Genomic DNA, 144,179 nt, shown 5'->3' on the forward strand with positions numbered 1-144,179 from the left:
TGATCAGTTTATTAATAGAAATTCTAATTCTCTCTGGAATAACTCAAACATTGGGATGATCTTTGAAAATGTTGCTATATGATAAGTAATAAAAAGGTTTCAAATTAGAACATTGCCATATACCTTAGTGAGGCTGAAGCTACACGTCATCAATCACAATTGGGGTCTAATCGCAATATAGATATATATAGGCAAGTGCCTGATAATGGAAGGACTGGGGGATGAAGGGGGGAGTTTTTTCAAGACGGTTCCATTTGCAGGGCCCTATTTGGCAGTACTTTTGCCACACCCAGAAGTGCTGCCGGAAGAAGCTTGTTGGGCACTTGGACTACCTTCTGGGTGCCCTATATAAATGAGCAAGTCGTCAGCAGCCAAGGGCCAGAATTGGGTGGAATAGGACAAAGCATGTGTGGAGGACTGAAGGCAGCGACAAAGGGACTGTGCTGGACTGTGTAAATAAAAGTGTGTGTTGCGTGCTTAACCTGTGTCCTGCCTGTCTGTGTCAGGGTGAAGGTGGCTGTACCTGCCCGGGTATTACAATATATATATAAACTCATTTTCATATACAAGTAATTATAACCCTTATATAATATGTAATTTTAACCTGCAGAGGTATGCATAAATTGTGTAGTAAGAATATTGAAGAAGAATTGAAGCCTTGAATTTTTTTATTTACTAGGGGTCCTTTTACCTATTATTAGATTTTGACTGACCTTCCAAATATATTGACTGTAAAAGATACACTAGAATGAAAATAGTTAAATAGGTACAAATATAAATATTATATATTCAGTATACATAGCACTATATATTTAAGACCATAAAATTAATAAATGTATAATAATGTACAACATCCATCCATCCATTATCCAACCCGCTATATCCTAACTACAGGGTCACGGGGGTCTGCTGGAGCCAATCCCAGCCAACACAGGGCACAAGGCAGGAAACAAACCCCAGGCAAGGTGCCAGCCCACCGCAGATGTACAACATGCAATGTAATTAAAATATACAGACTCTTCACAACAAAATACTTGACCATAGTAGTAGCTGAAATCTAAAAAGTATTATTTTTTTACTCATTCAGAATGCACACATAAAAGAAGAATTCAGACAGATTACCACTCTGGAGAATTTGCTCTGTTTGACTGGCACATATAAATCCCTCTCCAGAGTGACACATTCAGGAAATCTGTGTGGAAGAGCACAATAAAAAGGAACCATTAAAAAATGTAACTTTGTCAAAATGGAGAAACACTTAAAGCACATATTATTGTTACATCCGCTTCAAATTCTCTGTAAAAGAGAATAAAAAACAGATCTCATATGCTTTGAATTGACATGGACCATAAAAAGAATGATACAAAACTTTTAAAAAATACTAGCAGCAATAATGTGGTTAAGAAATATAAAGTAAAAAGCTATTTCACATTTTCTGAGCTCCTGCATGCCTGTCATGCAAATACAGAATATCAATTGGCCCCTGGGCAGAAACTTACAAATGTAGTGTGTAACTAAGAGGGGGAATCTTGCACCCCATACTTAGAACACAACTGCCACAATGAGATCTCAGGTGCAAATTGTTATTTATTTCAACACAATTACCTTTCTAAAACAGGCTTTCTGCCCAGTACAATAATACTTTTTTTCCTTCTAATTCTCTCTTTTGTCATTTTCCTGTTCTGACTCTTGTTAGGTTGGAGCCAGAAGTACTTCCAGCATAAACCAAAATGGCCCAGAAGCATTTCCACCTTGTATGGACAAGTTCATCCCCAATCCCATAGTGCCCCTTCCAAAGGACCACAACAAGGCTGACTTATTACACTACAGATGTTTAATAAATTCTCTTAAATAACTGAACACATACAGTTTTGCATTATAATTGTAATAATCACTGAGAGTAACATTATTAATCATAAATGACTTGTTGCTTTTATCTTCCATTCTTTGGAAGAAAATCAAGTAAAGTACTTAAGCAAAACTTTGTGTTTGTTTTTTAAAAAAAGTGAACAAGTTAAAGGTGTAATTTTTGAAATGCTAGAGTCATATCAGAATTTTTAGTTTGAAAAACATGAAATGAAACATGCAAGCTACACTTTTTAAAATGTCACCTATTGAGTAACCGTAATAAATACTGCATAATGTAAAATGCTGAAAAACAAAAATCTTTCTTTATAAGGAGACTTATGACACTTGAAGGTACAGCTGAGAAGTTGTTAAGGCAAATCAGTTTTCAGGTAGTTCAATAAAATTTGGGAAACTGAAAAAAAACAAATGGAGATTTATGCAGATTACAAAGATAGCAACTTCTAAAAGTTCTATGGTCACCAAAATCACTGTCATAAAACAAAAGTAAGGATCATAACCAGTGAGATCTTTTAAAATGTTAAACATTATTCAGTGAATCAACCAGGACTTTGTGCATAGGACAAGTAAAGGTTGAATGCAAGAGTCCACACAAGTGTAAGACCAAGTGGGCATTACCCATTTTGCTAAGCTTTTAGTGGCACACAAAGGCCTGGTAAGGCAGCAGATTTAACAGGGATGCAGAAATTCAGGCACACCCTCACCCTACACCTGCAATCCTTAGTGAATTGCTGAACTGCAGCTTGTACCAGTATCAGCTGTGTTGTTCACCTAAAATCAAATGTGTGAATCAAAGTTGAGCTGACATCTCAGCAGAGAACTCTTTAGACAGAATGCACCAAAATTCATTTTAGGCAAACGAAGGAAGGCAGCATTACATCATACCACAGAGAAATGACTATGTAGCAAAGACAAAGAATACACTCCAGTTCAAGAAGAGTCCTCAACTTGAACCTGGAGCAACAACATTCAACTCCAGACAACATCCTTGAAGGCTTGGTATGAAAACACTGTAAACTGGACTGGATGTGATGGTAAAAACAATGTACCTAGAAGGAGGCATTGGCTGAGGTTACACCTCCCTTCAAACTAGCCACATTCATCACTTCTATCTCTCTGGGTTTGCTAAAAGTTGAATATCTGTTCTCTTTGGTGGAGCAAAAATCTACCAAACAGTTCCATTATTAAGCTGAAAGCTGATGAGGCACTGTCTTCATGGTGAGATATCACCCACTGTCTGCAGAGAAAAAAGCTCAAAAACTGTCTTTGGAAAGGAAGCTACTATAGCCTTGGACCTGGATACCCTTAATTGCTCTAAGATTCACTCTGCCAAGCTCTATGCCAGGGAATGAGGACTGTCTGAGAAGACTGGAAAGCAGCCATTGCTTCAAGAAAGGAACTTCAGCACATATATTCTTGTGCCAGAAAGAGTAATGCTTTTCCCTATTAAGTTGCAGAGTGCATGGCAAAGAGTGTAACAGCAAATGAAGGAAGGCAGCATTACATCATACCACAGAGAAATGACTATGTAGCAAAAACAAAAAATACACTCCAGTTCAAGAAGAGTCCTCAACTTGAACCTGGAGCAACAACATTCAACTCCAGACAACATCATTGAAGGCTTGGTATGAAAATACTGTTTATCTGTGGCAAAATAAATTAGAACTAAATAGCAGGTATAGCACAAGGCACAGAGTAATCATAAAGTTTTGGGGCCCTAAAGGCAAACCCTGTATATTGTAAATAAAACATGGGTTTAAATAAATAGAAAAGAAAAAAGAAAACGTCATGTAGATGCAAGTCTCCAAATAGCTTGCCTCAGGATGGCTGAGATCCTGGCAGGAAGAGGTGGGTTCAGGCAGGCGGACACTAGAAGTGACGATAGAGATGTTACAGTTGTCCATATTCTGGTCTGCAGAGACAGCAAGAGAAAAGGTATCAGTCAACAGTGCCTTCTGATGTTCCAGGGGGAAATTACAGTTATTTAAGCCCTTAAGCTGTCTCCCATGCACATGCATGTGACACCAGTAAACAGCCAGCCTCTTCTCCATTATATGTTTGACTGTCTCATCTTCTATGTTGATATACATATGTAGTTACAGTATCATATTTCTATAATCCTTGTGTTTATCAATAAATGTTATTATTTTTCTCTCTATTATAATAAAAAAATCTTGGGTGATGAGACTTTTTATCCTGCGGTGAGATGTGATCTTTTGAAGAGAGACAATTTCACGTCCTGCAAGATGAGACTTTGTGCCAAGAGATTTAACCACACCGGGGGCCGGAAATAAAAGACAAAGAGTAGATGACAAAGTAGAACATCATAAAGAATTAAAAAACGTTGGCGTGATACAGATGCAGAGCAGGTTAGAGATAATGCAAGTACGAAAATTCGAAAGTCTCAAAAAAATGATAGTAAAGATCGCATTAGTGCAAACAAATGGAAATTATTACTTGGTGAAATAACAGAACAGGGAAAAGAGATTGAATACATTGTTCAGATTTAAACTTTAAGTCGGAAACTTGTAGATCATCTAATTCGTTTTGCCATCAGGGAAAAGTAGTGTTTCTTCCAAATGAAGAGGCGTATCCACGAGAATTAAAAGATTGGTTGTTTGGTGAAAGTGAAATCCCGTGAGAGAAAATTTCAAGCCCCATGAGACAAGACTTTATACAAAGAGATTTGGAAAAGTCCTGCCCACATCTAAAACATTTACAACCACACACACGGTTCAATCATTTCTCATTTGTGTGAAAGCTATTGTCAGACACTCACGGGCAGTTATACGTTGCCTTGTCATCATGTAATTCCAAACACAGAATCAAAATTCAATGCGATATTGACGAAAAGGTAAAAGCGAAAACAAATCAAACATATGTACATAGGTGACATGACAGAAGTATGTAGATATTGTTTGGCTTTAAAGTTTAAGTTGGAGACTTGTAGATTGTCTAATTTGTGTTGCAATCAGGGAAAAGTAGTGTTTCTTCGCAATGAAGAGGCCTATCCATGAGAATTAAAAGTTTTTTTGTTTGCGAGCAGCAGAGACGCGAAGTTGCTGGTGCGTGGCGCAGAAAAGGGGGTTGGCGGGCAAAGCGAGCAGGGGATGAAGTCCCCTAGTTTTCTTAAAATAAATTAGCTTCAGTTACCTTCATATATTTTAAGTCTAATGGCTAAAAACCTATCCAACATGGAAAGGTAAGGAAAATAAAGTAGGAGTCTTATTTAATTAATTACTGGCACTGCAAAAGACAGCGTTCTCACATGCTTACACAATTTCATACATTTATTTGGTGTCCCTGGGTGGACAGTATCAGAGAAGCCTCACTTGTTTCCTACATTAATTTGGCGTCCTTAGATGGGCCCAAATCTCCTATACAAGAAACATGTGGGAAGACAAGGTCAGAGCTAAAGACATTCTGGGCTGATAAACAGAATTCAGACTTTTTTATTTACTTTATCAAATCTGCAAGCTCCATACACACTGCAGTAGTAATAGTAGCAGCAGGCAGGAAGGAGAAACAAGGCAGCTGACACCTTGGTGAAAGACCTTGTTATATAAAATGATATTAGCCAGTGCACAGAACAAACAGGCATAAAGATTCAGCCATCAAGCTTGGTGATTGTTCCTTGGCTGGAAGGGTGGTGCTTGCCTTATGTATTATTTTTGATCTTCTGAGGTGCATTTTTTTTGGTTTCCTGGTTTGTACAACATCCCATAATATAAATGGGTAATACAATGTAGTGATATCACAAGTGCTATTGTGTGTTAAAATAGCACTCTTACTAATACTTTGTTTTTGGCCCAGGAGAAAAAGAGATGCTTGTATAAACAAATCATATATAAAATGCACATAGGGTATAGGGAAGAGGCAATAAAATAATTGGGCCTAAAACAGAAACAGAATAAAGCATGTGCATTTATAACAATTATGTTCAAGCCAGTATTGGCTTTGTGATGTCTGTTTGCTGGCTACAGTGGTTGTTCTATTCTTTTCTAAAGAATCAGTTTTTTCTTGTCCAATCAGGTGCTTGTCTCATTCTATATCAGTTCAGCTGACCCAGGCCACCTGTCTCCAGCTTAGGGTCACTTAGCCTTCTTTTTCTACTCCTGAAGCACTATTACAGAAGCTCAATCATCAATACTGTGTTGACTGTGTTGCATTTGTTGAGAAATACTGATTCTCAACTTGGTCTATGCCATTGTTTCAAGTTCGATTCCTCTCTCATTTTGTATGCATTCAAGGTCTTGTCTGTAGTTTCTGTGACACCTATTTTTCACCCCCATTAAAAAATTACATTTGTATATCAAATATTTTCTAGTTTTAACCTTTCTTGTGTTACTTGGCTGCGGTGGGTTGGCACCCTGCCCGGGATTGGTTCCTGCCTTGTGCCCTGTGTTGGCTGGGATTGGCTCCAGCAGACCCCCGTGACCCTGTGTTCGGATTCAGCGGGTTGGAAAATGGATGGATGGATGTGTTACTTGGGCATCATTTTGTCTAATGTTTAGGAACCTGATCTCTGCTAAACTAAAAAAAAAAACTTTAAAACAAGTGTGTAGTTGGAGAAAAAAAATTGTGTGTATTTCTTTTTTGTTTTATTTTTAAATAGATTATGAAAAGAGCAGACATTACTTGTTGTGTTCATCAACTGCTCCAGTAAACAGACAAGATAGATGAAACATAATACTTAAGATCATAAGAAAATTGCAGGCAATGGAGCTTCTGTATGACGTTTTTGAACTGGACAGCTTGAGCTCACACTGCATCAAAGGCTGGACAGCCATCACTTAATGAAACAAAGCAACTTCTTGGATCCAAAATATGAAGCAAGGTGGAGATAACATCAAGGATAAAGATGACTAGTATGGTCAAACAAGAAAGCCACAGTAAAGTGTCATGGACCTACCAAAGAACTAATACAAAGATGAACTAAAAGACTGAGTTATGTTTCAACAAAAGTACATCAACACAATGAAATATGGCACTGCGCTTACAGTCCAGATTGTTATAGTACAAACAGAATTTATCTGTGTTGTTTTGTTATTTTGTAATTATTATTTTTCATATTTTTGTCATTGTGTGCTTTGTGGGTGGCTCCCCAAGAGGTGGGGCCACCTTGACATCACTGCAGCTGAGACCTCCTTCTCAGCTATATATTCAGTCTGGGAATAATCTGATTTCTGATCATTTGATTTTTTTCCTTCTTTCTTAGGGTTCTGATTCTGGATTAATGTATTGTGACTTGTTTGCTTTAGGATTGCCTTTTAGAAAACTCTTTTCTGCTCTTTTGAACTCCTTTTGTTATACTTTTTTCTTGTTAATAAATGCTTTCAATTACAAATAACCCTCATTGCTTTTTGACCACAAGCCAGAGTTTTCCATGGTTTCTCTCACTTGTGAGGCATTCTGAAACATTTAATCTTATGTTTGAACTTTAATTCAGATTCTCCATTTGTATGTATAGTCAGGTTAAATTCTACCATTGTATTTGAGAGTAAGCTGGACTGGGGATGCTTCTTCTAGGCTGGCCAGTAAGGATTCTGCTTTTCTGGATCTTTTGGAGCTCTTAACCCATTTTTTGACATGTACACGAGTCGTAAATATTACACAGATTGTGGAGATGGTTTCTGTGATGAGCACAAATATATAATTGTATGACACTGATACCCACATATGCCAACACATACCTGCTGATAATGTTATATATAATATCGATATATCTGTTACAAATAACAATTAAATCAACAGCTGACTAGCTAAATTGGTGCCATAACTTGGTCATCATAAAGTAAAAGTTTCATTAAAACAACAGAAAAAAAATTAATAGAAAAGACAGAAAAGTGAAATGCCAAAAACTGCTAATCTGATTTGATCCACCAACATTTGATGTTTTTAGAAAAACAAAAATAACTAGTGTAGCCCTGTATAGTAGGAGTAACATGCTACAACTTCCATTTAATACTATCACAGTTTAAGGTCTCCCGAACAAGAGAAGCACTGCAGTAAACGGTCTACAAAGACCCCAAAGTGTCATTTGTATGCACTGAAAACTGTACAGGCAGGAAATGGAGGGTCAAAAGGGACTGGATTTAGTAGAGTCTTGACTGAAGCAAAAGGCAGTGGCAATGGGAAGAGCAGGGTAAGGCAGTCTTCCCATGCCAAAATACAGCAAGGCACAGGGCAATGAGAGGCTCCCCCTTGTCCAGGAGTAAGTGCAAGCAGCAATGGAGGAAGTATGTAATAGCAACATGGCAGGCATGGGACAACAGGGGGCATGGAAAAAATGGGAGAACACAGTAGGATGCAAGCTCACCTTGATCTGATATCTGGTAAAGCTGAACCCCAGCTCATTAAATTTCTGATCCAAACTGTCTATTATGTTTTATATAATGCAGCAAATGTCCACCTTTGGTGTAAATGTGAGACACTTTCTGCCTCTGCTGTGGAACATCAGCTGATGGCAGTTGCAGAGAGTGTCTTCTTAAGGCTCATTTATACTTCACGCTCAGAACGCGTACGCACCCGCATCATGGCCGCCACGCGTTCTGAGCGTTCATTTGATGTGTCCTCTGAGCAGGTCCTCAGAAATTAACGCGACGCGTGTGCGAGTTGCAGTACCAGCAAAAAGTCGGGGGGCACAGTGTGCTAAAAGTTGGAATGTGACGTCAGAGTCTCTTTTTACTATCTGCATGTGACAGAAAGCCGCTTTGCGGATCCTACGAGATCGGTGTGTGCACTTCGATATTTGATAAATGGTTCAATGTGGTGAAGCAAAATGCCGACATACAGATGTATTCATGGTGCTTTTATATTCAAGCGTTGCATATTCCCGATCGTAATACACGATACGTTTTAAAATTCTCACATACCGTCTTCTGTGCTCTTTTTTTTTTTCTAGGGCTTCCTCTGCTCCTGACAGCAGCGAATCACCAGCAATAGATTGCCACACTGAGCACATTAAATGTATGATATTCCAACTCTCTGCACATTTAGAATCCTTAGATTTATACTTGATATCACTTTCATGATGAAAAGCATTAAAGTATGTGTATTAAATTTTTAAGATAAATCAGTAATTTCGTTTAAATAATGAATACTGTTGATAGATAGATAGATAGATAGATAGATAGATAGATAGATAGATAGATAGATAGATAGATAGATAGATAGATAGATAGATAGATAGATAGATACTTTATTAATCCCAAGGGGAAATTCACAAATTACACACATAGGGTGACACAGTGGCGGAGTGTTAGTGCTGCTGTCTTGCAGGGAGTCACGTCGCTGATATTCCCTGCCTGGAGTTTACACGTTTTCCTGCTGGGTTTCCACAGTGTGCTCCAGCTTCCTTCCAAAGATATGCAGATTTGGGGATTTGGTGCAGCTAAAATGACGCTAGTGTATGTGTGTGCTTGTATTCACCTTGCGATGAGCCGAGGCATCGTCCAGGGATTGTTTCTCACTCGTGCCCAGTGTTTGCTGGAATGGATACATCCCTGGATTTAATCAATAAACATCCTTTTCAGAGATATTGCGGTAAGGTGTCATCGGAATTTAATGGGTGTTCTAGGCAATTCACAACACAGAGAAGCCAAACATGTTCTCACTGTGATAATATCTCACACTGCCACCTGGCGGATTCCTCCAGATTTATGTAAAGTACACACGCAAGTATAAACAGTTCAACGCTTGTGTAGCAGGAGCGTCCACTGCAGCATGCGTCGCGTCACATGAAGTATAACTCCGGCCTTAGTCATCTATATTAGGAGGCACCACTGTCTCCCCAGAAAGTGCATTGCCATTGTGGAAGAATGATAGCAACCTAAACCACAACCCAGAGAATCAGGAGGCCTACTTAACACCATTCATGATTGGAAGGTAATAGGCGACATTGGCAAGCAACTCAAGTTTCCGACTCACTTTGCAGTGATATTTTGTGACCAGACAGTCATTTTTTCAGTGGCCTTAAAACAGCTAAACATGGCTGAATTGACAGTGCCCTGAGAACATTAGATGGAGGAAGATTTTGACAGAAAGCAAGCTAAGTAGCAGGGATTTCTGGAGGAATGCCGGAAACAAGGGCAAGTTGCAAGCTCACTGCCATCCAGCTGAGGGGACAGCAACAGCTTCGCTGGCAGATCTCTCTGCAAAGTATACACACTGCCTGGCATCAAAGGGCCTTCAAAGAAATCAAACATCAGATAGCAACAGAAGTTGCTCGGAAAGCCTCTAGATGGCTGTTGGATGAAGAGTGTGATCTGTGAATGAATGCTGCTGCCACATAAGTCACAGCCTGATCAGCCCTGGCTGGGTCTCCTGGGTGATAGTGTCTCATATTGCAAGATCCAAAACACCAAATGACCCCAGGAGACTTCACTGATAATACATTACAGCACATACTTGTGGAAGTACTGTATCTAGTAACAAAATTAGAAATAGATACAGCAGTATTAGAGAACTAAAAAGCCATATAATTAGATAACAATTGTCATTAAGAGTACAAATTATCCTCTGAATTATATATTGGTTAGAATAAAAATCTCCAACCAGTATGATCTTCCAGGATCTACATTGGAAATCCCTGCCCTAAATAATGTTATGTGTCACTCTGGATTTTATTGTTGCCTTTCTTGTATTTGAAGTCATTTATGTACATGATTCTTTAAATGTTCTTATGTTCCATGTTCTTTTTGGGAGGAGCTCCAAGAGGTGGGGCCACCCTGACATCATTTCTATTGGATCCGCCATCTGGCTATAAAAACCAAGAGCGAACCCAATCAAGAGAGATTCAGTAGAGGTTCACTGAAGGGTATTAAAGTCTGTAGAAATCTATTGGCATTATTTTTACTGGCTTATTGGTTATTTTTTTTCTCTATTTTTTGGATTTGGCTTACAGATTATGATTGGGACTTCCTTTTGGATTACTTAACTGCCTTTTTTGTTCTTCTTAAGTATTTTTTTTGTATTTTCTATTTTGGAATAATACTTTCATTTATATATGATTCTTGTTTTGGATTATCTCATCAAGCTAGAGATTTTTGTACTATTTCTCTCCCTTGAGAGGTATCATACAAAAAGGAGATTTTGGAATTATTAAAAGCATTTTGAATTATGAAAGCAAACATCACCTTTTTTAGCCTGGTCAACCTGCAGCCTGCAGGTAGTAGTTGGGGGCTAACCGGTTGGGGGAAAGGCCATTTTGGACAGGACAGTGGAGATCTTGATCTGTTCTGGTAAGTTACTTGAAAGCCTCACATTTTTTTATTTTGTGTGCCACTCCTACACATCAAATACACTCTATTGGAGTGTGCTGTAATTAAAGTCAAAATAAAACTTTACAAGAGATGTTTAATTGAAAAGATTTGCTGATTCATGCTTAAAGGTACAAAAGGCTCTTCTTTGAAAATCTATTGCCTATTCAGCAAAGGAAAAATACGTAGTAAGAACATGTAAACTGTTCATGAGTGTCAGAAATTGTAGCTTCCATGTCACTTGAAAACCCAGATGCAGTCCTTGGGATAAAATATTTGAAGTATATTATAATTTAAAAAAGACAAAATACCGTTATATTCATCACAATGGGTTAATACACATTTCAAAGTGTACCCTACTATACCTAAAATATACTTTTTGAAATTCTAATAAAAGGCCTTGTAAACATAATATCAAAAAGTATATGGTGAGTTTTTACTGAGGAGGCAGAAGAAAAGGCCCTACAGCTGGTGAAGCGAGATATAGCATAACCTGTAAAGGGAGACCTCTGTTAACTGGCCTCCATTTGGGAGGTGACAAAAAAAGGGACAAACAGGTGACACAAGAAGGGCTTGTCCCTTGTTTCATTGTGGACTGTGGTTCTAGTTTTACTCCATACTGCACTTACAGTTGTCATAACAATACCTATTATTCCTAAAACTACAGTGTTGGATTTAAGTTTTGGGGCAAAGCTATGTGGAAACTGAGTCTACCAGAGAACTCAATTTACCAAGAAAGGATCTACCAACAAATTTGTAGAATTCATAATGAATATTATTTTGGTGATTATGTATAGATTACCTTATGATGCAATAAAACTCTGTAATGTTTTAATCTTAATATGTATAGCCTTCTCGATTTATGTAATAGCTTTAATAGGCAAACACTGTTATCTTATTTATTTATGTTTTAAAAAGTGGAAAATCTTAATGCAGCACAGAAACATTCATTCCAAATATCACACCAGCATTAATTTCTATGTGTATACTTCATTGAAATCATTTTATTGTAACTGAAAAATATATACAAGTTGGATAATGACATTTGATTAAATATCCATGGTAATATATCTAAATCTCCAAAATTCAGATGGGTCCTAAAATGTATTGGGCAATGTTTTAGAATTAGAAGCCACAAAAATGTACTTCAAAAATGAATTTTCTTGCAGTTTCTGTTAACGTTTAATTTTCTTTATGATGCAGTTTCCACAGAGCAATCTGTTTCAAAAAGAACTTTTTATGGATGGAAATTGGAAGCTGCCTTTCATTTTACTGTATTTTCATCACTTTCAAAGTGACCCTCCTATCCCTGCTCAGGATTTACCTGTCTCTAATGCATAGAAATATTAATATGTATAAAAATGATGCAGTAAATGCGAGAAGATTTTCAGAAGGATGACTTTTTATTGTCTTTGCTCAATTTTCATTTGGATTGTATGGAAAGAATGATGATGGATTACTGTCTTCCTTCATGAAGGTGATGTGAATAAATTTTTATGACGGAAATAGATGAAAGCAAAAAAATCACTTCTGTGAAGTATTGTATAATTCTAAGGAATTTTACATAGTAATTTCTTATTTATTTATGCAACATACATTTTTTAATACAAAAAATCATTGTATTTTTAGTTTTAGTAAACTTTTAGTTTACAAGTTTTAGTACAAATGATTAAAATGTATATCTGTGATTTGCTTTAAATATTATAAGGGAAGCTATGCTATTTTTGTAAATTTTTTTTTGATTATATGAAGATATAGAGAAAAACACTATTCATCAATAGTGAATCATCCATAAATTTCAAAACAGCATCTTAAGTAGAGGAGAAAATCTCTGTGCAACCTTTAGATGTCCTAGCTAGCAAGCAGCTTTTGTTTCCTCTATCTTAGTGTCACATACTGCTACTTGCAGTATGTTAAATTGCACTACGTTATTTTAAAGGATTACACTTTATTTGATGACAGACTTGGCTGAAATGTATTAAAATCACAAGCAATTCGAAATGGGAATCATTCAATTTAAAGACTATAGTTGGACAGTTATCTTATCCAAAGATCTTGACCATACATTGTTCTTCTCTCTTGTTAAATGAACCTTAGCCTGAAGGGGTCTATTAATTTTTTACATTTAAGATTTCTCACTTACCAATGTTGTTTCTTGTCCTAGTGTGTATATAAACACAGGGAACTCCAGTTTCTGTATTATATCTTGCCTGAAGAAGGAGCCTGAGATGCCTCAAAAGCCTGCATATTGTAATCTTTTTAGTTAGCCAATAAAAGGTGTCATTTTGCTTGACTTTTCACTGCATTCATAATGGCTAACACAGTACAACACCCTAGTACTAAAGACTATAAAATACAACTTATTTTTATTTTACACAGAAGGTTTTCTTTCAATAAGGTCTTCTAAAACTCTAATCATCAGAGAGTTAACTGCAAAAAATTATAGTTGTGAAATGTATGGCACCGAATGGTTATAATCAGTGAAGTTCTGTGGTTGGTTTTTAGTCAGAAAATTATTGAAATGGGTTTATCGCAAGATTTTTAACTCAGAAGATTTCCACACATTGAGTGTGTATGCTGCTGGAGCTGATGTCCATAGTATTTTCTTTTAATTTGGTTTTCTTTAGGTGAAGATTATTATGTTATATAAGACAAGACTTTTTAGTTTTGTGCTAAATGTGATGCTTTTGTTCACAGCTTGGATACAATCTTGCCAATATGAATAAGATATGAGTGAAAAAAAGAAAGTTTAAACTGGATTGGATCATAACTGGTACTGTGGAAACATTTAGTTTTTAAAGTGGAAAAAAGAAGTCATCGAATGCTGCAGTTTATGCACACAACCCCTCATTAACTGCACTCCCAGTTCTTTAAAAAATAAAACCACTAAACAACTTGAACAAATTATGTAGGTTATGTCAAAAGTACACTCTCAATCGCATATTTACTCATAGCTCTAAGTCACCACACTTTCTGTACTTACTTTGTTAGTGACTTATTCTGAGGATCTGTGCCTGCACTGCTCATTCCATTCATTTGACAGTTTTGGTTCTTGGCTTGTGGATGGGACAGGCAAACTGAGTGACCTACAAATGCTGCATTAATTTTAATATCATGAACTACTAGCGGGTAGAAACTTCTTTTTTTTTTAAATAATCAAACTTTTCATTTGTCTAACTGTCCAAGTCGATCACTTTGCTCAATTGTGATGGCATCTTTGTTTAGGCTTTCAGAATTTCTTGTGTTCATACTGTGATGAAGAAAGAGAAGGGGATTGTAGTAATATTGCAGTTGGCTGTGGTTCTTCCATTCTTTTCATTTTTTTTCTGTATGCAGAAGTTTATGGTACGCAGAAGACATACATACTGAACAGTTACATACAACAAATAATTAACTCCTCTCATATAATAAATTCACCAATCTGTACTTCTCAGGTTTCCACAATATCAAACTCCAGGAATCTGTGAATGAATGTGGAACTTAAAGGTTGATTTTTTTCGTACATATCCTCAGTGGATTTGCCACACAAAACAAGGATGGACTAATCCTATAGATGCGTGACTGGCACTCAGCATACTATTGCTTGTTAAAAAATAAAAGTATCAGTATGTGAAGTAGGAAAATGTTTCTGACCAATCTGGCCTACTTTAAACACTGGGAGTGTTAAACTTTAGCAGAGGAAAAGCTGTGCAGTCTTAAAGGGTAATCTGTCATGATTTAGGTACGTTTTCACAGGTACAGTATATTGTGTACTAGAAAATTCTTTATAATGATTGTTGTGTTCGCAGTTTATTACACTGACTTTGGATAGTCTTATTTGCATAGACTTTGAAGTGAAGAAATGCTTTCCATAATGGTTCTTGATGCTTAGTGTATACATCATCTTCAAATAAAGTAAGCAATACAGAGCAATATAGACATGAGCCATTGCATGATGTTCTAGCGCTAATAACCTCACCATCAGCCAACTTTAATTCAGTGATACTGTATGTATTCATATTACCTTGGTCTTCGGTTCTGGTGATTTACTATAATGCTAGCCATGGTACCCATCGAAGACAAGTAATAAAATAATACAGTAAATATTTGATATCTGCTGTCCCATAAGTACATTCAGCACCTTTCCTCTGTATTTGTGTGTCTAAACTCCTTTTCACTGATAGTCCCTTCCTCGAGTGTGTTCCTGTAAAGCCTGCTTCTCAGACTCCACCATAATGTTTGCCTCCTGTTCGCTTTTATACTTTCTGTCTTTGAAGGCAGCTCCCCCAGCATGCACCTTTATGCACATGCACATGTTGTGTGCCTCACACTTCTTCTTTCATATTGTCACCAAAGCTAAACTGACCAATCAGTTTGCTCTGAGGAACTGAACACGGAGATGTTAGTGTTTTATTATAGAGTAGCTTTGTTTTAACTCTTAGATGGTTAAGAACACACGATGCAACAAAAAATTACCACTATTTAAGAGTTTAAGACTCAAGTAAGAGTTGTGATTCTTAATAAACAAGCAAGCTAAATTGACATCCCAAAATAGTATGTTGCATTAATAGCAATCCTTCTCACGTAATTAAGAAGCTGGCTGAAACAAAAGCTTGCACCCACTGTGTTCCTGAAAAAGGATCTTCATTTCAATACGATAGAGTAATGTGATAAAACGTGATAAATAACATTGTATGACAGAAGTTTTGACAGTATGACTTTGCCGTAGTCTCTCATAACTTACCTCATTATTAACAATAATATGATTTGCAAAGAAACAGCAACATTACTTAAGCATTGACAGATGCAATTTACTTTTTAATGGTTTATTTTTTATGTATAGTTTCCTACTTGCAGGTATACCAGCAAAATATTTTTTCCATAACATGTATTGTCTGCCTTCTGTTACCTTGTTACAAGTGAGCACCTTGAACTAAAAAATGTTCCTATTTTTCCTTTTGACTACATCTTAACTTTGTGCATCAGATAGAATATAAGACCCGCACTAAGCTGGATATGTGACAGTGCACATGCAAGGCTACCATGCTTGCTTAAGGTGAATTTAGATCAGGTTATACTATATTCACAATGCAGCAGGATTTAATGGAGTGGTATTTTATAACACCTTCAAAACAGAGAAAAATTGACCTTTGCAATGTCTATATAATTGCTGGTATATCTTGTAAAATGGCATTTTGAAATAAACAACTGGTAAATGTCATGATTCAATATAGTAGAAAAATAAAATAAAAATATGTATTCATCTTTTGGCCAATACTTCATAAATTAAGTATCTGAATGTTGAAGGTTAAGCAATTGATCTGCTGGGAAGACTCCAAGTGAAAACTCTAAACAATGCAAATGGAAGAAATTCTTGTACAAACCAATGAGTTCATCCCAAAATAAGAATATAAAATCAGTACTATGGAACACCAAGATTAAGATCACAATACTTAAACTGAACCCAAAGTTTTTCTTTTACATTGAGCACTAAGATAATTCATATTTTCAACAAAGTGAAAACAGGAAATTAAATAAATAAATGAAGCTTCCAGGGTAATAAAGTTGAACCCAAATAAATACAAATTTTCACAGTACATATCTTCTGTCACTTAAACAATGCCATGAGAATACAAAACAATACAATTTATTTTTGTATAGCCCAAAATTACACAAGAAGTGCTGCAATGGGCTTTAACAGGCCCTGCCTCTTGACAGCCCCCCAGCCTTAACCCTCTAAAAAGACAAGGAAAAACTCCCAAAAAAACCCTTGTAGGGAAAAAATGGAGGAAACCTTGGGAAAGGCAGTTCAAAAAGAGACCCATTTCCAGATTGGTTGGGCGTACAGTGGGTGTCAAAAAGAAGGGGGTCAATACAATACAATACACAAAACAGAACAAATCCTCAATACAGTATAAAAATAAAAATTTTACAAGTACGGAGCAGAATTTAACAGTAGACGATATCACATAATATGATATGGATTTGTTTAGAGTCCTGGAGACCTCAGCCATCAAGCTGCCTCCCTCATTTGGCCATTCCACAGCTGAAACAGCGCTGGGCCAGCCAATCTGATTCCTGCAATCCTCCATCAGGGATGACTTTACCTTAGGCAGGCAAAACAACTTGGCAGGTGGGCCATGGCACGCTGTGCCACATTTGAGTACCAAGAAGAGAAACAGAATAGGTGAGGGTTAGTAACATATTATTACGATCATGTTAGTTATGTTTTAGTGCTAAAGACTAACAACAGAAATGCAGTTTGTACAGTTAGTCAGCAGCTCTAGTCAGGATATGCTAAACTGAAGTAGTGAGTCTTCAGCCAGGATTTAAAAGCTCAGACTGAAGGGGCATCTCTTATAGTAGCAGGCAGATCATTCCACAGTTTAGGGGCCCTGTAACTAAAAGCTCAACCTCCCACTGTTATTTTATTAATTCTTGGAATCATAATCAGACCAGCATCTTGAGATCTTAATGTGCGCTCTGGTTTGTAAGTCATGATATGTTCAGACAAGTAAGCCGGCCCTTGGCCATTTAATGCTTTATATGTTAAAAGGAGCATTTTGAAATCTGCCCTAAACTTAACCAGGAGCCAGTGTAAGGATTTAAGAACTGGAGTTATGTGTTTGTATTTTCCTGTTCTTGTAATAATTCTTTCAGCAGCATTTTGGATTAACTGGATGCTGTATAAAGAACAGTTTGAACATCCAGTGAACACCGCATTGCAGTAGTCAATCCTACTAGAAATAAATGCATGAATTAATTTCTCAGAATCCTGTTTATTTAGAAGGCGCCTTAATTTCCCAACATTTTTAAGATGGAAGAAACATGATTTGGCCAACTTTTTAATATGCGCTTTAAATGACATGCTAGAGTCAAAGATAACTCCTAGACTGCAGGCTGATTCAGTAAAATTCATGGTAATTCTAACTGAGTTAAATGATGACAAAATATTGTTGTGATCAATGTCATTCCCTCCAACAATTAATATCTGTTTTATCTGTGTTTAAAGACAAGTAGTTCTCATCCATCCACTCCTTTAATTCACTAACACAACTAATTAAAGACAACATCGGAGAAACTTCATTTGATCTAAATGAAAGGTATAACTGGGTGTCATCTGCATACGAGTGAAAATTAACATTATTTTTTCTAATGATAGATCCCAGTGGAAGCATGTAAAGTGAAAACAGTAAAGGTCCCAGTACTGAGCCCTGCGGGATACTATATCTCACTTCTGTGTATAATGATGGAGTACTGTCAGAACATTTCTGTACATAATTGGAATCAATTTGATAAATAAGAACTAAACCAAGAGAGCACAGTGCCTGTCTATTTTATAGCCTGTGCAGTAAAATAGAATGGTCAATGGTGTCAAATGCTGCACTTAAGTCTAACAACATAATTACAGTGGAGTTTCCTTCATCAGAGGATATCAGAATGTCGTTTACAACCTGCGTTAATGCCCTTTCTGTACTATTACCAGAGCGGAAACCAGACTGGAATTTCTCAAATTGTAATGCGTAAGGTCTGACTGAAGCTGATACTTTTTCTAGTATTTTAGAGAGAAAGCGTAAATTTGAAGTAGGCCTATAATTATTTAGTATGTGTGGGTCTAGGTCTGACTTTTTAAGTAATGGTTTAATGACTGACACTTTTAGTGCATCAGGTACTTTGCCATGCAATAATGAACTATTGATAATGTTTAGAATAAGCGCTGCAGGAACATCCATTGCACTTTTTACTAGTTTTGTTGGCACTGGATCTAGGGAACAAGTAGTGGGTTTCATTTTAGAAATTAAACTTAAGACTTCTTGCTCAGTTACAGGACTAAAATGACTAAAGTGCTGAATGCAATGTGAGGCAGGGTCTGCTAAGCTAGTATGCGGTTTGTACTGTGATGCTAAGATATGGGATCTTATATTTTTAATTTTCTCATTGAAGAAGTTCATAAAGTCTGTACTGCTAATATCTGTTGGTATTTTGCACTGTAGATCTGAATTCCCATTTGTTAATTTAGGAACTATTCTAAACAGTACCTGAGGATTTTTATTATTGCTATCTGTTATTGTAGAATAGTATTCTGAGCAAGCTTTAAAGAGAGCTTTTTTATATTTTTTAACTCTGTCCATGCAATTTGAAAGACATGTAGCTTTGATGTTCTCCATCTGCGCTCCAGTTTTTGACACTCTAATCTAAGAGCTCGAGTGTTTTCATTAAACCAGGGAGAGTTTCTATGTGCTTTGATCACTTTTGTTTTAAGGGGAGCCACTGCGTCCAGAGCATCTCTCAAGGTCACATTATAATGTGATGTTAGCTGATCTACATTGTTTTCCATGTTTACATTTGATGTTAACTGATCTAAATGGTTTTCCACAATTACACTCGACTTACTCAAAGTATCTATAAATTTTGATTTAATTTTTTAATCTGTGAGTGCATTGACAAGAGCAGGACTAAATCAAATGTAATTACATAGTGATCGGAAATAACTAAATTTAATGGAGTAATATTTAAATTTTGAATTTCAACTTTGTAAGTTGAGCAAAATGACACCTTTTATTGGCTAACTAAAAAGATTACAATATGCAAGCTTTCGAGGCAACTCAGGCCCCGATTACATCTTGCCTGAAGAAGGGGCCTGAGTTGTCTCGAAAGCTTGCATATTGTAATCTTTTTAGTTAGCCAATAAAAGGTGTCATTTTGCTTGGCTTTTCTCTACATTCATAATGGCTAACAAGGTACAACATCCTAGTACTACTAACTTTGTAAGTTATAATTAAATCTAATGTATGGTTATGATTATGAGTTGGACCTTTGACAATCTGACAAAATCCTACTGAATTTAACAAATAAGTAAAACATTTGCTTAAAGTATCAGTTTGCACATCAATGTGTACATTAAAATATCCCATCAGTACTATGTGATCATAATTTATAGCCAAAACAGATAAAAGGTTGCTAAATTCAGTTATGAACACTGAATTTGGCCCTGGTCGTCTGTAGACTAGCACTATAATTGTGTTGGAATCTGTTTTAATTTTTAAAATGAATGCCTCACAGGAAGTAAAGTCGCCTAAATTTTTAGACGTGATTTGCATTTTGTTACAATGAATTATTCCAAGGCCTCCTCCTTGACCAGAATCTCTAGACTTATGAAGGAACGAGCATCCATCTGGTGACGCCTCAGCTAGGGGAACAGTGTCACATTTATTAAGCCAGGTTTCAGTGAGAAGACACAGATCAGATTTTATACTTAATATAATATCATTTACCAAAACAGCTTTACTGCCAAGAGAGCGAATGTTCAATAAGCATCATTTAAAACTGCATGCTTCTTTCTGAACTGGTGATATATTTTTTTGTTTTAATTTGAAGTAAATTTCTATTACAGATGCCCCTGGTGGAGGGTCTGGTTTTATCCCTTGGTCTACTTATACACCTTATTTTTGGGTATCAAGTAATTTAAGGTTTGCAGCAAGACTAAAGTTACTGGATGCCCCACAACAGGGATTATGGGTAACAGCTTCAGGATAGTAACAGGTGGGATAAACAACAGTCTGTGATTTAAGATCACATGACTGCGGCCTGGATGGTGCTCTAATCAGTCAACCAGCAGTTTTGCTGCCATATTTTGGGATAATACATAAGATCCCCTCCAGTTAGGATGAAGACCATCTCTTTTGAAAAATCCAGGCCTTTCCCAAAAATCGTCCCAATTGTTCACAAACACTATGCTTTTATTTGGACACCAGGTTTCTAGCCAGCAGTGAAGGGAATGCAATCTGTTATAAATCACATCCCCTCTGTATAATCTTGGTAAGGGGCCAGATACAACTAAATTCCGACATTTTCTTTTATCTTTGGTGCATAGAGAGATGAAGTTTCTCTTTAATACCTCAGATTGCTGTAAATAAATTATCATTAGTGCCGACATGCAGCAAGAAGGTAGATACTTCATCGTCGACGACACGGTCCAATGCGGCCTCTATGTCAGAAATCTTGGCCCCTGCAAGACATTTAACATTAACTGCTGGTTTAACATAGTTTGGAATTCTAAAATTCTGCACTATGGAATCGCCAATTATTAGCACTGTCTTATTCTCAGTTTCCACAGGCATGCTGCGGAGTACTGAGAATCTGTTGTGCCGAGTGACCTGGGGGCCGAGGGACTACATTTTGGCTTTTTTGGGCCTGAAAGAGAGAAAGAGAGAGAGAATCAAGAAACACTGTCTGAATGGCAAGACACAAAAAATGATATTTCAGTTTCTGAGTAAACATGAATTTTTATTTTCCATATATAATCAATACAGAATAACTGCTATTTATGTTATAGAAAATTAAAGGATGATAAGGCACTGTATAGAAATGCAGTATATGTACTGCAAAATGTAGAACAATTACAACTTTAAAAGATAGAAGTCAGACAATTTAGAGTATATTGGCTATCCAACATACTTGCTTCTCAGGGGATTAACTGGAGAACTGTATATAACCTAATGGTGAGATTAGTTTGTGCCAAATGTAGTTTTTTATTGCACAAGCTTTATTCTGTCAGCATTTGGTATAATTTTCTACAACTGATGGCAACTACATTTATTTATATTACATTTATTTATTTGTCTAATGCCTTTATCAAAAGTGACTTACAACATTTGAGATACAATTTGTTACATTTCTTTTCATTTTCCAATTGAAGCACAGGTGGATGAAGTGCCTTGCTTAGTGTCAGTGTCAGTAGCAGTATTTGAACCCACAACCTCAAGGTTTAAAGTCCAAAGCATTAACCACTGCACCACACTGCCTGCCTACACTCTAAGGATAATATATTATATATATAACATTTACTTAAAATGCATAGTAAAATTCTAATACATTAACATTTCATTGTGAATAAAATAATATGGTTTGAGTACCCAAATAATCAAGTGTGTATGGGATTCAATGCAGGCATCAGCATTTTAATACAGCTGTACTCAAAACAAATGTTTAGTTTTTCCCCTTAAAAGTCACCTCATTCATTGCCAAGTCCCAAGTTCCATCAGTCCTTCCCGCTTCAGTCAGTGTACATTCCATGATGTGTGTCAGCAACTTCATCTAATACAGGCAAAGAAAGATGACCATTTGCTCCTTTTGCATTTGCAAACATTGATGCACTTACCGTGTCTGTGAAAAATTTGTAAGAGAGTTGCTTTCCAGCACTGTGGTATTCACTTGCAGCTTGCTCTGTCCACAGCTTGCCACCCTGTGTGTTCTCCTTTTCCTACATCACTTTGATGCTGGTTGTATACATTGTATTTGAAGTTGTGAGTTTAAGTGAGTTTATATATATATATATATATATATATATATATATATATATATATATATATATATATATATATATATACATATATATATATATATATATATATATACAGTACTGTGCAAAAGTTTTAGGCAGGTGTGAAAAAATGCTGTAAACAAAGAATGCTTTCAAAAATGGAAGTGTTAATCATTTATTTTCATCAATGAACAAAATGCAGTGAATGAACAAAAGAGAAATCTAAATCAAATCAATATTTGGTGTGACCACCCTTTGCCTTCAAAACAGCATCAATTCTTCTAGGTACACTTGCACACAGTTTTTGAAGGAACTTGGCTGGTAGATTGTTCCAAACATCTTGGAGAACTAACCACAGATCTTCTGTGGATGTCGGCTTCCTCACATCCTTCTGTCTCTTCATGTAATCCCAGACACACTCGATGATGTTGAGAACAGGGCTCTGTGGGGGCCATACCATCACTTCCAGGACTTCTTGTTCTTCTTTACGCTGAAGATAGTTCTTAATAACTTTGGCTGTATGTTTGGGGTCGTTGTCCTGCTGCAGAATAAATTTGGGGCCAATCATATGCCTCTCTGATGGTATTGATGATGGATAAGTATCTGCCTGTATTTATCAGCATTGAGAACACCATTAATCCTGATCAAATCTCCAACTCCATTTGCAGAAATGCAGCCCCAAAAGTTCAAGGAACCTCCATCATGCTTCACTGTTGCCTGCAGACGCTCATTATTATACTGCTCTCCAGCCCTTCGACGAACAAAGTGCCTTCTGCTACAGCCAAATATTTCAAATTTTGACTCATCAGTCCAGAGCATCTGCTGCCATTTTTCTGCACCCCAGTTCCTATGTTTTCGTGCATACTTGAGTTGCTTGGCCTTGTTTCCAATTCGGAGGTATGGCTTTTTGGCTGTAACTCTTCCACGAAGACCACTTCTGGCCAGACTTCTCTGGACAGTAGATGGGTGTACCTGGGTCCCACTGGTTTCTGCCAGTTCTGAGCTGATGGCACTGCTGGACATCTTCCGATTTCGAAGGGTAATAAGCTTGATGTGTCTTTCATCTGCTGCACTGTTTCCTTGGCCGACCACTGCGTCTACGATCCTCAACGTTGCCCGTTTCTTTGTGCTTCTTCAAAAGAGTTTGAACAGCACATCTTGAAACCCCAGTCTGCTTTGAAATCTTTGTCTGGGAGAGACCTTGCTGATGCAGTATAACTACCTTGTGTCTTGTTGTTGTGCTCAATCTTACCATGACATGAAACTGTCTTCCACAACCTCACCTTGGTAGCAGAGTATGGCTGTTCCTCACCCAGTTTTAAGCCTTCTACACAGCTGTTTCTGTTTCAGTTAATGACTGTGTTTCAACCTACGTGTGACATTGATGATCATTAGCACCTGTTTGGTATAATTGGTTGATCATACACCTGACTACAATCCTATAAAATCCCTGACTTTGTGCAAGTGTACCTATAAGAATTGCTGCTGGTTTGAAGGCAAAAGGTAGTAACACCAAATATTGATTTGATTTAGATTTTTCTTTTGTTCGCTCACTTTGCATTTTGTAAATTGATAACAATAAACAATCATTATTTATATTTCTGAAAACATTCTTTGTTTACAGCATTTTTTACACCTGCCTAAAACTTTTGCACAGTACTGTATGTAATATATATATTTTAACCTAACTGAAATATGTTACTGTGGCAATTTGTCAGACTTTTCTGTTTTTTCACTGAGCACCGGGAAATAACATGAGAGATTGTAAATTATTTTTTCTGTAATCATTTTCTAGTTGTATGAAGAAAAGAGACAGTAATTCCAGTGGCAGGAGGGAATTTGTTGAGATAAAAAGGATATGCTAAAGGAGTGTAAGCTAGAGGAGAAAATCAGAGATTCATACCTGCTGCCAGGGCTCAATGTTCTTATTTTATGGGGTAATTGGGGGTCTTTTGTATGAAAAACAAAGAAAATGTAATAACTCAGATTTTCTGAATAGAATTTTAGACCTACAACAACATGCTCATTTACAGTCAAGGAAGGATAAAAAGCCAAGGAATCATGCACACTAACCCCAGTTGACATCAACCATGGCTCTTCTAGTGTTACAACTATTATACAACTATTATAGTGCAGTACAATATAGTGTAGTACAATACTGTACAGTAATATTTCAGAGTATCTGTATATGAACATAGTGAATAACTTTTTATATAATATAATGAAAAACACAAGAAAATAAACATAAAATTAACTATACTACAGAACATTCAAAAAGTAGCAAGACAGAGTACATTCACTCTACTGATTTAGCTATAGTTTTATGGTTGCTTCAAGATACTGTAGCAAATAGTAGCATCAATAAATATTTGATATCAACTTGTGCCCTTAAACTACTTCATATGCAGTCACTGGCCTTCAGACTACTCTATTTTATTTTACAGAAGCTCATTTATTCATGTAGACCTGTACATGTTTACTGTAGAAGTTAACACTTGTCATATTAGGTCATAAAACATAAACGTCAAACCCCAGCAAAAAATTAAAGCAAAGCACCTCACACTTTCAAGTATGTCATGTTGAGCCTGTCTATATGAAACAAACTAGATTTTAATTTATCGACTCCATTTTCAATTTTTCCTCTTTATCTAGGCAATGAATAAATTCAAGTACAATGCTGGCAAGACAAAATGTAAAGGTTAAAATGGCAGCAGTATGTCAAACTACCCCATAGTTGGCTTCTGAAGGTGAAAACAGATCATTATTCTGTACGCGAAAAAGAAATTATGCAAAAAATAATAATATACAGTAAATGGAAACTGCACAATGGTCCATATTTTAGGATATCTGAAGGCTCTGTCCTTGGATAATTTACTTTAAGAAACTGTCAGCAATTTGTTATAAAATTTCAATACGTATTATTAAATCTTCGAAAATTTTGCTCTTTTTCAAAATGCTAAATAACTTTAGGTAAGCAATCTTCTCAAGTGCTGAACTCATCATTTCATTTAATTGCTTGCAGGAGCTTATTGAATATGGTATGGAAAACAATTGGTACAAGAGTTATCGAAATTGTATTCAGACATGTGAGCAAATTAAGTTACGGTAGACAATTCACTTTGCTGTTTTAATGCTCAGTTCCTTGAGGCCAAGGTCACTGATACAGAATTAACTTGCACTGTTTGAATTTGCAAAATGGTATTTGAATAAATATTTTCAACACTGTAAATACTGTCTGAAACAATTGATTTTAATTTATTGTTTTATTTTCTTGCTAGGTTCCTCTCTTAGAAAACGTCTGGAAATGACTTAAAGAAAGATCCTTCATGTATTGCGTTTGCCTTCAGCACGGTGATGTCCTATTCCAAGGTTTGCCTCTGCCATGTCTCTATTAGCCCTAGAATTGGAAACAGCCAGCTGAAAAAGTTGCTGAAACGGCTACTAAATTGTTTATGTGCAAATATTGAATGAAAATGTACAATATTTATGTTATCTATTTATTAATATTAAAAGTCTAAAAATTTAAATTATATTGTGCAGCTATATTGTTAATTAAGGATACATATAAAAGTCGTAAGTGTGCATACTCACCTATGACTATTATTGAGTAAAGAAAGTAATTTTATATACCCAAACTGCAGTAGGTTATTCTAACTATGAGATAGCTAGTTTGGGCGCAGAAATAAAGCTATGCAGCAGGAATACGCACACAAAAAAATCACAACTAGTCTAACAGTAATGAACAATGTAAAGGACGTCTCACAGGAATAATTTTTAGTGATAAACTAAACATTAAAGTTCAAGATGATAATTTTATATATATTTTAAAGAAACTCTGAGACAGAAAGTTTCCAAGGAGTATCAGCAACTTAATAAAAGCAAGTCCTTGGCAGTTAAGTATTGATGAGAGACTGACTCTTGATTGAGATGTGACTTATCATGGGATGGTTTTGTGTCTACCATTTAAACTGAACAGTTGCTCTTTGTATGTGTATGTTGATATTCTTTTTTTTTTCAAAGATGATATTTTATGGACATTTAAAACATTATATTTGAATTGTAGTTATGCTATAATAATAGAAGCCAGGCTCAGCTTGGTTTTTTACGATGAAGTGGAGGATCACTAATAAATAAAAATACAAGGAACTCAAATCAAAAGCAATCAATGGATTTATCTGCCATTTAAATGTTGTCAGGTTTATAAGTACCAGCAGAGCAGTAGGAAAATTGTGTAATATTTTAGCTCGTTTATCTTTTTTATAATCTTCTTTTTAGTTTAGAGTTCTGTTTACTCTGTTTCTTAACTATAATTGCAGAATTCCATATGCATTGTTTCTACAGTGAAATGCTATCTTCTATAAAAAGGCCTTTACATTTATATGAATCCCCTTTAGTTAAGATAATTAACATTCCCAAAACCATAAAAAGGAGTACTTGCTATTTCTAATTATCACTTTGGAAATGTTACTATTTGTTTAACTTCTCAAACAAAAAAACAAAAAAAACACAAAATATTGTATAAGTTATACACAAAATTTGGATGCTGAGTCCCTCATGGCACTGACAGACACAAATGGAGCCCTTCCCATAGCAAAAACAAGATGGCTGAACAGCAAATACAAAATATGACTATAAAATAATACTACAAATTTTAAATCACAACAAAAGTAAAAAATGAAAGGAAACCATATTCTACAGGTTTCAAAACCTAAGAAAATAATAAAAAGTCCCAAAGAAACATATATTAAATCCAGAATAAATTTAACAAAATAGGTTAACATAACAAGTGATGGATAAATGGATGATGAAAACATGTTCCTCGACATGTTAATGTTTTATTTTTTTTATTATTTATTTGGTCTTGTTCTTGTGTGATGAATTCTCTAGCACAAGAAAGTTAAAAGATTTAAGCTTTTAAAAATAATAAGGTTTCAAATCTGTTACCATCCACTTCTGAGATCTAGAGTTATCGTATCATTAAATTGGGTTAGAGGAATCTACTGATAGATTTGTTTCTTAAGATTATGTTTCATTATCTGTATCATCATTACTTTTGTTTCATTTTTGTGGGTAAGCGTAACATTATCAACCCACTGAACTGGGCTAACCAGGCATTCCAAGCCTCAGAGACCTCCTCTAGTCCTGCATGTGTGCCCCTCAGTCCTTCCTCAGTGGACCATACCTTGTACACCTCCAGGGGTCGCTCTTTCTTACTGCATGCCTCAATCTGATTCTTCCCAATCTAGAATGCAGCTCTACTACTCAAAGTTCAAAACCATATTTCTGTGTGTCTCACCCTGTAACACCATGTGTTTTATTAACTGTTTGAAATTTCTACGATGGTCAGTAATCATTGCTAAAGCTACACCATTCAGTTCAAAGTTCAATTTTGTATTGTCTAAAAAGTTAACAAAGCGTTGGCAAGGAGATCAATCAGAACAACCTGTTTTCTTTTGTTGTTTTCTGAGGGGGTTTTCTAACAACAACATTTATTTATGTAAAGTATCACATTTTCATACATAACAGTAGCTTAAAGTTCTTTACAATAATAGTGGTTACACAAAGTTACCGAAGACAATAACACTAAAGAGAAGTTATTTATAACAGTAGCAAATCATATTGTCCATCTTAGTAACAAAATATGGTCAGGTAACCAGAGTGCTTGTCGTCTCAAGGCCAAAAAGACTGTTCAGCCCCCCTGGGCATTCTACAGTCCATGAATGTGTCACCATTAACAAAGGATACATTTCAGGGGGCTGTAACATACCTAGGCTAGTTAACTTCAAACAAATGTATTTATACTACTATATTTGTCTGTAGATAATGCAAACGGATACACTTTTCATCTTCTTTTTTTTTTAAATCTCCCGATATTAACTGGGTAGCATTTATTGTTTGTGGCTTAACCGCTGTTAGCATGGGTGGCTAAAGAACCCCCACCTCCAAATTAAAACTATCTGTAGAACAATATTCTAACTATATAATTATCTGTAGAACGCTAGTGTCTTTTGTTGCGGTTGGGTCCAGGACTTACACATGACTTCTTGACTCACTCCAAAATTTCAAGAGAAGACTGGATCTTTGGTACTTTTGGAATATGATCTTACACACTTCTGTTCCATTCATGATAAGGGGGCACAACACACTTAATTAGAGTTCTTAAGCCAAGCAGTGATGACTGGGGGAACCACCGGGGGAGGATTATGTGAGGTATAATCAAGAACCATGAAAAAAAGACAGCCAGAAAGGCATTTTGAACTTGAAGTTTAATTATAAATCATTTTCCAACAGCTGTATTGACTGTTTGCGTATACTGAAGAGGAGAGGTGACCTATCATTAAAGTATATTGTCACTGAAATGCTATTTGTATACTTAATATGCATATGTTGTTAAAGAGGCAACAAATTCCAGAAAAAATCCAGTAGTGTGGTTTTTGTGAGACACACATATCAGTAAACAAAAAGAGAATAATATATTTGAGTAGCATATTCTGAAAGAAATTAATTGATTTAAAATTCTTTGGTGTTTTTGGGTAGGCCTGCAACTAAAATGGAAAATAGTTTATTTCTCAGTAGAAGGTTACTGATGCTGGATTGTATCTGCGAAAGCTTTACATCTACACTTTTCAAAATACTGTGGCATTTTATGGGTCTTTATAGTGTTGTCTGCTTCCTTTTTGAACCTTGGCTTGACACAGCACTATTTCATTCTGGGATGGGTTCTTTGCATATGAAGTTGGTTGTCTGGGCTTTGAAAAACTTAATAATATGTAGAAAAAACTGAAATCTTTACTATATCATAGGCTATAAGACACTATGAGAGTAAGAAAACCTGGACTTAGCTTTTGTTTTTGTATACAGGAAGAGTCCTTTTACAATCACAATGTATTGGTATTTCACAAATCTGTTACCATCTGTTCATAGTTATTCACTATATGGAGCCTGTAAATAAATAAAAACAAAGGGTCTTTCTAGAACCTTTGTGTGGATGTTTATTTTGCAAACCAGAAATGGTTCCCCTATGGCATCGTTCTGAAGAACCACTCCGGCACCTTTATTTTTAAGAGTGTACTTACACTGCAGTTGTTTTTAAGCTATTTGTATTTATTGTGCAGGTCCTTCTGTCTCAGGTATCCCTGAAGTACAGAGCCTTAATTGATAATTCAAGGTCCAGGCACCCTGGTGACTCCCAGGATGCCTGTCCTTCAAATCAGACCGCAGTGTCCCCTCTGAACTCTTTGCTACCGACTAATAGTTTTCGAGAGCCACCTGTACTGCCACGAGTTTCTTACTATACTTCTCTCACTTCACTGCACTCGGAGGAAATACTTCCAAGGCACCTTTTCATCTGTGACTGTAACCTTCTTTTCCTGACAATTCCTTGGCACCAGGCTAACTTATTCTGATATATAATTAAGATATTAATTAGTACTGCGGTGGGTTGGCACCCTGCCCGGGATTGGTTCCTGCCTTGTGCCCTGTGTTGGCTGGGATTGGCTCCAGCAGACCCCCATGACCCTGTGTTCGGATTCAGCAGGTTGGAAAATGGATGGATGGATATTAATTAGTATATTATTGTGTTCTGTATCATGATTTTACTGCTTTAAGAATAATGATAGCCACCTCAATTAATTATCAATCCTAACCAATTAAGTTGGTTAATAGCAAGAATATTACTATTTACAACAGCTACTTTTTTTGCTGCCTTACTGTATAAGTCTAATAAAGAGAAGAAAGGAAGAAGAATGCAGACTGCTTACTCCGATTTTCCTTTGTTTTTCTCATAGTGTACATCCCTTTAGAATACAGCAGAGCATGTCTGTGTATATATATGAGTGACAAATGGAGCAGTGACTTTAAGACTTCTGGGAGACTAAGTCAAACCAGGTGCACTGTGCCTGGAATTAAGCTCTCTGTTTTAAGCCCCAGAGTCTGAAGTGGAAAAAGGAAAAACGAGAGAGGGTTACAAATTAACAAAGTCACATGGGAGGAAACTGGTGCGAGATGTATCTGCTTCTGACAAGCACCACATAATGATGCAAAATCCATAGTACCATCATAACTCAAACATATACTGGATCAAAAGACAGTTTAGATGTAAAACCTGCAGGAAAATGGAGTACACTGTCGGGGGAAACTAATAATCTAATTATAATAGTTTAAACTAGATATATAGAGACTGGGTAAATTCTAAAAACAAATTATACAGAGTGAATGAAATAGAGTCATAAAAGCTGAATAGAAAAAGAGTTTCTACTGTCTTTCTGATTATTTTTTTTAATTATGGCTTTATGTTTAAACATTTTACCTGGTTCTTTATTTGTTTTTCTAATTGTTTAATCACTGATTGGATGCATTAAAAATTAAGAATTTTAGTACCAATAAAAATGTAGCTTCATGAAATCTTCCATCCATCCATTTTCCAATGCGCTGAATCCGAACACAGGGTCACGGGGGTCTGTTGGAGCCAATCCCAGCCAACACAGGGCACAAGGCAGGAACCAATCCCGGGCAGGGTGCTAACCCACTGCAGTTCATGAAATCTTTTACATGTTAAATAATTAAAAAATCTGCAAGCAAAAGAAAGAGAAAAAAATACATGTTTCAGATAAATATTAAAAGAATGCCATAAAAATTTGCTGCAGATACAGTAAATAAACTTAAACATTGATAAGATGCATTTGGTTAATGCTGATTCGCATGCAGTAAACATTGGGGATTCTGTGGAAATTAAGTATTGACAAGGTATTATGAATAACCAATAGTGCAGAGAAGCAAAAATGTTTAACATCAATCTAAAAAAAAGAAAACATATCTTTGTTTAAAAATTATGCAATGAAATTATAATGTTTTAATTGACAGTACAAAGAAACCACTGCAATAGGCTGGGTTCACGTAACCCTTCAATAAAAAATGGAGACCTGGATGAATGAGATTCAGTCATATATATCATATATGTATATCATATATATATTACCAGTCAAAAGTCTAGACACATCCAGAAATTTTTAATATTTTTGATACTGATACCTTTTTTATCAAAATATCATTAAAATGATTTAAAAATATAGCTAAAACATAACTGGTGTTTCTAATGGCTATTACTGCTTGAAATTACAGATTTTTTATTTATTATTCACATATGGGTGTAAAGCCCCATTTTCAGCAGCCATTCCTTCAGTGTCCTAACGGTAAATTACTTTAACTTATCCTTAAATTAGTCATGTTTACATTCTAATTGATTATTAGAGAACCTTAATAGTTGCAAAAGCCCCACTTTAACCTGTTATTCTGTTCACTTGAGTTGCAAGGTACTGACATTCCCAAAATTCAGTTAAGGATTCAGAAATGTCCAAAATGAAATAGTTTTCTCAAGAAACATGTCCGTGTATTGTTTTTTAACAGAATGAAGTTTTATTCCATGTGAAAGATTGACAAGAAACTGAAGATGTCATACAAAGTTGCCTATTACTTTTGATGGCAAACTAGATCTGAGCAGGACAGACAAAAAAGGGAAGGCTCAGGTCGTCAACTGCAATAGAAAAAAGGTGATTCCAAGATGCTGGCTTTAGGGGCAGAGTTGCAAAGAAAAACCCATAAATGAAACTAGCAAATAAATAAGAAAATGTTAAAACTGACAAAAAGCACAAACAATTGACAGAAGAGGACTGGAAAGGCATACTGTATTGTGGCCCGCATTCCAGAATCATCTTTTGTCTGTTACAGAAGACACTGGTGGTTTTGTTTCTCAAATTTCTGAGTGTGTCCAGTCTTTTGACAGGTACATATGGTTGTGTATGTGTGTGTATGTACATATACAGTATATATATATATATATATATACTATATATATATATATATATATATACAGTATATACAGTATAGTGTATAAAAAACTGATTGATGGGCAGTGCCATCGTCAGATTGACAGACATCAATGACTATATATATTACAGTGTATGTATATGCAGTAAGCATTTATCCTAACATTAGATCTTGTGGTTCAGTATCACTGAATCTCTGGCATCCAATAATATTTCAGGGCAGAAATGTTACTGTATTCAAAATCTGATATTGCATCATGAAATCAACTTTGTTCTACATGTAATCCTTCACAAACACATGTCTTCCATCGCAAGGAAATCAGAGACTGTGTTTAATTCTGAAAGTCTCCTCTGTTATCTGTTATACTACAGTGGCTATATTACAAAATAGTATCACTGATAAAGGAAGTATTTTAAAACTGAATCTGCACTTTCATAACACTACACTCTTAGAAAAGTATGGTTTTATTTTTAGGTGAGATACAAAAGTCAACAATAGCTAGAAAATATTCTACAATTTGTGGAAGACATAGTCTTATTCCGTTTAAAATTGTACATTGCATACATAACTTAAGACTGTCAAATATTTACTTTAAATTAGACCCCACGTGTGAAAGATTTCTCTCCATTGGTTACACTTTAAATGCTACAGATTTATACCACACTAAAATACAGATTTACTTACTTATCTTGCTGTGTGTTTACTGATAATCCCCATATTTAATAGCTGTTTTGGGGGTTATGCTGTATGAAGCTTCATTAATTAATGAACATTGAAATGAGATTACCTTCACTAGCCTGACCTCCTGTTTTGCCCAATAGGAGAGCCATAATCTACTCACAATGTGACAATGAGAAAGGCTTGCAGTATATTACAATTACAATGTGACGTTGTTATGCATTCTTCAAATGGTCATTTAAATCTGCGGTTAGCCCTTATGTAATAAAGATTCCTGACACCTGTCCCAAACAAAACTTTCATCTTGCCACTGTTTTGAAATAGTTCAGTTAATTTAATTTTGTGCTGTAAAGTAGTATTCTATCCTGGAAAGGACAAGAGTCCATTAAAGAGCATGTACCTCATCACACTTGACCAAAATAAGAAATAACTTTTTTTTAAGTTCCCAGTTTTCCACTATAAATGCAAATGAATATTGATTAGTGTTAATATAGCTCTGATGAAGCATCAGTAAATAAAAACATTTAGAAATACAACCCAACAGTTGTGTGACTGAAAAGATATGTTACATAATAAGCAATAGGCACATTTCAGGGCAGAAATCTTTTTTAATGTGAAAATGAATTCCACAACAAGCACCAGCCCCTTCAAGAATACACACATACCCCTCTGACTGGCAAGGAAATCTGAGACACAGAGAAAACTTGCATGAACACACAGAAAGCATGCAAATTCTCCTCCGAAAATTTGCAATGAAGCTGGCGCTTAAGTGCTGTAAGGCAGTAATGCGCCCTGCGATAATCGTCTGAAATCTCCTACTGAAAAATATGTGGTTTTAGAAAGTGGTTACATTATAATACTCAACAAAATTACCTTTATACTTAAATCTGGTTTCATCTAATTTGTAATTCTTAGTATGTATTAGTTTCTCAATCCGCCCGTGTTTGTGTTTCTTCACACCATTTGTGTTTCTTCAGACATCATTTTCCTACTAAGAAATAATATAAATACAGATAGTAACAAACCTATTGGAATCTTGCACCTCTTACTATGCTTACATGTGACTGTACCTCTCTAAACTGAATTCTCCACCAAGTCTCATTTCCAAACTTTTGATGAAAAGCTTTTTCTTAAAGTAAATCAAGTACAAACTATTTGTATATCACAATTGGTGCCCTAGCAGCTTCTCACTATGAGCTGGTATCGACTGTGGATTAAACTATCACCTCCCTCTAAGCCTTCTTGCCCAAGTGGGACTACTATTTACAATGGTTTAACCTTTTAAAAGCCACTAGAGACCTAGGTTATCCCAAGTATATTTAGCTTTTTGCCCTTATCTCCCATGAATGAAACCTTCTGAAGCCCATATGTCTCTCATCCTACCTGATTAGAGCTTCTCTACATGCAAATTAACATTTCATATCCCTCTAGCCCCTATCATTGCCCAAGAATTTCTCAGCTGCACTCATATCTCTAATGTAACAGTTTTTATACTATTTCAGGCTTTCCACTTCCACTGTGAATACCTCTTTCAACTGTGGAGTAAGCTTTCATAAGCTTTTAAGTACAGCTGCATAGAAACATTGCAAAAAATGTAATGTGTTGTGAGTTGCTTTCTGAGTCTGTTGCAAATGGAAAAGATGTTTTGTATAATGGCAGCATGAGGACACAATGGTTAGCACTGTGTTGCGATCCTTGCTTTGATTTGTTGTTTATTTTTCTTTACATTTGTTAGCATATCATTGTCCGTCCATTCATCCATTTTGTAACATGCTTAATACAAGATGAGGTTATGTTAGAATGTTGGTGCCAATCCTGGCAGTGTCTTTTTCAAGGCAGAAACCATCTTATAGATGAGACACCAGTCCATTGCAGGACACGTTTAAGGACAAATTCATACTCAGTCACACTAGGGCCAATTTAAAAATCTAATTCACAATATACATTTCCAGTATTAGCAAAATAAAAAGTAATAATTTTTGGGAAATGTCACTTTGGACCAAAGTAATCGTGTAAACATGTGTAATAGATTGATTAAGAAATATAGAAAAAGTTAGATCTCTTATAACTTTACAAGATGCTGAGAAAGTTGTTCACGCTTTCAGTCAGCCAAATTACTGTTACGCACTCCTCTCAGGACTACCCAAAAACACATTAATCGATTGCAACTAATGCAGAATGCAGCTGCTAGAATCTTAACTAGGAAAAGAAAATCCAAGCACATCTCTCAAATTTTAATGTCACTACATTGGTTACCTGTGCCATTTAGAACTGACTTTAAAATACTGCTTATGGTTTACAAAGCCTTAAAAAATCTCATTCCATCCTATATCTTGGAATGCCTTTCGCCTTACACTCCAAATTGTAACCTATAGGTCTTCAATGAGTGTCTGCTTATAATACCAATAGCTAAACTTAAAAAAAGTGGTGAGGCGGCCTTCTGTTGTTATGCACCTAAAATCTGGAATAGCTTGCCAATAGAAATTCGCCAGGCTAATACAGTAGAGCACTTTAAAAAACTGCTAAAAACTCGTCATTTTAACATGGCTTTCTCATAGGTTCATTTTAGTTTAATCCTGGTATTGTATATATGCAATTAATTATCATCATTCATGGTGACTCCAAAATCCGTACTAACCCCTACTTTCTCTACTATTCTTTTTCCAGTTTTCTGTGGTGGAGATCTGCACCACCACAACCTAATCAAAGCACCGTGCTGTCCCTACATTGATGGATCGAAGGCCAGATGTCCACATGACCGTCATCATCAAGTTCTTCCATTAGAACCCTGAAAACTATGAGGACTGATTGAGATCATTTATGTTAGGTAAAATGCCTAGAAGGGGCCGGGTGGTCTCGTGGCCTGGAAACCCTGCCGTTTTTGTTTTTTTCTCCAGCCGTCTGGAGTTTTGTTTTGTTTTTTCTGTCCTCCCTGGCAAATTGGACCTTACTTTTTGCCTACTTTTATTTTAAAATTTTGTCTTTTTTCTCTTTCTTCATCTTGTAAAGCACTTTGACCTAAATCACTTGTATGAAAATGTGCTATATAAATAAATATTGTTGTTGTTATTAAATAATACATGTATTTTGAGCTTCAATAAAATGTGATGTATATGTAATGTTGTATGATTCTATTACGCTTTCCCCAATCTGTTCACCTGGTTATGTGACTGAGAGGAGGTAAGAACACTGTAACCTGCATGTATTTGAAATATTTAAAATATTTTACTTTGTTTAAGTCGACTTTTTATATGACGGTAGATACAATAAATTCATTTTATGAGTATGTGCATTTGCTAGTTTGAAGTGTTCAATTATTTTACATTATCATCGGTTATATTTTAATGTGAGTGTTCAATGGCCTTTCCATGTGTTTCTTTAGATAGAAAATGTATGAACATGTATGTACTAACATTTCAGGTAAGTTTGCTTTTTGTATAAGGACGCTGCATCTTTGTTTTATGCTGTTTTGTTACTCTAAGTACTAATTCTAAGTACATAAGTTATTCTAAGTGCATGAGAATTTATGCTTTAAATTCTATAAGAAAGCTGATATTGAGTTGTATAATGTTGTGTAATGAGTGCAACTGAAAGGAGAAAATGTACGAACGAGACATGGCTTGAGTGGTTTTGTTTGTTAACATTTCAGCCTAAGTGGTAATAAACTTTTACAGACAAAAGGACTGAATGTTGGTGCCTTACCTCTTCTTCATGAAAAACGCAGAAGCTGAAGGCATTGCCTGGAGTCAAATACAGCGAGCAGTGTACACCAGTTACACACATTGTTTTTATCTCTACTGGTGATATTAGGTCTGTTTTGGTAAAAAGAGGAAACAAGTTTAAAAAACTTTGTTTTGTTTCTGCCTTGTATCAGAAGGAGCAGTAATAGTCTGTGCCTTCTTGTGATCCTATAATAATATGAGCAGATGCAGTAATTAATTTTTGAGTGGTTTTGCTTAACCTTAATACCAGAACTGTATTTATGAAATAGTTCCACCTAGAGCATTATGAAATGATATGCTTAAATGTTTTGGTTATTACCTGGCAAGGCACATAGTATGTTGCATACTTTTATTTTTTTACTACCAACTTATCTTCATTACCACCATTACAGAAGTGGATTATAAAACACATTTTGATAACAATTATCCATACATGTATTCTTAAATAACAGATGTACAGTATTTCCTGATGTAAACCTTTACACTCACCCATTCCTTGTAAAATTTAAGAACAATGTGACATTGTTGCTGGTGAATGGAACATGCTTTAAAAAATATTAATCTCTGCAGATTTTCGCTAATTGCATTTATATTTACTAAATTCACCAGGAAAAAATCCCATTATTCTTGTGGACATAAATCACATCAGTCTGACTAAAAGCACAGTGTTCTTCAAGTTTGGTTTATATCTTATATTATATATTATATTATAGACAATTGTGTCTCATTCCAGTCACCAACCACCAAAACAAATGTAAAGAATTTTAAGGTATTTATTAATATATTAAGACAAAGAAACACTTCGCCAAATTAACAGTCAGTCAATCATTCATCCAAATATTTCACTTGAACAATCTTTTATAAGTAAATAACCATATTCTAAGTGTAAGTAGAACTACACGTAATCTGTATAATTTTTAGACATCAGGAAAACAAAAAATGAAATGTCAGAAATGCATAGTTTCATTTTGGGAAAGTGTTTCAGTGAATAAGGGGTTTGACTAAACCAATAAAACAATAACACAAGATACAAGAGAATTGGGGAAAATGTGCTGATTTCCTCTAAAACCCTAATAATCAATGTGACTTGCCTTTAAAATTAAAGTGGGCACTCTACATATGACATCATACATAAACATTAAAAATGCTTTCATTTAGAGTGTAATTTATTTCAGAGTTAACCAGTGTAAACAGCAAAGATAGGCAAATAAATATTTGATGAAATGCAGAAATGTTATTCAAAACATGTTTGTCATCATTAAATCCTTTTAACATATATACATGTATTTCAGGTAAAAGTGCTTTTAGTGAAATAAAGCTATATTAAAAACAGACAATACAAGTCAAAAAGTCTACTACAATATATCATCTTGACAAACACCTTCCACATATGCAAAATATTTTGTTTTTTGAAAATTCAAATTATATACTGCCGGCCATTAAAATTGCAACACTAAGAAAGACATGAAATATCAAAGTATGGCAGATTACTAAGGATACATGGCATACATCGTTAGGCGCAACTGCTGGTGGTCTCTGACACGCCAGTCATCTTCTAACCATATCTGAGATCTGCACAATGAGGGATAAATCTGATGAATATGCAGGCTGGGAAGAAGCAGCACATGGTGGTTTGAACAGTGTCCTATTGGACGTATATAGTACATGTAGGGAGAAAATGGTGATTATGCAGTTGTGTTGTAATCCCCTGAATGACTATTATCAAGAGTAACTGAATCTTGGTCAAATATTGGTGACTGTAATAATGGGAAGGGATGAAATATTGCAAATAAATGCATTTATCTGTGGTGGACTGGCACCCTGCCCGGGATTTGTTTCCTGCCTTGCACCCTGCGTTGGCTGGGATTGGCTCCAGCAGACCCCCTTGACCCTGTAGTTAGGATATAGCGGGTTGGATAATGGATGGATGCATTTATAATATGTTTTCTCTGTATGTTTCCATTGCTACTGAACCAATCATAAATCCATGACTGAAAACATATACTCAAGGCCTATGATTCATACAGATTTATATTAATAAATCAGTCAATAGCTTTAATGTTTATGGTGTGATGCCACTTATCAATAGTGTGCCATTGGTAATCATAATTATCAATCAGTAAACACAAAGTAAACCTTACTGGAAAATGTCATAAATTAAAAATGAGCTCCCTCTAAGTGAACAGTAATTTTTAATTTCTCATATCCCACCAAAAGAGGTACTCTTTCATCTCAAAAATGTAAGTAATATTAGGACATTTGATATTTGGTTAGACCTAAACCGAAAACTGTGGTGTAAAATGTGAAATTGCATCGGTATTTATGGATATTGTAAGAATCAAGAGTATTCTTGTTGGAAAAGTAATGTATAATCATACTGCTCAATCCTGTGTTAAGTCTAATTTTAGTTCCTTGTAACAGTATAGCTAAAATAATATAGGCGTACAGCTTTATAATATTAAAATAATGACAATGTCCTGCGGTGGGCTGGCACCCTGCCCGGGGTTTGTTCCTGCCTTGTGCCCTATGTTGGCTGGGATTGGCTCCAGCAGACCCCCATGACCCTGTGTTTGGATATAGCGGGTTGGACAACGACTGACTGACAATGTCCAAGCTTGTTTGTATAGTTAAAATAGAACAGGACCACAGAGCAGTTTAGGGAATGAATGGATGAATTATATTTTACTGATACAAAAGGAAATTGTGTGTATTGTATGCATTAACTATTTACATTACTAAATAATGACAGCATATTGCAGATAGTGGGATCAATGTTATAAAAATAAATTTAGAAAAATATTTAACCTCATTGTAACTGATGGGATTAAAGTTATCAGTTACTGTCTGTATATTTATATTCAATAGAAGAACAAGGTTAATATTATCTAGTTATCCAGATTTAACAAAAAACAAATTTCAGACTTTGTTTATTATCAGAGCAAAGTCTCTTTTCATTCACAGTTTGTTAAATAATATATCTACTATATATCACTATTTTCCAAAGATAAAAATTTTGTGTACTTATTTTCATAGTATAATGAGCTAATAAAATATTTAAGAATTTTATCTGTATTATTTAGGAGACATTCATAAAAATGTAGCTTCGAGATTAACTCCATACAATCTAAATGATTTTTAGACTAAAGAAAAATTATTTGTTGACATGTCATTATTTAATTTCACTGAAGTATTTTTCATTAATATATATGGTATAGTATAAGCTAACACAGTGTTAATATTTTAAACAACATGCCATGAATGTATATCTAATAGCTATAATTTTCTGATAAATAACAATGTAATTCTGTTCCTTAATATTAGTTAAAATAGCAATGAATAATGGAAAGTAAGTTTTAGATCAATGATTTTGAACATCTGTTATATAATTATGTAATTAATTATAGAAAAGGAAAACATTGGAAAGAGTGGATATTAAACAGTTTAGATGCAAATTTTTGATACCTTATGCAACGACTGCTTTAAACCAAGTCTTTTAAAAGCTATCTTTGAACTAAACACATTGGTTCAAAACCCAAAAGCAATAAAGTCTGTCAGCAATCTGTACTTTTATGATACAAGTTTATAATTTTTTTTTTGATTTGCATCATATTTTTACATTATCCAGCATTCTATTCAACAGTTCACTATATTGATATGTCAATATTCATACAGTATTAATGCTTTCATTAAAATCTTATGCTGCACCAACTCTATGAAAAATGAAACAAGAACAATGTATCAGATTAAGCTACTGTTCTTTACAGTCTTCTATATAAAAATTAAAATATTTATTGGTATAAAATGTTAAAATAAACAAAAAATGAAAATGTTTCAAAACTAAATTGTCTGTTGTTGTTTAGACATGCTCTATAGGGATTATAAATAATGCATAGAAAAAGACTTTAATATAGTGCTTTACGAAAGCATGGACAGAATAAACAAGTCTTGTATTCTAAGAAGCTGCAGTGCAGGGCTTGCTACGCAAACATTCTTTAATGTTATGATGATATGCAATTTTAATGACTTTTATTCTAAGTCTTATGTTACTCAAAGGTTAGTTATGCTCAATGTTCATGTTTTTCCTGCTCTTTCAATAATAAAATGTGTTACTTATATCAGGGCAACTCGCCTAAAGGATCTAGTGAGATGAACGCATAGCAGGTGTATTTCTCACAGCTTCTCAAAAGTACTGTTAAAAGTATGATAGTACGAGATTATACCAATATCTACTAAACATCGCTTTATACCATACATTAATGTTGAGAAAATGTGCTGTAGATTACACTTCTCAGTTATCTGATGCAGCTGATTTTTTTTTTTGGCTGTTAACTGGGTTATAAAATAAAAAAAACACTGAAATCTGTTTATGTGGTACAAATTGCTTAAGATAAAGAAAATGAGCAGAGGCTCAAAAAGACCACAGAAGCTGTTGAATTAACACATTGGAGGGAAAATACAAGTTCTCAACAAAATCTAATCAAAGATGCAAATTGCACTGGCTAATATTCATTTTATTTGTATTTCCTAAACTAAATATTTTACAGATTAAATTTAATGTAAGACACATACTGTATATGCAAACCCATTTGCATCTCAATAAAGAATGGTTAAGAGCAGATTGCTTTGTTTTTGTTCCTCATGCCTGTCACAGATACTCCTTATAAAAGAAAGGAAATAAATATAGAAAATTGACAAAGCTTAAAAAGAAAAGAAAAAAAAAACACACAAAAATCTATTGACACCTCGTTCAGACCCATTTTAGTGCATGTTTTGCAATGCATTTGTCATGGTGCCAAGATATGTCAATAATCCCACACCTTCAGGTAATGCATTTCTAGTCCTTTTGTCTATTGTTTTGAGGTTTGGAAAAGTCAAGAATAAATCTGTCATTTCTACTCTTTTAGAGTCTGAAGAGTGCTGGTCATTTGAAAGAAGGATATACAAATTGCAGGTGGAATTTTGACATTAGGGAAGTGCCTCCTTCTTTATCTGAAGAACACTTTTAGCCAGCTCTTATAAAACAATGAAGATAAGGGTGACATAATGGAAAACATATTAAATAAAGTCTTATACTGTATGGTGTCACAGCCAGGAAGACAAGAAGCTCACAGTAAATGCTGGCGTACAAGCAGGGCAAACTGGCTTAATGAAAGAAACATAAAAGTATTGTGGTTTGCGACCGAAAGAAAAGTCGGCCAATCCAACTTTTTTAAGAAACAGAAACACAGCCATGACAGGTTAAAATGAGAGACAAAGAGACAAGTTTGGTTTCAGGCAGCTCAGGAGTTCCTTCCACTTCAGAGTTCAAGGTCGAAATGGGACGTGGCACTCTGAGCTTTGTCGGGTGTTGAGGGTTGCGTCAGTTGCTGAGGCTCTTTTCGGTGTTGCTGATGGAAGAGAGAGAACAGCTAGTGACAGCGCCTCCTCTTGGTCTGAGGTGGAATTGCTTACCTTGCATAAGCGGTGAAGGTGATCCCTCAAGCACACGATTGTGACAATGGTCATGAAGTTGTAAGGGCCACTGTCTGCTCCCTTGATAGCATGCTAATTAAAAATAATATTAACAAGTAAAGAATCTACAGAAAGATGAAAATAGCAACATGAATACTTAGGTCTCATCCTAAGCTGCCCATTCAAAGAAATACATACTCTGCATTTTTGATAGTTGCTATGTATAAATTAAGTATTACAGGTGATGCAGATATGACCATCCTCTGCACACAGGGACTTTGATTTGGATGATAGGTGATTTCTAATTCATTAATTAGTTGTATGAACTGTGCTATGTAAGAATAAACTTAACTGAATAATTTATGAGGCTAACTTTAATAAGGTATAACGAAACAATCCAACGTTTCCACTTTACAAACAAATCACCCTTCTGTCAATAGATGGTAGCAGCCAGCCAGCACGAAGTACAAACGATTGTGGGACAATCAGGGTAGAGAGGGGCAAGGCTGAGTGCCTTTTTTGAATTAGTGTGGAACAAGCTTGATAACTGAGCAGATGTTTTAAAGTTCTAACATCTTCATTAACATTTGCGCACATGAATTGGTGATCGCCATTTCCATAGGAAGGCATGGCTGTTGATAATTTGCTGCTTGAATTAAACAAAAAGCAGTTAGCTTGTTAATATTTGAGAAAATAAAAAAGTAACCAAATCTGTGAAGTGTATACTGCAATGCTCCATAGGCTTAAACATACAGCATGATGTGACGCAAGTACCCATTGCATCTTCTACAGTATTATATACTCTATGGCTATGTTCATACTCAATTCTGCTTTTTGGCTCGCATCCGATTTCTTAAGGGGCCTGAGTTACCTCGAAAGCTTGCATATTGTAATTTTTCTAGTTAGCCAATGAAAGGTGTCATTTTGCTTAACGTCTCACCATATCCAATTAATCTACTAAATCTGATATGAGTGTTTACACATATCTATTCTGAATGTATTATAGTACAGCAAGGAACTTTTCCTTGGGTAGTATTAGTTCTCTGACTTTCTATTTTTGTCAATTGAGAATTAATATTTTTCATATCCTTATGCTATTTATGTTGGTTTTGTGTAATGTACTGTCTCTTTAAATTTTCTTACATTCTGTGTTCTTTGTGGGTAGAGCACCAGGAGGCGGTGTTATCCTAATGTTACCACTCCCTATCTCTAGCTTTTTAGGTCAGCTGAGAAGACTTGGAGCCAGAGATCATTCAGTTATGGTGGAGTTTATGTCAGTATTGTGCTATCTTTGTATTTTCTTTTTTTTATATATTTTTGCTTTCTTTTCTTGGATTTTTTTTTTTGGACTGTGCACTGAGATTTGTTTGCTGTGCATTGCAATTAAAGGCAAATTATTTTTGCCTTTTTCACTGTGTTTAGCATTTTGGTCTTTATGCTGTTTTTGTTAACAAATGTTTTATTTATAACAAGTTTAAGGTTTACAGTTATCCCTCCTCTTCTGAATTTTACAAAAATCTACTTAGATTTTACCAATCTTCTGTTTCTGGATAATATGCACCTTACTGTTAAACACATGCTGAAACTTTTCTCTGTACATATTCCCGTAAGACAGAAGCACATGTGCACAACATCACCAGAAAATATTGAGAGCATGAATCTATAGAATAGGGTCCAGAACAAGACTTGGACCTGAAAGATGTGTCAGTATATCACTAGACAAAATAACACAATTATAAAATAAGGCAATTAAAAATCACTCGGTGCCGCTGTAAGGCAAGAAATCAGCCTTTTAACAAGAAGAATAAGAGGTTTCACAATAAGCTTGTGCATTTTTCTACTCAGCTTTTATAGAAAGCAATTCGCAAATCAGTTAGGGTGCAGTTATGAGGCTTGGTGCAGAGAGGAATAATTAAAATCTACAGGAAAGAATGACAAATCTATGAGCAGCATGCTCTTCTGAGCAGTTAATCAGAAATTTTCAAGATGTTCATTGTTTATATGAGTTAAGATCAATCTAAGCAACTTAATTGTAATTGCAGAATTACAAACTTTTAAAAGTCTGTGTAAAATTGAACATCCACCAAGTGACATCATTTCAAGACTTAATTAATGTAGTCTCACATTTATTAAAAAGAAAACACACACACACAACAGTAATAGTTTGATTATCTTGACTATACTGAAAGCAGTCCACTTTTGTTTTATTTAATACAACTTTAGAATTGTAAATTATTCAATATTCCAAAAGCCTTAAAAAAGTAGAATTCAGTATTAGAATATGCTATCACAGGCTTAGACTCATTTGCTTAGCAACAATGATTTGTCCATAGTCACACATTAGGAGGTGTAACAGGCATAGTCTAGAGAAGATCTTGACCTTTCGTTACTTTTCATTTATTACATTTCTACATTATAAAAGTTATGAGAGTTTTCATGTGTAATCTCGGCTTCCTTTTTTATCTCTTTTAAAAATTTCAGCATCTATAGAAGCTTGTGAGAAGATAGTGATTTGTGTTGATCTGTAAGATAAAACAATTTATTGTTAAATCTATCTAAATTTTTTGAAATCAAAACTAGAAACACTTGTCAAGTCAATCTCAAAATGATAAGTTATAGTTATGACAGTTAACATTACTTTTGTTACTACTGAGAAGTGAGCACCAAGAACTTGAAACACATTTTTTGACAAATACATATATGAAAGCTTTATAAATATTGAAAGAAATGCTTTAGTCTTTATCTTACATTCAGCAAAAATGTCAAATTGTGCGGACTACATTTTGATTGCAGTTGTGTGCATATAAAGGAAAAAAAACTTTAAATATAATTTATTCTTTTATCTGTATATTAAATTTAAGCTCTTGATACTTGTCCTATTTATAATATAAATTTAATGCACAGCACTTAAATAAAAGCAGTCTGTGCAATCCAATTATCTTTCTTTACTTCACCTTTTCTGAAGGTGACCATTCCTGAGTAAGAGTAGCTGAGGGACTTTTCTATTACAATGAAGCTCCTGAGTCTTAAGCAAAAGGGTCGGTACTATATGTTGATGAGTTATGTGTCTTATAATGTCCAAATCTAAACAAATATGGTTGGAAAATTCCTTGTCATAGACCTCCCTCAGAAAATCAATACACACCTTTTGTGAATAATAGTGCCATAGTCAGCCTTTCAATTGAACATCCTTTTTTACCTTCTTTCTCTTGTGGAACATAACATCATTAATAAGGTTACTGTTAAAGAAAAGCAGAATCACCAATAAATGGTGCTCAATAAAACTCACAAATGTATTGCATGCTTTTCTCCAACTATGCAATTTAGTCAATTGAAACAGAGTAACAGAGACTATCTGCTTCATATTTATAGCGGGATAGAAGGTATGCTTCAGAAAATGTTTCTTTAAGTGTCACTACTGAAAAATACCCTGAGCTGCAGCACAACATAAGATACCATTATTGCTGCACTTTTCATATAAGAAAACCTTTCTTCTCTTTAAAATGTAGTGAACTAAAAAGCATGATGGATTTATAAAATGCATTAACCTTCACTCGTTGTAATTTAATAATATCTTTGTAACCGATTTTCAACTTTAAAAATATTCCTTTTGAATTTTATTGGCCTCCATACTGATTCATAGTTATCTAAAAATAGTGTAATTTCTAAAGTGGCAATTCAAAATTCAACAGAAATGTCTATACGTTGACGTGTTCTTAATGTTTTTGTTAATATGTTTTGTTTTGTTAAATGTGAGTATTTAGGGCTGACACAAGTTGCCTTTTACTGATTTAGAATTTTCTTAAAAAATGCTTGTCCATATTAAGTCTAGCACATCCATTTTCTGCTTTCATTTATAATGAAGCACCATTAAACCAACCTTAAGGATGTCTGATACGTAATGTCACATTTCTATAATAGAATTATTTTTTTCAGTGTTTTTTACACATTAATGTAGCAGAGTGACTGGACTTTGGCTTGATAAATCTATAGCAACCTTGAAAGTAGCGCACACAATAAATAAACTGGAGTCCGCAGAGGAAAACCTACGCAAACACAGTGACAGACACAGAATTTGAACCCAGGGTGCTGAAGGCAGCATCAAACACTGTTTAATCATATAAGGTCCTATGATGACCCTGTTTTCCCATTTTATACTCTTTATTATGTATACCTTAGTAAAATGTCTAAAATTCCATACAATTACCACTCTGTGTTTATTTGCTTTACTTCCCTCCCTTCCCTACATCTGTATCCTCAGTAATTAGAGTAAAGAAACAGGCAGGAGTTAAGTTACACATTACCGTATATACCCGCGGATAAGTTCTCCCGCGGATAAGTCGGGACTTGATTTTACAGTATAATTACTGGTATTTTATAATGTTGGTTGTATAACTAAATGCAGAAAAACTCACGCTATTGGTACAAGAGATTATGACATGCTAACACCCACCTGATAGAGTAACCATGGAGCACACTTTTTTTCTGTGTGGGACGGCAATGTGCTATATCAGCGTGTGCTCCTAACCCCTCTCTCTTTCTTTCTCTCTCGTGCCTACGTGACCATACGGTAATACCCAAACTATTCCGAAGCAACTTTTGCACTGATTTGTGTTTTTGTATCTCATACCCTCATACACCTTTATTATAAGAGCATCCCTTAGCTATGATGGAGCGTTCTATCAGAAGAAAATATGAGGCTGGTTTTAAATTAAACGTTGAAGTAGCAAAAGAAATTGGTAACTACGCTGCTGCAACAAAATTTGATGCATCTGAGAAACTGATGCGAGATTGGAGGAGGCAAAAAGATGTATAAAAAAAATTAAGTGTCGCATTTCTGAATGGGTGTATAATTCGGGGTCTGATTTTTATGATCGATTTTTCAGGTTTCAAGATGCGACTTATATGTGAGTATATACAGTAGTTATGTATTATTGATCAAATGATCAAAATATTAAGGAAGCAGAATATTATGGGAATATTGGCAAACCATACCCTGTAACAAAGGCACTATATAGGCACCCGACCTGAAACAGATGGACACAGAGGCACGTATAAACAAACAAGACTTTTATTTTCTTCACCCGTGGGCGCACGTCTTCCCCGTGACCCACAGGCAATACACAGTCCACAAAGCACTACAACACAACACTCTTCTCTTCTCTTCCTTACCACCACTCCTCCTCAAGCTTCGTCTCCTTCCTCCCAACTCTGGCTCCTTGAGTGGTGGTGGCTGGCCCTTTTTATATCCCACCTGGAAGTGTTCCAGGTGCTTGACCACCTGGTCCTAATTGCCCTTCCGGCTGGGGCTGAAGATACGTCTGGCTGGGCTGCAGACTCCATGCAGTTCCCCCTTGCGGCCATCCGAGCCCCCAACCAGGCTGTGGAGGACTCCATCTCCCATGGAGCCATGCGGGAGGTATTGCGAGGGCCGATGAGCCCCACAAGCCTCATCTGAGGGAGGGTTAATGTGGCGGACAGCCGGGTCCCATGCCCAGCAGGGATGCCCCTTCTGCATCTGTTCCGGGGGAGCAACCATGGGCAGCTCAATACCTCCCCCGGGACGCTTGGTGGCAGCCTCCCTGGCGGACAGTGATTCCCCAATGTGTCGCATGGCTCCATGGGAGATGGAGTCCTCCACAGACAGGTTGGGGAATCACTGTCCACCAGGGAGGCTGCCACCAAGCGTCCCGGGGGAGGTATTGAACTGCCCATGGTTGCTCCCCTGGAACAGATGCAGAAGGGGCGTCCCTGCCGGGCATGGAAACCGGCTGTTGCCACAACCCTTACAGCCTAAGTACAGTGGCATGCAAAAGTATTTATTCCCCTTGAAAGTCATCACAGTTTTCTAAATGACAAAAGATTTGTACATATATTTATCAATTTAGTATTTTTAATATGAACTCGTATGCTGTAACAATATATTTCCAAAGTCAAAGTAAACCATTTCCTGCAGATATTTAACTGAAGAAGAAAAACTCAGAAATTAGTGTTTGCATAAGTATAAACCTCTGTGCTTTGGAAGCTCCAGTTTTACACAAATGCCAAATTAATTAAAATGACATATTTTTACATGCCACTGTTTTAGTTCATCTTGTATCCATAGGCAATTGTCAGCTTACCTTCAGTTTAGCTTGCTTTGCTACCAAATGGCCTTTGAATGAAATACTGAAACAGGCCACATGCCTGTCTCAATATGGCCGCCAAGATACAGTTGTCTTCATCATAGTCTTCTCTTCATGGCCAGATGGTGAGAGAGAGAGCAGTAAAGGCAAGGTGACCAACTTTATATCATTCTTAAACCAATGAGGCATCATGGTATAGAATGGCCTCTGATTCAATGCCAATCATAAATAAACATACTCTAGACCAATAGAATTAATTTTCCAGTTCCTTCCTGACCAGTTACCAATGAAAGTGCTCTCATAAAACTCTTACTCCATTTGCTTTGTTTTGTCAGTTTATGGCTTTCCTGTAGTGGATGGCTTATAGGCTCTGAGTGCAAACACACTAACCTTGGCCAAGCTGGTCTGATGTTCCATCCCCTTCACCATAAATTTAAAATTCTGAGTCAGTCCTAAACACTGGGGGTTGGTTAGGTACACATCAAAGCACTGCAATGCAAAGTAAAGCGTACCTCCTGAAACATTAATATTACGTTTGCTTTGTTTAGCTTACAAAGACATACAAAATACTTAGCAACTTGTATGCTAGAAATAACTCCTTCAGATACACTGCCACATTGGGTCATTTCGTATTCCTACAAGACCACATCCAAACACTGCGGACAATCAAATCAATTCACATTGCCCTGTTTCCAGCATAGATACCAATGGAAAAACATGTCAATGTTAGCCATGACTGGATAGAATCAATGTGCTCTTTCCACCCTTCTTAGTCTTTTACTATTTCTGACATCCATAGCAAGAGACATTCTCTTTTTATACTCTGGTGATTAAGTGGCTAATGGATACACATTCATCTGCTTCTCCTGTGCTATTACAAAAGGTTCTGCTGTGAAAAGCACTTGCACTGTCAATCTGTCTACACTACTACTTCAACTTTATCATCCAATATCACTTTACTCTTCATTCACAATTGCTTGTTATTATTAACCTTCCTAAGAGTGATTTACTCTGGCTGTTACTAAAACGGTGTATATTTTTGTATATTTAGTAATTTGGTATTTTATGCTCCATATTTATTATTTAATGATACTTTGATTATGTTTATTGATCTGTGTCTACTGCACTTTTTGTAGGTTGTATTAGTCTGTCACTACATACTTAATGTTTCTACACCAATGGGTCTACACTTCATTGTACTGTACTTAGTTATAATGAAACTACTGTATTAAAATAAATTGGTTAGAACTGCAGTATTTGGGCATTGGCAGAAAGAAGGCTTTGAGATTTTTGTGTTATCTATGTTTTTTGTTATAGGGAATTTTTACAACACATGAAAGAAATGAAACTACATGACTTTTTTTCTGTTGCTTTTTTAATTAACATTTATAACGGGAATTGAACCTTCCACTTGTTTTTCTTTACTCAGGTGATATGGACCAACCATCTCATAGTGAATAATAAAATTTAAAACTATGGTGTGGTTTTCAACAATCTTTTCCATTCTTCTATAAATCAGTTGACTCATAATATAAATGTTCTTTTTAGATTTAGACGTGAGTCGTTTGTTTATCCAGTTATTTGAAGTCTGTAATGAAAGAGGCACACATTTATAAAACAACTGGAGCTCTAAGATGGAGATATCTTATTCATTAATGTTGTGGTAAAGAGAAATGTAAGAATGTTAACTTTGGCACGATGAAAATGACACCATAATGTCAGTTCTGGAGAGTTTATCCTGTAAAGCCTGGAAGGGGTGGAGTGTAGGACAGTGTTTGTCCAAGGTTATGGATCTCCTTCTGGGCCATTGGGTTCTTCGTCAAAGAGAAAAAAAGACAGTAACATATATCATTGTTTGTCTAAATCCTTCCCCTGTAATCCCTTAAAGACAGTCTCAGTACATTTTACAATACAGTCTCACCCATGACAACTCATAATATTACCGTTGTGATATCCTGACACAATACAAAAGCAAAAACCACAATGTTGCAAAAAATATATGATCAGGTTATAAAATAACCAGAACCTCACAAGTGTAAACCTCAGAAACACAACTCACCTTTGGCAGCCTGGGTAAAGTGAGGATAAGGCATTTAAAGCATAATGTCCACAAATATCAAGAGGAGAGAGATGCAAATCATTAAAACCACTTGCTAAGTGAAAACAAATATACAAAAAATTGGTTCAATAATTTATTGAATGATTTAAAAGGATAGATCAAAATGCAAAGCAGGACAAAAAGCAAAAATGTTTTTTTGTCTAAAAGCAGTCCAAAGACAGAATCCAATAACAGTACATTACTATGAAGCAGGGGTTGGGGCCAGTAAATCCAAAAATCACAAGTGAAATCAGCGGTCAAATAAGACACAATGCCATAGGTGCTGTGAGACCAGCAGCTTCTCCATTTATACTGCAGCAGCAATACCTGATTTGCATAATTAGGTCACTTGGGGCTCTACACAGAGAATACAAGGCACATATTCAAGGAACTTAAATACACAAAAACTACATATTAAATAATACATAAAGATAACATTAACAAAAATTACATAAAATAAAAAAAAAACACGAGAAATAATGATTCTAAAACAACAAAGACAACAAAAAAAACAGAAAATAAACTTCAATCAGGGAATAAACTCTGGCTGTAACATAACAACTATACTGAGATGTTTACCCTTATATAATGAAATTGGTTTCCCTGTTTTGTCCTTTTTGCATGCTTTATCTAATTTTCTTTTTATTTTAATTTTAGTTCTTGTGGCATTTCATTTATATTCTTCTTTCACAAGGAAATAATCATTTTTACAACTTCTTCAGCTCGTATAATGCTAAAGGTATGCTAAATCAGGGGTTCCCAATCTTTTTAAGCCAAGTGCTGCCCAGAATATGGTACCTCCTTGTGAGGACCTCCACTAATACAAAACCAATACTGTCAAGATGGGCATAATCTTAGTTTCTCCTAAAAGCTGTCCCAGCACATAGTTTTGGATAGCAGCAGACCTATTATTCATAGTACGTACGTTAATTATAGCAGACTGCTGAAGCATATATGATCAAATAACATGTGATAGCTGTAGAATGGGGTACTCATCCTTTTTTTTACCACCTCCTAGAATTGAAATAATTTATGTGCCACCATTTTTTCCAATCCTAATTTGATAAGTACTGAACTTTTACTAGGAACAACTAAAGGTGATATTTCTTGAATTCCACACCCACTCCCTTTAATATTGCATTTGGTAATTTTAACAAGAGATTATTTATAGAAAATTAGAAAGCACTGACCCACACAAAATCTACAGTATGTATATGCCAAAAGTTTATTTAATTACTTTTAATGTAAAAATAGTAGTGTGATTTGATATGAAATATAAAAAGGCCTTTCAACACTTTATATTTACAAAACGTAAACGGTTACTTGTAATTTCAAATCAAAAGCAGAAGAAAATAACTCACAAGTTACATACAACTTATGGAAAAAAAGAAAATAATTCACAAATGGTTCCACATCCACAGCTTAGTCTGCTCCATAGCTGTCTAGTTCTGTTTCTAGATTCTTTCTGCTCCATTATTTAAGGAAGAATGAAGTTTACCAAATATTGGCAACTGTTCAAAACAAAAGCTTTCCAATGTCGATTAATATTTCTAATACTTAAATATTAAAATGAATATTATATGAACTATAAATACATTAATTTTATTATTAATTGTTAACATTCATCCTTCTTCTTTATTATATATTTTTCTGCATTAGTCTGCCAATTTCTAAAACTGTTCTGAAAATGATGACACAGCAATCAAGTTCACCAAAACTGAAAATATTGCAACATTGGTGGATCGAACCTGAGAGACAGAGGCACAGAGAGACAAACTGCTTGTGTTGGGGTGATTAGGCCACATTCTTTCGCAAAAATCTATCACTCTTGGCGCATAGTCTCAATCATGCATTGGCTCAAAGAGGTGAAGAGCGAAGCACAAGCAGTGGACACGCAATATGAGAATGAGGTCAGATGAGGGAGAAAGGAATGGAGACTCGCTGCAGTGGCACTGTGAGACTGAGTGCTGGAAATGAAAAGCAGCCCAGCATATACTCTTGGGTTTGGTCCGTGGGTAATTAGCAGTGCTTTTTAAGGCCCACTCCCCCGACCCCATTTTTTCTGTGTGCTTTCTCACACACCACCCAACAGTCACAGCTGTGCATGTGCCACACTTGCTGAGAAGTGCACCTCTAGTCTATAAGCACATTGACACAAAAATTTTTACACAACTATCTCACTATTTCAGAAAGTTTTCAGCTATGTTTATTTAAAAATTTATTCAAGTAATTTAAAGACAATATTCAAAATTGAAAATTATTTCTTCTTTTAAGTACATCAACCTCATCAGGGGCCTCTTGTATAACGCTGTGCGTAGAACTCATACTATAACATGGCGTAAGCACAAAAGCGGGAATGTGCGTACGCACAGAAAAATCCAGATGCAGGAATCTGTACGTACGCAAACTTCCACGTTCTTCCGCTACATAAATCCCAATCAGCGTGAAAAGAAACGCACGTGCACGCGCCTTCTGTCCCGCCCCAACGCCTCCCAGAATTACGCCTCTTTGAATATGCAAATCAATATAAATAGCCTACTGTGAAAAGACAATGGGAAAAGCACGGGGGAAAATATAAGAATTTCAGCGAATACCAAGTGGAGGCAAAGGAAAAACGTACCATTTGTTGGTTTAAACAGTGGTATAATCAACAAAATGAAGTTGATCGAGTGACAGAGTGTCGGAGAAACTCGAAAGCTCAAGTTCACAAAGTCGCACAGTGTCCGAAATAAAAAAGAAATCACATATCAAAGTCGCCGTGAAATGGTGAGTCGTAGCCCACCGTCTGAGTGTCATATGAAAGCTTATTGGGGTACAGACAAACAAAATAGGCACACAGTGGGAAAAAAGCACGAAATGTCAACTTTAATCTAGAAATTTCCACTTTAATCACGTAGTTTATTTTGCCATTAAAGTAGAACATTATAAACTTCATCTTAAAATCGTTTAATTTACTAGTTTCTCAAATCCCATTGTAACTAAAGTAGTACATTAAATGCTTTGTTCTGTATTTGATCTTCTATGTTTGTGAATCACTGCCTGCTTCTTAAATGGGCTTTCTTTTTCTCCGACAGGACACATAATCCATTACATTCGTGATATTACAGCTCTCTGAATAATTAAAATACTGAGATGTATATGTGATATCTTTTTCATGATGATAGGAGTTAAAGCATGTTATTAAACATGGGAACACAGTGGCGCAGTGCTTTCGACCTTCGATGAAATAATGTATTACAGAAGTACTGTCTCTTTCAAACGTACTAACCTCCAATTCCTGCCCTTACTTTTCTTTCTTCAAATACCCAATCGCCACACAATCAGCTCTGTAATAGACGTGAAGCCATTTGTAAGCTTAGAATGCCGATTCTTCAAAACCTTTAAGGAACATTGAAATATCTTCGTAGTACATGTTTAATTATTCTATCCGTCTATCCTTCCAGTGTCGCGTCAGCACCAGCAAGAATACAACGCAATGCAGGAACAATCCCTGAACTAGCTAGCGCTGTGGCACCGTGTCCTCACATGTTTAATTATTAACAATACAGATTATTTAAATTAAGTTAAAGTTTTATCTGTATACAGTAATCCCTCGCACCTTCGCGGTTCACTTTTCGCGGATTCACGACTTCGCGGGTTTTTAAATACACGTGATTGCCCGCCTATCGCGGAAGTTATGTTCCAGACCCATCAGCAACAGGAGAAAATCCGCGACATAGAAAGACCATATAAATAAACATTTTTATAGTTTAAGCCTTAAAATACCCATCCCACATGCTTTAAACACATGTAAACTTATAAAACACACTTTGTTAATACATATGATATGTGGATGTCGGGATATGGATATGAGTAACATCTCACTATTATAAAACATTTTAACTTCACGTAAGACAAGACAGTGAGACAGGAAAATTGGTGATGTACAGGCTTTTAAATTATTGACAGGCAGAGCGACAAGCAGCACAAAGCCAGCACAAAGTCCACTTCTCCTTAGCGTTCATTCAGCTCCCCACCCCCTTGACAATGCGAACTGCGCCTCCGGGGAGGGGGGTTTGAGCGAACGTGCATTCAGCCCTCACACACGCACACACACACTCCTCCTTCTTCCGAACGCGCAGAGCAACAAGCAGGCATTTTGGCAGAAGCAGCACAAAGTCCATTTCTGCTCAGCGTGAGTTCAGCTGCCCCCCTTCACAAAGCGAGTGCAGACACATTGACGTCTGATCGCTGCGTGCAGTGTGCAGTGTTGGTCTGCGGTGTTTAAGAATGTAGAAAGTGTTTAAGAGCATAGGGAGTGTTTATAAGAGTGTGGGAAAGGTTAACAAGAGAGTGAGAAAGGTTTATAAGAGTGTGGGAAGGGTTTATAAAGCCTTAAAATATGTATAAATAATAAAATAAATATAGGTCGCTACTTCGTAGATTTTCACCTATCGCGGGGCTTACGTTCCAGAGGGTGAGGGATTACTGTAATATAATTAACATATTTTGCTGCATTTCATCTTAAAAATTATATCATCATATGTAAATATGCGCTTTATAAAGTGGTGCAGGTTGTGCAATATTATAACTATAGTGCAAGTTTACAGTGAGGTAATTGAACTTTTAAGTACAAACAGTTCTACAAGGAGCACTTGATGGACTGATTGAGTGCATTTATAGTTCTTGGGATGAAACGTTTTCTAAACCACAAAGTCCGTACAGGAAGGTCTCTGAAGCGTTTTGCTGTGGCTGAGGCAGCGTCTGCTTCATGCTGTATACCGATAATTCTCTTTCCAATCAGCTGCTGCTGTGATTCCCCACTCAGATATAGTGATATAAATACTCCGAGTGGTGCAGTGAGAGTAATATGGAAAAAGATGATCTGCTGTGGCAACCCTTAACGGGAGCACCTAAACGCTAAAGCAGTTATGGTATTTGGAATACTATGGCTATTCCCTGGACCATTATATTGCTGCAGGTTAATTACAATCAGATGTGTTACACTAATAAACAATATGCAGTTAGTTTCAATGTATTTATAAAGCCGCGTCAGGAATGTGGATCTAAGAAAGAAAGGGTGACCACACAGGAACAGTAGCACTGCTTTGACGCTGGGTGCCGCCAGTCTGCAAAACCGAGCGGAGAAATTGCGTACGCCAGAGTATGAGGTACCGTGGAAATGTGTGTGGCTTTATGCCAAGTTTAGGTTTTATACATCGCGATTTGAGCGTGGAAACGTTTGTACGCAACATTTCTGTGCGTATGCACCATTTATACATGAGGCCCCAGGATTTTGAAAACCACTATACTTAAGGAAATATCTTGAACCAATCATCTTCATCCATTCAGATCCTTATCTCTTCAGCTGGGCAATGTGGAATCTCCTATTATTATTAAACAGCAAAATTATACAAATAAAACATTTTTATCTTCTATAGTTCTCCTCATCTTTATAAGTCTATATCTTACTACAGTGGCAGGCCTCATGAATTGTTTAGGTAGCAGACCTTATGAGGGTTTTCTTCAGGGATTTTTTCATTTTATCCAGTGTTATGTTTTTTGGCTTATGTAATTGAGCAAGGATGTATTTTCCTTGTTTTTGTTATATTTTGTAAGAATAATCTTAATATATTTAGAATGAAGGTAAAAAAAGCATGAAATAGAAGACAAAAAACGTATTATGATTCATATATTACTTTTAAATGAAAATAGAAAAAGACTGATTTGTATCTTCTTTGCATGAAAGTTACCTCTGATGCAACAGGTAATGTTCCTGCCACTGTCATTAGTGTTGGTGTATCGTTCATATTTGAAGTTTGGGTTTCTGAACAAGTTTATCCAGCACGCTACTGGTGTGATCACTGGCTCTGTGTGATTCCACAATTTGATCAACTCTTGAATTGACACACATTTCCTCAGTACTAAAGTGCCAGGCTACACTAAATGGCTTCTAAATCCTTTTATTCACACTAATGGCTGATCACTTCTGCATCCTGATAACGCATCCCTATTGATCCAGTCCTAAAAGGCCTAATACAGCTTGAGAAAATGTAAGAATAAATCATTTCTTGGCACACAGCATATATTGTTTATATTTTAACTTGAAATGTTGACATACATTTTCCAGCCTAACAAAAAACTCCAGGAATATGGGGTCACTGGACTGAAAATGGCCTCAATACTTGTTAGTGAAAAGCAAAACAACATCTTTAAATTAGCTGGGCACATAAAATAACACATGAAGTAAAACAACTTTTGTGGTAACACTTTACACGTTGCATCATCCTTCCATTTTCACAAAGTAAGACTACCATTTATTTATAGATTTACATTCTTTGTCACTTTGTAAAGTCTGAAAACACAGCAACTGACCCAGCATCCACTATGGCCTACTTCACTTGAGACTGATCACTCCATCCACTGTGTTCCACTTCGTATGTTTCCCCTTCCCCACGTTGAATTCAGGCTGGCTGTGTACTTTGTTTTCAATGGTAAGTAAAAAAAAAAAAAAAAAAAAATTGCAATGCCATCTCAAATGAGTTTATAGTAATTTTTTACCTAACTGAAATAAATTGAGTGGCAACATTTTTCATTTTTTTTTTCTTCATAAGTGTTACATTTTCTCAGTTATTATTTTGTAGTTGTCTCCTGAAGACAGGCAACAGTTCACATATGGGAAACATTGAGTAATGTCAATAACAGCAGCAGTATAGGATCTTTCAAGGTAAAAAGGATATGTAAAAGTAATCAAGTGCGAGCCAAATAAGTGAGACAGTGATTCACAAATGGTTACCAATGTGTAATGCGCATTGCTTAAGGCAATAATAGGGAGTCTTCTTTGTAAAAAATAAATAAAAAATACAATCAGTCACATTTTCTGAATAGAGTTTCAGAGTTGCAACCATATAGGCATTTGAAGTTCAGCAAATTAAGAAAGGAAAGGAGCAATGACAAGCACACTGAGGAAATAATTAAAGATTTTAAAACACAATGCTTTGGCACTGAATAGGGAACTTCTAGTATTAAGGTATGTTAGCAGCTGGAATTATGCTAAATAACTTTACAAGTCAATAAAATAGTTTAATCAGGTCTTCTGTGCCTAGTCAATATGTAAAGTTAAAAATATCCACCGTATTTTTCAGAAGTTCCACAGTATGTGTGTGTGTAGCTCCTGAACATATAGGCTGACCAGACTATCATACTCCCAAAACAAGAGACATCCTATTAATCAAATGATCACATATTTTTTATCTACTCTATATATATATATATATATATATATATATATATATATATATATATAAAATCCTAAGCCTGAAAGTGCAACGATTTTGTGCAACGATTTTATGTGACTTTTTATGTCATGTTTTTTGTCACTCTTTAAATGTGGCTTATTTTAAAATCTACATATATATGTTTAGTATCATTCTTTTCAGAATTTATCGAACTATAATGTGATTTTGTTAGATTTTCAGATTCTTATTCTGTTGTTAAATTCTAAACTAAAAAATATCAAGAATATCGAGAATTTGTGCCAAGAGATTTAACCACACCCGGGGCCGGAAATAAAAGACAAAGAGTAGATGACAAAGACAGCTGCTGTACAGGCTTTTAAATGTTCGAAGCACTGTGCAAGATGCAAATCATGTGGCACGGCAGCAGCAGTAAGCTAGCAGCTGATCGAGCAAAGAGGAGGTACAAAAAAACTTTCCCATTGTGTCACTGTTTAAGAGAATATTTCAGAGGAGCAACTGTGTCTCCTTGGGGTGCATTCAGCCCCCCTCTTCACAACATGAGCGGCAGAGACGTGAAGTGGCTGGTGCATACCGCAGGCCATGGGGGTTGGCGATCAATGCGAGCAGAGGGTAACCCCCTAGTAAATAAATAAATAAATAAATGAGTAGAGAAAATGCTATCAAAATATAGAAAACATTTATTGCTTATGTGTACTTTTGTATATGTGTGTATCTTTGTTGGTATTCTACTATTGCCACTGTACTGAGGAGTCATACAAGTAAGAATTTCATTGTACTATGTACACTATGTAATATGTGCACATGACAGTAAAGTTGAACTTAAAATCGTATTTCTGTGAAGGTCACCAAGAAGCTTGTGTTACATTTAAATGAACTCCAGTATCTTGAGAAAGTGTGTAGAGTATATGAAACAACAGGAAATACCCTGTAAAAACTCTGTGTCATTTAAAGTATTAAACTATAGTTATTGGCGGCACGGTGGCGCAGTGGGTAGCGCTGCTGCCTCGCAGTTAGGAGACCCGGGTTCGCTTCCCAGGTCCTCCCTGCATGGAGTTTGCATGTTCTCCCCGTGTCTGCGTGGGTTTCCTCCGGGCGCTCCGGTTTCCTCCCACAGTCCAAAGACATGCAGGTTAGGTGGACTGGCAATTCTAAATTGGTCCTATTGTGTGCTTGGTGTGTGGGGCTGTTTGTATGTGTCCTGCGGTGCGTTGGCACCCTGCCCGGGATTGGTTCCTGCCTTGTGCCCTGTGTTGGCTGGGATTGGCTCCAGCAGACCCCCGTGACCCTGTGTTCGGATTCAGCGGGTTGGAAAATGGATGGATGAACTATAGTTATTGCTGAAAAAAATGCAATATAATAAACCAAACGTAGAAAGACGTTTTCCAGAAAGTATGTATAGTACTCCAGAAACAAAGTGGAAAGAGATTACAAAATTGATCCTTTTGGTGTCAATGCTATTACATTTTGCGCAGATGTAACAACATTTTACTGTGTAGTGTGATTTAGGCAGCTTTATGCTTGAAGGATGGTTCTCTGTGTCTGAACCAAGATAACAGAAAATACAGAAAGTAAAGATGATGTCAATAAAGCTAACATAAAATCTAAAAACCTGTAGCTGCTTGAAGGATATCTAAGATGGGTTAAGGCTTAACTTCTCTTAACATAATGATGTAAACCTATATTCAAAGCTGCAAGTGAAATAATCACATGTTACTCATGTCTAGTATTCCACGTCAAGTCACCCAGGTGTATACTCACAACATGCAAAATGCATTTATTTTTTGTTAAACCATTGTTAAATAAACAACTCCAGAAAATGAAAATAATGCACAAACACAAAGCTTCTTCACACAGATTCACACTTTTGAAATGGGAAAAAAGGACTCTTGACCAATGAATAAGGCAGGTTTGACATTTTTGATTGTTTGCTGTTGACTGGCGCTGGTCAATACTGGGGCCTATACCAAAAAATGTAAGTCCTTTGTCCTTGAAAACATGAGAATAAAAATTGACCACCACTATTACATTGGGAAAAGTAACATGTTAAAAAAAATCACCATTTTTGGGTGGAGCATTTCTTTAAATGATTTTCTAAAGTACTGTTTGTTGCATAAAAACTTCACTGTAAAAGGTGGTTAAAAATTGGTCAGAAAATATTCAGTGTTTGCCAGAAATAATATTCACTACAGCATTAAAAAAAATATGTATGGAATTAGTTAATAGTTCATGTCTTTGTTTGCTAATTTATACTCAAAATTAATGAATAAGAATTACTTTCCTTTTAATTTTAATTTTCATGATTACCACAAATCACAATTTAAGACTAAAAAAAAAGGTCTTGCATTGTTCCATAAATCTTTCTTTGAATAAAAAAATTAAAGAATTGTCTAAGCGCATTTTTGTATAATTACCCACAACAAATAACAGAATATAAAAAGCCAAAATACAAAGCATTCATATATTACCCTCTACATCTTCTTAAAACCACTCATACTTATTTCTACCAATAATATTACTGTTACCATATATACTTGCGTTTAAGTTCTCCCACGGATAAGCTGGGGCTTGATTTTACCATATCATTTCCAGTATTTTATAACGTGGGTCGTACAAGTCAAATGCGGAAAACTTACACTATTGGTCCAAGAAATTAGGATATGCTAACACCCACCTGAGAGAGTAACCACGGAGCACACTGCCTTTTTTTTTCTATGTATTGTGCCTACGTGACCACATGGTAATACCCATGATCGATTTTTCGGGTTTCAAGACCCGACTTATACGCGAGTATATACAGTACTTTAATTTGCATGTTTTATTTTATTTGATCTGTTTGTGTACTTGATACCAGATGGCATATTTTGTAGTAGTACTAGTGATGTCACATGTACAGACTACAGTGAAATTCTTACTTACGTGTTCAAGCAACATGCAGCACATTCTCCAGCACCATGATAAATAAGAATGCAGGAAAATACAACATTTATTAAATAAAAAAACACATTTAATCAGCAGCTTACATGATGAAGACCTGAAACTTTGTGGAAAATCATTGTCATTCTAGCTTATCCTATTATGCAAGGTTTTAAAATACTGAATGCAATGGAAAATCAGCAACTGCAAAAGTAAGCTACCACATCTTAAGACAACATAAGGAAAAAAGAGGACTTCCAGACAAAGTGACCTGCAGGAACAACAGGGGCCTCAAGTATAAATGGTGCGTACGCACAAAAATGTTGCGTAAGAACGTTTCCACACTCAAATTGCGATGTATAAACAGTAAACTTGGCGCAAAGCCAAGCACATTTTCACACCAGCTATATGCTTGCTGTACTCAAGTTCTCTGCTCGGTTTTGCAAAATGGCAGCACCCAGCGTCAAAGCAGTGCTTTTGTTCCAGTGTGGTTTCCCTTTCTTTTTTAGATCCACATCCCTGATGCGGCTTTATAAAATACACTGAAATTAACCACATATTGTTTATTAGTTTAAGGCATCTGATTGTAATTAATATAATGGTCCACGGAATGGCCAAGCTATTCCAAATATCATAGCTGCTTTAGCGTTGTTACTCTTAGCACACCACTGAGTATTTAAACCACTGTACCTGAGTGTGGAATCACAGCTCTACTGCAGCTGATTGGAGAATTATCAGTATACAGCATCAAGCACACGCTGCCTCAGCCATGCTGTCTATTGAACTGCTCCCATATGGCAAATGCTTCAGAGCCTTTCCTGTATGGACCACACGGTTCAGAAACAGTTTCATCCCAAGAACTACAAATGCACTCAATCAGTCCATCAAGTGCTCCTGGTAGAACTGTCTGTACTTATTAGCATAGTTACCTCATTGTAAACTTGCGATACAGTTATAATATTGCACTACCTGAGCCACTTTATAAAACATGTATTTACATATGATGACGATATCATTTTTAAGATGAAATGTAGTAAAATATGTTTATTACATTATACAGATAAAATGTTAACATCATTTAAATAATCTATATTTAAGGAAACGGTGTCGCAGCGCTAGCTAGTTCAGGGATTGTTCCTGCCTCGTGCTGTATTTTTGCTGGGGCTGGCATGACACTGGAAGGATAGATGGACAGAATAATTAAACATGTACTACGAAGATATTTCAATGTTCCTTAAAAGTTTTAAAGAATCGGCATTCTAAGCTTACAGATGGCTTAACGTGTATTACAGAGCTGATTGTGTGGTGATTGGTTACTAGGAGAAAGAAAAGGAAGGACGGAAATTGGAGGTTAGTACGTTTGAAAGAGACAGTACTGCTGCAATAAATTGTTTCATCGAAGGTCGTGCATGGCACAGAAAGCATCTTGCGGGAGGGAGGAACAATCTCTGGACAGGGCACCAGCTTGTCACTATCACTGCACCACCGTGTTCCCATGTTTAATAACATGCTTTAACTCCTATAATCATGAAAATGATATCAAGTATACATCTCAGTATTTTAATTATTCAGAAAGCTGTAATATCACGAATGTCATGGATTCTGTGTCCTGTCGGAGAAAGAGAAAGCCCATTTAAGAAGCACATAGGGATTCACACACATAGAGAACATAGAAGACACATACAAAACAAAGCATTTAACGTGCTACTTTAGTTACGATGATATTTGAGTAACTAGTAAATTAAACGATTTAAAGATGAAGTTTATGATGTGCTACTTTAATGACAAAATAAACTACGTGATTAAAGTGAAAATTTCGATATTAAAGTTGACATTTCAAGCTTTTTTCTCCCTGTGTCCCTATTTTGTTTTCTTTTCTCTGTACCCTAATAGACTTTCATATTACACTCAGACAGTGGGCTACTACTAGCCTTTTCACAGCGACTTTGATATCTGACTTTTTTTTTTTATTCCTGTGCGACTTTGTGAACTTGAGCTTTCGAGTTTCTTTGACACTGTATGTAAGTTGATCAACTTCCTTTTGTTGTTTATACCATTGTTTAAACTAACAAACAGTACGTTTTTCCTTTCCTCCACTTGGTATTCGCTGAAATTCTTCTATTTTCCCCCGTGCTTTTGCCAGATAGATAGATAGATAGATACTTTATTAATCCCAAGGGGAAATTCACATACTCTGATACATTACCTTTTCACAGATCGGTGAGCTTAAGGGATATTTATATTGATTTGCAGATAGATAGATAGATAGATAGATAGATAGATAGATAGATAGATAGATAGATAGATACTTTATTAATCCCCAAGAGGAAATTCACATACTCCAGCAGCAGCATACTGATAAAAAACAATATTAAACTAAAGAGTGATAAAAATGCAAGTATAGCAGACAATAACTTTGTATAATGTTAACGTTTACTCCCCCGGGTGGAACTGAAGAGACGCATAGTGTGGGGGAGAAACAATCTCCTCAGTCTGTCAGTGGAGCAGGACAGTGAGATATTCAAAGAGGCGTTAATCTTGGAGGAGTTGGGGTGGGGCAGCAGGCGCGTACACGTGCGTTACTTTTCACGCGGACTGGGATTTATTGAGCGGAAGAATGTGGAAGTTGGCGTTCGCACAGATTTATGCATCTGAATTTTTTTGTGCATACAGACATTTCCACTTTTGTCCGTAAGCCATGTTTTAGTGTGAATTCTACTCACGGAGTTATGCATGAGGCCCCTGATCATGAGGAGAGTGCTAACTCTGTTTTCTTATTGTTATTTATATAATTTTATGCCTTTTTTGATTTATATATTTTATTGTTTATCTTACTACATGTAAATATTGTAATTATAATAATAACACATTTTATTTATGTATCACCTTTCCCATGCTCAAGATTAGTTGTTATGTGTTTTAAATATGACCTTTTAAGTTACATTCCTTGTATTCTGTGGGTGGAACCCCAAGAAGTGGGGTCTCTATTACACAACTTCTGAGGGACCATCCTCAGCCTTTATATTTCACTCTTTCACACTGGGGAATTTAACCTAAGTTGAACATCTTTGAGAGGTTGGAGCGAATGCCATGGTACCATAGAAAAACCACAGCAATAATTTAAATATCGGAGAAATGCAGAAAATTCACTTTGAGAAAATGTCAGACAGGAAAAACTGAAAATTATATAATAAATGAGGTTATTTATTCCTGCTTTGCAGGGTTTGGAGAGCTTGTTGTAATGTCAGAGGATTGATAATAAAAAATATGCAGCTTCATACCACAAAAAGGCCTGGCCATTATAATGTAAATGAGGGTATGCAAGAAGTTTTTGTAATAAGTCAGCACAAAAATTTTGAAGCTTTATAAATAATTTTTAGCACTGATATTAAAAAAGGGCTCTGCAATTGTTTTATACTTCTTTAACTGCCCTTATTCTTTACTGCATATATCTAAAAATCACCTCTTCAATTATGAAAGGTCAACATCATAACCTCTGATGTCAGATTCATGCGATACTAGAATACCCTGAAATTCCATTCTGAAGCAGCAGCTTACTACTATTGACATGTGAGAAATAATAGAGAAACACTGAATACAATATCTTGCTTTCTTTTATTCACTGATCATACTGAGAGACCTAGAAATGTAAAAACAAAATTCCACATCTCATAAAATCTTTGTACTTCAACTTATAATGATCAACGGTACTTTGATATAGTATAATGTTTCTGAAATAGGAAAGACAAAAAAAAAAAAAACCTGGTGAAAACATTTTACGATAGCTGGAGAATATTATTAAAATAAATCTGACTGTTATGTGGCAGTCAACAAAAAGAAAAGCCACAAAGAGTGTATGATTTGTTCTTCCCCATCGGAGGATGATGATGTATTTTTTGGTAACATTGCATTCATTTTTAAGAACATGAGTTCCAATTATGTTCCTGTTGTTCCCACAAAATCTCTTATGAGAGCATTTTGATAGCAGTCAGGTTGTTATTAGATGAGCAGAGTGAAGGGCAAACTTAATTTATTAGCACATTTAGTTTCCTTTGAAGGGCCTACAAGGGACATAGAGAGATTTTCTTGTTATGTCTACTGTTCCTTTGTATTACATTTTGTGAAACAACATAACTATACATTATTTCAACTACAGAACTTGGTACGACCGAGCAACTAAACACTGAGTGCTTCATTTTCTTTGTTACTTCATCAAAAATTTTAAAAACAAATTAAGCATATCCATACATAGCTGCCATTAGTGTCCTAGTTCAGTCCTAATGGTTTCACAGGTTTGTTTATATCCTTCAGGAATTTAAAGACTTGCAAATCTTATTTTATCACACATTACTCTAAAGCTTTTGATTTAAATCTTTTATTTCCCCAAACAATCTTACTTTCCTTTATTGATCTTTGTAAGCCCTTTTTATGAAAACTTGACAGTTTATACTTTTTTGCCCAACTGTCACCCTGACCTTTTGCCTGCTGACAAGGTTTCTGTGGAATCCAGTCAGATGCCTAGCATTCTCAAATTGGTCTGTAAAACAAAGCAACCATTAACTGTTGTATTTTTTCCCAGACACAAATTGCCAATTTCTTTTAAACCAAATGGACCTCGCGAAGGGACACAAAAGGGAAGGTGACTGTGCATGGCGTGATGTCAGATCATAGAAATGTAACAATGCACAGAACATCTGAATTGGAGTTCTGCTGTCTTCCATCCTGCACTGCATTGTTTCCAGGGGGAAAACTGTCTAAAATCCATGTTTTATACAAACATTTTTCTGATAAGAATTTCTGTATTCCACTGTGATGCACCAGAGTTGGTGCTTAGGAAAACAAACCAGAATCCTGTTATGTTTATAGATATAAGTCTGTAGGGGCCAGCACCTTACAATTCCCTCTCCACAACAATACTTACTTTGGGGTTGTAATGTTATTTGCTGTAACCTGTGTATAGACTGCTTTTAAGCTTACATAAAACAATGTTCTCGAATATTTTCACTCAGTGCAGGAAAAAGGAACGGTGATTTTCTTGGAGCATTTTCTGAATCTCATTTAAAAGATATTGGGGTCTTTCTTTTTGAAGAAGGTTATAGTTTAGGGTTTTTAGAGCTAATTTCTAATCAGCTTCAGATCGGTTAAATGTGTCTACATGTTAAGAGAACAGTATTGTTGTTTCTTATGGAATAGGGTAGTGAAGCAAGCCCTTGTGGGTTCTGGTGTAAGATTACAATGTGCTGTTTTGTGCTTTAAGAATTACTTACGAAGGCTTTGAAATCACTTCTTTTTTTCCCCCAATGCCTCTTGACTCACCAGTACGAGTAAACAGCCACAAATAATATACTGTTTGACTCATCTTGATGTCTAGTTATATAAAATGTTGAGCTTTTTGTCCTTCTTAACCTAAAAAACACTATTCTTAGGCCATTTTTGGAAATATTTTATGCAGAAACTTACATCATTATGATAAAAAGTAAAGTAGTTGTTTTCACCAGAAATGATTAGAAGGACTTGAAGTTGTGCATGCCACATAAACCAACCCAAGGGATTCACCCCCTAATGGAATGCAAGGGATCAAAAAAAAAAGTTTTTCACAAAACTTCAAATAAATAGGGATCATAATATAGCCATGTGAAGTTTCATTTTATGCCATTTTCAAGTTGCAGATCATGGATATGATATTTTTGATATTTGATTTTTTACCAGTGGACCAATCCCTCTAAGAGTCACTCTCAAAAAGTTAAAAATGACAAACATCAAACATAAATACGTGTGAAATCACTTTAGACTATTTCAAGATCAGTGATTATGAATATGATGTTATTTTTGATTACTGATCCTCTACTAGGGATCTAGCTTTTTATGGACCTCTAACAGAAGGAGAAAAATGGCAAATTTCTATTACAGTGGAGAAAGAATATTTAGTCTTAAAAAAACTGAAGCACACATTTTGATATTTCCAATATTTGATTATTGTTGTTCACTATGTACTACTACCTCATGAAGTAAATCATTACATTTCTTACGAATACCCAAAATTAGGACAGCTCGTGCTAATTCAGACTTTTTTTATGTCACTGTCATGGTGACAGGTGCATGTTTTGTGTTTCTAGCAAACGTTTTTTGTTTTTTTTTTTACTGTCAGATGAATCATAATAGGTTGTCTTCCTTTTATGTTTTCTGCTTCTTTTGATCTTGAAGCAAGAAAGAAACACTGTTGTTATTTTTTTTTTTACAAAGAATGACAACAGTCAAAAACACAAGAAAACAAAAGAACTGGAATACAAGTTCATTTGTCAGTTGTATTTCCCAAAATGCTCTAATGCATGGTTGTTTTCAGTTTTACGCTCTAATGGACTTACCAAATAAGCTTCTTGCTCAGTGCAATATAGATCACATTTGCGTTAGGCGTGCAAGTTTAAAACTGAAGCTGTCAATATATTCCAGCAAGATTACAAATGTTATGTGTAGGAAAAGCCCATGGAAGGTTAAATGTTTGCACTTTTATCTACATATTTTTTGATGGCCATATGTTACATTTTTATTGCAGTAAAATTCACAGTCAAATGAATAATGAATCTCAGTTATTATCCCACATAAATTAGACATTTCACTTAATAATGTATCACTGCAAGAAATATAAAATCTGGATATGAAGTGTAACCATTTTTGAAAACTAAAGTAATATTTAATATTTTTAGGCACTCATAAACTACTTGTTGTTTTACACCCACCGTTTTCCCCAGCTTGTGTTTCTTTTGTTGTTTTTTCTGTTGTTTTTATTGTTTTTGAATGATTACTTTTGATTAATGTCTTTTAGGTTTGTATATTATTTAACATTTACGTATTGTCTCTGTAAACATTGTGCTGTGATTCCATGTACATTGTTCGTGGAACCTTAAGAGTTGTATTGAACCTGGCATCGCTGGTGCTAGATCCTTGTTCTTGTTTTATAAGTTGACCATAAAGAGAACTCATCAGTGTAGCATTAATTTCTAGTGGAGATTGAGGTTATTGTTCTTTGGATTTAATGGCTTTTGTGATTGATCTGCATTTGTCCTTGGATTACTGCTTTTGGATTGTGGATTGGATTTTACTACCTTGGATTTGCATTTTGGGCACTTACTTTTTGGTCTTTTTCCTATATTGACAGTTTTTCATATATTTATTTTTGTTAATGAACTCTTAATTTATAAAGGTATATCTTTGACATTTTTTGTTTACAAGATAAAGAGTTTTAATGGATTCTGTCCTTTATTGGTTATTCCAAACTTTGAAAGAAAGGTTGTCATTAAATGGTGTCTTAAACACAGGCAGAATGGGAGTGATGCCTCCCAAAATAATCCAAGCAACAAGAAGCATACCAGGATCTTCACTAGCTTGCGAAGAAACAGAGGCTTACCTTAACTCAGCCCAGGCCCCAAATATTACCTGGTAGTTTTAGCAGCAGTAGGCCCCAAAAAATTGGGGTCTGGCAAACAATTCAAAAACTTCAGAATTCTATCACAGGATAATGTAAACTAATTGCTTCTGAACTTAAAGGGCAACAAAGGATCTTTATAAATCAGAGCTGCATACAAAAAGTAGAAAAATGCAGAAGGAAGCTTAATAGAGCAACAAGAGACAAAGGAAGTTCCCTAAAAAGACAACGCATGGCAAACAAACCCAAGAACGCAATCCAGAAATCAGAGTCATTAGCCAAAAGCAGGAATATTCCATAAAATGTAAATCCATACAGAAATTGCACTACTTACACAACTTCACAGTAATACAAAAGACCTCTGGCTCCTGAATCTTCTCAAGCTATTTAAACAGGCAGAGGGAAGGCCCAGGAATGGTGGAGTCAGGGTGGTCTCGCCTCCTGGTGTTCCACCTACAAAGAATATAGGTAAACTTAAAAAAACAGTACATAATTATTTAATAATAAACAAAACTGATGGAAATAACAAACCGTATGAAACATATTAATACAAAGACAGTAAAAACAACAGTAAAACACATAAACATACACTGATACATAACAAAACTCCGTATTGTAAGGCCAAAGCAGGAGGTCATAAATTGAGGACTGGCTGATTCTGGAGTTTGCCTCTTCTGGTGTGGCCAGTGTAGGTCCTGGCCTTCTTTTGTGTTTTATTTTTGAGTCCTCAAACTCTTTTTGCCATGCTTGAGAAAACAGTTCATAACACTACTTATGCTGATTTATTGCATATGTATGTCCTTTAGATACTACGTAATAATTGTAGAGATTCTGTAATTTAAATTGCTATTCTTTTAAAATCATTTTTGTACTGTTGGAAAGTTTGTCTAATTGTATTTTTGTCTTATTAAGGCATAATTGTCTTCATTACCAATTTCACATTTTCTACCACAAGGTAAAGTGCCCAGTGTTTTGCAGTATGTATTTAAATTAAATTATTTGACTACAAAAGAAACAGCAACATATGCTTAAGCCATATCACCATCATTACTAACATAGAATAATGATTTTAGAGCAAAAAATACATAAATGAGAAGTTCAGATCACAATCATTGTGATTAACAGCACAGCAAGAAAAGGAAATCAGGGAGCACAAACAAATAACACATTTAAAGAATATGTTAAGTCCTTATATTCCTCACAGTGTAAAGAAAATATAGTCCAATTAAAGGTCTTCTTTGATAAATTGCAAATTCCACATGTAATTCAAAATACTATAATCTCAGTGCAAAGCACTGAGAAATTTGATCAATGGAAAAATTAGCATCAATTTACCAGCAATCCAATGGTCAACAATTTACTAAAAATATGGCACCAACAAGGGGCACATTTTGAAGTAGTTCCGTTTTAATAGGATTGCCACCTGTAAGCACTTTTGAGTCTGGCAGAACCTCTCCGTAACTGGGGAGCCTACGCCAGCAGCTCCCCCTAGCGGGTGTCCAAACAGGAGAGGAATACTGCCACCCAGTGTACTGGGGGAATACATAGCTGAGGGAGGCTGTCTCCCTCCGTCCTTCCTTCATAACGGCCTCCCTGCTGGGAATGGCTCCACTAGCCAATTAGAAATTATTGAATATCTTTAATATGGTGCTAGACAGAAACGCAGACAGCAGTGGGGGATTTATTCTAAAAATGCTTAGTACTCTTAGTGTTTAGGGATTTTAGCTCTTAACTAAGCTTTTAATGATGTCAAAGGGCCCCTAGTGTAGAAATCTACTAGACGATCTTTGTTCCTTAATGCCTGGTTAAAACTGAGGAAAAATATGCTAATATTGTATAGTTTGTGTTTTAATTAGTCATGTATTTATATTATTCATACTTGAGTTCTGGAAAGTTACATTATGTTAAAAATATATTCTGGTTTTAATTAATCATGCCGTGTTATCTTGATTCCTCACCTGTAGAATGCAAGGCTAACAATATAATAGATGTCATATCACATACCACTAACATTTTTAATGTAATTCTTTTCATTTTCTCCTTGGAAACGTAACACAATGAAAGGCCATCACTGCATACTTTCTTATGTATGCTTTGCTTTTCCACCTAATGAAATCAAAATTATTTCAGATTAGATGTGAACATTTTTTCAGAGATGCATACACTGTATCACATCTTTGGAAGAGAAAATAGTTAGAAGTTAATGGTTACTGACCTAAAGGTCAATAGTGTAATTAAAGTTATTTTAGCGAGTCCATCTGTTTCTATAAACATTTTTCCCATATTTCTAATAGATGATTACTTTATTACCTAACTTTCTTTCTTTGATTCATTTGTATCATACAATACAGGTCATTATACAATGATCAACTCCTCTAAAGTTGTGAAAATAGTTTCAAAACACCACATATAGCAAAACTAAAGAGGAAGGTCTTACAGTATATAAAGGTGCAAAATCAAATGCAATAAATAATGTTACTTTTACAATTTCATCATCATCATTGCAGGGGTCTGGAGAATGAAGTAATATTATGAAGAGGGCATTTGAGAGCAGAGATACAATACAATACAATACAATTTATTTTTGTATAGCCCAAAATCACACAAGAAGTGCCTCAATGGGCTTTAACAGGCCCTGCCTCTTGACAGCCCCCCAGCCTTGACTCTCTAAGAAAACAAGGAAAAACTCCCCCCAAAAAAAAACCTTGTAGGGAGAAGAATGGAAGAAACCTTGGGAAAGGCAGTTCAAAGAGAGACCCCTTTCCAGGTAGGTTGAACATGCAGTGGGTGTCAAAAGAAGGGGGTCAATACAATATAATACAATACACAGAACAGAACAAATCCTCAATACAGTATAAAAATAAAAATTTTAGAAGTATGGAGCAGAATTTAACAGTAGATGATATCACATAATATGATTTGGATTTATTTAGAATCCTGGAGACCTCATCCATCAAGCTGCCTCCCCCATTTGGCCATTCCATGACTGAAATAGCGCTGGGCCACGATTTCCCACGATTCCAGCAATCCTCCATCAGGGATGACTTTACCTTAGGCAGGCAAAACAACTTGGCAGGTGGGCCATGGCACCAAGTGCCACATTTGAGTACTGAGAAGAGAAACAGAATAGGTGAGGGTTAGTATCCAATTATAACAATCATGTTTCTTATGTTTTAGTGCTAATGACTAACAACAGAGATGCAGTATGTACAGTTAATCAGCAGCTCTAGTCAGGAAATGCTAAACTGAAGTAGTGAGTCTTCAGTCGGGATTTAAAAGCTGAGACCGAAGGGGCATCATTTATAGTAGCAGGCAGACCATTCCACAGTTTAGGGGCCCTGTAACTAAAAGCTCGACCTCCCACTGTTACTTTATTAATCCTTGGAATCATAAGCAGACCAGTAGATGTTGTTAAATTTATAATAGAGCTATGAGAAGTCAGACAAAAACAGATAAGAAAGCTGAACTAAAAGGCTAAAGGTATGAGTAGTCATTATTTGTGTAGAAAAAGGTTCACTAGGACAAAATGAGAAAGATTACTTGAGTAAAGAAAGGAACATTAAAAATGACAGGCTACTGCAATGGCAGAGGCATAGGAGAAAATGCAATCAAATAAACAAGTAAGACAAATTTTCAGCAAATACCTCAAAGTCTAAAATAGACAAACTTGAACAAATGGTTAAGGGTGAATGTGGTCAAGAAGCACTGGAGTTTGCTAAAATATATATTACATACACTACTGGACAAGTTCATCCTGAAATTTAGAAATGTTAGGAAACTTGGGAAATTGAGTACAGTGAATGAATAAGAAAGTAGGGAAGAAACTGCAAAAGAAAATCACCTGAATAACACATACAAGATGATTAACTTCAGCAATATCTTTAAGGGGAAAGAGGGCATGAGGGCAATTTTTAAAAGGATATTGGGAATGCTAAAAGGCAGCTTGAGAGGAACATTATGAAAAAGGCAATGGTGACCTGAAGAGGTTCTTTCAATATTTTAACAGCAAAAGTACAGTCAAAAGAGGACGTGAAGTGTATTATTCTACCTGCTGTTTGAAAATGAGTTCATCAAACAAGAACACAGAGGCAAAGCTGGAAGCTGGTTAACAGTACATTTTGCAGAACTGTTGTTAGGAAGTTTTATTTCACAGAAAAACAAACAGAATGTTTGAATATATTACCAGAGAGTGTGATAGATATAGTAATACTTTAGAGACCTTCAAAATTTATCTGGATGTTTCACAAAAGTTAGTCATATAGGCATTAACAACATATGTTGGTCTGAGTGGCCTGTTCTCCACAGCGTTTTTCTAATATTAGATATGTTTGGCATATTTTTAATACACTTGTAAATTAAAGTAAATTATAATATATGAAATGTGAGGAAAAACCTAGTAAGGTATTGACCAAAATAATTGCTGTTTTCAAACACATTTTGAGAATGGGCTTTCAGCATGTTTTATTAAATACAGTTTTTTTTCTTTATCGACTCAGTACTACAGTTTTTGTGTTCTGGGCTTTTTGTGTATGTGTTGTAAGACGCTAGGGGTCTCTGTTGCCCCTTTCAACCCAACAGACAGACACACTAAACACAGGGTAAAATAACCAGGTAGGTTTTTAATTCTTTTTCTTCTAGTTGCAGTGCCCTGAAGCACCTCCGCCATCATAAACAGGAAATACAATACTACTACTACTACTACCACTAATAATAATAATAATAATAATCACAATAAAGCAGAAATCTCTCCTCCACACTTCCCAGCAAGCTCTGTCCTCCACCTCCCAACTCCGGCTCGCTTGCTGGGTCTCTAGCAGTTCTTTATATAGTCCTTGATCCGGAAGTGCGTCTCCTCTTACGTTCATGTGACTTGCCAGCACTTCTGGGTCAGATGGAAAATTTGCTTTTTCTTCAGCCTGGAATTACTTCAGGGCTTCTGTTCCTGTGACTTTGAAGTACTTCTGAGCTATACGGAAAGGAAAGACTCACAAGTCTCCCTGCAGTGTCTCCTGGCGGCACCCACCGTACCCAGCAGGGCTGTGAAGCCGAACTCCAAATTCCATGGTGCCCTGCAGGAATCTGGGGTACCTCTGTGCTGCAGGGACAGCGCCATCTGGCTTCCTGGGGAAGCATTAGACTTTCTATTAGCATTAGACTTTCTAGAAGGTTGAAGGGTGCTGCCAATCTTTACCCATCCTTTCTTCAATATTTTTTTTTCCTTACATTTGCCTTTAGTTGCTTTCATAAACACAAAAAAATACAAAAAAAATGTGTTGGTGTTACTGACTGAGCAGGGACAAGCAACAAAAGGTTTTGCAGATAGAAAATGAACTTTCATTGAAAACTAAACCTAGATTCTTTGACCAAAAGTCTGTCTTTTAGTAAAGCCATAAACATAACAAAGTCTGCAAATATAGTAAGGATTCTGTTGAAACAAGAAAAATGAAATAAGAAAGCACACACCAAATAAGAAAAAGGTTGTTATCCATTCTCAGATACCAGGAAGAGTATGGAGCTGACCCTAATGACATACTCAGAAAATATCCCTGAATGTCACTCATAGCAATGCTATAGAAACCACTGCACAAAATGGCAGTTGCGAATATGTTGAGAAAAATGCAATTAAAACCAGAAAAAGATTACAAAACTAGATTAAGACAGTTAAACTAAAAATTAGCTTAGGTATCCACTTTAGGAATTTTGAATTTTTTGATCTTGGTTCCTGAAAACCTTCAGTCATTTGCTGAACATTGCTTATTCAGTTCCTATGAAGTTCCCAATTGGTGGCTATAGTTGGGTTTTCTGCCTAAAGAGCAGCAGCCTCTTTTCTGCTTTTATATGGAGATTGTAAATACAATTTAGAGATAAGTGTTACATTAGCTTTTGTTTTACTTTTATTTTTGTTTTCTGACTTGTGCTAATGTATTCCTTTTAGTTTTGGAACATGTACAACTTATTTTTAACTTAATTTTCAACATTCAATACTTAATTGGTCTTGTTATTTTATTTCAATGGTATGATAACTTTTACCACAATGCCACCTTGTTTTCATTTGAGCGCTGCCATTTTCTGGTTCCACTCCTGCAATGCGGTGGCTATTTGCTGGGGAGAATACCCCCAGAGGTCACATCATGTGACGTCAGTAATTTAACTCTATTTAAACCAACTCTAAGCATTAGCACATTGTCCAAGGTTGGGGATATACTTTCTAAAGACTCAGAGCTTGTGATTAGTTTTGATTCTTGGTTTTTGGACACTTTATCTCTGACTTCAGTTTCCGAACTTATTATTGTCATGGTTTGCTTCTTTGGTATTGACCCCCACTTTTTATTGATTTTGATAGTGGATCATCTCCTGATCCATTGTGCTTCCTAGCAGCTGCTCTTTATACTCTTGGAGTAAAACAGTGACTGTACATTCTACTACATTATAGCCAACCTCAATGTGTAAAAGATTTCCACCTGAAAACCACGTATTTCTATTTTCTTTTTCAGTTTTTAGAAATATTCCACCCAAAAAGTACAATTTTATCTTTATATATTAATTACCTTTTGTTGTTTGTAATGATGTCAGAGAAAAATGTTTACTCTCATATGTTCATGAAGAATGGAGATCACAAAGTTTATTACACAATGGGCTTCAATGGGGTCTTGCAGGGGGCCAACACTAGACAACAGTAAACAATACTGAACTCTCAAGTTACTTGCATCGCATAATCCACATGTCAGTTACCCAGCTGTATGCTCCAAATGTCCGAAGTGCATGCATTTTTTTGCTAAAATACTGTTAAATTAATACATCTAGAAAAATCTGAACAGTGCACAGACAGAAAGCAAGTTCAAATGAGACTGATTCCTATTTGTGCACTACTGTGATTTTCTGGACTTGGCATCACAAGAATTTCACCAACTTCTTTAATTGTGTCCACTGTATTTCAGGGATTCAGGTAATGATAAGTTTGGACATTTGCAAGATACTGGTTTTGGCTGAGAACCCAATGTAGTATAAAAATAACAGAAGCCAGCCTTTGGAAGAATGTTTGAATGAAGTGAGCTCCAGATTCACTTAAGATTGCTCAGCCTACCAAAATGTCTTCTAAACCCAAAAGGAGAATAACGCAAAAGGATGCCCATAGGCAACCATACCATGAGCCAAAAATCCACAACAGCTAGCTGAATTACCATCATACTTTGGAAATCTGTCTCACCATAAACCTCAAAGCCTGTGACAGTTTCTATGTAGCTATAGTCATTTGTTCCACAAGGGTTAGTTAACTTAAACTTATTACTTTTGGAGCCATAATAAAATCACTTGCAAGAGAATGGTTATGAGTGGCTCAAATATGTTAATTATCCCCCCCATCCATCGATTCACTCATCCACTTTCTTAATCCGCTTATACAAGGCAGGGTTGATAGAAGTTTTTAAACACGTTCTAATATGTAGTGTCTAGATAGTAATTTTTATTTTTTTCTCCATCACAGCTGTCTGCTGCTTCACCAGAATTATAAATGGTTTTCAAGATTTCTATTCATTCTGTTATTCAGCAGCTTTTTACCATATTGTGACCTGACTAGTTTAAACAGAAAGAGAAATCTCCCATATTCTTTAGAAATGACAATGCTCCAGTATTTTCTTGTTTATAGTTTTGACTCGTACATACAGTTTGTTTTGGTAAAACTTTCTCACTTTAACAGAGGTAAAATTCTGTAAAAGAAGGTAAGAGAAGAGGTTTGCATTTTTAAACTAAGCATCTTTCACCACTAGTTCTTATATAATAGAGGCTGCATTCAAATGCCATGAAGTAAAAACAATGACATGGGAATAAATTCATTTTTCAGATAAAAAATCCTTTAACTAATGTTGGGTTTTTGATAAAAAAAGAACCCTTTTATAAATGTCTTAGTATCTAAGCACCACTTCTGGTCAACATAAACGTAGGCAACTGCATCTCAGTTACAGATCAGTTAATCAGTCGGCCATACCAACCAGAAGTGGGCAGGCACACTTCTATGTCTGGCATCGATGGTTTTAGCCACATTCTAATAAAATACAGCACAGATCATTTATGACAATCTTTACTTGAACTGATGGTAGAGCGATTTTGTTCTGCTTATTTGGAAAGTCATAGACCTTTAGAAGAGGAGCTATGAATTTGCTTTCTTAGTAGAAGATTTTAACACATCTGCTAAAAATAGCCTCTAGAGCATAAATATTTTTGTTATAACCTAGAATACCGGAAAAACAGGTCTCTAATGAATAAAGTCACTTTTTTAGTATATAATAACATCCTTATAGAACATACCATTCTTTGGAATAATATTGCAGTTTGATAATGAAACATGGAGAAAATGTTAAAATCGTAGTTTCTTATTTCTCTCAGTTGAATTAAATACCACTGGAAATTGAACAGCTTTTGTGTGAAACAGAAGTTTTTGATAAATAGGACTTCAACAATTGTCTTTTACAATGCTTGAATCATTTACCCCATCCTCTCCTGGCTTTCATCAATTCCTAGAGATTGATCAGTTTCCCTTGGCATAGCAGGTAATACATATTTTAGCTCCTGTCTCATTCATAAAATGTAACATAGCCTTATCTAATTGTTAGAATCTTCTTATGTCCTGCAAAACACTTAGTTGTTAGTTTGCAGAAATATGTACTAGCAGTCATTCCTCTACCGATGAATATATTTGCATTAATTATAAATTTGTGCCCTGCCAATCTATTTCTTTGGTGCTGCGTGTACTGAAAAACTTATTGTTTTAGGGCTGCATCACAATGAAATCCACTAGACATCTTAAGCAGCAATTATATTATGCTTTTATACACATTTAGTTCAAGTAAAATAATTTCTAATAAAATTTAAAAGAAGTAAGTAAAATACAGTAATAGCAGCAAAAAGCACCTATTATTTCTGAAACAAGACATTTTTCCAGTCAGTTAAATCATGACAGCAGTAAGTTTGTCTGTTTTAATGCATATTCTTGGAGGCATGGACTTTCTGAAATTTCATGTATATTCCCTGCTTTGGAGAACAATTTACTCAATTTTGTGAAAATATTGTATATATGGCAAACAGCTGCATTTTTCATTTAAAAGTGCTTCCTAGTGAATGAGTAAGCAGATAAGGGAATAACTGAAGAGAATGCAGCTGCATAAACCCTAAAGTTTCATTAAAATGTATAAGTCAACTCAATCTTTTCAGCATTTTAGTAGCAAGAGAACAGTAAAGGAAGAGAACCACAGTAAGAACAGTAATACTTTATACATATAATACATATACTTTAGAAGAAGTAGTGTTTAACTTTAATTACTTTACTTGTAAAGAAGTCAGAAACCTCCTAGTAGTTAGAAAGATCAAGAAAAACTATGGTTAAAAGGTCAAAGATAAGTACAGTTAATTGATGTGGGTGAGCTGGTTCAGGTGTACACTAACTGACCAGACTTGAAGATTCAGGTAGGTTCTGAGGATGTGCATAGAATGAAGATGCCCCTTTTCAATCCTAAGTTGTGGTAGGTAAATCTGCCAAACTTGCAGTGCACAGTATTAGCAGGAGGATTTTTAGATAAGAGTGAGAGATAATAGTAGGTCAAAAGTGTGGTAGCTGTAGCAGTGGCTGAAGCAAAGGTGTGGTGGGAGTTTAGTGAGGTCATAGAGAAAGGTTCTCAGAAAGCTTTAGAGAGGGTCTGACAAATATAGGATTACTCAGTAAGCTATGTTGCATGGGCTGTTCTTTGCAAGGAAGAGGAAATATCGACTTCAACAGAGAATATCATTGACAGATGAAAGGAGCAATTTCAGGAGCTTCTAAATCTGGTGGATATGCATTTGTTGTAGGAGGCAGTCCTGGAAGAACTGGTAGTGATTGAATCCATTGCAGCTGAAATTACTTTAGTATGTAAAAAGGTCCCTAGTGTCAAAGCAAAAAGCAAGAAAAGCTGATACAGACATGCTAAGAGCAATTTTATTTTATCAATGTTTTTGATAATAAGCTTGTCAAGTATTATGTAGAAGTCATAGACAGTGCCTGGTTACTGACAGCCTTGGGTGGTAATCCCTATTTTGAAAAAAAAAAGGGAGAAAGGCATATGTAGGATTAAACTCCTCTGCCTCCCTGGGAAAGCCAGTGCTGGGTGACTGAAACAGAGACCCTGTTCAATAATTGTTCCTCAGATTTTGGAGGAGTGGTGTGGATTTCATCTTGGCCGTAAAAGGGTTCAACAGCTCTTGTTCATGCACACGTCCTTAAGGAGTAATGGTAGTTTGCCATCCTCTCAACATGCACTTTGTGAACTTAGAAAAAGCTCTTCTCAGTATACTCTGTAATATCTTGTACAAAGTGCTAGGTATCTGTTCTGCCACAATCAAGAAAGGCAGGCTCAGAATAAATGATTCATAAACAAGTTTACAGGGAGATATTATAGTCATGGGGGACTTTAATTATCCAAATATTAACTGGGATAACCTTGCAGATGGAGCACAAGAGCAGGAGTTTTCAGAAGTAAAAACACAGTATGTTAAAGCACCAACACAGGGTGAAGCCTGTCTGGATTTAGGATTTCGTAATAATCAGGATAGAATTGAGGGTGTACAGGTGACTGAACCACTAGGGTCAAGTGACCATAATATAATACAATTCTCAATATTTTGTAAGAGTGCAGATGCAAAGACTAATATTGTTAAGCTGGACTTTGGAAGGGCAAATTTTGACCAGATGCGACAAAGTCTAAGTAGGATACACTGGGATAAGATTTTTAAGTGTGGAGACAGTCAAGGAGCAGTGGAACTGGTTTAAAAATGTAATGTAATGCAGGGCAAATACATAAATAAATTTGGAATTAATAGGAAATTTAAAAAAAAGCTCCACAGTGGATTAATAAAGATTTAAAAAAAGAAGTTGCAAAGGAAAAAACTACTTTATAAGGCATATAAGACTAATGACTGCAAAGTGAATTGTAGAGTGTATGAGAACATGAGGGCAACCATTAAGAAGGATATCAGGTAGGCTAAAAGACAGTTGAAGAGGGATATAGCAAATAAGGTGAAAGAAGACCCTAAGAGATTCTTTCAGTATTTTAGTAGTAAAAGAAAAGTTAAGGAAGGAGGTGAAATGCATCAGAAATAGTAAAGGGGAATTAAAAGATACAGACAATGGAATAGCGGATGCCCTAAGCTTACATTTTTCTGAGCTGTTTACAATTGAGCAAGTGGATAACCTCCCAGAGGTAAATGCAACTACTAAGGAGGTACTGTGGGATTTGGAAATTGTAGAGGGAGAAATGCTGCTCAGATAAATAAGCTGAAATCAAACAAATTACCAGGGGCCTCATGTATAACGTAATGCGTAGAATTCACACTAAAACATGGCATACGGACAAAAGCGGAAATGTTCATACACACAAAGAAAAACAAAGATGCATAAATCTGTGCATTCGCCAGATTCCACGTTCTTTGGCTCAATAAATCCTGGTGAGTGTGAAAAGTAAAGCACGTGCACGCGCCTGCTGCCACTCCCTAAACTCCTCCCAGAATTACACAACTTTGAATATGCAAATCAATATAAGTAGCCCTTAAGCTCAGCGTTCTATGAAAAGGCAATGGCAATAGCACGGGGGAAAAAGAAGAATTTCAGCGAATACCAAGTGGAGGCAAGGAAAAACATACTATTTGTTGGTTTAAACAGTGGTATAAACAACAAAAGGAAATTGATCTAGTGACATAAAGTGTCGGAGAAACTCAAGCTCAAGTTCACAAAGTCGTACAGTGCCCAAAATAAATAAAAAGTCGCCGTGAAAAGGCAAGTTGTAGCCCACTGTCTGAGTGTCATATGAAAGCTTACTAGGGTACAGAGAAAAGAAAAAAAAATAGGGACACAATGAGAAAAAGGCTCGAAATGTCAACTTTAATCTCGAAATTTCCACTTTAATCACATAGTTTATTTTGTCATTAAAGTAGAACATCATAAACTTCATCTTTAAATCGTTTAATTTACTAGTTATTCAAATACCATCGTAACTAAAGTAGCACATTAAATGCTTTGTTTTGTATGTGTTCTTCTATGTGCTCTATGTGTGAATCACTACATGCTTCTTAAATGGGCTTTCTCTTCCTCCAACAGGACACAGAATCCATCACATTCATAATATTACAGCTGTCTGAATAATTAAAATACTGAGATGTATACTTGATATCATTTTTATGATTATAGGAGTTAAAGCATGTTATTAAACATGGGAACACAGTGACGCAGTGATAGTGACGAGCTGGCGCCCTGTCCAGAGATTGTTCCTGCCTCCCACAAGATGCTTGCTGTGCTGTGCATGACCTTCGATAAAATAATTTATTGCAGCAGTACTGTCTCTTTCAAACGTACTAACCTCCAATTCCATTCCTTTCTTTTCTTTCTACCAGTACCAATCGCCACACAATCAGCTCTTTAATAGATGTAAAGCCATTTGTAAGCTGAGAACGCCGATTCTTCAAAGCTTTTAAGGAACATTGAAATATCTTCGTAATTATTCTATCCATCTATCTTTCCAGTGTTGTGCCAGCCCCAGCAAGAATACAGTGCGAGGCAGGAATAATCTGTGAATGGAGCGCCAGCTCCATGCTAGCACTGCGACTCCGTGTCCTCACATGTTTAATTATTAACAATATAGATTATTTAAATGAAGTTAAAGTTTTATCTGTATAATATAATAAACATATTTTGCTGCATTTCATCTTAAAAATGATATCGTCATCATATGTAAATACGCGCTAAAGTGGCTCAGGTTGTGCAATATTATAACCGTATCGCAAGTTTGCAGTGAGGTAATTGTACTTATAAGTACAAACAGTTCTACAAGGAGCACTTGATTAACTGACTGAGTGCGTTTATAGTTCATGGGATGAAACTGTTTCTTAACCGCGAGGTCAGTATTGGAATGGCTCTGAAGCGTTTGCCATATGAGAGCAGTTCAAATAGGCAGCATGGCTGAGGCAGCGTTTGCTAGATGCTGTATACCGATAATTCTCTTTCCGATCAGCTGGTGTAGAGTTGTGATTTCACACACAGATACAGTGATATAAATACTCTGAGTGGTGCAATGAAAGTAATATGGAAAAAGATGATCCACTGTGGCAACCCCTAATAGGAGCAGCTGAAAGAAGAAGTGCAGTGAGAGTAACAACGCTAAAGCATCTATGGTATTTGGAATAGTTTGGCTATTCCATAGACCATTATATTGTTACAGGTTAATTACAATCAGATGCCTTAAACTAATAAACAATATGCGGTTAATTTCAGTGTATATGATAAAGTTGCGTCAGGGATGTGCATCTAAAAAAAAGGGAAACCACACTGGAACCAAAGCACTGCTTTGACACTGGGTGCCGCCAGTTTGCAAAACCTAGCGGAGAACTTGCGTATGCCAGGGTTTGAGCTACTGTGAAAATGTGCGTGGCTTTACTCCAAGTTTAGGTCTTATACATCGCGATTTGAGCTTGGAAATGGGAATACGCAACATTTTTGTGCATACACACCATTTATACATGATGCCCCAGGACCAGCTATATGCCAGTAAGCTTAACATGCATCACAGGAAAATCAATGGAAGGAATTATTAAGGATAAGATTGAGCAACACCTGGCAAGGACAGGAGTTATTCTGAACAGTCAGCATGGGTTCAGAAGAGGGAGGTCATGTTTTACTATCATGCTGGAATTCTATGAGGAGGCAACAAAAGGATACAATCAAAGTGGAGCATATGATATTATTTATCTTGACTTTCAGAAAGAATTTGATAAGGTGCCACATGAGAGGTTGGGCATCAAATTAAAAGAAGTGTGAGTTCAGGGTGATGTTTATAGATGGGTGCAGAATTGGCTCAGACACAGGATACAGAGGGTGATGGTACGAGGAACCTCATCAGAATTTGCCGATGTTAAGAGTGGTGTTCCACAGGGGTCAGTGCTAGGGCCGCTGCTATTTTTAATATATATAAATGATTTAGATAGGAATATATGTAACAAGCTGGTTAAGTTTGCAGATGATACCAAGATAGGTGGATTATCAGATAATTTGTAATCCGTTATGTCATTACAGAAGGACTTGGATAGCGTACAGGCTTGGGCAGATTTGTGGCAGATGAAATTTAATGGCAGTAAATGTAAAGTATTACACAAAGGAAGTAAAAATGTTAGGTTTGAATACACAATGGGCGGTTGGAAAATCGAGAGTACACCTTATGAGAAGGATTTAGGAGTCATAGTGGACTCTAAGCTATCGATTTCCTGACAGTGTTCAGAAGACCTTAAAAAGGCTAACAGAATGTTAGGTTATATAGCATGGTGTGTGGAGTACAAGTCCAAGGAGGTTATGCTCAACCTTTATAATGCACTGGTGAGGCCTCATCTTGAGTACTGTGTGGAGTTTTGGTCTCCATGCTACAAAAAGGACATAGCAGCTCTAGAAAGGTCAAGAGAAGAGCGACTAGGCTGATTCCAGGGCTACAGGGATTGAATTATGAGGAAAGATTAAAAGAGCTGAGCCTATACAGTTTAAGCAAAAGAAGATTAAGAGGTGACATGACTGAAGTGTTTAAAATGATGAAGGGAATTAGTACAGTGGATCGAGACTGTTATTTTAAAATGAGTTCATCAAGAACACAGGGACACAGTTGGAAACTTGTTAAGGATAAATTTCGCACAAACATTAGGAAGTTTTTCTTTACACAAAGAACGATAGAAACTTGGAATAAGCTACCAAGTAGTGTGGTAGACAGTAAGACTTTAGGGACTTTCAAAACTCGACTTGATGTTTTTTTGGAAGAAATAAGTGGACAGGACTGGCGAGCTTTGTTGGGCTGAATGGCCTGTTCTCGTCTAGAGTGTTCTAATGTTTCTAATGTTTTCTAATGGATCATGCAAGGAGTGCGGACAGTGGTACAACAGTTAATTGGATATGGACTGCTAAAAGGGAGAAAGAGGTGGTGGCAGTGAGGTGATGAAGTCCACAGCGCAGTTAAAGAAAGGGAACATCTCTATAGGAATTCATGAGTTGGGATGAAGGATAACTAACAACTGCATAAACGCTAACAACGGCACAAGTATTTTAATGGAATGTGGTGGATGTAAAATAAGCACAAAAAATGCCACAGCATACTGTATATTCACTACAGATGGATTCAGTTATCAAGTTGAAAAGATTCTTGAGTCTGATGATGCCAAAACATAAAAACAGTCAGAAAAACAAAAAGTGTATGTAACATGGCCCTCATTCCAGTAGATGATGAAAATGACTGCACTTCAAAAGCTTAGGTGAACATTTTTGCAGAAAGAGCAAATGCTGCAGTTCCTGGTAATGTATAGAACTTTTCATATAAGATCCCTCCGTTTTTGCCTGAAGTACTTTTAATGAATACTGACCCAAGGGCACAAATAAAATATTTCTGTGTTTTTTTATATTTATAATTCATTTAGAAGGATCTGTATAATTTTATTTTCAGTTTGACATTATTGAGTTTTTTGCAATGATCAATGGTGATACATTAAAATAAAGTACATTAAGATTTCATGCTGTAATAAAATAAAATATTAAAATATCCCTAAAGTGTTTAATGCTAATGTATGTAAATCTAGTCAAAATACTAGACATTTTTTCTTTTTCTGTGCAAAATAATATAACAGTCTGTATATGTTTAAAGAAAACTCCAGCATTTTGTTTAACTATGAAAAGAAAATGGTAGAATATATCTTATAAAGGCTGATAATCAGTAATAAGTGATTCATAAAATCAGCTGCATTATGAAAGTTATAGTGAAATATACATGATTATGGGTTAATAAGTGTTGTTTAGGGCAAGGTTTAATCACAAGTGATGCACCTCCACACCAAAAGAGCAGTTTTAACTCCTTCATTGATACTATTGAAATGTTAGTCATATAGAGCAACTCCTTTTACAACATAGGTGTTTTTCCGTTTTTAATTAAGTATGAAACTGCCAACACATGCAGCCTTGACACAAAGATTCATATTGACCTGCTGAGCTTTATGCACAAAATACACTGCATATGAATAGGATGAAATGAATAAAAGAAGAACTCTGAAACCTTTGACAGCTCTTTCATATTGGAATATTACACCTTTTTAAAATACTGTTATATGAAAGTGGTTTCTGAAGATGATAAAATGAAAAATATTTGCTTTAAGGTTTAGACCATTTGAAACGTTTTTCAAGGAATTATTTAAAAAAATTTACTTCTAACCTTACTATGTTTAAATGGACAGTTAAGAAGGAACATAAAATACGGAATAAAGAACAGTAAAAACAAGTAATATTGTAGTGCTCATTACCCCTAAATCTGATGGAACAAAAAGGTCTCTAAACAGAGGTCTAAATAGAAGAAAAATACAGTAAACTAATTTTGGTATGGTGAATGTATAAATATTATTATTATTATTATATATTGTTACAATTGAATAGATTAATACAATGAGCCAGATTCAGGCTGCAGTGCTGCATATGTTGACGCATATATGAACACATGCTGACACGGTTAAGGACAAAACAGGTTGCGTCTGATCACGTAGTTTGATGCTGCAACAATATTTGAAACTGATTAAGACAAAAAGCTTCAAAATTAAACACTGAGCAAAGAAAGATGATCACAATCATAACGCATAACCATGTCCCACCTCCTTTTTCATGCAGGCTTCTGTTCTCATTGTCCGGGTTTATCTTAGCATGTAATATTATCCATGTAAGATTATAGATTTCTGTAGAGTGAAAAATACAACTGGATGCTGTGGGCAATTTTCATTTTGAATCTGTAACTACAGCAGAGTTAAAATTGGTTTGATCATTTTTATCTAAGAAATTGCAATTGGAAATTGTTCAATAAAGTATATGTTATTAGTATTCCTAAGAAAAATGTTTTTGATGTAAAAGCAGCATTTTATTTTTTCTTATTAAACTAACACAAGTAAAACACAAAGTATTGTTACAGAGGTGAAAAGGCATGTTTGAATGATTTTTTTTTAAATCCTTTTATTTATTTTACCAAATATTTATACTTGGAATAACATTTAAATAAATGTATGTATTTGTATGGCTTTTCGTGACAGGTGCCATCTCACCTGGTCCTTTAAGTGTGACCATACTAGCTGTGTGAAAAGATGCCTTTACTGTTAAAAAGAAGCAACTGTGCTTGAAGAATAAAATCACAAGACAGCTGACAATACCATAATAATGGTCTCCAGTAAATAATGCCACTAACATATACATTTAGTTATTATCACATAAATCCCAATTCTTTATGTCCTCCACCAAGCCTGCTTACATTCAAGTTACTTTTCAGAGACCTTAGTTGGTTAAGGTATATAATTTTTCATTTCAAGCACAGCAGCAGGGACTATTGTCATGTTTATTTCTAGAATACAAGCATTACATCACTGCTCAAAGGCACTGGATCATAAAACCAAACACTTTTTGAAGGATTGTCATAAGAGAAGAATTGACTTGTCTATTCATAAATATTTTGGTAGGTTATTGATTAATTTTATTCTCCTTTTTCCTTAACTTTAAGATAGTATCCAGTCATTTATGTAAGATTCCTCAAGACATTCTTCTGGGGGCAATAGATTTCAGTAAAACTTCAACTCTACAATTACTGAATGCTGGACTGTCGGATGAAATAAACCAGGAAAAACTTGGGTATTAATGTCATGTAACCTTGGAAATTATGTAAAAAACAGCATATACAGTAGTATTATCATGCAAATGCTTTTTGTTTTACACAGTGAACAACACTAGTGCTGTCCACGAAACATACTGTTAGTCTGCTGATGCAATTTAGTGAACTCTGCTTTCAGGATGTCCTGTGTGTTGGATTATAGTAAAGTCTCAATCCCCTTCCAGCATTTTCTTAAAAATGCAGCCAATGATTAGTTTTTAAAGACTTTGTAATATGTCAGAGTCTAGCAAGGTTGACCTGCCAGCACTTCTGGGTCAGATGGAGAACTCAAGTTTTTAATCAGCCTGGAAGTACTTCAGGGCTTCCATCCTTGTGATCTACTAGTACTTCCAAGCTAGGTGAGAACCTTGTCTCCCAATATCCTACAGCATCTCCTGCCGGCATCCACGGTACCCAGCTGGCCTGTGATGCCATACTCCATATCCCATGGTGCCCAGCGGGAATCCGGAGCACTGCTACACTGCAGGGAAGCTGCCATCTAGCGTCTTGGGGGAAGGCAGTGTCTCAAAATAGCTCCCTTCCCCCGTCCCTCCAGTCTCTGGGTGTCTCGGCCATACTATTACAATAGGCAGAAATATACTAGTGTTTTTGTCTTAACTTCATCCATGCTGTATTTCTGTATGCTCCATGGGTTTGGAACAAATAATATTTTTCTCCACCCTAACAAAAATTCACATCTACAAAAAAAAAGATTAATTAGAAATACTAGGCAGTAGACTGAGATAGATTCATAGCTTTTGTATACATCTGGATATGCTTTGTTAGTCAGGTCTGTATTGGCTTTGAGGAATTTGTGAATTGTAGTCAGACACCAACAACTACTGTGGTGCTGTGCACTTCTTGCCAGCGATGACCCATTGGATTTTTATCTCATTTTATAGTTTTTTAGGTACCTCTCTATCCTTACAAGGACTACTTGTCTCTGCCACAGTACGATGGATTTGAATGACTGTGGCAGGTTGATCTTTTTCTATAGGCTCCTCTGTAGGTGGCCAGCACATGCTGTTGCTGTATAAACACTGATGTTATCCGCAGTTGTTCCAAGAATCAACATCTTTACACTACAATACACTACACCTCAAATGGCAATATGTAAAATCTAATAATAAAACACAATTGTCCTTTTGTACAGTTATTCTGTCTTTATAGTAGTTATTATAAATAACTGCAGAAGAAAGAGTGGATCTCACAAAGTCTGGTGTCAAGATGTTGTTATTTCTCCAGCTAAAAACACTTGATATCTCTTCCAAAGAACATCTGAGTGGACCTTGGGGTGCTTCTCAACTTTCTATCCAACTAAAAGCCAGAGAAATTACACGAAGAAAAAAGAAATTAAGACTTTTTATGGAGACAGAGATATCAGTGAATGATTTTGTATTGAGAATTTTAACTAATCTGCAGTTGGGTGGCCAGTTCAGTGACAATTACAGCTTCATGTGTGACAAGTCACCTCGTGGATTTGCTTGAATTCTCTTCAGCTGCTAATGTATATTGCTCATCATTCAGTGCCAGCTTGCTAAAAATCCTGCATTCAGCAGTCAACAATCTGATAAATTTCTCAGTACACTGTAACCACATGGGTTGGGGCATCCTAACTATATGGTCAAACCACCTACAGTAAACCGGCTCCTCTTGATCAGAAGTAGTGACTCTGTTCTGAGTTTTCCTCCTATTTGGCTGAGTTTCTTAACCTATCACGGAGATGAAGTGCAGTACAGTAATCCCTCCTCGATTGCGGGGGTTGCGTTCCAGAACCCCCCGCGAAAGGTGAAAATCTGAGAAGTAGAAACCATATGTTTATATGGTTATTTTTATATTGTCATGCGTGGGTCACAGATTTGCACAGAAACACAGGAGGTTGTAGAGAGACAGGAACTTTATTCAAACACTGCAAACAAACATTTGCCTCTTTTTCAAAAGTTTAAACTGTGCTCCATGACAAGACAGAGATGACAGTTCAGTCTCACAATTAAAAGAATGCAAACATATCTTCCTCTTCAAAGGAGTGCGCGTCAGGAGCAGAGAATGTCAGAGAGAGAGAGAGAAAAGCAAACAATCAAAAATCAATAGGGCTGTTTGGCTTTTAAGAATGCAAAGCACTGCCGGACAAAGCAGCTGCAAGGATGTACAATGTAAAGGTAGTCTTCCAGCATTTTTTAGAGGAGCGTCCGTATCGTCTAGGGGTGCAAACGGCCCCTTTGCTCACACCCCCTCCGTCAGGAGCAGAGAATATCAGAGAAAGAGACAGAGAAAAACAAACAATCAAAAATCAATACGTGCCCTTCGAGCTTTTAAGTATGCAAAGCACCGTGCGGGAAGCATGTCGCTTGACAAAGCAGCTGCCCAGACGGGAGCAATGTGAAGATAATCTTTCAGCATTTTTAGATCAGCGTCCATATCGTCTAGGGGTGCGAACAGCCCCCCTGCTCACACCCCCTCTGTCAGGAGCAGAGAATGTCAGAGCAAGAGAGAGAGAAAAGTAAACAATCAAAAATCAATACGTGATGTTTGATCTTTTAAGTATGCGAAGCACAGTGCAGGAAGCATATCGCTTGACAAAGCAGCCATATCTAAGCCCAGCAAGGAAGAGAGCAATGTGAAGGCAATCTTTCAGCGTTTTTTGAGGAGCGGCCGTATCCTCTAGGGGTGCGAACAGCCCCCGTGCTCACAATATATTTGAGGAGTTTTATTTAATACGTAATATGCGCTCTGGTTGGGTAGCTTCTCAGCCATCTGCCAATAGCGTCCCTTGTATGAAATCAACTGGGCAAACCAACTGAGGAAGCATGTACCAGAAATTAAAAGACCCATTGTCCGCAGAAATCTGCAAACCAGCAAAAAATCTGCGATATATATTTAAATATGCTTACATATAAAATCCGCGATAGAGTGAAGCCGCGAAAGTCAAAGCGCGATATAGCGAGGGATTACTGTATCCCTGTGCAGAAATAACCTCGTTATGGCCACTTATATTAGCAATCACATTCTTTCAGACAGTATGCAGAACCCAAGACCATATTTGAGGATAAAGACATAAACTGATGTATAAATCAATAACTTTATTCAAGGTTTAACTCTTGATTCACCACCATGGTCCATCAAATTGTTTCTAAAACTGCTACCGCTGTATTAGTTATTGGTCAAGGCCTACAAGTGAAATGTAGAAGCAAAAGAGATCCTCTGTTCCTGCCTGAATAAAGGAGTGCCACCACATTTCCATTTGTTCCTTTTGTCATTGTCATAATTTTACATTCCACAGCTTTTTAACAAAATATCAATATGAAATCAATTTTGGCAGTATATTTTCAAATATGGAAGACAGCATTATTTTGTTGGTCATTTGGCAGACTGCAAAATATTCAAATCTTACAGTACATTAATTTATTTTCTTTCTATTGAACCATCTTTTTACTAAAAATATCTATAGATGTATGCATATGTAACTCTACTTTAACACTAGATTCCCTAAATCCCACTAGCACCCTTTATTTGAAAACAGCAGTGTCAGAACAGGGGTAACATGAATGTGACTGAGAGAATAAAACTGAATAAAAAAAAAATGCTAACCTTTACAAGTACCATAAATTTATACCAGCTGTTACAGAATCAAATAAAATGTATGTTTTTATTCTACAATAGTAACGATAAGAGCAGCTCGCTACTTAAAATGGTAACTCTAGGAAGAGCTTGGAATCAAACCTGCAACCTCTTGATCATGAATGGGCAGTTCTTACTGCTGCACAACCCAAGTGGTTGTGTCAGCATCATACCCTAACCCAATTTCTTTTTCTTCAATTATATTCTTGAATAAAAGTGCACTTGTTATACACCTTTTGTGAAAGTGTGTATTTGTTATTTGGACTTCAGTCTTGACACATTATACACTTCATGTCAAAATTGTGTCATTACTACTATAAAATGAAAAAGTTTCTGTTTTAGATATGTGTTCAACATTTCTTGCATCACACTTCCTGTCATCCTACATTTACCCAGATTGTTGTAGACACGGAACACACATGAAATGTATGTATTCCAAATAATGATATATTATTTACCCTATACAACTCCAGGTACCTCACCCCCAGCAAAATAGACTTGAGCTTGGAGAACTTTTTGTCTAACTTAACACTAGAATTACCAGAGTCTACGAAAAAACTCATAGATCCGGCCCACCTTAAAATCATTCTCACCTCTCCGCCAGCGTCTTTTGTCTTCTAAATGTGCTGATTAAGACGAGCAGCAAGCAGCCAGCTATTCCATCCCCCACCGCCGCAGAACGTTCATTAAGTTTTCCCAGCTCATGCCTTGTTTGATTATCTGGGAGTGACTGAAGTGCTGGAGTTTTAGAGTGGAAATAATGGATCGCTATTTGGAACACACGCATTTCATGTGTGTTCCGTTTCTACAGTAATCTGTGTAAACACGTTTTTAAAACAGAAACTTTTTTCATATTTTAGTAATAAATAACAAAATGTAGGCATAAACTATATAATGTATGAAGCCTGAAGTCCAAAGATCAAGTAAACACTTTCACAAAAGGTTCAAGGAAGAGACAACAGCTTCAGTGGCATAGCAGTAAGATTTGCTGACTTGTAATCAAGAGTCCTCGGTTCGATCCCCACTCACTCCTATATTTGCCGTTTTCAGTAGTGAGAAGCTCTTTTTGTTAATATTATACAGTACACACATACATTTGGTTTGCGTCTGTAACACATGGTGTGCATTTATAGGACTTGTAAAAGTTAACATTTTTTTAACTTTTATTCTCTCTAAATCACGATCACGATACATACTACCGAACCAAGCCCCCCCCCAGGGATCTGACGTTGTTATTTTTCATTTGAAACGGAATAACTGGAGATGTGAGTGGTGTTTTGAGACAATGGAACTGGACATTCTCTCATCTGGAGGGATTAAAGCTGACACACAAATGCTGAAGAAACTGCCTTCTTCGTATCTCACCGTCACTTGATTTTTTTTTTTTATTCAGTTTTATTGAGTGTTCCTGCTCATGCTGAATTAGTGTGCACTTTATGGTGTATGATGTCAAAAAAACAAAAAACCACAGACGTAGGTATATATGATATTTGGAATTATTTGTTTTATGACCTGTATAGTGCATTTCAGAAAACTTTGTGGCATGGATGCAACATTATTCATATTATTCATATTCATTCGCATAACATCTTGCGGTTTGTAATCAGTGACTGCGTGTTTTTTTTCCCCGATCTTGCCAGTCCCCACATGTTGCTGTATGCTGTTTCTTTTGTACTCCAGGACATGCAGAGGATAGAATAGTACAGAGCAGTAAGTTCAGCACTATATGCAATCATCAGATTCAAATGTTAACTGTTCACACATACGCAAGGATCGTCCTTCCTACATTTACAACTTGTGTACCTGTTACAATGTACACGCTTCTCTCTATGCTGTGGTTTCTATTACACACCTGAAAGAAAGAGACGATATATGTAAAAACATCATCGCACTAATGCAATATTATTTCAAAACGAACAGCGTCAGATCAGGTGTGGATTTATGCTGGTGCTATTACTGAATGAAATCTGCACATCTTGAGTGACGAAAGTAATTAAGTAAATACAGGGTACCTCGTGTGAGGAGATAACGACTTCTTTTCTACAAGGTTAGTGACTGAGTAGAGACACAACACAGAAATAAGCCTGCAAACCAGTAATTTTGCTTGTCTTCCTCACTTTTTTTTTTGTTCTTTATTTCGCCTTATACAATTTCTTGTATTAGGAATTTGTTAGTTTTCACATACTCCTTTGGGTCAGAGCGCAGGGTCAGCCATTGTACAGTGCCCCTGGAGCAATTACAGGTTAAGGGTCTTGCTCAAGGGCCCAGCAGAGATAGGATATTTTTTGACAGTGATAGGGATTCGAATCGGCAACCTTCTGGATGCCAGCACAGATCCTTAGCCTCAGAGCCACCACTCCGCCCCTTTGTGTTTTTGTATTTGTATTTTTGTGTCCTTTCATATTTGAGGGTGTGTGTTGGTGGTTGGGCGGTGGTAGGACAGACTGGAATTAGTCAGAATTTTGGGACGCCAACTGGGCCATCCCTTTTATTCTTCGCCAGACAAAGTAAACAACAAAAAAAACAAAATGTAAAACACACAAATGTGCTGTTCACTGGTCCGGGGTTCCTCCTACTCGGAAGTCAGTCTCGTGCTCCATTCTGTGGCTTGCTCAGATCTTCCAAAAAGAACGCCTCTCTTTAGGCAGCCCATCCTTTATGCAAAGCCCCCGGAAGGAACGGGGATAGGTGCCCCTATTTGGCGGTCTCTTGGAGCTGTGAGGGAAGAAGAAAAACAGGACAAAGTCAGTGGTGGCCCCCCTCTCATCTCGGTGGGTTATTACATACCTTTACCATGCCCTGGGAGGAGTCCTCCAATGCCTATGCATGATAATGTATATGTATATGCACATGTAAGTGTGTGTGTGTGTGTGTGCGTATACACTGTATACGCACACACCTTCATGTTTATTTGCACATCTCCTTTATAATTGAAGTATTTTGCAACTATCTCTAATGTATGTTATGCAACTTGTATTATTTGTATGTTGTTCTATAATAAGCAGCTCCAAAGCTACCAAGTTAAATTGCTAAACACTAACTTCTTGTGAATAAATGTAGTTCAGATTCTGATTCTAATTAACAAGCAATAGTATTTCTACAATTTTAGTGACTTTATTTGGAGTGAGCGAAGTTGGCACGTAGCAAGTTGTGGGCACTATTTCAGCCTTATTTGCATGACTGCAGGAAGAATAAAAAGATGCCTAACAAGAGACAAAACAGACAAGTCCATCCATTCTCATTTTTATGTACCAGGTTATTCAATTATATAGGATAGCATAGCACATGAGTTTAGGCTGATAAAACGTGCCGATTACTGTACAATAACTACGACTAACCCAATAGTACTTTGTCACTTTGTATTTCTTTAGAGGTAATTTATGTTATCATAGAGCTGAAAAAAAAAAAAAAATTGTGATAAAAAGAAGCAAAAATACATGTGACTGGTAAAGCAATGCGATCTGCACAAATCTGCATCATTGCAGATAATTCAGTCTGTGATGGTTTTTTACATAATAAGGAAAGCCTTACTGTTTAGTACCTCAAAAGTTACACTAAGCAAATTACTACGAGCAAAGTGGTATTTTAATGAAATATTTATTAGTATGGATCATTTCTTGACTAAAAATTATAATATACATGTGAGTAAAAAATGAGTTTTGTTGTTAATTGCAAATCACTATGATAAACTTATTTTTAAAAAAGTACAGGTTATGAGACACCAAATCACATAATTCTAAATACACCCTCATGTGTTTCATAATTTAGTCCTATAAATTTCAGTTATGGTCATGTCTGATGAATGAAGGTTTTCTGTTGTATATTTATTATCATTAAACAGAAGCATCTCGCTAGGATTTCTGTCATTTACATCTAAAATATCTTAAGATATCAGTAGAACACTTTCTTGTTTGTGCTGTAAGGTGCCTTGTAATAAGTCAGTGTTAAATATTCTGTACAAAATAAATTATGATTGTACAATATCTGCAAAATGAATATGCAAAATAATACATAATAGTGAATATTCTAAGCATAACACTTCTGTTCCAGGAGGAAATTATGATGTGAATACACTGAATGACTACTATGCACATCATTCATTCTTTGTCACATTAGTAATACATATTGCATCTTCATTATTTAGTATTTAAAAACACACATATGCAGAATAAAATGATCTGCTTTCAGTCATAATTTAAATGAAAAGCATCTATTGTAATTTAATTGAAAAGTGTTTACATAGTTATCATGAGATAAATTGATTGTGTTTATAATACAATACAGAAGATTGAATTACAATGAAATATTATTTAGGAGATTGAAATGCTAAAAATGTATAAATATGTAAATAAAAATGATTAGATTTACAAATAAATTTGAGTGTAAGAAATAGAGCAAAGTTAAAGAATATAAAAACCTTTTCAAAACATGCAATCACTTGGAACATCTCTTTAATACTTTGTCTTTCTTATGAGGTGCCAACAGGCCAGAATTGAATTTTCAAGTTAGATATTGGTTCTAACAAACTATATTGAAACAAATGCTCACAGAAGTGATATGGTGACATGTTATTTTCCCATTCTCTTTGTGTTATATATGGGTTTGTGTTTAGCTCTTTGAAGCTTGTATTACGGTTATTGCTATAGGGCCACAAAGGAGACAGTTTTGATTAAAATCATCTGCAACTTGCATTGGTAAGTAAAGAAAAACAGCTTTAGAAGAAATTGGACTAGAAGTCCATTTATATCATTGTAAGCAGATTGCAATTAGTTTAAAGTATGTCTACACAATCACACATGAAGAATATACTGAAAAAATAATTTTATATTATGTGTGACAGTATAATGAGAAACAGAATCTCTGTTTTGCAGCATGCCTTTGTATAATGTCATTGCTACAAGAATTATTTTTTAAACTTAACCTATTAAAGGATTTTGGGAAAATGAGCAAGTACTGGACCATCCATCTCAGGACATACTCGCTCTTAACATGCCAACTTAGAGTCACCTTTTTACCTGATTAACTGAAGAAGATAGCAACAAAACACTATATCGTACAACATGTATATTTAGAGAAAATACTTATATTGATGCTTTTAAGCTGCAGTGTTAAATCTAGTTAAAGTAGTTATATGTGTGTGTAAAGCAGTGCATCAAATGCAAACATATACTATTTAGAATCTAATGTAGAAAACAAAACAAATGAAGTCATAAATTATTACAATCATTTAGTTATTATGAAAATCAGTAGTTACTACATGGGGCTATAGAATGTCATATTTCAACATTTTATAAAGAGTCTGAAATTTTCAGTAAATGTCAAAAGATGGACATATAATAAGCTGTTATAATTATAACCACTACATGGCCAGAGTGGAGTAGAAACAAGAAAGCGATTTGTATTGAAATAGCAATGAAACCATTACAGGACCAAGAGAGGCTACTTGCACTGACCTGGTTGGTGCCAATCACACGACTAGGGTCCAAAATTTCATGGTGTTATATGTCCCATCAGTCAAGAAATCCAAATCTAAAGTTTTTAAATTCTGTAACTTGTAGCCATTGGGGGAGATTGAGTGGTCTAATGAAAGAGACTGGTTGATTGAGAAGGCTACAAATCTGTACTTGACCATTCTCTACTAGTTATACATTTGTAATTCCATCCATCCATCCATCTATCCTCTTCCACTTATCAGAGGTCGGGTTGCGGGGGCAGCAGCTTGAGCAGAGATGTCCAGACTTCCCTCTCCCCGGCCACTTCTTCTAGCTCTTCCGGGAGAATCCCGAGGCGTTCCCAGGCCAGCCGGGATACATAGTCCCTCCAGCGTGTCCTGGGTCTTCCCTGGGTCCTCCTCCCGGTTGGACGTGCCCGGAACACCTCACCAGGGAGGCATCCAGGAGGCATCCTGATCAGATGCCCAAGCCCCCTCATCTGACTCCTCTCGATGTGGAGGAGCAGCGGCTCTACTCTGAGCCCCTCCCGGATGACTGAGGTTCTCACCCTATCTTTAAGGGAAAGCCCAGACACCCTGCGGAGGAAACTCATTTCAGCCGCTTGTATTCGAGATCTCGTTCTTTCGGTCACTACCCATAGCTCATGACCATAGGTGAGGGTAGGAACATAGATAGACTGGTAAATTGAGAACTTTGCCTTACGGCTCAGCTCCTTTTTCACCACAACAGACCGATGCAGAGCCGCATCACCGCGTACCGCACCGATCCGCCTGTCAATCTCATGCTCCATTCTTCCCTCACTCGTGAACAAGACCCCGAGATACTTGAACTCCTCCAATTGGGGCAGGATCTCGCCTCCCACCCTGAGAGGGCACTCCACCCTTTTCCGGCTGAGGACCATGGTCTCGGATTTGGAGGTGCTGATTCCCATCCCAGCCGCTTCACACTCAGCTGCGAACCAATCCAGAGAGAGCTGAATATCACAGCCTGATGAAGCAAACAGGACAACATCATCTGCAAAAAGCAGTGACCCAATCCTGAGTCCACCAAACCGGACCCCCTCAACACCCTGGCTGCGCCTAGAAATTCTGTCCATAAAAGTTATGAACAGAATCGGTGACAAAGGGCAGCCCTGGCGGAGTTCAACTCTCACTGGAAATGGGTCCGGCAATGCGGACCAAGCTCTGACACCGGTTGTACAGGGACCAAACAGCCCTTATCAGGGGGTCCAGTACCCCATACTTCTGGAGCACCCCCTACAAGATTCCCCGAGGGACATGGTCGAACGTCTTTTCCAAGTCCACAAAACACATGTAGACTGTTTGGGCAAACTCCCATACACACTACAGGACTCCGCTAAGGGTGTAGAGCTGGTCCACTGTTCCGCGACCAGGACGAAAACCACACTGTTCCTCCTGAATCCGAGGTTCAACTATCCGATGGACCCTCCTCTCCAGAACCCCCGAATAGACTTTTCCAGGGAGGCTGAGGAGTGTGATCCCTCTGTAGTTGGAACACACCCTCTGGTCCCCCTTCTTAAAGAGGGGGACCACCACCCTGGTCTGCCAATCCAGAGGCACTGTCCCCGATGTCCATGCAATGTTGCAGAGATGTGTCAACCAAGACAGTCCTACAACATGCAGAGCCTTGAGGAACTCCGGGCGTATCTCATCCACCACTGGGGCCCTGCCACTAAGGAGTTTTTTAACCACCTCGGTGACCTCAATCCCAGAGATGGGGCAGCCCACCTCCGAGTGCCCAGGCTCTGCTTCCTCAATGGAAGGCATGTTAGTGGGATTGAGGAGGTCTTCGAAGTACTCCCCCCACCAACCCACAACGTCCCGAGTCGATGTCAGCAGCGCACCATCCCCACCATATACAGTGTTGACACTGCACTGCTTCCCCCTCCTGAGACGCCGGACGGTGGACCAGAATCTCCTCGAAGCCGTCCAAAAGTTGTTCTCCATGGCCTCCCCAAACTCCTCCCATGCCCGAGTTTTTGCCTCAGCAACCACCAAAGCCGCGTTCCGCTTGGCCTGCCAGTACCTATTAGTAGCCTCCAGAGTCCCACAGGACAAAAGGGTCCGGTAGAACTCCTTCTTCAGCTTGACAGCATCCCTCACCACCGGTGTCCACCAACGGGTTCGGGGATTGCCGCCACAACAGGCACCGACCACCTTACGGCCACAGCTCCAGTCAGCCGCCTCAACAATAGAGGCACGGAACATGGCCCATTCAGACTCAATGTCCCCCACCTCCCTCGGGACGTGGTCGAAGTTCTGCCGGAGGTGGAAGTTGAAGCTACTTCTGACAGGGGACTCTGCCAGACGTTCCCAGCAGACCCTCACAACATGTTTGGGCCTACCAGGCCTGACCGGCATCCTCCCCCACCATTGAAGCCTACTCACCACCAGGTGGTGATCAGTTGACAGCTCCGCCCCTCTCTTCACCCGAGTGTCCAAGACATGTGGCTGCAAGTCCGACGACACGACCACAAAGTTGATCATCGAACTGAGGCCTAGGGTGTCCTGGTGCCAAGTGCACATATGAACACCCCTATGCTTGAACATAGTCTTCGTTATGGACAATCCATGATGAGCACAGAAGTCCAATAACAAAACACCACTCAGGTTCAGATCGGGGGGGCCATTCCTCCCAATCACGCCCTTCCAGGTCTCACTGTCATTGCCCACGTGAGCATTGAAGTCTCCCAGCAGTACGGGGGAGTCCCCAGAAGGTATGCCCTCTAGCACCCCCTCCAGGGACTCCAACAAGGGTGGGTACTCCAAACTGCTGTTCGGTGCATACGCACAAACAACAGTTAGAACCTGTCCCTCCACTCGAAGGCGGAGGGAGGCTACCCTCTCGTCCACCGGGGTAAACCCCAATGTACAGGCTCCAAGTCAGGGGGCAATAAGTGCCCACACCCACTCGGCGCCTCTCACCGGGGGCAACTCCAGAGTGGTAGAGAGTCTAGCCCCTCTCAAGAAGATTGGTTCCAGAGTCCAAGCTGTGCGTTGAGGTGAGCCTGACTATATCTAGCCGGAACCTCTCGACCTCGCGCACTAGCTCAGGCTCCTTCCCCTTCAGAGAGGTGACATTCCACGTCCCAAGAGCCAGCTTCTGTAGCCGAGGATCGGACCGCCAAGGTCCCCGCCTTCGGCTACCACCCAACTCACACTGCACCCGACCTCCTTGGCCCCTCCCATAGGTGGTGAGCCTATGGGAAGGGGGACCCACGTTGCCTCTTCGGGCTGTGCTCAGCCGAGCCCCATGGGTGCAAGCCTGGCCACCAGGCGCTCGCCATCAAGCCCCACCTCCAGGCCTGGCTCCAGAGGGAGGCCCCGGTGACCTTCGTCCGGGCAAGGGAAAACGCCGTCTAAATTTTTTATTCATCATAGAAGGTCTGCTGAACCACACTTTGTCTCATCCCTCACCTAGGACCAGTTTGCCTTGGGTGGCCCTACCAGGGGCATAAAGCCCCGGAAAAACAAAGCTCCTAGGATCATTGGGACACGCAAACCCCTCCACCACGATAAGGTGGCGGTTCGAGGAGGGGACATTTGTAATTATACAAGTTAATTTTTTTATCATTTTAAGTTGTTAATACAAGTTATAAAAACATGCAGCAGCCTGAAGCTCTACAACTCAGAAACCCACCACCTTTCTTTTCTCGACTTTTAAACCGACTACCCCGGGTAATCACTGGCAATAAGCGTTTAAGAGTAAGTATAATGTTTAAAAAAGCTTATCAGGAGATAGGTGTTGATTATGGGAGTAAAAGAAGTCTTTTCCAAAAAATATAAATTAATTTGCAAACAGAAGGAATCCTTTCCTAAGAATTGTGAGTTGCTTTTCAAGCCAGAGGGTTTTACTATAATCGTGTATAATCGACAAGAATTACGAAGAGTTGCAAACTAAAATTCTGTTATTTAACCAGAGACAAAACACTAAGGTGAAAACTGAGTCAAGACAACGGAGCTAAGAGTTGAAACTTGAATATCGAAATCCCAAATAAAACAATCATACTTGTTCACTTCATTTCAGATAAAATAGGCTCTTTGTGCTGCACTGAAATTTATCATGAAATCCCTAGCAACCAGGCAACATCACCGATTATCTAGCAGAGCAGCTTCTAAAAAAAAAGTAAATCTTTCTCAAAGAAGTCAAATGCAAATGCATATATAAAAACTGAGTTTGAAAATTAAGTTTGTATAATATAATAATCATGTGACCCCAGAAAAAAAATTCTAAAGCACAATAAAATTCCTAATCTGTCAAAACAGTTTCACAATTTTTAATGTTCTTTATTTTCACACCTCCATTTTGCTTATTGTAGGTTCCATATTGTTGTTGACAACAGTGCTCTGTTGCTATCACGTGACACAAAAAATTGCGCTGTGTGATATCATCACTATAACAGTATTTAAAGTGATGTTCAAGATTTGGAATTTTGTGGAACACCTTTTTCGTGATATTAGCAAAAAATCCTTCTAGAAAGATTTAATTTCATGTATATTTTGTAGTTTGATTTGTATGTTTTAGTATTCTTGACTTTTTGGCTCAGAACCCCAGCTGTTTTTGATTAGATTTTTCATTTTCATCTTCTGGTCCATTATTTCTTCTTACCTGGTCAAACAGCATCTTTCTAGGTGGTAAGCCATCATTTACTTATGAAAACACCAAATAACTTTACAGTAAATACAAAATAATTAATACAGTCAAAAGCCACAATAATTTAATTTGCTTTCCAAAAAATTACTAATTTCTTATTAAATACCTAGAACAACAAAGGTTTCATTACCAAACTTCTCCTTGATGCACTCCTACCAATCCATTTGTTTACTGTATTTGTTAAATTCCACCCATCAGCACAACTAATCAGATTAATGAGGCAGTGATTAACTGAACCTGGTGTGCTCGCATTGCAATTTAAGAAAAACGGCTTTATCAGACGGTAAACAGAAATACTGGGTTAAAAGGTTTGGGAACAGCACAAAAAGACACTTTGATAAAAATAAAATGCATGGTTTGCATCAACAAGGTAATAATAGCACAACCAAACAGATTTTCTAGGTATGATGTTGTAACTGTCATAAAGAAATCTGAACAAGCTAGCAAGCTGAAGACAGAAGGTGTAGCTAAAGACCTAAAACATTGCCTGTATCTGATAAGCAGAACATGAGGGTCACATACTTAAATAACACAAGGAACTCCAGTGAAATGCTTGCTGAACAATCAGCAGAGTCATATGGTAACAAAGTATGTGCTTCAAACGTAAGAAGTCTTAAAAGAAATTGTGCTGTAGGGCATGTTATAGCTACAAGAACATTTTTGTGGAAAGACAAAGGCAATAAGTAAAAGAGGCTGAAGTACAAATAAGATCATAAAACATGGAGTGACAACCATTGACAAAAAATCTTGTGACAAAATTAGTCAAAATCTGAATTTCTTAGTTCACAAAGATGCCAGTATGTCAGAAGAAATGTTAGTGAGAGGAGCACTGAAGCAGTCTACAACCTCTGTGAAGCATGGTACCAGCTCTGTCATGGTCTGCAAGTGCATTCCTTTCAATGATGTAGAAGAGGGGTGGGCAATGTCGGTCATGTAGGGATGCAGTGGTTGCAGGTTTTTGTTCCAACCCATTTTCTTAGTGAGAAGTCGATTATTTCTGATGAAGCACTTATTGCTCAAGTGACATTTTGATGCTTCATTTTAGTGGTCTCGCTTGTTAAGGTTTCCCACTCTTAATTGTTTATTTCAGTCTTAAACAGCTGTATTCACTATTTTTAATGACTCCTTATTAGCAATAATTTGCAAATGACAAAAGAACCAGCAGTTCTCCATCTAACTTCCATTTACACTTGTGTGGATTCATCATGTACTATTTTGTTTAAAATAGAAATATGCAACAGCCTGAAAAGTGTCCATTTTAGGCTTCAAATTATTTGGATAATATCCTTGGAATGGAAAAAATCCAGGTCATTGCAGACTAACAAGTCATACAATTAAATAAGGTTTGAGATGGGAAAGGATTGGTTTCTAGTTAACACTAGAATTACCAGAGCCTACGAAAAAACTTGTAGATCCGGCCCACCTTAAATCGTTTCTTAAATCCATTCACACCTCTCCGCCAGCGTCTTTTGTCATCTAAATGTGCTGATAAACACAAGCTGCAAGCAGCCAGCTATTCCATCCCCCCACTGACTTAGAACGTGCACGAACTTCTCCCAGCTCATGCCTTTATTGATTATCTGGGAGTGAAGTGGAGTTTTAGAGTGGAAATAATAGATCGTTATTTGGAACACACGCATTTCATGTGTGTTCCGTTTCTACAGTAATCTGTGTAAAACATTGTTAAAACAGAAACCTTTTCATATTTTAGTAATAAATGATACAGAATGTAGGCATAAACTATAAAATGTGTCAAGCCTGAAGCCCAAAGATCAAATAAACACTTTTACAAAAGGTTCAAGAATGATATGATAGCTTCCGTGGTGTAACACTAAGATTTGCTGACTCTGAGCGCAACAGGCTTGCCGTGCCTCCGAGTTCGATTCCTCACTGGGGGAGAAAATTTTTTTTTTTTTTTCTTTTTAATCTTCGCCGCTCTGCCTGCCTGAACTCCCTGTCTATCTATATAGTAATAACAGTAATTTTATTATTATATAGCAGCTTCACTGTCTGCCTATCATATAGTGCCTTTCCTTCCTATCTATCTATATATCTATCCCCTTAACTGTTTTTTATATATCTATAATACAGTGCCTATGGGGTGCCAAACAGGCAATTACAATGATTTTCAGAATATATAAAGTCATAACCGAAAAAGATTTGTGCTCTGAGTCAGCAAATCTTAGTGTTACACCACGGAAGCTGTCATATCATTCTTGAACCTTTTGTGAAAGTGTTTATTTGATCTTTGGGCTTCAGGCTTCACACATTTTATAGTTTATGCCTACATTTTTGTAACATTTATTACTAAAATATGAAAAAGTTTGTTTTAACAATGTGTTTACACAGATTACTGTAGAAACGGAACACACATGAAATGCATGTGTTCCAAATAACGATCTATTATTTCCACTCTAAAACACCACTTCACTCCCAGATAAACAATCAAGGCATGAGCTGGGAAAACTTAGTGAACGTTCTGCGGCGGTGGGGGATGGAATAGCTGGCTGCTTGCTGCTCGTCTTAATCGGCACATTTAGAAGACAAAAGAGAGGTGAGAACGGTTTTAAGTTGGGCCGGATCTACGATATAAGATTTGCTGTCTCAAAGCACGCAGGCTTGCTGTCCCTCAGAGACCTAAGTTCGATTCCCCGTTGAGAGAAAATGTTTTTTTTAACCTGAAATGGACATAAAATTTATAAATTGGTATGCACTGTCAGTTAATAAGATTGTTATATTTTCATGTGGGATGCTCCTTTTAAAATATTTTTTAACAATTGAGACTGCAATTACCATGAACAAGTGTCCTTATAACTGTTATTTTTAAGATCCATAACACACAGACAGACAGAACACTGCGTAATAGAGAGACAGACAGGCAGAAAAGTCACTAGATATATAAATACACAGGGAAGGCACATGTACTGAAAGAAAAAAAAGATCAACATGTGCGTTGATCCTGCTGCACTGAATAAATTCACGTGCTCTAACATCCCCCTGCCCACCTCCTGATCTGACTCTAAGTAACAGCGCAAGTACAGACGCAAACCAAGTGTATGTATGTACAGGATAATATTAACAAAAAGAGCAGCTTACTACTGAAAATGGCAAATATATGCCTCTGAACTTGTGCTGTTACTTACAGTCAGATCTGGGGGGTGTTTGGGGCGGTCTGGATGTTAGAGCGCGTGAGCTTATTCAGTTCTGCAGGATCAACGCATATGTTGATCTTTCTTTTCTTTCAGTAATAGCGCCAGCATAAATCCACACCCGATCTGACGCTGTTCGTTTTCAAACAATATTGCATTAGTGCGATGATGTTTTCACATATATTGTCTCTTTCTTTCAGGTGTGTAATAGAAACCACAGCATAGAGAGAAGCATGTACAGCACATTGTAACAGGTTCACACGTTGTAAATGTAGGAAAGATGATCCTTGCGTGTGTGTGAACAGTTAACATTTGAATCTGATGATTGCATATAGCGCTGAACTACTGCTCTGTACTATTCTATCCTCTGCATGTCCTGGAGTACAAAAGAAACAGCATACAGCAACATGTGGGGACTGGCAAGATCGGGGAAAAAAAACACGCAGTCACTGATTACAAACTGCAAGATGTTATGTGAATGAATATGAATAATATGAATAATGTTGCATCCGTGCCACAAAGTTTTCTGAAATGTACTATACAGGTCATAAAATGAATAATTCCAAATATCATATTTACCTACGTCTGTGTTTTTTTTTTTTTTTTTTTGACATCATACACCATAAGGTGCACACTAATTCAACATGAGCAGGAACACTCAATAAAACTGAATAAAAAAAATCAAGTGAAAAAGGCCGATTCACCAGTGTTTGTGTGTCAGCTTTATTCCCTCCAGATGAGAGAATGTCCAGTTCCATTGTCTCAAAACACCACACACATCTCCAGTTATTCCGTTTCAAATAAAAAATAACAGCATCAGATCCCTGGGTAGGGGGCCGGTAGTATGTATCGTGATCGTGATTTAGAGAGAATAAAAGTTAAAAAAACATTAACTTTTACAAGTCCTATAAATGCACACTGTGTGTTACAGACGCAAACCAAATGTATGTGTGTACTGTATAATATTAACAAAAAGAGCTTCTCACTACTGAAAACGGCAAATATAGGAGTGAGGGGGGATCGAACTGGGGACTCTTGATTGCAAGTCAGCAAGTCTTACTGCTATGCCACTGAAGCTGTTATCTCTTCCTTGAACATTTTGTGAAAGTGTTTACTTGATCTTTGGACTTCAGGCTTCATACATTATATAGTTTATGCCTACATTTTGTCATTTACTACTAAAATATGAAGATGGAGATTTAAACGTTTCTGTTTTACAAATGTGTTTACTGTACACAGGTTACTGTAGAAACGGAACACACATGGAATGCATGTGTTCCAAATAACGATCTATTATTTCCACTCTAAAACTCCAGCAGTTCAGTCACTCCCAGATAATCAAACAAGGCATGAGCTGGGAAAACTTAGTGAACGTTCTGCGACGGTGGGGGATGGAATAGCCGGCTGCTTGCTGCTCGTGTTAATCGGCACATTTAGAAGACAAAAGAGAGGTGAGAACGGTTTTAAGGTGGGCCGGATCTACAAGTTTTTTCGTAGACTGGTAATTCTAGTGTTAAGCAAATTGGTTGGAATGAAAACCTGCAGCACCTGTGGCTTTCCAGGACTGACATTGCCCACCCCTGGTTTAGAAGATCCACTCCAAACTAATTGAATGATGACTGTTAAGAATGCATTTTAATTCATTATGTTATATTTTTAGGAATTTACTTATTAGCAAAATCTTGACATTTCAGCACAATAATATCCAAACAAATTATAAATATACTTAAGACCAAATCAGAGGGAAAGTCTGCAGGTGGAATACTAACAGTTTTAGACTGACCACCTCAGAACCCCAATCTCAACATACCTGAAGCTGCATGAAGAGACAAAAAGCAGCCAAAATCAGAAGACTTGAGGAAAATCTTGCAAGACACAGTATGTACTAAAATTATGTACTAAATTTTTTTTGTTTGGGATTCTAAAGGAAGCCATTAACAATACTGACTTATTTTAAAAATATAACATACTCTTTTTATTATGAAAATTATTACTGTATTTATTGTAATATAACATTAAACAGTTTTTTCTCAAGCAAATAAAATAGTTTGGTAAGTAGCTTTAAAAATAGCGTTCTAGGGTGTCCTATATATTCTGTATATTTAATGCCATTTTCTGAGTTTCCTTATTTTAGCAGGTTGGCCTGCAGATCTTTTTCCTCCACTCTTTGTAATCCTGGGCATCCTTTGGGATGAGACCCATTCTTATTATGTCATTTGACAGCATCTCAAACCATGTCTTTTTTAGCCTCTCTTTGGGCCTCATTCCCTCCACTTCTATCTTGGTGTACGTACTTTTTCATCAAATCATCCTGTTTCTCAGTAAGCATGTGCACATACAGTATATATATAATGGCCTGTAGGAGTGTCTCAGATCCAGATTGTCAGACACATCTACATGATACATAAGTTCCAGGTTCAAAAAAAAAATATATATATATATTTTTTTTTTCATTTTATAAAAATACCTTTGCAGGCTTCTTCATAACACAATACTGTCACCTACTGAAATCTGCTTGCCAAGATGAGGTGGAACGACTTCTTTCATGCCAGACCTGGATGAACTTCTTCAGTGCCACATCATTGCACATGGAAAGCATGTCTGGGTCAGGCAGAATTTAATTTGGAGAAGCATTTTAATTTGGAGAAGTACTCTTCCGACAGCACCCCCGGGAACACCCAAGGAACCCTGGAGGGCTGTCCATCAGGACTACAACTCCCAAGCAGCCATGTGCAGCTGCCTGGCATTTTGGGTAAGACGCTCTCCTTCTTTTATATCATGGCGACAGAGAAATGGAAGACTAAATATCCCAGGTAGGATACCAGTTCAACCTTTCCTTCCATTACAATGTATTCATTATACATACAGTATATACATATAAAGGATAACATTACATTCTCAAATCCACTTAATTTCAATTTACAATCACAGAGGACTGAGCCTGTCCCAGTGATACCAGACACAAGGCATCCTGCACACATGCAGGTTTGTGAGTGTCCTACATGGGGCCATTAAAAGGTATGTGGCAACGTGGTGGAATTTTTGTTTACACAGTCTCCGTTTCCCAAGAATCCGGGCATCACTTCAGCTTGGTCTCTTTTGACCACCCAGAATATAAGATCTTGTGAAACCCCAAATCGATGAAGTGCCAGTACATGGCAGGGCCTGTGGCATTTCTAAGTTTGGATTGTATCTATAGAATGATTTTTTAGACTTAATTTTGATTGTATCTTTAGAATGAGCGGTGCTCCCCCTCGGGGTTTTGACCAAGTTGAGATATATACGCATATAGCATGGAATTTCAAATTGGATAATATACATTTTTGTTGATGGGAGAAATAAATAATAAATGAATGAAAACAACAGGGGCCTGGCATAACAGATTGAGGGTTTAAGCCTTTAAAGCCCCCCACCCCCTCCAAATGCCACTGGGCATGGCCCACCAATTTGAAAATGTCAATCAGACTAGCATGCATATTTATTGTCTGAATGTGGAAGAAAAACTGGAGTGTTAAGAGAAAACTCATTTAGGCACGGGGAAACTTGTAGCATTCAGATTTCAAAATATACTGTATGTACTGAATACATTTTATATATACAGTATATATATATATATATATATATATATATAATTTTTAATCTATAAACACATAGTAAGTGCTTTTTCATAGTTTAGTTTGTGTGCCAGAGCAGAAGTGTTTGAAAGGTATATTTGCAAATAATTTCAAAATAACAAATCATATCTCTGTTTATGAAAACAAATAAAAGCAAAAACTGGCATTGTTTCCAAACTATTGAGTTAACACATTTTTTAATACTTGTCTGTTTTGTTAAAAAAAAAAATACCCAGAATATTTTTAATTAAAATTAACAAAGGGTTAGAAGTACAGCTAACACTATTCTTATATTGATTGGCAGTACGCCATGTAAAAATACCACTAATTCTAAGCCACCAACATCAAAATACATTCTGTTGCACTCTGTGTGCAACATGCAGAGCAATTACCCCAGAGATTCATACTGTGCATATTGCTTTTTTTGTTAAATAGAATCAAACAAACAAAAACCCTGTGCAACAGCATAAACATCTGTTAATTTGTAAATATATTATCATTTTCTTCTTATCGTTTGTGTTTATTTTAGTAATAGAATACATTTTTTCTCTATGTCCTTCCAAATAAGCATTATTTTTATTACTTCTAACGCCTAAAGACTGAATAGACACTCACGGAGTCTCTAAAATATGGTAATGGGGCCACATCTGTGAGCTTCTCTAACAGAACAGACTGCTCAAAACATGTACAAATAGCAAAAGATTTAGCAAAAGAGGGAAGAAATCCATCTACATATTGTATTTTCTGAGCCAGTGCTGGGTGAGAGACAGCCAGAATCCATTCCAGCAGTAAATAGTACAAAGCAGAAATCAACTGTGGATGAAATTTGATGACCATTTGTATTATTATATTCACTTTCTGTTTATGGAATGCAGCATCCCAGCACATAATGTGAGTGTAATGTGTATTACATAATTATTATTCACTCAAGTATTTACTTATCTTCATGTTTTGTATATGTTTGTATTAGGCCTTGTTTTGTCACATATTGGTGATTTTTTGGTATGCTGTGTGATGACATCAGTTCTGCTTTGACGTGTTATTATTGTTTGACAGCAAGCTATTTTGTGAACTGCTGATACCAACTGAGTTCAGCATGGTAGCACAATGGATACCTCATATATCCACTGTCTTGGAGATGAATTCTGCACTTAGTTCTATTTTGTGTGGAATTTGCATGTTTTTTCCACTCCCACCCCCAGATATGTGCAGGTTCATTTAATTGGAGATTTAAACTTGTCCTGTATGTGTGAGAGTTTGTGTGTGTGCGGCAATGGGGACTATGATTGACTGCCATCCTATCCAGGGGCACTCCTACATTATGCACATGATCTTGCCAAGATAGTGTTTGGCTCTCCTCGTTGCTGAATTGTATTTATCAGGTTTGAAAATGTTAGGCTATATCTTTGTTATACAAAATGGCCTCAACTTATCCCACAAGTAAGAATTAAGTAATCTGGATATCTTTTTTTTCTGTTTTTGAATACTGATTCCAAATTTTGAAATTGTTAGTAATTTGAACCTTTTGTTTTTGTTATTAATGATAAAGGAGTGCATTCTGTTATCCATTCATATCCAGAATAAAGACCAATAAGAAGTTCAGAAAATTATTAACAAAAACTGCACAGCAGACTGGATACAGGTAGAGCTCAAAGTAAAAAAAATATAAAGGTGCCAATGAACAAATTACAGCCTCCCTAGGCCTGCCTAAATGAATGCAGGTTCCTGTTTATTGGGTTGGCTAATCCACCTGCTCACCCATTTAGTACCAAAAGCATTCCCATTTCACCTTGTCTCTCTTGTGTCTTACTCTCTAAGCATTACTGATCTGTTTCTTCCCACCACTTGATCTACAACAAAAATTCCCTCATAACCCAAAACGTAACACATCTTAAAACTAGTTTGAGAAACACTTCAGCCCAAGATGGTGCATCTTCAGGGATCACTGGAGGCCCTACATTTGACAAAGCTTAGAACTCCTTCTGCCGGGTCCTAGTGTTCCCACTGTGAAACCCTGTGTAGTGGAAATTGGCACCAAGCTACACTTTGGGCTCTTGTAATTCATGTACAGAGTGTATCGTTTGTGAGATCAGAGCGGCACAGACACAAATTTACAAAAGTGAAAAAAAAAAACTTGTTCTTTATTAACAAGTGCTACAAACAAAAATGGCGAAAAAAATGGTGTCATTAAATAAAAAATGCATTCCTAATGACACACACACACTCACAGAGCAAAAATGATACACATCAACAAAAAGCAAATATTTGCAAAAATACTATCCTTTCCTCCTATGCCACTCAAAAATCAACTTGGATAGATTCATTTCAACAATGCAATGCACCACTCGCATTGCCTCTTTTTCCTTTCCCCAAGAGCTGCAGATTTTGCCCAAACAGATGTCCAACTCATGCTATGCTACATAAATCAGACATGCGTGCCGCAGACACGCCATACCCGAACCGCTGACAAGCCACGTCGCCTCTGGAGATACGACACACCACCTCCTCCCTCGAGGTAAGTGTGCCCATTTTCTCAATAGCTATTTGAAAAGTACAGTTAAGGCTATAAATAGCTATACTGCTACAGTGTGACAAATGTTTTCTCACTTTCAGTGATGTGCTGCATCATACCCAGCACCACTGAAATTTTAGCTTCTCTTGAAGCACCAGGTCTCCAAGGGTAGCCTTATATTAGCTCATTACCTACTAATCTTTTTGGAACCTTGTGTGGTCTAGTTAATAGGCAGGACAATAAGGCACCCTGAAACTCAACCCCAACCAGGCTTCATTGGATCTGCCCTAGAATGGGCAACCTGGAAAATATTCCCTAGCTAGTAGCCAGCTGGTTTTGATAGTTTTGCCATTCGTCCTTGCACTTTTCCCCATACTTTTTAGAATCAGAATCACTTTTAGGCTGGACCATCACTGCTAGGTCACCTGGCCCTAGCATCTATGCTTCCTTTTGCTACCTCTCTCTTATTCTTCTAATTATAATACTAACAAAAATACAGTTTGTAATATTTTGTTGCACATTTCCTTCTGAAGAAATTGTCACTCACTTACAGGGCCTTCTGTTCTGGTGGGACCTCTCCAGGCTTGCTATGTTTCCTAGAAGCTTTCCATTGGACTTAATTCCACTTTCTGCCATTCTGGTTGGTAATGAAAAGTGAAACAGCAGAGTTAATGTTCATATACAGTTTCACTACATTTCTTGTAGAATTCACCTCTGCTACTATAGTGAAGTTTTGCTCTTCCATGGATCCTTCCATGTGGCTCCAAACACTCTGATCTACTTCACGTGCTGCCAGCCTACAACTTCACACAACCAGTCTTGCCTTGCACCTCTCATTTTTGGTCTGAGATAAAACCATCTGCTCACAGTTTCTCCGACTACATAAGCCCATACAAGTCAGGTTACTTGTGGAGGCTCACCAGTGGCCACATTTCCTGTCTAATTGATTTTAACAGTAGGGAAGTGCTTATAAGTAAGTGCTGCCTAGCTGCACCCTCCTCTCACCAAACCTTTCCACGCTGTAAATTTTGCCATGTTTTTGCACATGGAGAACAAGGTTGCAGATCAGATAACAATATATGTACTAATGGCATGAATTTCGCTTATGGTGAAACATTTGTTTTGTGAAATCGTTTTGCAAAGCAAAACTTCAGTTTTGCCTGAACTGTTTTGCTCATCACTAATGGTTGGTGCCTGTGCTCTACCAGCATTTTTCCAGCTTTGATCCCCTCTCAATATCTGAAAGTTTAGTAGATGACTATGATTACTTTTGTAGAGCTCTTAACTATCTTTGCCACCTTCATATAAAAAATCTGTTTTGGAGAGACAACTACAAAATAAACATGGACCATCTTCTCAAAACCAATTTTGACTGGCCAGTCAACAGAACAGTTTTTCTTTGAAAGGCATGTGATTGTGCACTGAGTACATCTACTGAATGCTGTATGATAACTCTACACTGAAGGCACCCCATCTGGAAGCATCTGATCTCATGCCTTAGTCTTGTGAGGCAGTAATGAAAGAGTATTAGAAGCCCCAGCTGTCCCACTAGGACTAACTAGGCAGAAGGGTTTCCCAGTTTATTAATTGGAGTAGCTTGCCTACCACACAAAACACCAGTACAAGTAAGTATTTCTGATATAATAAAAACTAGCAGGGAGCAGCCTATCAAAATGCCACCACCCTTCCATCATAGATAACATTCATCATGCTATCATTTACATAAGCATCTGATACTGTTAGGCCTTTCACATAAAATATCAAAAGTGTTCCATCCACAAACACACATACTGTTTCTTGTCTCAGTTAATACAAAGGTCAGAAGAAAAATAGAAGCAAACCGTTCGCGTACATACAAAATGCTGCCCGTATTATCACATAACGTTAAGGACAAAGGCATCTTGTAGGCATATGAGATGATATCTCAGCAGTCAGGGAAAGATGAAATGAAAAAGTTAAATAAAATAATACATTTGTAATGATAAAATGAATAAATGCTTGTTAATGCATCCTGCCATGGGTGCCATTTTATGTAATACATTACATAATATAAATGGAAAATCAGAGGTGTTTTGGCTATTGTTTGAGATGCCTTAAATGAGTGGTAAGATCATTTCCTTGTATGTTTTGACTTTCTGGTTCTCAGGCATAGTAGGATTCAGGGCTCTCATTTATAAAACGTTGTGTGAATTTGACTGTGAAAATATGTGCACAGCAAAAGGACAGCAAAATGCATACACCAAAATAAAAAAATCAGATTAATAAAACCTGGCATGCACACATTTCTACTCAACTTATCATTGATAAATCACAATCACCTTAAGAATATGCATATGTGAATGCACATTGAAACATCCATGTGTGGAGTTTGTTAATCAACCTCATACATATGCATTCACGATGCTGTAGAACTTCATTGGCAGAGCAGCTCCCTCCTGACAGATCGAGACACCACCACCTGCATTCAAAAGTATCTGGCTGTACTCCTCAACTGGGAGCACAATATCATGCGCAGAATTATAATGCCTCTCCTCTGTGGAGGTTTGGAAAGGCATAAGACGCTATTATTTGAATGGGTGGCTTCTGTCACCTGAAGCATTTAATGATGTGATTGCTTTTACAATGAATAATATAGGCCATGAAACGTGTAGGATTAAGACAGTTGCCTTACCAGCAAGCCAGCCAAAAAGTACAGTAGCGTCACATCTATCAAAAATTAATCATAATTTGATCCAGATGACTGAGACATGATGTTTGCCAGTTACATCTTGGATAAATTGTGTATTAACAGAGTGTATCTGCTTATGGTTAACACAAGAAGCTTCATTCTTGCTAGGTGCCGTTATTGCATTATGAGTGCAGCAAATTGCTCCAATTTCATTAGGAGAACTGGACAATGCTGCAAATTGCCTTTTAATATTGGCGAAAACATTTTGTGTATGTACACCCACATTATACAAAAACTAGAGAGATCTAATGCCTTGCCAGTCAGTTAATGGCTTACAGCACGGCAGGAGTGATGGAGTGAAGCGTGGCTGAAATATTCCTGACCTGTCAGCTAATGTAAACTGAAGAAAAATTTTAAAAGCTCTTCAGTGCAAATACGTATCATTGGCCCTCTTAAAAAAGAACTAAAACAGAGTCTATATATCATATTCATTGTTTTTGAGGTACAAATTGTTTGTCATCAGTGCACATTACAATAATAATTTAGTGATATAATGTATTATACACGTGAGTCGAACTTTAGCTGGTTTGGCTGCATTTTCCTGCATGATTAATTCCCAGTTTGTCTGAAATGTTGTATATGAATGGGTCAGAGAAGCTGTAAATACATATAGGCACATTCCCCCATCAGGTTTCTTTTATAAATCCCAATGTGCTTATGCACAAAAATAAGCTTGAAACGTGCATAAGTAAGCCGTACAAATGTGACCCTGTAACCAAAGGTGGGCTGTTCACCAGAGGTGATTCTGTAGTAAAGTCAAAAAGTAAACCCAAGAGAGGATTTGTAGCTACCAGTGACTTAATCTGAGTCAAGAAAAAGGTTTTGGACAAAGACTCACTGGCAGATGAAAGTAAGGCAAGGAAGGCAGAAGACTGAGGGTGCTTTGGTGGTATTGGGCAGGTGGGCAAGTGCAAGCCACACTACTACATAGACAGGGATTCAAAAATCTAAGAATGATAAGCCCTTTAAGCCGCAGAGTTTTATTTTAGTTCTTTTCATTTGAACCTTGTGCTCTCCCTTTTTAAACTCTCCCTTGTGTGCTTTAAATAAAGAATATACATGACATTCTGTAACCAGGAAATCCATTTTTTTAATTTTTATGTAATTAATCTCTGTTTAATTTTAATACAGTAAATTGGTGGCTGATTTTTTTTCTTCAGCTTTCAGATGTTTGTTTAAGACATTAGTAAAACATGTTTACAAGGCAATGAATGTAAATATGTTGCTTTATTTTCTATATTATATTTTCTATTATTTTCTTTTCTATATTATATTTTGTTACAGAAATACAACTTTTAAGAGATGGCTTAAGTGCAATTCACACACACCTACAGAGGGCTACTTTGGAATTGCTTATTAACCTAACCTACATGTCTTTAGAGATTTGGGATGAAAACCAGAGCTTTATATTGATTTGAATTCATTTCTAAATGAAACAGCACTTACTGTAAGAATGGATGTTTTAATCTATTTATATATCCACCAATCAATTTTCTTATATTTTCATCCAATTCAATGTTGTAGGGAGCATATGTTTATCCTTGCAGCAAAAGGCCTAAGGACGGACTAGTCCTACATGTGGTGCTAATCCACTGCAAAGCACACTCACACACTGGCACACACACACACACACACACACACAGAGTTAAAAAGGGCCAGTCAGAGTTGTCATAGTTGTGATATTACTTTCAGGACAAAGTAACAATGGAGTGGTTAGTGCCTTTATCTCACTATCTTACTGTGTCTGTGGAGTCTGTATGATCTCCGTATGTCAACATGTTAATGTATGGCTAGAAACTGCACCAGTTTGAACAGGTGTAATAGTGTATAAGGGCTGTTAAGCACTCGCTTTTCAGAATCCATTTCTGAATACTAAGATCCCTTTTCGGAATCTATAACAATGTCTGGAGCCAGAGACTTGCTCAAAAAAAATAAAATTCAGATGTGAGCATCAGTAGGCTTTGCAGCCTAGGAACCAAATTACCCAAACTATTCTATAACATTTCAGTAATTATTTACTGCTCGGGTGCTGATGTTTCTGATCATAAAATAGGTCATTACGATAGCTATTGATTAGAAGAATTCATAATTAATTGAATTAATAGAATTATGGTATTTGAGGGTTCTCCTAGAGTGCCTCTTTCTCTTGCACAATTTGGCTCAAAAACTAATCAGCACATCGTCATCTCATAACAGGCTTAAGTTTTGAGTTGTGTATTTTTCCATCCAGCTGTTTTAGCTCTAGACCATCCTCAAGAAACTGTGACACAGAGACACACGCACACGCACAGAGACACCCACCCATCATCAAGATACCAATGTTTTCAGTATCAGAGGGCCCTAAAACATCGAGATCTGTCGAAAACCAGAGATCAAAATTTTTCACAAATCTAAATTTAGATAAGGGTTTGGTTTGGGGTGGGGTTAAGTTTACACTGTTCTGTCTACTGCAGCATTTGTTTCGTATAGTCTTCAGCTCATATCGTACACTGAATTGAAATTAGAAGGAAGTGTTAAATATGACCTGTATATGTAAAAGGTTAAAAATAAATAAATGCAGTAAAAAAAAATGAAAAAAAGATAAGTATTAAGTTAATTGCATCACAGTTCATTGAATGTCAAATTCATGGTGCCTGGTGCTCTGCTGTGAACACTGTGTCAAGGGAAATACCCAAAGCGGTCACTAGATGGTGCTATCGTTAGGGAGGAACCCTAAAACACCATAGAGGCAAGTGCGGCAGATTAAATCCTGCAGCCAAGCTGAACACAAGCTAAAGTTTGTGCCTCTTTGTTTCTAACTACAGGTGGGTTAATATTTCTCCAAACGAGATGTAATACTCCTGAGTAAGATATGAGTGTTGTGAAGCTGTGTATATAACGTGCAAAGCTGGGAGTAAAGTATTTTTTTGGTGTAATTTGATAAAATAAGATGTTTAGCTATACACGGCAAACCTAAAGCCACGAGGGTTGTTTCCACATTAAGCGCCAGACACGTTTAAAGGGCTGATACACATCTTATCTTGGTTTATGTCAATGTATTGCAGTATGTCTATGTGGTTATTGAATATGAGCAGTTTGATAATTGATAAGCTTTCAATCATAGGGTTTTAGAATAAAAAAAAGAAAGATGTCAGCTGGATAATTTTACAAGTGTTATTTTATATGGAGTAAAATATGTGTTCTGTAATATTGTTAACACTTGAAAATATGGTATATAGACTGTAACATGAGTTGTTCCAGTTTGTTACATACCTGGTGTTACAATGGACTTATTGTGTTAGCCCTGGAATAAATGTTATGTGTTTGTGGTTATAATAAATGAGATTAAATCCTGCAGCCAAGCTGAACGCAAGCTAAAGTTTGTGCCTCTTTGTTTCTAACTACAGGGTTTAGGAATACACTTCTCCCTGGCACCCACCAGGCCCGGGAGGGTAACATATACAAAGCATATAGATATTTTATAATGTCACTTTTTGAGTGAGATATTGTTTCTGTTTATGAGACCATCAAGGCTCATCATTTAGAAATAGGTTGGTGTAAAACCTGCAGAAGTTGTTAGAAATATTTATATTTATTTTCGACTTTTTGTGAAAAATCTGCCATTTCTTCTTGTTATCACTAATTCCTTACTTTCCATAAAAAGTAAGAATGCCTTAAATATCATACCTATAAAGATAAGCACAAAGCAGAATTAGTCTGTGGATAATATCAGTGATCAATTTACTTTGGAGGATGAGGAGGATCCCTATTAATGTTTTATGCCTACTGCAAGTACAATCCTTAACTGCCAAAGCTGAAAGCCTGAAAACAGGCTTTCAAAATGTAGTGGGTGTGATGTGGGGTACAGGGATCAGCTCTTCCAATGGCAGGTTCTGTCTTTGATGATACAAATGGGAGTGAAACCTGGCCGTTGGTCTTCAGGATTTTTTTCAGTTGGAAAGCTATTTGGACAGAGTCTTCACTGGTAGTGAAGAAACAAAAAAAAGTAAAATAAAAAAAATTCAAGTGCATGTGACCATATAACTAAGTGCATTGTTGGCCTTTAAAGGCTACAGAGACATTTGGCAAAAGAGAGAAGAGTCAATTACAGTAAATAGCAAATAAAGGAACACTTTGCTCTTTAGATGATTGGATTTGTTGTTTAGACAGCTGCAAGTTAGGCTACATAATTTGATTAGGTCAGGAAATTGAACGTTTGTTAATAACTGACTCATGGGTGCCTGTTTCTTTTCTTACTTGTTTTGGTTAGCTGGTCATTAGCATTTCAATAGCCATGCACTTTGAGGTAAGTGATTATTATGCTACAACATGAATAAGCTGAGCTACATTCTGAATTCTGCATACAAATGGTATCTGAGTGCAGCTATTAATGTACTATCAGCTACCACATACAATTTTGCCTTAAGCATTACTTCCATGGGCTAAAACATGGAACAGAGATAGGCTCCATTCCCTGGTAAATTGGATTAAGGGGGTTAGAGAATTTTATTTTATCTCAAGCTATCAAAACTGATTTGAGCATAACAAATACAGGTAGTGCTCAACTAGTCATCTAGCTCTTAGGTTTACAATTATGGAACTCTCTCGCCTATATCTGAATTCCTGAAAACAATATTATTTGAAGTCAACATCTCAAATATTGGTCTATGTTTTTAATGTTTTCCAGCTATTCCTTGAAATCTAAAAATATCTGAAATATTGTTTTGTTGTACTGGAGGCCAAAGAATCCAGTTGTTTATTTTTTGTTTAAATGTCTTTTAATAAAGTCAAACTTGAAATGCGTTTTCCTGTAGTGCTATCTTGTCTATCTGTGGGATGCCATTTTGGAATGGTTGCTGTGCCGTTTCTAGATAAGTGAAGCAAGAAGTGTGTGGAGTAAGATATCACCATGTTCAAGGTATTAGGGACAGCGGTCATTTCTTGCTTGTCCAAATTTGTGGATACCATCAAAAGATCTAGCATTATTTATGATTATTAGATTCCTGGTTTCGACTTTCATTCTGTTCTTTGATTGAGACTACTTAATATGTTTTGGCTCTAATTATATGCTGTATTTTAGTTATCAATTCCATCAGAACATTCTCAAACTATGGATTTTGTTCCATGTTATGACCTTTGTTTACTATATTTTTGTGTTTCCGGTATCAACTCTTGCCAGTTTTATAGACCTTAAGTTACCAACTGATTTCTTTTCTAATGAGAAGTTTGCTGCCACCCCGCACAGGCAGTTAATTTAAGTGGCTACTACTGTATCCCTTTAAGCTTGTTATACTCTTAATGTCTATGCTGTCTGTTAAGGAATAATATTTAGCATACTGCTTTTTAGTATCCCTGTGGCACATGCAATTCATCCAATTTCATTTTCCATGTTTTTGCTAATAAAACCTGAATATTTATCATTCCTGGACAAGGTTGCCTCATGGATGTCAAAATATGGATGCACATTTATACTGTCACACATGAGTGTGGGAGGCAGCTGAAGGACTTAAATAATTGTAATTGTCCACCGAAACAGGGTGTGGCCCCATCCACTAACATCTTCTCTCTTTCCTCCACTGCAGATCCGCAGAAGGAAATCCTGCTTGAAGACCTCACTTCTGGTTCCGATCCACCTGGACACTCCCCTTCCTGTCAGCCCTCTATTTAAATGTCATTTTGTTTCTTTATATTCAGTTCAGTTGTGAACTCAGTCTGTAAAGACCACTATCATTACTTCATTTCATTGCTTATATCAAGTATACAATGTGGCTACCCCAAATATTTATCTTGTTCCTTGTGTTTATTCCACTATATGTATATAAACTATTTACAATTATATACCCATTTAAACAGAAGCAACTCATGCTAGTTTTATGTAAAATTAAAAAAAGCTTTACTCCTTAAACCACTGATCCTGTCCACTCCTCATGTTGACAGTGTCTTTAGCTTGAACCACCTTGTCCTAATTGCAATTAAAACTTAAGTCTCCAAACAGTATTTCTAACATTGCCTCTCAAATTCACATGCAGAAATAATTTGACATCCCCTTATTAACACTTATTTGGAATATAGCCACAATGGTCTTCCTAGAAGTTGGTTTCTGAAAGACTCCAACCCTAATGGGATTATCCATTCAAGAGCCCATGATGTCAGTTCAATGGTGGCCACATGATCATGTTCTGGATGCTACCAAGGACCCAAGCCAAAAAAATTTGTGGTTCCTTGATCTTACTGATCGCTTGACAAGTATGTATAAAAAGACGACCAGATACAGAGCCATGGACACAGGCTCAAACATGTCTATCCTATTGAACATGAATATTAAAATAAAGAGTAATTGTGTGCTTTGGTGTAAACTGGAGGGCAGCCTTGTGCAACAGTTGTTAATGGTGAGAGTGGACTGAAAGCCATGGCTAGGTGGATGCTTGTCTTTTCCACAATGTTTTTCTCTTTGTCCCACAGTTTCTCATCTCATCCCAAAGACACACAAATTAGATACTTAGATACTTTGGTGTCTCTAAACTGGCTGAGTTTAAAATATATAAGTAAAAAAAACCAAAAACAAACCCAGTTGCTTAGTTCTTCTTTTTACCTGTTGCTTGTATCTCAGGACTGGGACTGACTGGATATGCTGAAGTGAGTGTGGACAAGAGCCATTCTTGTTGCATTGTACATCTGTCTCTGCCTGACTTCTTCACTGTTCTGTCAAATGCACTGCTTTGATAGATGGCTTAAAAACTTCTGCATCATTTTTCCAGATCTTTTTGTATATGAAATGGCTGGCAGCTATGGAACTCTCTGGTTAGATAAATTCTGACAAACAAGCTGCAACTGTCACATATGAGACTATGCTCTCCTCCTGGATCCTGCCTGACAGTAGCATCCATATCAACACTGAATGACTGCTGAATAAAATATATTTTACAAATTATTTTACCAACTCTTTTATGTTCTGTAAGCAGCATGTTGCTTCGGTGCTGTATTTCAGATGCAGTGTCGTAGGTCTGAATCCATCCATCATTGGCCATGTCTTCCTGAGTTTACTTCTTGGCATACCTGTTTTACATCCACATCATGAAAGATTTAGGATTGACAATCAACCTGACAAGCACATGAGTAGACCTGAAGAAGGACTGGCGTCCACCCAGGGCCATTTCCTTCATTGAACCTTATACTTTTGGTATAGAGTCTCATCTGCAATCCTTGGTTGTTATGCCAATGTAATGTCATAACACTTATTTAAAAATATACAAGATCTGCCAGTGTACATCTGTGTTCATCTGCAAAGGACAAAAAAGGTCAAATTTTATTAAGTCTCACGCTCCTGACTATTTTATCTTTACCAGGGACATCATCTCTCTGTACAAAGGCATTCCTCACAATGAAGGTTTCATCACCCTCAAACAGGCATTTAATTGACATGCAGTACAGTGTCCTCCCATGAACACCATCATCAGACTTGGAGAATTAGTTTTTACCCTCAATGCTTTCTCTTTTGATAACAACTTTTTTTCACCAGGTCAGTGGTGTTGCAATGGTACTAGAATGGGACCTAGTTATGCCAACATCTTTGTCTGCTGGTGTTTCTTTTCTTCTTTACTAAGCTTTGTACTAGACCTGTACAATAGATATATCAGTGATTGTGTTGGTGCTGCTTTTTGCTCTAGGAGCAAGCTACAGAAAATCATTAAAGATTTTACTAATTTCAGTCCATCTCAAGTTTACAGCTGAATTTTTCATGGCAACTCTACTATTTTTAGATGTCAGTCTTCCTATCTGCTATTAGGATCAAAACCCTTGGTGTATTACAAGCCAAATGACTTAAACTCCTACCATCCCTGGTATACTCAAAATAATCTACCTCTTTCACAGTTTCTTTTCTTAGACACTTCTACCTCTGCAGTGAAAAGGATAACTTCTGCAATTAACTTCTCAGAATGAGCCATTTCTTCATTGATAGAGGATACCCTTCTCATGGTGTGTACAGGGTTCTCAATCAAGCCAGGAGAAGACCTCATAACATCCACTCTAAGAGGATCCCTAATAAAGAAACCTGCATCCCGCTGGTCCTTCCATTCTACACTAACACTCTCTCTCCCACAGGTCACAAAATTTTGCCATTTTAGAAACTAATCCTTCCGCATGAGCATTTATCACTGTTCCTCCCTTAATCTAATTCCATTGTCCAGCTAATCTACGCAAACTTCTTCTCCGCAGCTAACTTGACAGATGAGAGCCATGTTCACCACCAAACACTGAGATGTAAAAGGAGCCATTGTGTCACTTGAAAATATGTCACCAATTATACTTTTGTATCTGGTTCCTCTGCTAAATTTAATATTAAACAACAGGCTCTTTGCCAGTCAAGAAATCAAATTTACTGCATTTCTTGTAATAGGTGTCTAGCCATCTACATAGGTAAAACGGAGTGACAGCTAGCAGTTCGTTTCTGGGAGTGCATTTGAGCCGTTAAGATCAAAGACCTTACAGAGCCTATAGCAGAGCACTTACCTTCCTTTGGTCATTGCCATAATGATCTCTGTTTGGTTCTTTAACAGTTCTTCAAAGCAATCTTCAAAGAAAAGCAGAAGAAGCAAAGCTTATTTTCAGTCTGGGATCACATACATCTCCAGGTCTCAATGATCAACTAACTTTTTAATCTATTCCTTCATCTTCTCGAATGCAGCTTTTTCTCACATATTCTCACCCATACTCTTTTCATCTTCTCTGACTTTGTTCCCTCCTTCCTTTCCTACACTGTACCTGCTTTTTCCATTGCAGATACATACCTGCAGAAGGCTGTGCAGCTGAAACGTTTTACATTTGGAGCATTTACATTCCAATTGGAGCATAGGCAGGTCAAGTGTCTTGCTCAGGGTCACACGGTGCCAGTAGTGGGTTTTCTCTTTTACCTTCTTTCCTTTTCAGCATGGGAATAACCTTTAACCTTTTTCTCATTATGGCACAAAACATACATATACAGGCACTGCTACAAAGCCAAAAATAGTAAGTTTATTTTGGAAAACAGTGTGTTCCTCCTTACCAAAGGTGTTTTCAGATTTCTATCTTAGGTTACTATCTGTTAGAAAACAACAAAGAAGAACTGTCTTTATATTAAAAGACTGAAAAGAGTATTGCCTCGGTGCTACAGTGAACTCTATCATCTGACAGTCTACACAATATAGTATTACAGATTGAACAGTTAAACTCTGCTGTATTCAGTCCACACAATCTAATTAAACCTTCAGGGTTGTGTGTTCGCAATCTATATATAATACATTAAAAAGCTCACAACTCTTTAACCTTCAATGAATTTTAAAGACCACAGTTAATTTGCAAAGAAAATGACTTTGACCACTTGCATTAGCTCTGAGAATAAAGCCTGGTGAAGGTCTGGATTATGTAAACACTTGAGAAAAGTCGGAGCTTTATGATATTTACCTTTGTATTCATTAGCAAAATGCCACTTTATACTGCAATAGCCCTTTCCAATTACCAGTTTGTAACCAATATAATTAATCATACTGCTGATAAACAAAGGCTTTCCGCAGAGTCATGGGTCCACTTCATTAACAGCCATGAAGTATTCTGATTAAGTACAGAATCTGTAAGCTGACTAAAAACAAATGAAGTTTTTTCATTGCTGGTTATTGTTTCTTAATGACAGATTTGACACAGTGTTGGGAGCTTTAGGGACTCATCTAGAGCAGAAAGCCAATCAAGCCATCATGATATTTTTTATTAACACATCTATTAGCTGAATTTTGGGATGAGTAAATTGGAAAGCAATCTTACCTAAAGTCATAGACTCAAAATGCAATTTGAGAATAATTAATCTTGTCATTATAGACACATTAATATTGCATCAGTTAAGTTGTCTGCTCATTGAGCTTGATTATTGTTTTGTTAATTTGTGAACAGTAAAAAACTATCATAGGTATAATTGAGAAAGCTGGAACTGCGTGGGAGGATGATGCCACTTTTTTGGAGGCATATGAACATATGTTCTGTTACAGCACCATGAATGTTGCATCTTCCTACTCATATCATTATAAAATCACGGCTGTCACATAACGCATTATAGCAGCTTGTTGATGGTCTGCTATATCTAATGAAATGACTCCCATCTTTTCCTTTTTCTGAGTCACACCTCTTCTTTTTCCTGTTAATTTTATTTTCAGTAATTTGATTTTTTAAAGGCCATGTAAAAGATAAAAAAGCAACACAAATATCTTATTAACCTAAACTAAGTAACATTATGTAGACATATAATTCAATCATACATAGCAAAATCTGACTGCTACCAGAACACTTATGTATAATAATTCTTGCCAGGAAAAAAAAATAAACTCAGTGGTATACCTTCCCTTTTCTGTTCAGTTAGTGACAGTAAAACATATTTTCAACACACATATGATAAGACAGGTAGCGAAACACCAACAAAGTATGTTTATGTGTGAGCAATACAAATAAAAAATTAAAAAGACAAAACGTATGTAGTTTTAAATATTGCATGGTATTTAGCAACAGCCATTGAGGCATCAGTTTATCAGAAACAGCAACCAGTACTGGCAGTGCCATGCCACAACAATACTGAAAATAAGCCACCACCAGAAAACAATCTAGTGGTTCTCTGGTTGGAAACAAACTTTTAAAGAAAGGGCTGCTACATGATGAAGGCTGGTATAGCTTGTGTAGAATAACATATCAGTTAAGAATGTAACAGTTGTTCCAAAATGCACAATGTGTAATACTCTACCATGAAAGGGGCATTGTAGCCAATTGCCACATTAAGTTATCCTTCTACTGGAAAAAAAAGGGATACAGCCAGTTAAAGACATTGTAAGAGATCACCGTGCCAAGGTGTACATGACACTTAGATGTTAAGTTGGCCCCCTAGTAGTTCATAAATCGAGATAGACACAGTGGTGAGCGAGAGACATAAAGTAGGGCTATTTTAAAAGGTGCAAAAAAGTTACGACGTTTATTGTGCAGGTCAATAAATTAAGTAGATCAATAAATACCTTAAAATGTTCCTATCAATTCACTGGATAAAATGGGTAAAAACTAGAAAATCAGTTAAAACAAAAAACTTCCTTAAAAAGGTTTTCTTTAAAAGGAGTTTCTTCAAAATGAACCAAACCATCCCAGGAGAGTAAAACCACCTTTTTATAGCAGACCATGTCGACACCAGAAGAGGTAACCTCTAATGATCATCGCTTTGACCCATTCTACCCATCAGTTTCAAAGGTATGCACACTTCACTGTACTAATTGTCTGTGCATAACCTCCACTTCAGCACACCTATGGTATTCCCAGTGGCCTTAGTCGCCTCTGCTCTGTAGAGTTCCTTGCCACCTCACCTCTCGACTCTGTACTGCCAAGAGGTATTCCTAGCAGCTGTCTGCCACTGTCACCAGGTTTCCATGGCTAGTCCCATCTCATGTCATCCTTGTTGTATACCCAGCGAGTACTTGCATCTCCACCCCCCCCCCCCCCACACACTCTCTCTCCTGCTCCTTGCAATTTAAAGTTCATAAAATTACCTCTCTTTCCTTCTCTTTAGATTGAAGTCATCCATCATCACTATCAACCCGAAAAACTCCTTTTCATACCAGATCTCTCCCTACACAAGTTAGAATGTTTTTAACAGCTGACCTCCCATTGCACCTGATGCTACACTTCAAGGCATTTCCATCCTTATTACCCCATTTGACCCAACCCGCAAATGACAATCACCTTTGCCCATTCCACATAAGGGTGTATGAGGGAATTAAACAGTGATTAAACAATTAAAATGAGACTGGCAGAGGCATCACACTTCAATGTGCACCTGTTTAAAAAAAAGAAAAGAATAAAAACAAACGATAAAATGAATCCCATTGCTGAAACCATGGCTCACCTCACCACAGATATCCAACAAGAAATATGGAAGATATGAAAACATAGACCCCAGTTACTACTGAATCATGCTCATTCTAAGACTAGTATAGTATATACAGTAGTGAATAACATTGATTGTTGATTATTGATTACTATCTCCTGAAATTTTGTCATTTTTTCATGTAAAGAAACTTATCTTTAATTTGTGGATACATAGCTCTACTTTTTTCTTTTCATTGAGAGAAATTATTAGACTGTCACCCAGAAAGCTAAAGAAAATGATGTATGAGCTGTCATCATTGGGATGTCAATATCTGTAGAGGCAGATGAGAACCAAGGGTCTTGTGTTTGGTTAGCTGAAAAGAAGTTGGGTGTTTTTAAAAGAACAGGGAGGGCTTGCTACCTTTTTCCAGTTTCATCCTAGTTTTCTACTGCATCATATTTATTCCTCCTAGGGTGTTGTATTTGTATTGTCATTGGAGTAGTTTATCAAATGAATGCAGTCATGCAGAACAGTTTAGAGAGATGAAGCGATGTTTTTGAAACTCCCCTGGAAAGCTGCAGGTACATCTTTGGGACGATGGCTAGAAATGTAGACAAGCGGGAGATCCAGTTCCTATGCTGACAATTTAAATATGTTTGCTTTCCATGCTGTAAAGGAACCCATTCTTCAGTCCCAGAACAGGATGGCTATCCCTCCCCAAGTGCTGTGTCTCATGAGGGCCTCTGTTTATTACTTGATCAATGCTTTTGAATTATTTACACATGGACATTTATTTACATAGTATTGTTTATATATTTTAATTAGTTTTTTAGAATAAACAAATATTTTTTATTTTTATAAAACAGATTATTAGGGTTTTTCACTCCTTTATTTGCATGTACTCCCAAAGATTGCAAACTGCAGATGGGATAGAGTCTTAAATCCCATCCTGTAAATCATAGTTGTTGCAACAAACTGTAGTAACATATTTGGTCACTTGGGAACAAGAAGAATTATGAATGCTATGGGACTGTAAATCTTGACAGTATCAGGATACCGATATGTGAATTTGCCTAAAGGAAAAGTTAGTCCAGGAATGATTCCATAAAAATGACAGTGAATTCAGAATAATTAGTCGCACAGAGGCTTAATTCAATTTATCATTAGATGGTGTTTAAATGAAAAGAGATATTTGTGAGCAAAGCTTCACCAAATTGTAACATAATAGAGTCAGTGGCCGTTTCAACACTGTGTAGATGCATTATCCTGTTGTATTAAGGCTATTCTAAGGGGATATGGTGGAATAATTTGCATGAGGTTTTCTTCTTGTTCTTTGGGTTCAAAAGGCATGTGTGTCATGTAATAAAGAGATCAGAGAGAGTATTAGGGTGTTGAGATGCCAAGGTGGAGGCCCCGTATAATAACTGGAAAAAGTTCCTTTGTGGGAAAATACTGCTGGCCCTTCAATGACTTGGCTATCCATTGACTTTTAGGTAGGTATGTCATCGATGGATCAGGGTACGCAATGAATGTCAATTTGCAGTGGCACCTTGGTTTACATAGGGATGGAAGGGGAAGAGCTTCTATCTAAGGGGCAGAAGTGACATCATTGCTCACTGACAAAGTCTTCCTTCCCTCTAGGGGAAACAATATAAAAGTGGTTAGCAGCTGTGTTTCACCATCATCCTTCCCCATCTGTGTGACCTGCTCAAAACCAAGAAGCTATTCCCGTGACTTGCTTGTGTGACAATGGGGTTAACAGTCAACTTTAAACTGACCTTGTTTAAGTGGGTGTGGATATTTGAGTGAACTAGAGACCCATTCAGGGCTAGTTCCTATCCTCCACCCTGAAATGGGTTAAGTGAGTTCAATAATGGATACAGGAGTACTTTGCCTTTTTATATTAATAAACATATTGCCAAATGGTTTCTGTTACCATGATAAAATTTCTTTCTTTCTTCTTCTTTCGGCTGCTCCCATTAGGGGTTGCCACAGCAGATCACCTTTTTCCATATTGTATTGTTTTCCGCATATCGATCTTGCAAAATTTTACACTGGATGCCCTTCTTGACGTAACCCTCCCCATTTATCTGGGCTTGGGACCGGCACAAAGAAACACACTGTGCATCCCCTGTTGCTGGGTTGTTACCATGCTAAAATACAAGTTGTTCAATATTGAACTAATTGTATTTTATCACAAAAAGTTTTGATGTTCCCTTTATTTTTTTTGAAGCATGAAGTGAGTACATTTAAGTGTTCATTCTGGCAGGAAATGGATATATTATGCATCTTTTACCCTCAAACTATATGTTACAAAAAAGTCTCAAACACTCACCAGTAATTAGGCAATGAGCTATATTCAGTTTTGCACAGAATGAATATAATAAATAAATAAGCATGACCTGGCCTTATACCAGGGCCACTAAACTGTTTAGTAGGCCATAAAAATACTATTGCTCTGGTGTTTATCTCATCTCTACATGATATGACTTTTGTATAGCAAGCCTTTACCCATCTGTCACTCAACTGCAAACTTCACATTGCCCTTTTTATGAAACACTATATCAAATAAAGTAGCATCAAACAGGAAATTAATCATCAGCTTGAATCTTCACTGTCAAGGAGGAGAAACTTTTAATCATAGATCAGTTCAAGTGATTCTGCCATAGAGTCTTCTTCAGCGGTTCCTGAAATTATTAAAATCAATTCAACATCTGATTTCCAGCTTATACTTTCCAAGTTTTGATGTTTTAGAGACTCCATGTATTCTGGTCACCTGCTACATTAAGCACACCAAACATTCATTACAATATCCTGTTTATTTTCAGCACGTTCTTCAAGAATATTCTGTTCAAGAAATGGATAATGATGCTAAAAACAAGTGCATGCCTTTTGTATCATCACCAAAATATCACCATGCTTTTCTCCCAAGTTATTATTATTTAAAAAAAGTTAGCTATAAGTTTAAATCCTTCAAACTGTTAATTCTGATTATTTTTCCATATTGCCTGACTGTTGAAGAGCTTGATCATTTCAGTGTTCTGTGTGTGTGTGATTTTAAATTTTTATTACCTCTTTTTGCATGAATCAATGAAAAGTCATTTGTCAATTACAATCCTACATGAATTCCTCATAAATATTATGTTTGGGTCTCAGTGAATATTGATATCATCTTTATTAAATGCACCTTTATTCAGCCATTCATTTTACAAACAAAAATGCAATCTATTTTCTTTAACCTTTTTGGTCTGCTATATTTCAGTAGATGTGTGTCTGCTTTTGACTTTTGCCTCTGTTTACTCCTGTGTGACATAAAGTGCCCCTACTCGTCATCCTCCTAATAAGTAATTACACTGTTGGATTCAGCTTTGAATTCATTGCCATTTTCCTTGTGTGTTTATAATATTTTAGTAAATCTATGATATATTTATTCTCTGGTCATACAGGTACCTCTAAATCAAGATGTTTATGTTTACTTTGTTTTTATGAGATGAGGTTTGAAACTATTGTTCAGAATTCCCTGCTGCAGTTTCTGCCAAGCAGCCAGGACATAAAGTAGATTTAACATTGTCTTCCAGACAATTCAGCACTTCTTGTAATAGATTTTATTTGCCCACACTAGAAGAGATGCAATGCTCACATGTGGCTTGACAGCAATATCCCATATGGTTGTGAAATGTAAGAATCAGTTGCTGAATTAGAAGTAGGAGCATATCTACTTTTAATCAAATATATTATTATATTTCATTAATGGGCTTATTCTGTTTAATGGCATTCACACATTTTCCAACAGTCAAGTAGCTCAATTTTAAGTTGTAAAACATTCAAATTAAGTTGTATAATTTGAACTGCAATAATTAGGGTTCTTATTATTTGTTATCAAGACTCACGAGTTGTGGTGTGGCATTTTATTTTAGAATAGGTATATGATGAAATAATTAAATGTGACACCATCTGTCTTGCTAAATTACATTTATAATTGGATCTACACCTGAAAAAATTCATTTGGAAGCAATGATTTCAGGATTTTTAAATATAAACTTGCCTAACTTTATCTTTAATATTTTTTCAATAATGTTTATGAAACAAATATACTCATGTGTGCAAAAATTATGTGGTTTTCAATTTTTCACATAAAGATGTGTTCTTTAGAGAGCTTTACTTTTCAGAAAATAAGTTAAATGACAGGGTTTCAATGAACATCTGATAAGTTCAGGACATCACTTGGGAAATGTAAGGTATTCTGTTTCAAAATTAAGTAAGTAAGGCTTTGAGAAACAAACAAAGGTTTCCAGTGATTATTATTTCTAGTTTAAACTGTCCTATCTATATATATATAATTCACTAAGGCAGCTGACCATGGCAGGCAAGATGCAAGACAGAGCCACGCCCGCCAACTCACAGAGCCCCGCCCACCAACAATTCACTAAGCAGCCGACCATGGCACGCAAGACAGAGACCATGGGATATGCATGACAGAGCCACGCCCGCCAACTCACAGAGCCTCGCCCACCAACTCTAAGACCATGGGATATGCACAACAGAGCCCCGCCCGCCAACTCTAACCCTCCTCCCGCATCATGGGATACGCATGACAGAGCCCCACCCGCCAACTCTAACCCTCCTTCCACGTCCACCCTTGCTCTCGAGGCATGCACACTGCCTGCTCATGTGCCAGCACGCAACACCTCACCAAACACCACCTCAGTCACTTTCGTCTCTGCTACAGTCCAAATGCACCTCTGAGCCACGTTGGCTTTTCATTGTTCTTTTCGGTTCCGGCTGCTTTTCTATATATAATCCACCAAGTCACCCGACCATGGGATACGCACGCACACAAGACAGAGCCCTGCCCGCCAACTCTAAACATCCTCCCGCGTCATGGGAAACACACGACAGAGCCCCACCCACCAACTCTAACCCTCCTGCGTCCACGCACACAAGACAGAGTCCCGCCCGCCAACTCTAACCCTCCTCCCAGAACACTACGACAAACTCAACACAGAACAGAAACACGCTGTTGACACTGTTTTACATGCTGCATACAGCGATTCCCATCCCCGACAAACATGCTTCTTCTTAGATGGTCCTGCAGGACCAGGGAAAACCTTTGTCTACAAAACCCTGATTCATATCATCAGAGTTAGGGGAGACATTCCTACAACCATAGCATCTACAGGAACAGCTGCAACATTGTTACCGGATGGACGAACTGCACATTCCATTTTTAAAATACCGTTGAGGCTGAATACTACTTCCGCATGCAACATCAAGCCTACCTCACCACACGCTCAACATCTTCTGCAATCCAAATTGATAATATGGGATGAGGCGCTAATAACACATGCATATGCATTCCAGGCAGTTGACAGGTTATTACGTGACCTCACGGGTGACACGCAGCCATTTGGAGGCAAAACAATACTATTGGGCGGAGATTTCCGACAAATTCTCCCCGTCATTATGCGTGACTCCCGAGCACTCACTGTCGCCAGTTGCATTAACAAGCAACCTTTGTGGCGTCACATACATGTTCCTACACTGACGACAAATATGAGAGCTCTTCATACATTTCACAACATGGCTCCTCAATGTTGGAGACAGGACAAACGGAACACCTGTGACATTGCCTTCACATTGTTTTCCTTTTATTTCTGATCCCGTTCAACAACTATATGGTGACATCGACTTCTCAACTGTCACTCTGGAACAACTCAGCACGCGAGCTATAATCGTCTCTGCTACAGTCCATATGCACCTCTGAGCCACGTTGACTTTTCATTGTTCTTTTCGGTTCCGGCTGCTTTTCTATATATAATCCACCAAGTCACCCGACCATGGGTTACGCACGCATGCAAAACAGAGCCCCGCCTGCCAACTCTAACCCTCCTCCCACGTCATGGGATACGCACGACAGAGCCCCGCCCACCAACTCTAACCCTCCTCCCACGTCATGGGATACGCACGACAGAGCCCCGCCCACCAACTCTAACCCTCCTCCTGCGTCCACCCTCGCTCTCGAGGCATGAGCAGGCAGTGCGCATGGGGTACGCATGACAGAGCCCCGCCCACCAACTCTAAGACCATGGGATACGCACGATAGAGCGTTGTTCTTGGTCACGGAGGCTTAGTCATATAGTCTGCTCAACAATACGCTGACTACATGAATACTTCCAGAGTTTATGGTGGCGAGGCAGAAATTGTGGCAATGTCCCAAATGCTTCCAGCTACTATCACCATTCACTTCCGAGATATCCCTGACCCCATCAGATTCAAACTTGCCTTTTACTTTTACACGCAGACAATTTCCTGTTAGATTGGCCTTTGCAATGACAATTAATAAGGCACAGGGCCAAACTTTCAAAAAGATATGCCTGTATCTGCCAAAACCAGTTTTCAGTCATGGACAATTGTATGTTGCTCTCTCCAGAGTTCCATCTTTTCGTTCACTCACAGTCATATCCTCAAACCCACCCCATTTGGACAACTGTGTCTTTCAGGAAGTGTTCACCCATCAATAAATAATTATGCGGCGTATGCTACGCTGCAGGTTGGCTAGTTCTCTTTATTATAATAAAGAGAGATACTTTCATGTCCCATGAGACGAGACTTTGTGCCAAGAGATTTAACCACTTTCGGGGCTGGAAATAAAAGACAAAGAGTAGTTGACAAAATAGAACGTCGTAAAGAATTCAAAAACATTGGTGCGATACACATGCAGAGCAGGTTAGAGATAACGAAAGTACTAAAATTCGAAAGTCTCAAAAAAATGATAGTAAAGATCGCATTAGCGCAAACAAATGAAAATTATTACACAAAATAACGGAAATAACGGAACAGCAAAAAAGAAATCGAATATATTGATCAGATTTAAACTTTAAGTTGGAGACTTGTAGATCGTCTAATTCGTGTTACCATCAGGGAAAAGTAGTGTTTCTTCCCAATGAAGAATTAATTCCCACCAGAATTAAAAGATTGGTTGTTTGGTGAAAGTGAAATCCATATACACGAGCAGCAGAAATGCGAAGTGGCTGGTGTGTAACACAGACCGGGGGGGTTGGTGAGTGAAGCAATCAGGGGGCAAAGCCATCTATTGTTTTTTTATTTTTTGAAAAACTTAACAAACAAATTAAACAACTTGCTTAGTGAATAAAATTTGTTGCTGTGAACAAAAATGAAAAGTTGAATTTTGAACTTAATTTTTATTTTCATTTTGATTTTAAAACCCAATTTTACTCCCATAAATGCATGCTCTATGTAAATGTGTTTATCTTGTTAAATTCACTATAGCAGTGCATACAGATGCCTGGGAAAACCCACCATTGGTGGGTACATGGTAGTAACAGGCACTAATTGGGAAGGACAGGGTCTCCTAAGTGACAGTGACAATAATCAGAAGAAGATGAGCTCCAACAACATATATATATATATATCTGTAACAGGAGCTTAGTCGTTATGCCACCAGGGAGCATCAAACATATGTATGTGGAAAGTTTGACCAACATTCTTACTCCAGGAGCACAGAGTTAGGGAGAGGACAGTGTTTACAATATTAGGCGAAGACTCACAGTCTAAAAGGTTGTGCCAGGGGGGACCTCTCAGCATGCCAGACTTTTTGCTATTTACTTGGGGGTTACACAACTCTTCATGATTGTGCTGGGACTCAGGGAGTTTAGGGAATCCTAAGGCCAGTAGTAGGAATTCTAGGAGGGTGGCCTAGGCACGCTGGGCCATACTGACTTTGGAAATGGTTATTGGTGGAAGTTTGAAGTTTTCTTGTAGGTCCAAAAATGAACCCAGTTGACTTTCACTGGCCTTTACATTCAGTTATATCCTGATTACCACACTTACATTTTTGCATATAGGGAATATTAATTATAAACTGAACAGTAGATTAAAGGAATGGGTCAGCACTCTGCTCTACTAGGAGGTCCAGCTGACCAAGTAAGAATGGCTTTAGCCACTACATTTTCAATAGGTTATAAATGATTTTATATACACAGTATATATAAGCCCTCAAGTTTATAGCTTGTTATAAATGTAAGTGTTTTCAGTCTTGGTGACCTTTAGACAGCTAACACAGAGTTGTCTCCCAATTTTAAGAGCCAGTATAATTTCTGGAAGCCTCTTTTGAATTCCCCATCTCTTTTATACAATGAGTACTTGCTCCCTTCTAATACAATAATAACACCCTAAATAGGTCTGAGACCCAAATCTTCAAACCATCTGGAGACAAACAGAATGCCACCAGTCTGCTCCTCATCTTTGTCAGGGAGCCCTGGGGTACATGTCCAGAAAAGGTTGAGGCTCTCCTAGCTGCCTTCAAGGTCAGTCCTCACGGCCAGTGATTCTGTTGATCTTCTTGGGCTGGCAACCAGAAGAAAGAGAAAAACATGCATTGTGGCATTAAAAGCTTGTGATTCATTTCCCCAGTTTTCACTTGTGCTTTCAGCATGGATGTCATGAGGAGGAGGAGGAGGAGGAGTGAAGCATGATGCAATGTATACATTGGTTTACATGAATGGCACGGAGGCAAAGTGGTGGTTAGTATTGCAGTCACATTGTTCCAACATCCTGGGTTACTGTGTCATTGTCTGTGTTAAGTTTGCATTTTCAACTATTGTTTGTATAGGTCTTCCTCCCACATCCTCAAAGATGGCAATTCCAGACTGGACAAGGAGGTTGTGTGCATGAGTGGATACATTATAGAGCCATCTCCAGCTAGTGCTATTGGTATTAGATCCAACTCCCAATGACTCTTAATTGAATATACAGGTTAAATGTTATATTTTATTAGCTGTATTATCTGGCTTCGCCCAGGAAATTTTATAAGAAGATGGGCCTCAGTTATTGTGGCGGTGGTATCAGAAGTACTATGTAACTAAGTACTTTTCTGTATACAATATTTTTAGTTTAGCTTTATTTATTTTTTTAACCAAGGGATAATATTATTGGGAAGCAGTGTGGTATAGTGATTAAGACATTGGACATAGGACTTCAAACCCTGAAAAAACAAATTAAATGTAATTCACTGGTCTGCAAAAAAATATTTTTTGTTTGCTTCTGGGAACTTCAGAGCAGCTCTTTAATAAGTTTTTTACACTGATTTCATATAGTATATGATATTGGAATTAAGCTAGTACATCAGGTTTTTGAAATACACATCATTGACTTTTTGACACTTTTGAATATCAATATAATATACCAACACGATATCTGGAGTTTGGACTATGTCCCACCAAAATTGTTTTGATGTGTTTATTCTGAAAACAAACCAGAACACAATACCAGAGACACGTTAAAGTATATTTATGTCAATTTACCTCAATATAAAAGTGAGGTCAGCATTCCCAAAAATGTTGGAGGCACTCGTTTTTGCACTTGTACTGCACATCTGTCTCACTTTGCAAGAACCAACAGTAGTCACCCATCATGCGCGGAGTGAATTTTCCCCGATATCAGTTTTCCATGACCTTTATTTCTTGATGAAATCTTTCCCCATGCTCATCTCTGACATCGGTTAGATTTGGTGGAAAAAAGTCGAGATGAGAATGTAAAAAATGCGTCTTCGGTGACATTCTGGCTCCTGTAAGCTAATATACTTTCAGCATATTCCCCACAAGCTCAGTATAATTCTCTGCTCTGTGCTTGTCAAGAAAATTCTGGACAACCTGCATAAATGAGGGTGCTGATTCAGTTGGCTTCAGTTTCTTTTTGAACTCATTGTCAAGCATTAGTTCACGGATTTCAGAGCCAACAAAAAAACCTTCCTTAATTTTGGCTTCACTTTTCTTGAGACCAAACTTATTTCTTAAATGCTGAAATGCATCGCCTTTACTGTCCAGTCACCCTAGTTGTCCAAGACCTGGAACATCATAAATAAAAAACAGGACATGCTGGACGAAAAGGGTTTTCAGATTTGGAGTCAGCAAGTGAAATTTGTTCAAGTACAGGTGAAAGAATCCCAGTAGAAAAATGCTTGTTGACCAGTGATTATATTTCAAATTTGGGATTAAGGTGTCAGTCATATAATAAGTAATAATAATATTACTAGGTCAGTGGAACTGTTTACTCTTGAGCATGCAATACACAATTGCCCACGAGTAAAACATTCTACAGTAGATCAATTTTTTGCTTTTTCTAGTGACTGGCTTTGGTTGATGGTCATTGCAAACACACTTTTACAGGAAAGTGCATTCATTCAAATTGAAATAGGTAATCAGTAAAAATAATTTGAACTTGAACATAAATAATCATTTTTAGATGCTTACAATTTACATTTGCGTCCTTTAGTCAATTACTGCTTTTTGTGTTTTTCGTCAGTTGTATGTGGGCCCCCTTTAAAGTCCACAAATGTATATGTAAAGAATTTTAGAGAACAGGGGGATGAGACATCCCTGTTCAAAGTCAGCAGATGTGCATATAAATGTAAACGAATTTGGAGGTGAGGCTGGGGGTTCCTCTTTAAAAGTCTGTAGATGCGAAAGTATATTACAATGGAGCAGCTTGTGGAGGACCCGTTGAGTTTAAACTTACACAGTCAGTTCTGGCTTGCCTTTGATCCGAGGACATCACTTCCTCCTCTTCTTCTCTCTCTCTCTTCCTTTTTGCTTCTAGCAAAATAACACCTATGATCACAACCACAGAGCCTGGCACACTTACTACCCATTGAGCTTTTGCATCTTTCTTGAGTTTTCTGGCCTTTCTCTTTCATTTCACAACTTACTCTGCATGCCAAATGTGAGCACGTCTCTTTTGCTTTATCCAGGTCACCGCCCCTTCTTCAGTCATCCATTCATTCTATTAGTTAGTGATGCTGTTCAAATGGCCTGTCATTCGCTTCTGCTGTGTCCTTCTTTTGTATAAACCTCCTTTCAGCACAGTGCAGCGTGTGTGTATTGGCATAATCTTCATAAATACTGACAAAAAATAAAACAAAAAATCACAGCTAATTTTCTTTTTTTATGACATCACTATATTTCGATCAACTCAATCAAAGCATTTTTTAGATTTTGGGGTAATTATTTTTTCTATTTTGGGGGAAGGGGGCTACGCCTAAATACTAAGATATTGAAATGTCCTTTCTTAGCAAATACCTAGTGCCCTAGATGTATAATCCTGCCAAATTTCTGCTTTTTCACTAAAATAAATGGTATTTTTGTTGATGAGTGAGTCATTCAACTTTGCATTAAATACAAATAGAGAGAAATAGAGAGATTTGTTTTACCATTTTACAATTGTTTCTCAGTATTGTTTGTGTACTCCAATCAAATAAAAAATTTGTGATTTTAGTATCAGATGTACTCATTCATTTTCCATTCTTTGTTTTTTAAAATCTAGAGAGCACCTGCTGGCAGGCTTTGTTCACTAACTCTGTACATTGATTGTTGAATCTGTCACAGAAATGCAGGACATAACAACATTGGAGCTAAAGCTCCCAAGTGTTTGCCAAAATATTATCACTGACATGTTTTCATTTTCAGCAAAGTGGTACAAAGAATCTGTACTTCCTGATATAATTCTTACTGTTTACTAAAGTATTATTATATTGACATGCTTCTTTATTTTTGCAAAATGGTACAGATGCTGTATTTCCTAGTGTATTATGTGGCCTCCCAGCATTGTTATTACTGGATAAAGTTTAGCAAGCAGACAAACAAACAAATCAAAGGTCATGACCAAGGTATTAAATTAATGTAATGTACTTTATCAAAAGCAAACAAATGCAAGTTCAGGAAAAGGTGTAATGTTAAAAGACACGGTGGCAGAAATATAGACAAATATCAATAAAATGTATAATTATTATTAATATCCAAAACAATGACCACAGTCAAACCCCACAAGGATATGCAGACCTACAAAAATTTAAATCCCTAAATTAAAAATCCTGAACAATACTAAAACTAAAAAGCACAAAGCACAAGCTGATGCAGGTGCTATTATTTTGTTCCTTACTCCTCATATAATGTGACTGTTACAAAACAAAGAATGCAAAATAACATAATAAGATAAGCAGTGCCAGGCAGAAGGTAAAATATGAAATGAGGAGCAAAGAGACAATTGAAGAACAGTATAGGTGGTTCTTAGGTTATGAACAAGTTTTAAATGAAAAACTTTTGTACTTCAAAGTGGATACAGTATATCATCTGTCTTCCATAGCACTTCCAAGTAGTATGTATACCTTAGTATTGGCACTGAGTGCCAGAATGAATCTTCTGCTCTTTACATGGCTCTTTTAGGTGGTCTGCTCTCTTTAAAGGACAGCTCACCTTTGCTGCACTTAATGGAATTCAATTTGTGACACTGCAGGTTTGCTGTTTTTATAGGTTCTCCTGCTTCAGGTCATGAAATGCAAGCTCATAGTATGGGTGACTTATACCTGGATGTTGCAGCTCGTCAGTGCTATTACAGTGCATTTGACATTTATTAAACTGCTATGCATATATATCTAACTTCATTTGATCTGATTTTCCCCAAAACGGAAACTTTGTCCTATGAAACACACCAGAAAAGAAGACATATATTCTTTGTTTATGTTAATTTTCACTATTGTTCATTTTTATATGGTCATTTTTTGCTTTGATTCTTTTCCTAATTCTCTTTTCTTTTTTATTATTTTTTTTATCTATTTTACTTTCCCATGTGTAAAGCTATAGCATTCTCCAGTATCGCTTTATCTTCTTTACATCAAACTTGTTTGTTATTTTGTCATACAGTGGAACCTCGGTTCACAAACGTCTCGGTACACGTACAACTCGGTTTACGACCAAAAAGTTCGCCAAACTTTTGCCTCGGTTCACGACCACACACTCGGTATACGAACAAGCCAGTTTCCCTTTCAGTTTGTGCGCGCTGATGATTTCCACATGTGTTGCATTGTTCTCGGTCAGACGTGCGTACTTGCACGTGCGTGCGTGCTTTTGCTGTGAACTCTTTGTGCTCTATTTCATTTCCCTTCCGGTTCATATGCACCAATTACTGTATTTAAGCACGTGTTCAGCCTCTCCTTGTTCATTGTTCTCAGTCAGACGTGCATGCTTTACCTGTGAACTCTTTGTACTCTACAGTATTTCGTGTGCTTTTGCAGTTAACTATGGCTTCTAAGCAAGTGAAGAGTGGTGAGAAGAAAGTTTTGCAGAAAATTGAAATCGAAGTAAAGAAAGAAATTATTGAAAAGTATGAGCGTGGCATTCATGTTACTGATCTTGCCGCCAAGTACAAGAAGTCAAAACCTACGATTTCGACTATTCTAAAGCAGAAAGAATCTATTAAAGCAGCTGATGTTGCAAAAGGAGTTACAGCATTAACCAGGCAGAGGCCTCAAGTGCTGGAAGAGGTGGAAAAACTGTTTACCAGTTTACTCATTTACCAATTTGAGAACCATCGTGCTTTCAAGCAGCACAATGTAAACAAAGCCAGACTGCCAGTGTTGTGGAGGGCAAACATGAAGGGTTGGGTCACAAGGACTTTGTTTTTGGAATGGCTGCACGAGGCTTTTGCTCCCACCAGCTAAACAGCTAAAAACACCAGAAACCCAAGAACTCACAAGAGAGAAAAACACCTGAAGGAAAACATCCCTCCATCGTGGAGCCAGACTCTCCCTCAAAACTGTAACCTCCTGTCCACCCATTTTTTCCTCACTTCATGCCAGACCTCGACTCATGCAAGGTTAGTTTTCTTGGTGGTTTATGGTTAGTTTTTGTATTACGGATTTTTCAAATGTTCATTTTTCGGTTTGTAGTGTGAATTGTTGCAGTTACTTTTCTCTTTTTTCAAATGTTCATTTTTTTTCCCTGTGCTTAAAACTCATTAAAAAAAAGTGTTTACAGCGAGTGGTTCGTAGCGTGATTTGTTGCAATGTTACTTTTCTTGGTGGTTTATTAAATTACAGATTTTTCAAATGTTCCTTTTTTTCCCCTGTGCTTAAAATTCATTAAAATAAAGTGTTTATACAGCGATCGGTTGCAAGGCTATAGCGCGAACTCCTGTAAATGTTACTTTCTTGGTTGCTTGTGGTTGGTTTTTAAATAAAGTTCAGATTTGTTCAAATGTTCCTTTTTTTCCCCTGTGCTTAAAAAAAAAGTGTTTATACAGCGATCGGTTGCAAGGCTATAGCACTAACTGCTGCAATGTTACAGAGAGAGAGAGAGAGTGGGCTCATGTGCTGATGAGAGAGAGAGAGAGAGAGGGGGCATATGCAGCTGAGAGAGAGCGAGCCTGCTCGTGCAGCTGAGCAGGGAGCCTGGGTGTTTGTGTCAGTGTTATTCAATGTTTTTACATTAGTTTACTATTACACTGTGCATTCTATGGAGTAATTAACTATATTTGTGCTTAAAAATCTTTAAAAAAAATATATTTACATACAGTTCGTACAGTCTGGAACGGATTAATTGTATTTACATACAATCCTATGGGGGAAAATTGCTTCGGTTCACGACCAAATCGGTTTACGACCAGAGGTTTGGAACGAATTATGGTCGTGAACCGAGGTTCCACTGTATATCTTTTGCTTTTTACTCCCTTTCATACCGTGTACCTACTGTAATGTTTTTAATTATCTCATTTTAATGTGGCTAATAAATATATATTTTTGTTGTTTTTTTTTTAACTTACAATTCCATATTTTGCTTTACTTGCAAAATCCTGAGTGTTTTTTTCCTCTATGCTTATTTTGTTTATTTTCAAGTTTGAAGTAAATTGTAAAGTACTCAATCTCTATATCAAAAGCACACTCTCTGTTTGATTATTTATGCACAGTTTTGTCCTACAAGCCATAGTAATGAATCTGAGCACACAGTTAATTTTCAATATGTCAGCCTTTGGACTTTTAACTGCAGGGGGTCTCTTGGAGTAAATGGCAAGAAATAGTACAATGTGATCTGTCAATAGAAAAACACCATGAGGTCAGTTGTAGTGGTAGTTTAATGGTTAATGTGATAAATTTAGTAGTTAGTTTGATTCCTTTTTATAATGCAAAGCATCATAACAAAACAAATCAGACAAATGAGAGTAGTATATTGTATACTTTTATATTTATGTTTGTTCACTTAGCAGATGCTTTTATCCGAAGTGACTTACAAAAGAGGTCAAACATAATCAAGTAACGTTGGGGACTGTTTTGGAACCAGTGTTTGAAAAGTTCTTTTGAGTTTAAAAGAAGGTTGGCAGACACCGAGGGGGCAGCATTTTAAAAAGGGAAAAAACACACTCAAAAACACACTCATGATATCTACAGTGAGGAAGAAAAATTTTAAAAACTTTCAGAACTGGATGATCACTTGGAAAATGCAGCTGAAATTGGGTAAGTGCAAAGTGCTGCGCGTGAGCAACAAGAACATCAATTATGCATATAAGATGGGAGACAATGTCCTACAGGGAGAAACCTCTGAAAAGGATTTAGTGGTTTTATGTTGAAACAACATTTTTTATTATCTAATGAATGTGTAGAAGCAAGTAGTAAAAAGGCAACAAAAATATTAAGTTATATCATAAAAACCATTACGTTTAGACTAGTATTGTGTGCAGTTCTGGTCATCATGCTACAAATAAGACATAACAGCACTTGAAGCTGTGCATAGGAGAGCAATCAGGTGCATTCCAGGACTTAAGGACATGTACTCTGACAGACTCAGAAAATTAAATTTGTTGAGCAAATTAGACTCTGTAGGGACCTAACCCAGGTGTTCAAAATCATTTTATTGATAAAGTAGATCCAACAGAATTCAGGTACTTTAGAACAGTGGAAATTAAGGCGAAGTACAGTTAGAAAGCCAGGAAGCACTTCTTTACACAAAAAGCTGTGGGAATCTGAAACAAAGTGCAGACATGTAGTTGAAACAGAAACCTTGACACCTTAGCAATTAGCTAAACAAAATGGGGTTGATGAGTTACATCAGGGGTTCTGAACCTGAGACCATATGGTCCCCTGGGGACCACAGGATTTTCCAAGCGGGGCACAGGTGAATATTACGTAAATGGGGGGCCACAGAGAGAAGTGGGAAGCGAAGAAAATAGAGATGAGAAGAAAAAAGAAAACAGAAGTGAAGTGACCATGCTTCCTAGTGAATAAATCACCAAGCATGCTCTGTGGCGGCAATGTCGCTTCCACTTCCATCCTCCTCCCACTTCCTCACTCTAACCCCCATTCAGTACCCTGGGGCGATTTCAGTATCTCATGTGTCATGGGAAAGGTGCGTGGCTACAGCAGTGTTAGTGCTGTTTCTTCCTATGAACATTGCAGGTATTTTAGCTTTTGTTTTTGCTATTCCTTGCTGTTGAAAATATTTGCTTAATAACTTTTATTTCCAATTTGAGAGTTTATCTTGAAATTAAGGATGCCGCTTTTCCAATCAATCTGCACATTCAAAATTTACAACAGACTAATTTTGCAAAATATTAAAGAATTCAAAAATTTCTTTTAAAATTTGCAGATTTCGTTAAAACCAAAAAAAAGAAGGTCCCTGAACCCTTTCAATTATCTTTGTTGAGATATTCTAATGGGGGATTTCATCTCAAATCATACAAAGCATGTATAGTATATTAACCATCACCGATTTGACTGAAAGAAATATGTGGTTTCTGTGGTGGCGATCTGCACCACCACCACCTATTGAAAGTACCGTGATGTCCCTACACTGATGGAGTACATGGCCAGAAGTCCACAGGACCATCATCATCAAGTTCTTCCATAAGAACCCAGAATATAATGAGGACTGATTGAGGTCATTTATGTTAGGTAGAATGCCTAGAGGGGGCTGGGTGGTCTTGTGGCCTGGAACCCCTGCAGATTTTTTTTTTTCTCCAGCCATCTGGAGTTTTTTTTTTTTTTGTTTTTTCTGGCCTCCCTGGCCAGCAGACCTTACTTTTATTCTATATTAATTAGTGTTCCCTTATTTTAATTCTTATTTATTTTGTCTTTTTTCTCTTTCTTCATCATGTAAAGCACTTTCAGCTACATTGTTTGTATGAAAATGTGCTATATAAATAAATGTTGTTGTTGTGAGATCCCCATGTCTGAAATGAAATTACCCGCATTCGTACCAGTGTCGTAGTAATACAGAATCAGGCTTCAGTGGTGTGAATTATTTACTGAGCCAAACGCGGAATCATCTTAACATAATGGACAGAGGTGATCTTCAGTTATCCCTCACAACAATAGAAACATTAAAAAAATCTTGTTTCTGGTTATCAAGCACAAGGGTCACATTGATCCAGAAATACTTAAAGTACATTTTTGTATTTTATAAATAAAGAAATTATTGTATGTAATTTGCATTGTAATGTAATAAATTGTATTGTGTTATAATAATACATGTTCTATTTACAAACAAAACATTTAAATAGCTACCTTTCTACCGGTAAGACAAGGGGGCCACCGGAAGGAAACTAGGTCGAAAGGGGGCCACGTTTGAAAAAAGCTTGAGAAACCCTGGGTTACATGATCCCCTCTCATTTGTCCAATTTCTTATGTTCTTATTTCAAAAAATAGAAAGCTACAGTTAAGTAGGGTGTGAATTGTTTGATTTTGTTTTTAGTAGCAGTGTTTAGTTTTTGTTTTTGCAACTACTATTGCTTAATTAAGATCAGCTGCAGGTCAATTCAGGGGCGCATCAAAAGGTTCTTTGTTCCCACACTTGGGGTCATGTAGAAATGATTACTGCAAATTGAGGGTAGTTAGCATCAGAACACTAGCAAAGTATTTAAGGAGCTATAGAGGAGAGTTAAATCCAACTGAATAAAAATCCAGACTTCCATGAAGGCTATAATAGACGTAATAGAGTAAGGGTTATGCTGTTGAAGTACCCAAAGAGAACCTAAATTGTAATGATGGTGCTGTGCGATATATTTAATATTTTCATGTGTATCATCAAAAGAAAAATAAGAACTGAGTGTTTTTTGATTGTACAGTCACTTACCAAGGGTATTCCCTTAATGAATAATTGCTTTAAGGTCCCGATCTAACTAACACACTCATTGTTGTTCAAACAAGGTTCGGAGGAGAGCCAGTGGCATTGATAGCAGTTATTAAATCAAAATTATACCAGATAAAGATACTAATCTTTTTCAATTTTTGTGGTTGCCAGAAGGTACGCTGAATAAAGACTTACAAAAATTTTAAATGACAGTGCATCTTTTTGGCACTACATCTTCACCTAATTATGGTTTGCGTAACAACAAGAGAAACAGTTCCTGAAGAAGCAGTTAACTTTCTGATGATTGTCTCAGGTATGTTGTAAGAGAATGTTGAAGTGGAGGAATTTCACCTAACCAAATGAGTTTGTAACAGCAGAACAGTCTTAATGTCTATTACTTTAGAAGACAGAGCTCTTGAACAAAAGAATCAAGACTTTAGCCTTGATTTGCATCCAATAGAGTGTACCCTGGACATCCAGAGGTGCACAAGATAAGTTTGCCACAATGCTTAGTATGCTGTCTGTTGTTGGTTTAGTATATGACCACCTTGAATTTTTAACTCCAGTTATACCGCCTGCAAACTTATCTTAAGAGAACTATGCAAGGGGAAATGTGGATTAAATGTGTGCAGTTAATTTGAGAAACACAGAAAACATTGCTGAACCTATAAATAAACGTGTAATCTACTACTCAGAATGGCTACATTTAAAGGAAGAAATTAAATTAAACACTACTGCACTTAAAAGATGAAAGAAATAATTTCAACTTGAAGTCAACCAGAAAATCAAACATGCTTATCACGGAACATATGAAAAGTAAAAACTTACAATAAAACCAAACCTAATTTCTTCAGAAGGCTTGGCTAAAGCTGATGCTAAATTAACACTAGAATCCCTGAAGCCTACGAAAATATTTGTAATGCCGGGCCACCTTAAATTCCCTTGCACCACTTCATCAGCGTCTTTATTTTGCAAATGTGTCAATCAGCACAAGCAGCCTGCTATCCCATCCCCCACCAGCACAGTTGAAGTCAGTCACAAAATTCTCAAAGCTCAAGTCTGTTTATCTAGGTGTGAGATGTCTGGAGTTGTACAGGGTAAATAATATACCGTTATTTGGAATACATACACTTCATGTGTGTTCCGTGTCTGTAATGATCTGGGAAAATGTAGGATGATAGGAAATGTGAGGCAAGAAATGTTGAACACACCTAAAACAGAATTTTTTTTTTCATATTATAATAATAATGACAAAATGGTGATGTAAAGTGTATAATGGGTGTCCGCTTGGGTGGTACAGAGATAAGAACTGCTGTTTTGAAATTGATTCCGAGTCCTCCCCACATTTATTGTTTTCAGTAGCGAGCTGCTATTATTATTACTATTATATAATAAAAACATACATTTGATTTCAGTCTGTAACACCCTGTGAAAAATTTTACTAGGAAAAACAAGGTCTATTGTGCTGCAGAAAGACAGTAATTTTTTTATGCAAGGACCAGGACAAATACAAAGTCAAAAAGTAAGCCAAGGTCAAAAAGAAAAGTCAGTTCCATCTTTCACACAAGCTGTGAACATATTTAAAAAATTAGAATTCCAAACCAAGAGCCAAGAGCAAGATATCAGAAACTGTGAAAACAAAAACAGGAAGGATTCATTAACCAGAAAACTCAAAGCAACAGTTTGAACACAGTGAATCAAGGCTTAACTGCAAACTCGGATAAAACATGGCTGCTGAAGCCAAACTTTAGGATCTGAGAACATGCCTCCAGCAACTAGATATTGCATCATGCTTCCCACTCTTTTCCAGACAACTATACAAAATTAAAGAAAAAAATATAATTTATAATCACATCATTTTTTTTTTCAGTACTTGTAAAATAAATGATCATACACTAATCTGAAAACTGCCCATGATCTAGTTTCTACATTTAGCTAAACAAATATATATATATAAACTCACCTGAAATTGCATTGAAATGTTTTCCTAGAACATAGAATATAAATACCGCTACCAAGACAGGCTTATGCCATTCACATTATGCACACACTCATAATATCTACAGTGAGCAGCGCCCATGACCAATTATTAGTAGCGCCTTTCAAAGGTCAAAAAGCACAGTGGAGAGTGTCATATGTGCTGATGGAGTACCCTTTACTTTAAGTGTCAAGCTGATGGGATCCATATTGTGTTACAGCACAGCTTGGAAAAGTTTACAGCTTTATTTAATTGTAATTATATAGAATAACACATTTCAAATACAGTGGTAATGTTTTCACCAGTTAATCAAGTAATAATAATAGTGCCATAAAAACAAATCCATTTGCTATTCAGAAAGTGAAAGAGGCTGCATGGCAATCAATAGCAGACACCACATTGTCCATTTTAAACTTGCAGGGTGCTACTGTCTGGTGCATGACCAGAAATAAGGCAGGTCTGCTAGACACACTTTCGACAAGCAGAAAGCAATGAGCACAGCCTGCCTCCCATCTTTATTCATGTTATTTACATGTCACTGTTACATGTTTACACTGACTGAAGATGAAGAGCAGTGTAGTCTATTAATGCATAAACTAGGGTTGCCAGATTAGAAAATTAGATACGGAACACTCCGTAATCTTATTACTATTGTGGCATGCGACTGGGGGTGGTACCCAGCCGGGACGCCCAGGCGACTGCCCTGCTTGCTTTGGGGGCCACAAGTACCGAGCTTTGAAGCTCGACCCTGTAGGGGCCTGTGGTCACCGCCAGGGGGCGTCCCGATGCCTTGGCAGCCCTGGGCCTCAGCACTTCCGCCACACCAGGAAGTGCTGGGGGGAAGAGAAGCAGGGCCACCGGGAGTGCTTCCGGGGATGCAGCTGGCACTTCTGCCACACTGGGGCGTGTCGGTGGAAGATTGCCGGGAATCACCTGGAGCACATCCGGGTGCTTATAAAAGGGGCCGCCTCCCATCATTCAGGGCTGGAGTCGGGTGAGGAGAAGGACGAGGTCTCTGGAGGAGGCAAGGAGGTGGTCTGAAGAGATAAGGCATTGCGTTGGCCAGGACTTTAGGGAC

Source organism: Erpetoichthys calabaricus, chromosome 9, assembly GCF_900747795.2.
Source record: "Erpetoichthys calabaricus chromosome 9, fErpCal1.3, whole genome shotgun sequence".
Taxonomy (NCBI): domain Eukaryota; kingdom Metazoa; phylum Chordata; class Cladistia; order Polypteriformes; family Polypteridae; genus Erpetoichthys; species Erpetoichthys calabaricus.